The following is a 144,179-nucleotide window of genomic DNA, read 5'->3' as shown; positions in this document are numbered from 1 at the left end:
GGTCGGCTCTATACAGCGCCTGCGCACCGACGTTCGGTTTCTTTCGGAAGAACGTCAATCACTTACCCTGTAGATAGAAACGCCCACTCCCGCAGGGAATCCGGGGAGAAAATACAGATAAAACGGTATGTACGAAAGAAAAAGAAAAGACCAGCATAATGTCCGTGTCACAGGTCAGCTCATTGTAATGTTAGAATTTTTTTTTTCGGGTGAACCCCCGCTTTAAAGCTAAAGTCCATTCAAACTGCTACATACACAGTTGAAACACATGTGAACAGACCCAGATAGCAAGCAATTGGGCTGCAAATTTGAAAATGACTTGCTAAGCTATTGCTAGACTTGCCGGAATTCACAAGTTTGTTGCACAATTGCAGCAAGTCCCCATTGCAACTTTCCTTGCAAACATTCTGCAAGTCTGATGCAAGTTCTGGTTCCGTTATGTTGTGCAATAAGGCATCGCACCACAGGGGGCACTGTGGCTGAATTTTCATGCTGCAGACTCACCACTGCAACTTTGCTCTTGCTAGAAACTTGCCACTCACGTTTGCTACAAATTGGAGCAGTGTCAACTAGAACTTGTGCTTCAAGTGCTCTGCAAGTGTACAACTTGCCAGTGAAAATGTGCAGCAAGTTAACAGACTTATAATTCAATACTGTCAGGCCTCGTACACACGACCGAGTTTCTCGGCAAAAACCAGCAAGAAACTTGCTGGGATTTTTTTTTTGCCGAGGAAACCGATCGTGTGTACATTTTTCGACGAGGAAACTGTTGAGGATCCCGTCGAGCCAAAAAGAGAGCATGTCTTCTTTTTCCTCGACAGGAATGGAGAAACTTGCCTTGTCGAGTTCCTCAACAGCCTAACAAGGAACTCGACGAGGAAAACGATGTGTTTCCCCCGTCGAGTTCCTCAGTCGTGTGTACGAGGCTTCACAAATTTGTGGCAAGTTATCCTTTGCTATCTGGGTATATACTTGTCAAAGAATTATAAAGCCTCGTACACACGACCGAGGAACTCGACGGGCGAAACACATAGTTTTCCTCGTCGAGTTCCTTGTTAGGCTGTCGAGGAACTCGGCAAGGCAAGTTTCTCCATTCCCGTCGAGGAAAAAGAAGACATGCTCTCTTTTTGGCTCGACGGGATCCTCGACAGTTTTCTCGTCGAAAAATGTACACACGGCCGGGTTCCTCGCCAAAAAAAAAAAATCCCAGCAAGTTTCTTGCTGGTTTTTGCCGAGAAACTCGGTCGTGTGTACGAGGCTTAATTCTGCCAGCCAGTCCTGTGATCCAGGCAACATTTGCAGGCAGCACAGCCAGTGCACAGTCAGCCAGTGAAGTTAAAGCGGTTGTAGTAAAGGCAGAAGGTTTTTTATCTTAATGCATTCTATGTTTAGCAGCCCCCCTAATACTTACCTGAGACTCAGCTGCTCGGGACTCACACTCCTTATAGGCTGAGACAGCAGTGAAGTGCCTTTGGCTCCCACTGCTTTCAATCAAAGTTAGTGAGCCAGCGAGGAGAGCGAGGGGGCGGGGCCGGGCCACGGCTCTGTGTCTGAATGGCTCAGCTTGGGTGCCCCCATAGCAAGCTGCTTACAGGTGGGAGGGGCCAGGAGCAATGAAATGGGACCCGAGAAGAGGAGGATCTGGACAGCTCTGTGCAAAACCAACTGCACAGAGCTGGCAAGTATAACATATTTGTTATTTTTAACACAAAAAAAACAAGACTTTAGTATCACTTTAAAGCGTGAGTTTACCCGAAAACTTAATTTTTAACATTAGATTGATGCTCATTTTGTCTAGGGGAATCGGGGAGTTTTTTTAAAATCGAAGCTGTACTTACCGTTGTAGAGATAGATCTTCTCCTCCGCTTCCGGGTATGGGCTGCGGCAATGGGCGTTCCTATTTGTTTGACAGGCTTCCGACAGGCTTCCGACGGTCGCATACATCGCGTCACGATTTTTCCTATTTGATTGACAGGCTTCCGACGGTCGCATACATCGCGTCACGAGTAGCCGAAAGAAGCCGAACGTTGGTGCGGCTCTATGCGGCGCCTGCGCACCGACGTTAGGCTTCTTTCGGCTACTCGTGACGCGATGTATGCGACCGTCGGAAGCCTGTCAATCAAATAGGAACGCCCAGTCCCGAAGACCATACCCGGAAGCGGCGGAGAAGATCGCTCTCTAAAACGGTAAGTACTGCTTCGATTTAAAAAAAAACACCCGATTCCCCTAGACAAAATGAGCATCAATCTAATGTTAAAAATTAACATTTTCGGGTGAACCTCCACTTTAACATTGGTTGCCCCTCATATAGCAGGGGCAACTTTACGCGTCGCAAATCTAACGTAAACGTCGTAACTTCACGGCGTCGACCGGTAAACTCCCGCTTTAAGCAGCACAGCTTGGTCAGGGAAAGATCACCAACCTGCTGATTTGACAATGATGCAGCGTGAGCACAGTACCAAGGTCATCCCAGCATTGTTGGCGCGCTTGCCCGCTGCGTGCTCCATGGTCGTGCCCGTGGGTCCCGCGGACTCGATGTCTGGCCGGGGCCTGCGATCGTGTCACGGAGAGGGAGGACGGGAAGATGCCTGTGTAAACAAGGCATGTTCTGCTAGCAACATGACAGGGATCTACTGCTCCCTGTCATCGGGAGCAGTGATCTCTGTTATGCCCTAGGTAGCCCATCCCCCCTACAGTTAAAATTACTCCCTAGGACACACTTAACCCCTTGATCGCCCCCTAGTGTTAAACCCTTCACTGCCAGTGTCATTTACACAGTAATCAGTGCGTTTTTATAGCACTGTTCGCTGTATACATGACAATGGTCCCAAAATAGTGTCAGAAGTGTCCGATGTGTCCGCCATTTTGCGCAAACCAATCAATATACGCTTATTGCGATTTTTTTTTAACAAAAATATGTAGAAGAATATATATCGGCCTAAACTTAGGAAAACGTTTTTTTATATATTTTTGGGGGATATTTATTATAGCAAAAAGTAAACAATATTGCTTTTTTTTTAAATTGTCACTCTTTTTTTGTTTATAGCGCAAAAAAAACCTGCAGAGGTGATCAAATACCCCCTCAGTGTTCAGGTTTAACCACTTAAGGACCACCTAACGCGATATACGTCGGCAGAATGGCAAGGCTGGGCACAATCCCGTACCCGTACGTGATTCCTTAAGCCCAGCCGCGCTCGCGACCCGGTCCTAAGCTCCGTGACCGTGCCCGCGGGACCCGCGGACCCGATCGCCGCCGATGTCCCGCAATCGGTCATCGCAGTTGAAAAACGGGGAGAGGTGTGTGTAAACACACCTTCCCTGTTCTTCGTTGTGGCAATGTCATTGATCGTCTGTTCCCTGATATAGGGAAAGACGATCAATGATGTCACATGTCCAGCCCCGCCCCCTACAGTTAGAGACACATATGAGGTCACACTTAACCCCTACAGCGCCCCCTAGTGGTTAACTCCTAAACTGCAATTGTCATTTTCACAGTAAACAATGCATTTTTATAGCACTTCTTGCTGTGAAAATGACAATGGTCCCAAAAATGTGTCAAAACTGTCCGATGTGTCCGCCATAATGTCGCAGTCACGAAAAAAATCGCTGATTGCCGCCATTAGTAGTAAAAAAATAAATAAAAATGCAATAAATCTATCCCCTATTTTGTAAACGCTATAAATTTTGCGCAAACCAACCGATAAACGCTTATTGCGATTTTTTTTACCAAAAATAGGTAGAAGAATACGTATCGGCTAAACTGAGAAACATTTTTTTTTTATATGTTTTTGGGGGATATTTATTATAGCAAAAAGTAAAAAATATAGCATTTTTCAAAATTGTCACTCTATTTTTGTTTATAGCGCAAAAAATAAAAACCGCAGAGGTGATCAAATACCCCCAAAATAAACCTATATTTGTGGAAAAAAAGGACGCCAATTTTGTTTGGGAGCCACGTTGCAGGACCACGCAATTGTCAGTTAAAGCGACACAGTGCCGAATTGCAAAAAGGGGCCTGGTCCTTTACCTGCATATTGGTCTGGGTCTTAAGTGGTTAAACAAAAGATTATACCTCTAGCTTTACTAGTGAGCTGCTTAGCAGTCTCTAATATAATAAGAAAATGAAACAGATTCGCCTGAGGCAGGCTGCATGTGGCCAAATATATGTGCAGTTGGTGTTCACGTTTCCAATATGTTGCAGAACCTCTGAAATCAATAAGAAATATCTTTCCTCAGAAAAAAAAACAGCGTGTGTGCCAATTTCAGACTTCCAGGAAAGATGGGTTTGCAAATGAGAGAGAGTAGTCAGAAATAAATGAGTTTACCCCAAGAAATACTAGAAATACTAAAAGTAACAGATACAGATCAGTGAAGTTGGCAAAGCATCTTGTGTCAGTGGATGGGGCCTAATTTGACAATTATTTCACAGTTAGGCCTCGTACACACGACCGAGGAACTCGTCGTAAATGAAACATCGTTTTCCTCGACAAGTTCCTTGTTAGGCTTGTCGAGGAACTCGACAAGCTTCCTTTGCGTACACACTGTCAAGACTAAATCTCCTCGTTCTCAAACGCGGTGACGTACAACACATACAACGGCAGGGGAAGTTTGATTCCACTGGCACAACCCCTGGGGCTGCTTTTGCTAATCTCATGTTACTGCGTGTCAAGTAAAAGTTTGGTAAGAGACAATTTGCACTTTTCAGACTGTTACAGCGTGACAAATGTGCTATCTCCATTACAAATGCTACTTTTACCGAAGGTGCGCTCCCGTCTCATATTTTATTCTGAGCATGCGCGGGTTTCTTAGCATACACACGAACGTGTTTCTCGCCGAAAATCAGCCCGACGAGGAAATTGAGACTCCTGTCGAGGAAAAATAGAACTTGTTCTCTTTTTTTCTCGTCAAATTCCTCGACAGTTTCCTCGATGAAAAGCATACACGCGATCGTTTTCCTCGACAAAAAAGCTCTGCCACCAAGTTTCTTGATGGATTCTGTCGAGGAAAACGGTTGTGTGTACAAGGCCATATAGCATCCAAAAAGGGATTAAATCAGCCAAAATCAACAGTAAAATTCCTCACTTTATCTCGGTGTCGGAATGTCCTTTGGAACTTACTCAGCTTGATAGTACATTTGTTCATTAAATGGAACTAGTTTTCCTCTTCCTGCACTTATCATACAGAAGAAAAAATTCACAGAAAAAAGAAGCACAAGTTGTCAAAAATAAAGACAAAAATATCATAAACTGTAATCGGAGGTGTGAAGGATCAGTACTTATAGAGCTTGTCAAGTCCTTTCCTCCACCAGGAATCCTTCCCATTTTACTCTTCCGCTGTCTTAAAAATAATTTTGTTTTTCACAAGCCATGAATAATTCCATGTGCTGCCTTTGATTTGGTATTTTGATATGATTCGAAATGAAATCTCTTCACACTCATAATAATGTTTGAATGCTGCTTACCAGTGAGGCTAATGACTTTTGTTGAGAAAAACCCATTCCCCTCCAGGAAATCAATGTACATTGCAAGGATTTTAACAAACTTTGTTGCAGATTCCTACCTTTTGTTATTCTGAAGAAATCCCTGTTTGTTCCTCAGTCCCTCTGTACTGAGTGAATCTAATGTGAGTGGTTTTATAATTATCAACCAGCTGTGCACCTGCAGGGCTCTAATGAGGAAATTTGCAGGGTCAGCATTCCTTTAGCCGTGATATCCTATTGTGAGTATCTCACCAAAAATTAGATCTGACTTGTATCTTAGTGCAGAGTTCTGGGAAATGTGGTGAGCCAATCACACAAGCAGGAAATTATGGGCCAGATTCACAAAAGAGATACGACGGCATATCTCCTGATACGGCGTCGTATCTCTGAGATACAATTGTCGTAACTATGCGGCTGATTCATAGAATCAGTTACGCATAGATAGCCCTAAGATCCAACAGGTGTAACTGTGTTACACCGTCGGATCTTAGGCTGCAATTCTAGGCCGGCCGCTAGGTGGCGATTCCATTGCGGTCGGCGTAGAATATGCAAATGACTATTTACGCTGATTCACGAACGTCCGCTTTGCCCGTCGATCTAAATTTATGTTGTTTCCGTAGAGATGCGTCGCGTAAAACTAAGCATGCCCTCTAGGTGGTGTAACCCATGTTAACCACTTCCATACCAGGTACTTACGCAGCTTCCCGCCCAAGCCAATTTTCAGCTTTCAGCACTGTCGCACTTTGAATGGCAATTGCGCGGTCATGCTACACTGTACCCAAACAAAATTGGCGTCCTTTTTTCCCCACAAATAGAGCTTTCTTTTGGTGGTATTCGATCACCTCTGCGATTTTATTTTTTTGCGCAACAACTAAAAAAAGGCTGAAAATTTGGAAAAAAAATTACGTTTTTATTTTTTTCTGTTAATTTTTTTGTAAATAAGTTTTCTCTTTCAATTACGGGCACTGATATGGCAGCACTAATGGGCACCGATGAGATGGCACTGATGGACATCGATGAGGTAGTACTGACGGGCACAGATGAGGTGGCACTGATTGGCGGCGCTGGTATGCGACACTGATGGGCACACATAGGCGGCACTGATGGGCACACATAGGCGGCACTGATGGGCACACATAGGCGGCACTGATGGGCACACATAGGCGGCACTGATGGGCACACATAGGCGGCACTGATGGGCACACATAGGCGGCACTGGGCACTCATGGGCGGCACAGATGGGCACTCATAAGCGGCACAGATGGGCGGCACTGATGGATACTTATGGGTGGCACAGATGGGCACTGATAGGTGGGCACTGGGCATGGATGGGCACTGTGGGGTGGCACTGATGGACACTGGGGTGGCGCTGATGGACACTGGGGTGGCGCTGATGGACACTGGGGTGGCAGCACTTATTTTTGCCAGGTTGCCAGTCAGTGCCCATTTGTGGGCACTGACTGGCATCTTTTTTCTTTATGCTTTTTTTTTTTAGACTTTTTTTTTTTTTTTTTTTTTTGCCATTTTTTTTTTTCTGCCCACCCTGGTGCTCCAGGGTGGGCATCCCTGGTGCTCCAGGGTGGCGATCCGAGGGGGGGCTGCGCTGATAAACAATCAGCGCGAACCCCCCCTGTCAGGAGAGCCGCCGATCGGCTATCCTCTACTCGCGTCTGTCAGACGCGAGTGAGGAAGAGCCATCGACGGCTCTTCCTGTTTACATCGTGATCAGCCGTGGTTGGACACGGCTGATCACGTGGTAAAGAGTCTCCGCCGGAGGCTCTTTACCGAGATCGGAGATGCAGGGTGTCAGACTGACACCCCGCATCACCGATCGCCGCGATGCGCGCCCCCACGGGCGCGCGCGGCATGAAATCCTGCAGGACGTTCTAGAACGTCCTGTCAGGATTTCATAACCACTTCCCGGACGTAAATCGGCCATAGGCCGGGCGGGAAGTGGTTAAGTATGGCCGTCGTTCCCGCGTCGAAATTTTAAATTTCACGTCGTTTGTGTAAGTCGTCCGTGAATGGCGCTGGACGGCATTTACGTTAACGTCGAAACCAATGACGTCCTTGCAACGTCATTTAGCACAATACACGTCGGGTAATTTTACGGACGGAGCATGCGCAGTACGCTCGGCGCGGGAACGCGCCTAATTTAAATGGTTCCCGCCCCATTTGAATTAGGCGGGCTTGCGCCGAGCGGATTTACGCTACGCCGCCGCAAGTTTACAGGTAAGTGCTTTGTGAATCAGGCACTTACGCTGTAAACCTGCGGCGGTGTAACGTAAATGGGATACGTTACGCCGCCGCAGCGTAACGTAATTCTATGTGAATCTGGCCCTATGTTTCTGGGGGGTTTTCTTTATACATTCTGGGCCAGATTCACATAGAACTGCGGCGGCGTAACGTATCGTAGATACGTTACACCGCCGCAAGTTTTCATCGCAAGTGCCTGATTCACCAAGTAAGCCCGCGTAATTCAAAGGGGCGTGTGCCATTTAAATTAGGCGCGCTTCCTGCTGTGAATCTGGCCCTCTGTGTATAGAACACCTCCAGGTAGCCATATTGCATTGCATTTTATAGAAAATGACAGCGCTGCAGATTGAAAAGGAAAGGTAATTTTTAATAACATTCAATTAAAATATGACTTGTGCCGCAATTGTATACGCTATATATTTTTTTCTTCATTTGCTATTTTTCTTTCCCCATGAAAGTGGAGTTACCATTTATGTCCAATGAATTGTTTTCTACTTGTGGAGTCTGTGGATGGATCCTGGTGCTCTTGCATGCATGTGTTCTCTGCCATATGTAGTAAGTTGCCTTACTTGATCCATTTTCCTATATACATGTTTTTATGCACATTCATATGTGTTTGGGACATTTATTACTGTTTATATTTTTACACTGTTCAATCTGTTGCTCTTGAGAACCCCTAGACGAAGACTCTTGAATCGAAACAGGGGTACACTCGATTTTTTGGGATCTAGAGCTTTTTCTTGCATGAAGAAAGTCCTATCATCTTGAGCAAATTTGCTGTTGCATGTATTTTTATTAGTGTCTTACGATTGTATTTAATAAAATTGTATTAGTTTTTTATAGTCATAGTGGTGCCTTTCCAAAAGTCCCTCCCATAAACCTCCTTTCTGTATGGAGTTACCAATAAAGCTGAACTCCAGGTGTGGATTTTATTGCATAGGTACATACAGTAGGTCCAGCTTGAACCAACTCTGGTTCAAGGAAAGGGAGTCACCGCTCCAGGTGGATCTTTAGCAGACAATTGAAGGAACCTCCCAGGAGTCCAAGGTGCTGGCAATGCACTAGGCAGACATGGACTAAGCACTAACTGTGTGCGAAACACGTCGGCTGTCCCCTTATGTGACTGTATCTTTGGATGTACATGTCTTACTTTTATCAATAAAGACAACTTTCTCAAGTTTATCCGGAGTGCGGCTGTCCATCGATTTCCATGTTTTCCATGTCAACCCTGGTTCAAGGTGCCACTGCCAAGGCGCTTTGCAGGCACTGACCATTGATTTCAATGGGCAGGGGCGCTTTAGGAGCGCTGTATACACACACTAAAGCGCCTCAAAGAAGCTACTTGCAGGACATTTTTTTACATCCTGCCAGTGCAACGCTCCAGTGTGAAAGCCCTTTGGGCTCTCACACTGGGATTGCAAATGAGGCTTTTTTCAGGTGCTATTTTTAACGCTAAAACGCCTCCAGTGTGAAAGGGGTCTAATGGCCAATCCCCTGTACTATGTCTGCAGTCTCTGACCATCTCCTGTACTACAGTATGTCTGTAGTCTCTAATCATCTCCTGTACTATGTCTGCAGTCTCTAATCATCTCCTATATCATGTCTGCAGTCTCTGACCATCTCCTGTATCATGTTTGCAGTCTCTGATCATCTCCTGTACCATGTCTGCTGTCTCTGACCGTCTCCTGTACTATGTCTGCAGTCTCTGACCATCTCCTGTACCATGTCTGCAGTCTCTGACCGTCTCCTGTACTATGTCTGCAGTCTCTGACCGTCTCCTGTACTATGTCTGCAGTCTCTGACCGTCTCCTGTACTATGTCTGCAGTCTCTGACCATCTCCTGTACCATGTCTGCAGTCTCTGACCGTCTCCTGTACTATGTCTGCAGTATCTGACCGTCTCCTGTACTATGTCTGCAGTCTCTGACTGTCTCCTGTACTATGTCTGCAGTCTCTGATCATCTCCTGTACTATGTCTGCAGTCTCTGATCATCTCCTGTACTATGTCTGCAGTCTCTGATCATCTCCTGTACTATGTCTGCAGTCTCTGACCATCTCCTGTAACATGTCTGCAGTATCTGACCGTCTCCTGTGCTATGTCTGCAAGCTCTGACTGTCTCCTGTACTATGTCTGCAGTCTCTGACCATCTCCTGTACTATGTCTGCAATCTCTGATCTTCTCTTGTACTATGTCTGCAGTCTCTGATCATCTGCTGTACCATGTCTGCAGTCTCTGACCATCATTTGTTTCATGTCTGTATTATGTCTGGGGGTCTTTCTAACAGACTCTTTAACAGAAGCCCTCTCTGTGTCCATCAGAGAGGCCCCTCTCCAGGTCCCAATAAAGTACGCTGCTTTTCTTCCTGTATTTTGTTTAATGGTAAGATATCATGTAAGGATCCCAGGGTAATGAAAACTTTGTGGGGGAGCATTTCTGTGGTTGAGTCGTTGCCATAGAAACATTTGTAATGGGGAGGAGTTAGTAAAAGAACCACACCCATGTGGGGGTGGCAGAAATATTTCTGCACCCAGGCACCTGTGATCCTAGGATCCCCTGCATGCGGCTATAACCCAGCCAAGGCCTTTAGCTTGCAAATGATGACCAGATACGAAACCTCGATAATACAGGCTAGATGGCTGCAGATCTCCCCGTCACCTGGGGCTGTGAGCACAGCAAATGACCCAGAAAGAAAAGACTGACCATAGCGTAATACAGTCTAATAGGTTTAATAAAACAGAAGGAATGTACTTACATCAATCAGTTGAAAGTTTAGCATATTTAAAATCGAAGCCGAGCAGCAAAAAACAATCAGAAGCCCCTCCTCCTAGTAAAACAGCGTGGTGACGTCAGTACATACCCTCCTCCAATTATGGTGCCTGTTTGAGCCGCCCTGCTGCAGTATATTTACAGCGGCGGGTCAGCAAGTGGTTTTAAAATCCCCGAAAGTTACAGACTCTTCAGATATGGTGGACTGGATACTATAGCTGAGATGCCTTTGCAATCTAAATGGATATAGTACTGGAACCACAGGGACACGTTTGTTATTGCAGGATATCAGCTCCATACGCCAGTGTCCTGCCTTATAAAATTTATGTCCCTGAGTGTTCTGCATTTTCACAAAAACATTATTTCTGGTCCCTAAATGCCTCCCATGGTCACCTGCAGTCCTTGGTGCGTTGTGACGATTGTAGACTCTTTAAAGTGGTTGTAAACCCATTACAACCACGTTTACCTACAAGTAAGCCTAGATTAAGGCTTACCTGTAGGTGCTCGAAATATCTCCTAAACCCCCATGGTTTAGGAGATATTTGTAAAAGAGACGGGCACCGACGTCTATGGCGCATGCGTCATAGACAACAGCGCATGCGCACTGTAGAAACCTTTAGAAACAGAGATCATGCCGTTTCTAAAGGAGATCGTGCCGTGACTTGACTGGCGACTCCCGCGCATGTGACATCATCGCGGCTCCGGCCAATCACAGCGCCGGAGTCGCGATACCCGGAAGGAAGAGGGTGAAAGATGGACGCTTCGTGGAAGCGAGGAAATCGGGACAACACAGGCTTCGGTTTCAGGTAAGTGACACAAAATGGGCTACTATGCGATGCACAGTAACCCATTATGCTTTTGTGGTGTCCCAGTACAGGTATTTGCTGTAGGCCCTGTCAGATTGAGGCCCTCGGCTTGTGGGGTCTCCCCTGCAGGGACTCAGCTAGTTATGATGTGATTTATACTGTTATGGTTGATAATACGTTTATTAGGTGTGTATAGCTTTAAGATGTTCAGTCAGAGTGTATTACCATCTCATGTTCAGTCAGAGTGTATTAGAGTCGGGAGGACTAAGTGCTAGACAAGACCTTATTGTGTTGTGTTATACTACAGGTCAGTCTCTATGATCCACAGCTCTCAACCAATGGGCTTCAGTCTCATCAGGCCCTTATAAGGGATTGTACTTCCTGTTTAAGCCAGTCTAGTGCTTCACACAGTTCCTAGCAGAGCAAAGCACAGTCAGAGGAGAAGCAGTGCAGGCCTGAGGCCTCCAGTTCAGGAGAAAGTACAGCAAAGCGTGGAGTATCCCTAAACACTACAGAACCAGTACTTCAGCTCATTTATCGGATCAATCCGTTATTCCGGCGAAAAGCCTCAAGTCTACCGACACTTCAGTAAGTGTATCTATTTTTCAGCCTAGTTAAGCATAGGCCCTGAATTACTAATCCGGCCTCAGCAGCCGAGTATATATATGATCAGCCAAGCTCAAGCATTATCAGCTGTGTGATCCTCTAGGGACTGTCTGCAGAACCTTTGTGACACTGTTTAAACGCTGTGAAGATTTTGACACCTGCCTTCATGCCAGTAAAGCCTTCGTTGTATTAACCCCTGTTGTGGACTGTGTTATTACCATCCTAACTAGCGGGGATACGGAGGCCCCCGGAGCTGTAGTTTCCCGGGTTATACCAAGACTACAGTGGCGTCACGTGACAGAGAGGGTTAATACCATCTGGCCCTCACTAAGGGTTAATACCACCTGACCCTGGGCTCCTAGCCCCAAGAACCAAGTAGCTAACCATCAAGCGCATGTGTGTGGCCGTGGGGCTCACCCTCCCCGGTCACCACACTTTACCTTTGCAGGGAAACAAAGAGGAAGTAAAACCCATAAGGGTTTACTTTATCTTTAAATCATAATTGATTGTAGTGCACACACTTGTTTCAAATCCTGGGAAGGCTTTTGCTCCAAGTGGACAGCATCCCCCGAGGAGGCCCAGATTGAGGGTGAAACATGTACACATAAGGATTGTACCCTTTGAACTTGCTGTGGAATTGTTTTTTAGACAATCTTTCTTAATCTTTGTTCAATAAAATGTATACTTTGTAATACACCGCCTTGGATCAATGTATTAGTATATGCACCTTAAAAATCCCACTAGTTCTCCTATATCCATTTAAATTAGGGATGTGGTGCTAATTGTAGTGGTTTGTCAATAATCACACTCCAAACACATGGGTACAAATAGTAATCAGGTTGTATTTTTTCCCTTGAAGAATCTAGCCTCTTTTGGTATTTGACTTTTCCTTCCTCCCATGATCCATCATTTTTCCTAGCACTACATCAAACACGCAGACAGCAATATTAACCCACGGGTCACATCACCTCTAATTGATTACCATATTCTCTTGTATGCAGAATACTAGACTCGGACGGAAGTTGTCACATAAAACTGGTTGCTACATGCCCTTTGTTCTGATGATGTATGTAGCTCTGTAAAATGATCAATCTGCCCCAAGATGTACACATTTCCATAAGGGATATCCTTTCTTCTAGCTCAAGGAAGAATTTGAAAAAATCTTCTTCATTGTTCCAATTCTACACAACATGTCAACACGACTTTTTTCTTTTTTTTTTTTTACTAGGAATTGCAGAATGTTTTCGTCCTTACAGCTGAAAGCAATCTGAGAAAAGTAGAAAGAATTGGAAGCAGCGAAAGGCAGAGAGAAAAAAGAAAGAAAAAGCTGGACACATTACCGGACAGTCATGCAGATTCCAAGCATCTGAAGATATCAGGAGACACAGATGCCTTCAGAATAGGATTATATCAAGGCAAACAAAAGCAATCAAAGCGGTTTTCTAACTCTTCTCACTGTATATTTTCCTGCAAGGGACCCTTAAAGGGACACTAAAGGTTCCTTTTAAAAAAACTAAATGTTATACTTACCTCTACTGTGCAGCTTGTTTTGCACAGTGGCCCCGATCCTGGTCTTCTGGGGTCCCTTGGCGGCTGTCTCGGCTCCTCCCCACAAGAACAAACCCCCTTCATGGGAGCTCTCTCCCATGGGGGTTAGTTCTTGCGGGTGCTCTCCCGTGATACAGCCGGCAGCTATAGCCGCCGACTGTATCACTCGGCCCTGCCCCCCGGTGCGCCGCGTAATTGGGTGTGATTGACAGCAGCGCGAGCCAATGGCTACGCTGCTATCAATCCATCCAATCTAGCCAATAAACGACCAGACTGAGTGGAGAAGAGGACGTTGGGGGTGAGCGCAGCCGGTGAACGGGCTCAGGTAAGTAAAACTCGGGGCCTGGGGGGGCCGTCATTGCCAGTTTTTTTTTTTACCTTAATGCATAGAATGCAGCTTTAATGTTTTTACCCCAGAGGCACCCTTGAATAAATTGAATTTTCCAAAGAACCCCTGCTAAAACAAATTCATCAGGGGTCAGTGGGAAAAATGCCCCTAACACTGGTGGTCAGGAAAAAATACCCCCTAAAGCTAGCCATACATTGTGCAAATTTTAGCCGGTGCTCGAGGAACCAGTCAAAATTCGCTTGGTTGGTAACCCTGCTGGCCCTGCTTCGCTTGCCAAATATTGATCAACTTTTTTTGAAGGAGCCTGCTTGAAAATGTTCGCCCAAACATAAGCTGCATCCAACCCTGCTATTCTGGAGGAAACCAAGGGTCTACAGAGCCCTGGTTGAAATTGCTAAGCTAATGTTTTGGGGAACCTTAAGGGGATAAGATGAGAATGGGTGAGAAAGAGAAAGAAAAAAAAGAGTAGAAAGGGAGGGAGGGAGCTAGAGAGAGGAAGAGCGTGAGCGAGGAAGGACAGAGAAAAGGATGGAAAGAAGGTGGGCATAATGAAAATCAAACAATTAAGAAAGAAGATAAGGAAAGTTAAGCTGGTTATACACTAATGGATTATCAAATGATTGGTGCAAACATTCCTACAAAAATTCTTATCAGTACACGTGACAAATGTCGCTCAAAAGTACTTTCCTGAATGAAAACCAGAAATTTGTGAAGAATTTTCCATCCTGCACCTTTGAATTTCCAGTCACGGTGGTACAAAATAAGCAACAATTTGACCCCACTTACCATTAGAAAATTGAACAAATGTTCTTAAAATGAAAATATTCTCAATTTTCGAATTTTATTAGTGTATGACCAGCAAAAACCTGGTATACACTAAGGGCCAGATTCACGTAGGAGAGCGTATCTTTGTGCGGGCGTAGCGTATCCTATTTACGCTACGCCTCCGCAACTTGGAAGGGCAAGTGCAGTATTCACAAAGCACTTGCTCCGTAAGTTGCCGGCGTAAGCCTGCGTAATTCAAATGTGGAAGAGGTGGGCGTGTTTTACTAAAATGAGCAGTGACCCAATGCAAATGAAGCGCCAATCGTACGGCGCATGCGCGCGCATGCTCAGTATCACGTCAAATTTACTCCATAAGCTACGCCAGGCCCAATGCCTGTGACGTGAACGTAACCTACGCACAGCCCCATTCACCTACGACTTACGTAAACGACGTAAAAAGATACGCTTGCCGACGTCCATACTTTGCATTGGCTGCGCCTCATATAGCAGGGGTAACTTTACGCCGGACGTAAGCCTAACGTAAACGGCGTAGCGGGCGCAAGTACGTTCGTGAATCGGCGTATCTACCTAATTTACATATTCAACACATAAATCTAAGGAAGTGCCCCTTGCGGCCAGCGTAAATATGCACCCAAGATACGACGGCGTAGGAGACTTACGCCGCTCGTATCTTGGCCAAATCTATGCGTAACTGATTCAAAGAATCAGGCGCATAGATATGACGGCTCACATTCGGACTTACGACGGCATACGTGGAGATACGCCGTCGTAAGTCCACTGTGAATCTGGCCGTAACTTTATTTTTTCTGCTTAACCCAGTGAGCTAAAACACAAAAAAAAATAAACTGAAGAGCTTGGGAGGAGCCACTGTATTAACTATCCAATGTTAGTACAGCAATCTCCCCCCGCTAAGCTATTGTGTTCTGACAGGGTGACAGCCCTCCGCCAGAAAACACTGGTCACTGGCCATTGTCTAAGAGCACTGATCGGGGGCTAATCAGCAGACCTTTTTCGGTGATGCCCCTTACATACAGTCCAAATGTCGGACAGTTTCTATTGAACCAGCCGATGCAACCCGATATTTGGCCCGTGTGTACGGCCCTTTTTGGTATTTGTGTGTGAGAGATAGCAAGAAGGAGAGAGACAGGGAGAAAAAAACAGAGCACGTATGAAGGAATGGAAGTGGGAGAAAGAAAAATAAATGAAAGAATAACTCCAGCATGGGTATTTAATGCATATTTACATTGGCCCAGCTTGGACCAATGAAACTATGTATATACCATACCTGGCTGATACCCCTGGAAGTTGGAAACCACTGAAGTAGACACTGCTATTCCAGTAATCTCCACTAGATTCTGGGTCCCTTTCTGAGTGGCTGTTCTCCTGCATTGTGAACAAGGAAGTCGGCCACTCGACGTGGGAACCATTCAAGAAATGCAAAATGTTCTCTGTTGGGATAAAGAGGTTGTGGTATGTGTGTAGGAGGGGGGGGGGGGGGGAGTACTTTGACATCAGGTTCTCCACTTCCTTCAATCAGAGAACACTTTTCATTCATTCAGAATATTGTGGCAGTCATTCACTCATTGAACTCTCTGAATGGCACTTGTCCTGGGCAGTCGCCCTGCTGTGTTCACAGGTGCAGAATAGCCACTCAGTACAGGACTCGAAAGCCAGTGGAGATCACTGGAGTAGTGGTGACTACTTCAGTGATTACCAGATTCCAGGGACAACTGCCAGGTATGTGTCACATCTATTCCAATGCAGGTGGTCAGACACTATAGCTAGCTACTGTGTGCTTCACCTATAGCAGCACCCTTTCCCTTAAAGGGGTTGTAAAGGTTTGTTTTTTATTTTCTAAATAGGTTCCTTTAAGTTAGTGCATTGTTCCTTCGATTTCCCTTCTAAATGACTTTTTTTCTTGAAAACGGTCCATCGGTCCGTTCTCATCGGATGGACCGATCGTGTGTACGCGGCAATAGCAGTTAGCAGACAGGTAGCGTGGTTCAATGACAGTCCAGGTAAAAGGCAGGCTGAGTTCAGGGAATAGTCCAATATCCGATCCAATGAAAGTCCAGGTAAAAGGCAGGCTGAGTTCAGGGAATAGTCCAATATCCGATCCAATGACAGTCCAGGTAAAAGGCAGGCTGAGTTCAGGGAATAGTCCAATATCCGATCCAATGACAGTCCAAGTAAAAGGCAGGCTGAGTTCAGTAAATAGTCCAATATCCGATCCAGGTCATACACAGGGAAATCCAAACTAGTGAAGCAGGGCAGACAGACAGGGAGCTCGATTAGGAACAACAGGTATTAATCGCGATCACAAGCAAGGGATAGAGTGTTGGGTTTGCTTATAATAGCTTACTGACCATATCAATCACCTTGCAGGTAGACACAAACAGGGAGAATGCAACAGCCAACACCCGGATGCTGGAATGAGGAGCAGGAGCACAAAAGTGATCCTGACAGTATGGTATATACGTAGTCACATTGGTCCAAGCTGAACCGCTGTAACAATATAAAATACCCATTCTTGGAATTATTCTTTAAAGTGGTTGTAAAGCTTTGTGTTTTTTCACCTTAATGCTTCCTATGCATCGGCTGTTAGAGCTTCAGCTTATAACATCTATTATATTTATCTTTCTCGTGCTTCCTTATAATTACTTTGCCCAGCTATCGATAGTGATGTTTAAAGTAGTTAATATCAAGTAATTTATGTCCAGATAGAAATCTGGCTAATTCCTGTTAAAGTTGTCCTGTCAGTAGAGGAACCTGGCTAATAGTCTGTGAGCTCACAATCGCTACTACCAGCGTCAAATAAGTTTATTATTGATTCCTCCACCTGCTGCAGACAATGATTGATTACTAGATAGAAGGGTAAAGGTCACAGAGGACTTAAGGGACACACAAGAGTGAAACTGTATGGAAGCTACTAGGATGCTCGGTATCTCAATTTGTTCAGCTGGTTCTTCACTAGAGGATCAAGGCTTCTCCGGGTCCTAGCAACACGAGTCCATCAAGCGCAACCTAAACTAATAGTGTTGTAATAATCTTTACCCAGAAAAACAGAAAACAAAAGTCAACTGAGGCAAATACCAATCGATCCTAACTGCGAGAGCAAATAAAAATTTTAAGCCTATTAGTGGCAGTTAGGTTAAGGAAATAACATTTTTAAGCCTACCAGTGGCAGTTGGATTAAAGCATCAGTCCAGGAGATAGTATGGAGGAGCATTGTTAATTCCCCTTCTGAAAATACTAGTTCCCTGGCTATCACAGTGATTAAATGTTCTCAGATTGTTCCAAGTCACTGACTTTAAATGGGTAGGCAGGTGCCTTTCCTGATCCACATGCTTGTTCTTGGTCAGAGCTTGAGAAACAACTAACATTTTTAGAAATGGATCAGCAATGGCTATCTCGATGTTTCTTCCACTAGAGCAGTGGTTCTCCACCTTCTAGGGCTGTGACCCCTTGATAACATTTCCCAAGTTGTGGGGACCCCTAACAGTAAAATGATTTTCGTAGCGTGGGTTGTCAGCACCCAAGGCAGAACAAATAGTTTATGCCCCTAACCCGCAGACATTTAGCGCTCCCTGAGTCCTTTTCATGGCAACAATAATCACAGGTAGTGTCACTCGCTGTCTCCGGATTCACTGTGTCTCCAGCTCTGTGGTTTCTTCTAGCAGTGACACCTATGCCGAAATCAGGAGATAGGGTCTCCTCCAGCCCCTCCCACTTCACATTCCTCACCAAGTCAGCTGACCTCTAGTCTTTGCCCCCCCCCCCCCCCAGCCATGCCGTAAACTGAATGGGCGCCTGCGAAGAGGCTGAGTGGGCGGCTGCGTGCTCCAGGAACAGCCCAGATGGGTGGCCACATGCTCCAGGGATAGCCCTGCTGGGTGGCTGCAAAAATGCAGTGGGAGAGCAATGCTGGCTTCAGGAACAGCCCAGGATTTGGTGACCCCTGGTAAATCATCATTTGACCCCCGAGGGGGTCCTGACCCCCAGGTTGAGAACCACTGCACTAGAGGTTTTTTCGGGGACAAACATTGATATACTTGCACACAAACCACATCACCAGTCTTCAGGTTGGGATCCCATCCTAGTGGTCTTTAGGTCCACGCTGTGAGTGTTGTTTCAGCAATATTCTATTTTGGCTCACTTCCCTGGCTTTTGTAGATAACACTGCAGGATTTTTCCTAAATTTCTCTGCTGGGTCCATGTGGCTGATTACAAGCCATCGAATATGACTTGTGACTTGGATGGTTTCTAGATATGGTTATCCCGTCCTCTGTCAATACTGGATGTATCTATTACCTGTTTTATGGTTCTATCTCGTCCAGCTATCTGGCTACAATCTCTGCGAAGACTTACCATTTATCCTTGGCCGTATAGGCGCTATATATGTTTACAGTCTCCCCCCCCCCCTTTTTCATCCCAGTCCCTGTCCACACGTGAAACATGTTAAGCCCCCTTATCTCCCAATCGAATACATATTACTGCAAGTGTTGAACCATACTTCCAGGACATTTCTGCTATGATTGTATCAATTTCCCTGGAAGCTAATTCAATATGGTTTCTCCATTAGCTTTATCAATGTTTTCTGATTCTTTTTGGATGTTTGTCTAAGGCCCCCGTACACACGGTCGGACTGAACCGATGAGAATGGTCCGACGGACCGTTTTCATCGGTTCACCGCAGAAGTGGCCTGATGGTCTGATGTGTGTACACACCATCAGTTCAAAATCCGATCGGGTCAGAACGCGGTGAGGTAAAACACACGACGTGCTGAAAAAAACGAAGTTCAATGCTTCCAAGCATGCGTCGACTTGATTCTGAGCATGCGCGGGTTTTGAACCGATGCTTTTCTGTACTAACCATCGGTTTGGTCCGATCGGGCAGCGGTCCATCGGTTCGGTTTTGAAGCATGTTTTAAAATTTTGGACCGAAGGAAAACAGACCGATGGCCTATACACCCAGTCGGTTTGGTCCGATGAAACTGAACTTTGGTTCATTCTCATCGGTTCGGTCCGACCGTGTGTACAGGGCCTAAGTATGATGCTATACAAAGGTTCTTGAGAATTACATTTTATGTAAATTATTTCAATAAACGTTTACATTTTTCTATATAATATGGTCTGTTACTGTGCCTACAAAGTCCTAAAATAGCCCCTCTATTTTTTCCTTCTTGACACTTTACATGAGGACGCGGCACGTGCATTATTTTAATGTACCCACAGTACCACTCTGTGCTAAAATACATTTGCTTCATTGTTTCACCAGTCCGGACTTGTCTATGTCTGCAATGGTTTGAGGCTAAAAAAACACCTTTCTAAAGGCACGAGAAAACCCTTTTCAAGGGTTAGATGAGTACATGCAATAAGGCAGTTTTCTCTTATATCCACATAACTTAAAAAAGTATATTTAGTGAAAGTGGACGTTCAGACAGTTTTCATTTTAGATACAGTAGGGAAGAGTTAGAAGAAATGTCCTTCTAAATGGTAGACTAGTATAAAAAAAAAATTAATACAGACATCAAATGGATGAAAAAAGTGTCCAATTTCAAAATTAATCCAAACAGTGAAAAAATGAATGAAAAAAACAATCCACCACCGATTCAGATACGAATTGATTGGAAGAAGGAATTCCTCAAGAACACACTAGAAGACAAGTAGTTGCTCATACCAGATTAGTTGGACCCCCTGTTAGATGGGGTCAAAAAGGCATGAAATCCACCCGATCCAATGATGGAAAGTCCCTGGAAATATAAGCTGCTCCACTTCCAGCCGATCCTCACTAAGTTCCCACAGGTGGCTATCTCTTTGGAGCAATCCGTTCTCGGACTCAGCATCCCATAGGGAACCACATAGAAACAAAACCCAGAGGCTCCAGATAGTGAAGTACCATAAAAACTCAGATTTATAAAAAAAAAACGTGTAACATATTCACAGGTATAATATTAAATAGCCGGCAAAACGTTTTGCTAAAAACAAACGTACACCCGTGCTTCCAGGGTCACGTTTAACGCGGTGACGTCAGTGCGTGGCTCCGCCCTGACATGTTTCGTCATCAAAGGGCACGTGTATGTTTGTTTTTAGCAAAACATTTTTGCCGGCTATTTTATATTATACATGTGTATATGTTACACGTTTTTTTTTTTAAATAAATCAGAGTTTTTATGGTACTTCACTATCTGGAGCCTCTGGGTTTTGTTTCTATGTGGTTCCCTATGGGATGCTGAGTCCGAGAACGGATTGCTCCGAAGAGATAGCCACCTGTAGGAACTTGGTGAGGATCGGCCGGAAGTGGAGCAGCTTATAGCCCCCGGGACTTTCCATCATTGGATCGGGTGTATTTCATTCCTTTTTGACCCCATCTAACAGGGGGTCCAACTAATCTGGTAAGAGCAACTACTTACTTGTCTTCTGGTGTGATCTTGAGGAATTCCTTCTTCCAATCAATTCGTATCTGAATCGGTGGTGGATTGTTTTTTTCATTCATTTTTTCACTGTTTGGATTAATTTTGAAATTGGACACTTTTTTCATCCATTTGATGTCTGTATTAATTTTTTTTTATACTAGTCTACCATTTAGAAGGACAATTGTTGTATTTATTTATCTACATACACCATGGTCAGGTTGTGTAGATTTTTTTTAGCGCAACCTATTTTCTCTTATTTTCTAATTTGTCACATGTATATCACATGTTTTTTTAGGTGCAGCTTTATTTATTGATTTAATTTATTTATCACTTATCAGTTTTTCGCACTTCAATCTATTTCCTTAGCGCAATATATTTCCCCTTTGTTGATTAGGGAAGAGTTAGAACCTCCATCAGGCCTGTCTTTGAGTTCCCGGAGGGAAGATTTCCCATTCCTTATTTTCCTGGTGACTCCTGTATCTGTGGCAGGGCTAGACTTCCATCCGTCTGGGAATTCATAAATGCTATCTGTTTTTTTTAATTTCTTTGTAGTGTCTAGTGTGAAAACATTTCATGGCAAGCCGAAACAGCCCTTCCCAGAGAGTGATTAATGTAGAACAGTGTTCTAGGCAAGATAAAGGCTTTGGGCCTCTCATTTCTTCAACATATCTTGACATTGCATTAATATGCACGCAGATTTAAAATATCTTGACATTGATAGATACAAAGAAGCCACCCCATTTGCTCTGTCTATACTGGCATGGATCCATTGCTTTGTCTGTACGGGCATGGCCCCGTCAGACAAACTTCTTGCAAGTGCATCCTTCCTTGAGAAGTGACAGGCGATGTACAGCTTTGACCATTGATGCTATCCCCCTGGAGGACCATGAAGGTCGTAGATGGACCCCTTTGACATTTACTGACCCCTAGGCTTCTGCCAGTGTTGCCCTGCTGATGATCATACTCTGCCCTTGCTCCACACCACCACCAGTATAGGACATCGTGTTTCCCTATAGAACAACCATAATGTTTTTTTTTGCCTGTAATAAAAATTCTGTCCAAAACAGCCAGTAGGGTTTTGGACATAAGCATAGAAGGACAGCATGTGTGGCAGTACAATTATAGCCCAAGGCATGTTCCCTGCAAATGCTTAAGGCGGAATTGACTCCAACTAGAGCCCTTATTAGCTAAACAAACTCATATTCATGCATTGTTTTCATAAGGAGTCCCAACTGGCTCTCGCAATCCCATCTTCGTTGGAGAAGTACTTCAAAGCACAGAAGAAAGTATCTCCACGCCAACAGAACAGAGGAACCAAGAAAGATAACTGCAGACCTCCCCAGCATACAAAGCACTCGGCTTAGTGGCATTAAACAAACAAGGGCAATGCAAACGCTGAAAGGTCATAAGCAGAATTTCTCAAATCAATAAATAACTAAAAAGCGAGCTTGTTGAGAGATTTCAAGTCATGTAAATGCAAAGGACTGATTTGTATAGTCAGTGCATCGCACTGATGCTGAGTTTTTCTCCAGAAAAGGAAAACTCCGAGAACAATGCACTAAATGAGCTGATTGTTGGCACTGAAAAGATGGCAATCAGGAAGTGTGAGAAAAATCCCAGCTCTGACACCGACAATAGCTAAAGACGTGGAATAAGTGTCTGGGAACAGCAGACTGATAACTTTATAGCGGTGTTATAAAAATTCGAACAAAAACTGGAATGTGCCTGGTTGATGGACAATGTCTCGGTGATGTTGAAGTGCACCTGTCATTCTGCAGCAGGCAATCAACTGAAAAGAAGGGGAGCAGCAGTGGAGGGTTGCTTGCTTGTGACCTTTAAGGCAAAAGTAAGACAGCCCTGTTAAAGCAGGGCCGGTTCATTGTTTACAGAAACAAAGGATAATGGGAAATACTACAGATGTATCTTTGTTGGTCACCAAATTTAAAGTGAACCAATGAAGGCCAAAGCTACAGGATCACGTTAAAGCAATCCTGTTGTGAAGATAAATTCCCTGTAAAATAAGAACCATGGGTCAGATTCACAAAAGAGATACGACGGTGTATCTCCTGATACGCCGTCGTATCTCTGTGATCCGCCCGTCCTAACTATGCGGCTGATTCATAGAATCAGTTACGCATAGCTAGCCCTAAGATCCGACAGGTGCAATTGACTTACATTGTCGGATCTTAGGATGCAATTCTATGCCGGCTGCTAGGTGGCGAGGCCATTGCGGTCGGCGTAGAATATGCAAATGACTAGTTACGGCGATCCACGAACGTCCGCGTTACCCGTCGCTCTAACTTTACGTCGTTTCCGCCGAGATACGCGTCGTAAAATTAGGGCTGAGCCCTAGGTGTTCTAAGCCATGTTAAGTATGGCCGTCGTTCCCGCGTCGAAATTGAAAAAATCACATCGTTTGCGTAAGTCGTCCGTGAATGGCGCTGGACGCCATTTACGTTAACGTCTAAACAAATGATGTCCGTGCAACGTCATTTAGTGCAATGCACGTCGGGTAATTTTCCTGACGAAGCATGCGCAGTAGGTTCGGCGCGGGAACGCGCCTAATTTAAATGGTGCCCGCCCCATTTGAATTAGGCGGGCTTGCGCCGAGCGGATTTTCGTTACACCGCTGTAAGTTTACAGGTAAGAGCTTTGTGAATCAGGCACTTACGCTGTAAACCTGCGGCGGTGTAACGTAAATGGGATATGTTACGCTGCCGTGGAGCAACGTAAATGTATCAGAATCTGGCCCTATATTACTTAACCTGGCCAGCTGTCCATGCCTTGCATCTCTGCTCTGATAAAAAGATGAGGCAGTTGAATCTGTGTCGGATTCTTGGTCCCCCCACCAAGTTCTGTGGTTTCATCAGCTGGCCGATGCATCACTATTTGCAACATAGTTGCTTTTTGGTCTGAATGAGGAAAGGTTAGAACATCTGTTGAAGCGAGAGCAATGCGCTTATATCATCATGCATCAAACCCACTGGGCCCAAAAACAATGTATTACTTACAAAGATAAAACTGCAAAGAAATTCAAGGTCACTGTGTTTAAAAAAGTGTGGAACGATCACTTATCTTACGACTACATACTGATCTGGGCTAACATTGGGGGATCTTTGTTGAGGTAGGGGTGCACCCCTTCTTCTTCTTTCTTATCTTTTTCTTTTCTATTGTCACTCGTCTCTGTCCTCTTATTAAATTAGCTATTGTTTGTTATTGTCTGCTGGCTCCTTGGGACTAGTCAGTGCTCCAGCTAGGAGGCCCCCAGTTGGGTCTGCTTTGGATCTTGTTGGGCGAAAGATGTAATAAGAGTACCCAAGGGAATAATGAGTGCTGATGATGCGTTTATATTCGTAATAACTTATACTTGTACGTTTGTTCTCCTGACAATGACGGATGCTGTTCTTTTTTTTTTTGTATTTTTTTATTTGAAAACTTTAATAAAAATATTGGAAACGAAAAACTGCAAAGAAATTGATGAAAGTTGTGGTTTTAAACTGTCACTCACAGATATGTGCTAGGCATAGATGTAGAGAGTGGACTATCTTTGGGTGGCCTTGGGACCTAGATTACAAGCCATAATGAGTCAGGCCTCGTACACCAGTTTCCGCAGACATGTTCGGTCGTCTGTACGGGCCGACAGGACAATTTTCTGGCAGATCGGACAGGTTTCCAGGGGACAAATGTTTCTTAGCATGCTAAGAAACATGTCCGCTGGAAGCCTGTCCATCGGACATGTTCGGTCGTCTGTACGACTCACCGGACATGTCCGCCCGGCCGAAAGCCCTCACATGCGTCGAAGTGATTCGATGCATGCGTAGAAGCATTGACCTTCCAGGGTTGCGCACGTCGTCGCGTCATCATCGCGGCCACGTCACCGCGTTCGCTGTCCGCGGGAAATTTGGTCTGATGGTGTGTACAGTTATCAGACCAAAATCCACCAGCGGACATGTCCGATGAAAACGGTCCACGGACCGTTTTCATCAGACATGTCCCGTCGTGTGTACGAGGCCTTAGAGGTGATCTCCAAATGATAGGCTTGTGTAGAATTTCTGTATGCGAAAGGCAGCAAAAGAAAGTAGGCTGGACTGATGCGTTACTGTACAAAGCAGGTAGGCATGTGTGCTCTATATGCATACTTAGCTCCCCTCCTCACTACCATGACCACGTTGTTTGGTGCATGTCTATCCTTTGGAACCTTATTTTTCTGTATGTACATGCCTAAAATGCATATCAGAACTGCATTAGCCGTTTAGCAGAGTGTTGCCAGGGTCTGCTTTAGGAGGTTGCAGTTGGGATTTTCAGACCTGTACACACCCCATATGTTACAGTTTTTAAGGTTGAAAAAATACACTGGTCCATCCAGTTCAACCTATGTTTTTTTTCCCAGACCGCTGGGTTGAACAAAACAAAACTGTAATGCCGCGTACACACAAATGGAAATTCCGACAAGAAAAGTCAGATATTTGTCGGAAATTCCGACCGTGAAATTCAACCCTTTCCAGAATCTAAGGATATACCTCAATTCTTCTATGGCCAAGTCATGGCTGCATGTCCTCTTCAGGGACATTGCATGTCATGTTTTTATTTTAACCACTTAACCCCTGGACCATATTGCTGCCCAAAGACCAGAGCACTTTTTGCGATTCGGCACTGCGTCGCTTTAACTGACAATTGCGTGGTCGTGCGACTTGGCTCTCAAACAAAATTGGCGTCCTTTTTTCCCCACAAATAAAGCTTTCTTTTGGTAGTATTTGATCACCTCTGCGGTTTTTATTTTTTGCACTATAAACAAAAATAGAGCGACAATTTTGAAAAAAAAAATATTTTTTACTTTTTGCTATAATAAATATCCCCCAAAAATATATATAAAAAACTTTTTTTTCCTCAGTTTAGGCCGATACGTATTCTTCTACCTATTTTTCATTAAAAAAAAATCGCAATAAGCGTTTATTGATTGGTTTGTGCAAAAGTTATAGCGTTTACAAAATAGGGGGTATTTTTATGGCATTTTTATTAATATATTTTTTTACTAGTAATGGCGGCGATCAGCGTTTTTTTTCGGTACTGCGACATTATGGCGGACACTTGGGACACTTTTGACACATTTTTGGGACCATTGGCATTTTTATAGCGATCAGTGCTATAAAAATGCATTGGATTACTATAAAAATGCCACTGGCAGTGAAGGGGTTAACACTAGGGGGCGGGCAAGGGGTTAAGTATGTCCCTGGGTGTGTTCTAACTGTAGGGGGGGTGGCCTCACTAGGGGAAATCACTGATCTTCTGTTCATACATTGTATGAACAGAAGATCAGCATTTCCCCCCCCGACAGGACCGGGAGCTGTGTGTTTACACACACAGCTCCCGGTCCCCGCTCTGTAACGAGCGATCGCGTGTGCCCGGCGGCGCACGGGAGTCAGGGGCGAGCGGGGGCGCACGTGCACGCCTCCGGCGGTGCTCGCGCCCCTAGTGGCCTGCGCGAGAGCCGACTTTATACTAAAGGCTCTCGCGCAGGGGAGCCGACTTGCCGCTATAATATGACGGTGGGCGGTCAGCAAGCAGTTAATAGAAGATTCCACCCTTTGCAAAAAATAATACATACACCAATACTGCTAAAAGCAAAAATGTGTATGCAGTGGATTGCGGATGCAATGTTCTGGTTCCTGCAACCTTTTCCTTCAGCTTATGGCCATATCGAGGTACAGCCCTTCAGCTATGGAGCTAGAGGAAGTATCAATGGACTACAAGTGTGGTGATGTTTGTTGCAGTGGCAGATGGGACTTGACTTTTTTTACATTCACAACTCTCTCTATGTGAGCCCCCACCACTCCAAATGCAAATGTGACAGAAGGGAAGAACCCCTGTATTCTGTAAGTGTGTATGTTGAGACAGGGATTGGGGGGTGGGGGAATTGTGGACTCCATGTTTCATGTCATATTCTAAATATGGGTGTATCAGGCAATATGGGCAGAAAGGTGGAGTTAGCGTCTCAGTTTTCAATAAACCGATATTAAAAAATGTAATTACCTCTCGGGGGATCAGGAAGGAATTTTTCCCCTGCTGTAGCAAATTGGATCATGCTCTGATGGGGTTTTTTGCCTTCCTCTGGATCAACTGTGGTTATAGAATTGGGTGTATGGGATTGTATGATTTTTTTTAATTTTTTATGGTTGAACTAGATGAACTATGCAACTATCTTACCAAGTTACTAACCTCTTCCTAAGACCCCTTTCACACTGAGACAGTTCTCTGGCATTTTAGCGTGCCTGAAAATAGTGCCTGAAAACTGCCTTCCATTCTCTGCAATGCGTGCTTGCGTCATTAGGCCACACCTCTGATGATATCCAATGGGATGAAACCTGTCAGGCTGGCAAATGCAAGCATGCTGAGAGCCGCAGAATTTTTGTACATCATGATGCCTGTATTTTACTAATAACTGTAAGTAGACTACAATAAAAATTTTTTTTTTTACCTTAGGGGCTTCACTATTACTGACTTACCGTATTTATCTTCGTATAGCGCGCCCCGGCGTATAGCGCGCACCCCCAACCTGAAAGGGAAATTTCCTGAAAAAAAGAAAATACTTAGTTTGAATGCCCCTCGTCGGTGTCTTGCCCGGCGTCCATCGGCGGCCTTGTCCGGTCCGGCGTCCGTCAGTCAATCCCTGCTTCCTGCGCTGTGTTTGAATGCCACTGCTGACATATACCGAGCGCAGTACACTCGGGCACGCTCGGCTCCTCTCGCATAAAGGCTAGGAGGCGGCACAGGGCGTGACCGCGAGGGGAGCCGAGCCTGGCCAAGTGTACTGCGCTCGGTATATGTCGGCGTTCAAACACAGCGCGGGAAGTGAGGATCGGCGTATATATCGCGCACCCACAATTTTCCCCTTATTTTAAGGGGGAAAAAGTGCGCGGTATACGCCGATAAATACGGTATTTCTTTCTCTATTTGGGTAACATCTTATTGGTGAATATATATCATATCCATTCCTGCTTTGGAGTTTGATGAGTTGGTGGTTATATGCGATCTGAAACTTTGGATTCTTTATAATCAATCTGCAGTATTTGGAGAGTGGCACCCTGGTCCCCTGTGATTTATGATTAAATGCTTGCATGTCATTACCTTCTGGTAAGCAGATTTGATTCACTTGGGTGTGGTGTGCTTTTCCATGCACACTGAAGTTGGTGAAGGGTCCTTCATATTCCCTATCTCTTCATTGACAGAACTGTTATACAGTGATGAAAATAAGTATTTGAACACCCTGCTATTTTGCAAGTTCTCCCACTTGGAAATCATGGAGGGGTCTGAAATTGTTATCGTAGGTGCATGTCCACTGTGAGAGACATAATCAAAAAAAAAAAATCCAGAAATCACAATGTATGATTTTTTAAACTATTTATTTGTATGATACAGCTGCAAATAAATATTTGAACACCTGAGAAAATCAATGTTAATATTTGGTACATTAGCCTTTGTTTGCAATTACAGAGGTCAAACGTTTCTTGTAGTTTTTCACCAGGTTTGCACACACTGGAGGAGGGATTTTGGCCCACTCCTCCACACAGATCTTCTCTAGATCAGTCAGGTTTCTGGGCTGTCGCTGAGAAACACAGAGTTTGAGCTCCCTCCAAAGATTCTCTATTGGGTTTAGGTCTGGAGACTGGCTAGGCCACGCCAGAACCTTGATATGCTTCTTACAGAGCCACTCCTTGGTTATTCTGGCTGTGTGCTTCGGGTCATTGTCATGTTGGAAGACCCAGCCTCGACCCATCTTCAAAGCTCTAACTGAGGGAAGGAGGTTGTTGCCCAAAATCTCGCAATACATGGCCCCGGTCATCCTCTCCTTAATACAGTGCAGTCGCCCTGTCCCATGTGCAGAAAAACACCCCCAAAGCATGATGCTACCACCCCCATGTTTCACAGTAGGGATGGTGTTCTTGGGATGGTACTCATCATTCTTCTTCCTCCAAACACGGTTAGTGGAATTATGACCAAAAAGTTCTATTTTGGTCTCATCTGACCACATGACTTTCTCCCATGACTCCTCTGGATCATCCAAATGGTCATTGGCAAACTTAAGACTGGCCTTGACATGTGCTGGTTTAAGCAGGGGAACCTTCCGTGCCATGCATGATTTCAAACCATGACGTCTTAGTGTATTACCAACAGTAACCTTGGAAACGGTGGTCCCAGCTCTTTTCAGGTCATTGACCAGCTCCTCCCATGTAGTCCTGGGCTGATATCTCACCTTTCTTAGGATCATTGAGACCCCACGAGGTGAGATTTTGCATGGAGCCCCAGTCTGAGGGAGATTGACAGTCATGTTTAGCTTCTTCCATTTTCTAATGATTGCTCCAACAGTGGACCTTTTTTCACCAAGCTGCTTGGCAATTTCCCCGTAGCCCTTTCCAGCCTTGTGGAGGTGTACAATTTTGTCTCTAGTGTCTTTGGACAGCTCTTTGGTCTTGGCCATGTTAGTAGTTGGATTCTTACTGATTGTATGGGGTGGACAGGTGTCTTTATGCAGCTAATGACCTCAAACAGGTGCATCTAATTTAGGATAATAAATGGAGTGGAGGTGGACATTTTAAAGGCAGACTAACAGGTCTTTGAGGGTCAGAATTCTAACTGATAGACAGGTGTTCAAATACTTATTTGCAGCTGTATCATACAATAGTTAAAAAATCATAAATTGTGATTTCTGGAAATTTTTTTTTTGATTATGTCTCTCACAGTGGACATGCACCTACGATGACAATTTCAGACCCCTCCATGATTTCCAAGTGGGAGAACTTGCAAAATAGCAGGGTGTTCAAATACTTATTTTCCTCACTGTATGAACAATGACAATTTGAAGAGCTGCATTTTTGGACTTTTTATTTTTAATGTTTGATGATCAACAAACTGTGCTGGCTGCTTTTTTTCAATTATTTTAGTTAGCGTAGATACCCACCCACTCTATTTATACAACGCTCCCAAAACGCCTCTGCCCATTGTAATGAAGCTTCCGAAGCACCTGAAAAGCACTTCGGGAGCACCGCAACACAGGAATTTTTAACCCCTTCTTTGGGGCTAAAAGCGCCCCACTATCTGCCAAAAACGGTGCAAGCAGACGCTAAAATGAGCAGCACTTTACCGCTAACGGCCATCGATTTCAGTGTGAAAGCAGCCTAAATGTCAGCACAATTTTCTTCCAACATAATCAGCTGCCGGCACATCCAGTTTTAGTCCAATGCTTTCCTCTGACTTGCTTTTTTGCCAAAAAGTACTTGATTTTAGAATAGTTACTAATGTTGTGGAAATTTGTATTAATGTATGTTGTCAGATGTCCCCCAGTGTCGGTTTTGCTGTAATGCGCTCATGTGAGCGTATTCACACATACAGACGTTGGTGGAAGACCATTGGCGCAAACACCTTCCCATGGACACAGCAGATTTGCACGCTCCTTTTAGGGATGTTCATTTATGCCTCAGCAAGGGACTGGCCACTTCTTGTCGACTGCATTAAATGACTCTGAGCGAACAGATCTGCGTACATGGGAACTATAGCATAACTATACGAAAATTATGGTTATCTGATCCATGATTAAGTATGGGTAGCGGCAATGGCAGCAGTGAGTTGGTTGGCACACGGCTTTGTACAAAGTCATGCTTTCTAGTTCTTCTGTCCTGTCTCACAGAGAGCCTGACCCCTGTACCCAGCCGTTTGCACACATCACTGCTAGCATTCTATTTGAATATATACATGTCTGTGATTGGTTCTTTTGAAAGAATACAAAATGTCTGATTGGCTGTTTTGTGAAGCCACCACCTTCTTTTGTTACTCATGTTGACACTATAAATAAAAGGGAGCAGGCTTTCCTAGTCAGTGATGGCTGGGAGCTATGATGAGTACAGTTGGTGAGGTCTCTTGAATGGATGGCAGACCGAATGCATGGAGAGTGAAAATTTTAGCTTAGAGATGGATTATTTCACTAAGATGAAGTGTGTGCTTACAAGCACAGGCAGAATGGCGGTGTGCTCTGCATACAACCAATTTTGCCACATCACTAAGCAGTTCTTTTACATGGTTGGGTAATACAGGACACATGAGAGGTCACGTGATCATACAAGGATTTAGTGTTTTACTAAAGTGCTTTTAGATTTCCTGGTTATTAGGGTTGTCCCGATACCAAGCATTTGCCCGAGTACTTGTACTCGGGCAAATGTTCCGATGCTTCACCGATACCTGGACAGTCAGGGCGGTGGGGGAGTTACAAGCACCGATCACCGCTGACTGTCCTTGTGTCCTCCTCCATTTTCCCCCTCCTTGCTGCCGCCTTCATGCCCCCCTCCTTGCTGCCGCTGTCATGCCCCCCTCCGTTCTGCTGCCGTGTCCCCCTATGCTGCCATCATGTCCCCCTCCGTCCTGCCGCCGTGTGTCCCCCCTCCGTGCTGCCGCTCTGTCCCCACTCTTTTCTGCCATAGTCATGCCCCGCTCCTTGCTTCCGCCATCATGCCCACCTCCTTGCTTCCGCCGTCATGCCCCCTCACGTGCTGCCGCCGTCATGCCCCCCTCCATGCTTCTTCCGTCATGCCCCCCTCCTTGCTGCCGCCGTCATGCCCCCCTCCGTGCTGCCGCCGTCATGCCCCCCGCCGTGTCCCCCCTCCTTGCTGCCACCGCCATGCCCCCCTCCGTGCTGCCGCCGTGTCCCCCCTCGATCTGTCAGGATGGAGAGTGGCGGTAGGAGCCGGTAAACCCGGCTCCTACCTTTTCCGAATGTACAGAGTCAGTGATCACTGACTCTGTACATTCACATAACTGAAACATTGTAACCTCCTGTGACTACGATGTTTCAGTTTATGAATGAAGAGAAGCCGCTGGCTTCTCTCCTTTCATTTTCAGCGCAGCTGAGTTTGTAGATAAAGGGACTGGGGAATTTGTGTCCCTAGTCCCTTTACCTGTCTCAGAGGGGAGATGTCAGAGGTCTGTTAAGACCCCTGATATCTCACCAAAGATCCCCAACAGGGCTGATTAAAAAAAAAAAAAAGGAATTGCAATAAAAAAATGAATTGTAAAAAATAAAAATTTAAATAAAAAACACACTGACATTGTACATTTCCCCCCACTCCCCTTAAAAAAATAAATAAAGCATTGTAAAAAATAAAAAAAAATAAACAAATTGTAAAAAAAATTAAAAATTTTAAAAATAAATAAATAATAAAAAATAAAAAAATAAAAAACTACTGACACATGAGATTTAAAAAAAGTATCGGTAATCGGTATCGGCGAGTACTTGATAAAAAGTATCGGTACTTGTACTTGGTCCTAAAAAAGTGGTATCGGGACAACCCTACTGGTTATGCTTGTATAAGCATTTATGGATGCTTAATGTGTATGTCTGCTGAAAAGTCTGCTTTAAAACATGTAAAATGTGTAGAATCTGATGAAACAAGCAACAGTGTGCTAGATTAAACATAAGCATAGTTAGAATTTATTGGCAAATCCTGTTTTATTATCTTTGCTTTTTACCATTGTTACCTCTTTTGTTTTTTACATTTCCTTTTTGTTTATTTTATAGCTCCAAAATTACTGTTTTCCCGAAAATAAGGCCGGGTCTTATATTAATTTTGGCAACAAAAGACACAGTAGGGCTTATTTTCAGGGTAGGTCTTACCATGTAATGTACTGTCTTCTCTCCCCCTCTCTCTCCTTGCCTGACAGGATACCTCAGTAAGAACTGAGTTAAAATGCTTGTAAAATCCTATAATCCACTCTATTACAGTAGTATATAATGTACAATGTGTGTGTAATATAATTGTGCCAAACACCTTCGTTATAGCGCCGCTCTGCACTTTTGTGACCCACCGGAGCTTTCATCCCTGCACTTATATTACAGAAACATACACATTGTACATTCTGTACCACAGCGGATTATAGGATTTTACAAGCATTTTAAACTAGGGCTTTTTTTCAGGCTAGGACTTTCAGGCCTTGAAAATAACGCTAGGTCTTAATTTCTGGGTAGGTCTTATTTTCGGGGAAACAAATTATGTAGCCTTGTTACTCTTTCCAGTGCTGTAGCTAAACTCCACAGGCCCCAAAACAAACACCAAAGATGGGACCCCTGAGTCAGCTATATTCCTCAGCAAAATCTTATTAGACAATGGATTCTCTTTGGTTTCCAAGTCATGTTTTGTTGTGATATCTCCATGCCTTGCTCTGATATTAAAGTGTCTTCTAGAATAAACCAAAAAGTTATATTACATGGGGCAGCTACTTATTAACATTTCTGCACATGAAATTTCTTATACCTGCACAGATTTCTGTACCAAAACTCAAAGTCATACAAATCAAAAAACATTCCATATGTCAGATTGGTCAAGTGACACGAGTACTTCATGAGTAATGACCACTGAAATTCTGTGGTGTGATGTGAAACAGGGTCTTCTAGCCTGGCATCACAAACATACACATGAAGTAAAAGTTCTGTATACAAGGATGTTCCTATTACCTCCTAACACAGCAACAGTCTGATCAGAAGCTACAGGAAGCTTTTGAGTTTACTGCGAATAGAGAACATTTTATTGATTATTAAATGTAAGATGTGGCAGACCCAACCAGGAGAGGAGTTTTTAGAGGGGACTGCAGACTAGCCTCTTGCCTACTGACTATGGGCCCTGGCGTATGAGGGGGCTCTATTCTTTGAGAGATGTGTGCCTGGGGGACTTTTGGAGCATTTATAATTTGGATTTGAGCCCATGTCTCCCCAAAACTCAAAGACTGAGAACTGGAGGATTGGATACAGATTTTGAGCCTCTGTGTTCTGTGGGGGTATAGAAACAACAGCGAAAACCAGCGCTGACTGCTTTAACCCCCCTCCTAGACTCAGAGAATCAATACAGAAGATAATCGGCTAAAAAAACAACCTGATGCTGGGGTCTCCTGCGCTTATGTGTAATCTGTTTATTAAGGTGTTGTGTGTTTACTGTTAATTTTCTTTTTCCCATTATGTGCCTCCTAGGTATGAATTCCCATTATAAATTGAGTAACCTATTGTTTCTGTCTGTTTACTTATCCTCCTGGAGATCTAAATAGTCTTTTCTCAACTTTACCTTGTTACCTAACCATAGTGGGATGTTTACCACAATGTGTAATATTTGTTTTTATTGTTTATGTGCTGACTGCCCCTATTTTTGAAGCGTATAAAAACCTGTATTTCTGTTCAATAAAGTCTTTCCCTTGGTTTTACCTCAACATCTTGTCTGCATATGATGCTTGGGGTGAACGGTTGGTATATCTGCTGGAAGCGGTTTGGAGGGTAGGAGGCACAGGTGGTCCACCACATAAAGGGTTCACATGATTATTCATTAACCACTCAAGACCCGGACCAAAATGCAGCTAAAGGACCCGGCCAGGTTTTGCGATTCGGCACTGCGTCGCTTTAACAGACAATTGCGCGGTCGTGCGACGTGGTTCCCAAACAAAATTGGCGCCTTTTTTCCCCCACAAATAGAGCTTTCTTTTGGTGGTATTTGATCACCTCTGCGGTTTTCATTTTTTGCGCTATAAACAAAAATAGAGCGACAATTTTGAAAAAAAAATCAATATTTTTAACTTTTTGCTATAATAAATATCCCCCAAAAATATATAAAAAAAAACATTTTTTTCCTCAGTTTAGGCCGATACGTATTCTTCTACCTATTTTTGGTAAAAAATCGCAATAAGCGTTTATCGGTTGGTTTGCGGAAAATTTATAGCGTTTACAAAATAGGGGATAGTTTTATTGCATTTTTATAATTTTTTTTTTTTTACTACTTATGGCGGCGATTAGCGATTTTTTTCGTGACTGCGACATTATGGTGGACACATTTAAAATGCATTGTTTATTGTGAAAATGACAGTTGCAGTTTGGGAGTTAACCACAGGGGGTGCTGATGGGGTTATATGTGACCTCATGTGTGTTTACAACTGTAGGGGTGTGTGGCTGTAGGTGTGACGTCATCGATTGTGTATCCCTATAAAAGGGATGACACGATCGATGACGCCGCCACAGCGAAGAACGGGGAAGCCGTGTTTACACACGGCTCTCCCTGTTCTTCAGCTCCGGGGACCGATCGCGGGACTCCAGCGGCGATCGGGTCCGCGACCCACGGCTAGACAATAGCACAGCACGTACGTGCATGTGCCCAGCCGTGCCATTCTGCCGACGTAAATGTGCAGGAGGCGGTCCTTAAGTGGTTAATAACTTTAGTTGTTCAACCACTTTCCGCCCGCCATATGCAAAATGAGCGCTGCAGAGTGGCTCTATTATCCTGGCTGGGCATCATATGACGTCCAGCAGGACAAGCCGCTCGTGCGCACCCGCAAGGGCACGCATTAGTGAAGTGTGTCACTTTATAACACAATTTTTTTTACATTTGTTTAGCAAAAAATAAAAAACCCAGTGGTGATCAAATACCAGTAAAAGAAAGCTCTATTTGTGGGGAAAAAATTATAAAAATTTTTTTGGGTAGTGTTGCATGACTGTGCAATTGGGCAGGAAGGGGGTGGAGGCGCCCTGCATTGAATTGGTTAAACCATTTGTTTATTAAACATTGCCATCGGCAATTCCAATAATTAAAGTAAAAAGACAATGGGTGCTGCAGCCCACCAGTCTTCAGGAATAATTGATAAGCCTTTAAAGAGGACCTTTCAAATTATAGATAAAAAATAGCTGACAATGCTGACTTCTTTAAATGGTGCAAGTACCAGTGCTATCACCTTTTTCCTTGCTACTGATCTGGAACCAGTGTACAGTTCTTACTTGACTATCTGCATTCTTGGGCAAACTAATCGATTATGAAATTAATCGATTACAATTTTCATAATCGATTAATCGGCCAGTAACATAATGGGGTTAAAAAAACTAAAATTTGTCCTTTATAGTACAAAAAAAGCAAATCGCTACTGTAAATATTACTTTCACTGTCCCACAGTAAAAAAAATTAACCCCTTACGGTAGCGATTATTTGCTCTTTTTGTACTTATTTTTGTTTTTTTTTAACCCCCATTATATTACTAAACATCTCAGGCCTGGGTCACACCTCTGTGTTTTGGTGCTTTTTGCAGAAACACACTTCAGTTCATTTACATGTTTTCCTATGGGACACGTTCACATACATGATTTTTTTTCAGCTGCTGCGTATTTGGAAAGGACAAGGACTTTTTAACGCAAAATGGTGCTATTTTGTTTTTTTTGCTTTAATATACTTCAATGGAGAAGCTGCAGAAAAGCATGTAATGTGTTTTTGCGGCAATTTGTGTTTTGTAATCTGCCCAACAACAAATTGGCCCAAAAAATGTTTAAAATGCAAATTTTCTATTTTTTTAAGGCTATTATCCGATTAATCTAAACAATAATCGGCCAACTAATCAATTATGAAAATAATCGTTAGTTGCAGCCCTAGCAAGGTCAGTGACTCACTAAACCAGGCATTGCGAACAAGGGGGTTCCTCCTGAGATTTAGGGATTCCTGGAGCTGGGCTTAAGTCGACCTCCCATTTGATGGTACCTTCATGGTTCCCGATCCATTGCCACTTGGCAAAGCCAACCATATTTTCGACTAACTGTAGGGGTTGTATACAAACCAGCACTGTAAGGGATCATTCCTTCCAATGTCCACTAACGTAAGTGGACCTCATGATCCTGATAGACTAATCTTAGCAGGGGCTCCCGGACACCTGAAAATTATTTCAAGAATTCCTCTGGGGTAAAAATGTAGAGAAAGGTCGTACTAAACAGTGAAACAAGAATAACAGTGCTGGAACTTGCACCTTTAAAACCAAGTCGCCCCTGCACAAGGATGACACGCAAATTCGTGAAGCATTCAATATTAAAAAAATAAAATAATCACTGATGTCTGAATCCATATTCATGTACTGGAAGGTTAATAATTATGTTTAACATCTTTATGTTTTCTTTGTGTGAGTAAAGATCAACCACATATCTGCACAATGAAAGTTTTATTAATAAAAACAATGCATTCATCACCGTGTTTTGGCACACAATTTCAAGTTGCAGGCACATTACATCGACCAATTACTGAACCGAAAGATGTAAAGTGAATCACTGCCAATTTTTTTTATTCACAAAATACTGATACAATAAATAGGTAGATAACCTCTACAGTATAAGAAATAGATAGTCTAGACTCAACAAGATATGTACATCAGCATTTCTGCTTTAAATAATATTTTAATTTAATATGGCCTTTAATTCATGAATGGTGGATGTCGCATTTGTAAAGATAATTGTGGCACAATATACCCTAACTGTACAGGTGAAACTGATGGTGATCATCGGACATTCACAAAGAAGCGGACAATGGCAAATATTGTGCTGTGCAATTCTGCATAAATGAATCCGTGTGCTTCAAGTGAACCCTAAAGGGATCTCACGGGGCAAATTCACAGAAATTCTCCCAAAGATACAAATCCACAGAAACATTAAAACAAACAAGCAAAAAAAAAAAAAAGATTCCACCTATTTTTGTTGGAGTACAGCAAGGGGAGGCAGGGGAATTAATCGGCGTTAATGTCAAGTCCTTCATTCCTTCCTTCCAGATAAATGATATTTCCTAGCGTTTATGACACCTGACCATCACACCTACTTTATGGCCAATAGTGTGTGACTACCTCTCGGAATCCTTCAGTTCAGGTGCTTTCAGCGAAGGATTCTGTTAATACTAGAGCATACAAAGACATTTAAAAGAACTGTGTGCTTCCAGCCTTGGTTACAGTTTTTGGAAGGTCCAGTATGACTTTGTCCCTGTGCACAAAGCTGCCATTAAAATGTGGTTTGATGAGTTTGGTGTGGTGGACCTTCAGAGCCCCAACCTCAACCTTAACAACACCTTCAGGGTGAACTGGAATGCTGATTGAGATCCAAGCCTTCTCGTCCAACATTAGTACCTGAACTCATAAATGCTCATTTGGTTAAATTGGCACAAATTCCCATAGACACACTTCAAAATGCTACCCTGAAGAATAAAGGCTGTTGTAGCTGCAAATAGTAGATTACTTAATGCCCATGGTTTTGTAATGGGATGTCCCATAAGCTCTTATGCCGCGTACACACGACCATTTTTAAAATTAAGTTTTTTTCGACCTAATTCTTGTCAAGCCTGCCTTGCCTACACACGATCGTGAAAAAAAAATGCTGGAGCAAAGCGCGGTGACGTACAACACGTACGACGGCACTATAAAGGGGAAGTGCCATTCGGATGGCGCCACCCTTGGGGCTGCTTTTGCTGATTTCGTCTTAGTAAAAGTTCGGTGAGAGATGATTCGCGCTTTTCAGTCTTCGTGCTTTTCAGTCTGTTACAGCGTGACGAATGTGCTATCTCCATTACAAACGCTCGTTTTACCAGAACGAGTGCTCCCGTCTCATAACTTGCTTCTGAGCATGCGTGTTTTTTTCCCGTGGTTAAAGCCTACACACGATCATTTTTCACAACGTGAAAAACGACAACGTGAAAAAACGAGGCAAAAATTTAGAGCATGTTCTAAATTTTTAATGGCCATTTTTCACGTTGCGAAAAATGCTCTGGAGCCCACACACGATCGTTTTTAATGACATAAAAAAAAGAGAAATTTTTCACGTCATTAAAAAAAACAAAAACGGTCGCGTGTACACGGCATTATAGGTGGGATGGTCAGGTATCTACACAGCTTGGCTATATATAGTATATATAGCAGCCAACTGGCTATTTGGTGTCTTTGTAGCATTTCACAAATTTAATTATTCTGCACCAAGGGCAGGTTAATTAGAGCTGGAGAAAGACCTCCAGGGCTTATGCCGCGTACAGACGGTAGTTTTTTGAGATAAAAAAAACGTCGTTTTTGAAAACGTCATTTAAAATGACCGTGTGTGGGGGAAAACGTTGGTTTATGTCTTCTGAAGAACGAAAAAGAAAAAAAAAATTCGAACATGCTTAAATTTTTTGTGTCGTTTTTCAAACCGTCGTTTTTTGTGTCATTTAAAATGATAGTGTGTGGGCAAAATGACGTTTAAAACAACGTTTTAAACCCGCGCATGCTCAGAAGCAAGTTATGAAGCGAGCTTGAATGGAACAGAGTGCCGTCGTACGTGCTGAACATAACCGCACTTTGCTAGAGCATTTTGAAAAAACGATGGTGTGTAGGCTACGTCGTTTTTTAAAATTAAGTTTCAAAAACGTAGTTTTATTTCATCACATAAAACGTAGTTTTTTTCTATCACAAAAAACGACCGTCTGTACGCGGCATTATTCACACCAACTAATTTTTTTTGCTGGGTTACATAAAGTATGGGTCCCACTGATATGATACTGTTTGTCCCACTGACACCAACAATGGGGCACCATTCATTCCAATGTTACCAACCATGGAGCACAATCCGTCTAACACCAAATGGGGTGATATTTATTGCCATTGATGCCAGGAAAATTTCCACTCCCACTGACCACAGTCTGGCCCCCCTGAAGTCTGAGGGACAATAAACTGGCCCTTTGTTTGGAAAGTTTGGAGACCCCTGTCCTAGAGGGCTCGATGTAAGTTAGGTTTACTCCTCTGCTTCCCCTTGCCATCCTCTACACAAAATCTTAGCAGTGACTTCATGCAGGAGGTACTTTATGAGTCACCTACTTTGTCCATTAAATGATGCAGAGCAACGTTGTGAAGGGCAATCCAGTTTATATATAAAAAAAATAAAAAAAGGACAGCTCTGCTAGTACATTCTTTTAACCAAGTCTAAACATTAAGACCATGGTTCATTCACTTTAGCATTGTCAGTAAACAGATGTATTTTGACATTACTTTTGCACTTCACACCATCAAAATCAGTTCAACAGAAACCTCTGTATATAAACAAGACATAAACATGCAAGTGCAGCCTGATTTAAACACAATGGGGTAGATTCAGAGAGAATTTACGCCGGCGTATCCAAAGATAAGGCGCGTAAATTCAAATCTGCACCGGCGTATCTACTTTCTGTATTCAGAAAGCTAGATACGCCGACATTAGCCTAAGATACGACTGGCATAAGTCTCTTACGCCGTCGTATCTTAGGGTGCATTCTGCCGCTGGCCGCTAGGGGCGCTTCCGTTGTTGTCGGCGTAGAATATGCTAATTACCTAGATATGCCGATTCACAAACGTACGTACGCCCGGCGCAATTTATTTACGTCGTTTACGTTAGGCTTTTTCGGCGTAAGGTTGTTCCTGCTATTAGGAGGCGCAGCCAATGTTAAGTATGGACGTCGTTCCCGCTTCGAAATTTAAATTTTTTACGTCGTTTGCGTAAGTCGTTCGCGAATAGGGCTGGATGTAATTTACGTTCACGTCGAAACCAATATGTCGTTGCGCCGTACTTGGAAGCAATGCACACTGGGATATGTACACGGACGGCGCGTCAATCACGTCAGGTCATCATAGATTTACATAAAACACGCCCCCCCTTCCACATTTGAATTACGTGCGCTTACGCCGGCCCCATTTACGCTACACCGCAACTTACGGAGCAAGTGCTTTGTGAATGCAGCACTTGCTCCTGTAAGTTACGGCGGCGTAGCGTAAATACGATACGCTGTGCCGACGTATCATTGCGCGCCCCTACCTGAATCTACCCCAGTCTTCTTAAAGGGGCCATATATTTTTTTTATATGGCAATGTACAGTGGGACCCACCCCCATTGCAAAGCTGCAGGGGGCAAGGATCCATCTAAGTGCATTTCTGTAACTTCTACAGCTACGCGCAGCTCAGGGTTGCCAACATTCAGTAAATTTATGAACAGTTTGTAAAATCTGTACTTTTTGCATCTGTCCTTGAATGTCTATTGCGGACATATAGGCTGCATGTCTGTAACTGACATTCATGGACAAATGCAAGAATTATGGATTTTACAAACTGTTTGTAAATTTACTGAAAGTTGGAAACCCTGGCTCAGCTCTGGATGACAAAAATATATAGGAGCTTGCTATACCAGATATATTTATTTTCATGTCCTGACCTGATGGGAAGGCTGCAGTGTTGGAGGGAGTGTGACAAACCACTGCGTAACCATTTCACCCACTATAACTCCAAAATGGAATCCCCAGGGCATGTGTGCTAGTGTGTGTACACATTATTTTCACATTGTTCTTGGCTTGCCAATAAATTGGGCTAGTAATGTTTTTTTCCCTAAGCAATTTCTGCCTTATGACCATCACATGGTATGCAATGAAGTCTACGCAAGCATGCTCTTTGTATATTGACAAGCAGAACTTTCAACTACTGATTAGTAAGAAAGGTTTATAGTAAAATTCATGTTAATAATTGTAGCCCGTCTAGCTCAGTCGGCAGAGTATGAGACTCAGGGTCATGGGTTTGAGCCCCATGTTGGGCGTATGGCATTGCAAAGTTTTGGCACAGTGAGTGGCATTTGACAAACTTGGTCGAAATCAAAATATGTTAATCGTTTCAAAAGCTTTGTAACGGCGTTGAGCAATTTGAGTCTAAGCTTTCATATAACAGCCACCAGCGTACCTGGACGTGAGGCTCTACAATCCCAATCAAGTAAATTGCCACACTTTACCACATGTAATATGGTGTATATGAACAATTAAAGAGGTGTTCTAGAGCAGTGGTCTCCAAACAGGGGCCAAGCGAGGTCTTTTGCTTGCCATTATCTGAACCTTGGGGCATTATTCCTCCACTGATATGACACTGTTTATCCCACTGACACCAACAATGGGGCACTATTCCTCCTAGTGTTACAAACCATGGGGCAGCACCATTCCTCCCTCTAACACCAAATGGGGCGATATGCAATGAAGTCTACGCATGCATGCTTTTTGTAAATTGACAAGCAGAACGTTCAACTACTGATTAGTAAGAAAGGTTTATATTAAAATTCATGTTACTAATTGTAGCCTGGCTAGCTCAGTTGGTAGAACATGAGACTCTTAATCTCAGGGTCGTGGGTTTGAGCCCCACGTTGGGCGTATGGCATTGCAAAGTTTTGGCCCAGTGAGCGGCATTTGACAAACTTGGTGGAACTCAAAATTCACGTAAATCATTTCAAAAGCTTTGTACCGGCGCTGAACAATTTGAGTTTCCTAAGCTTTCATAGCCACGAGCGTACCTGGACCTGAGGCTCTAGAACAGCTGAAAAGCCTCATGTTGTACACTGAGGGCTGCTGTATACCACTGGGCCATAAATGGCCAAAAGTAGACAAATTTAAAGTGTTCACAAATGTATGAACCTATATACCTATATTCTTCATCACACCAAAAATATTATTAATTTGGCAAGGTTCCCAACCTATTATCACAGTCCGTAGTCTCTTTCGCAAAAAAATATATAAAATACGTCAATAATAAAATAAATTAAAGAGGAACGCCAGTTAAAACGATTACTGTGTATCTGTAATTTTTCTGTTCAACCAGTCAATGGTTATTCCAGTGTTAATGATGCTTAGAAGTGGATCTAAACTGGAAAAGCAAAAAATTGGCTTATAGTGAACATTTAGAAATGTTAATTGTAGTTGCAGTGCCCTAAAAATTTACCCTTTGTCTTGAGTTTCACCTAAAAATTAGCACCTGTGTCTAGCCACTTCTGTGCCTTGGACCTCATAGCTGTATATCTGCAGTATGAGATCATCTAAGGCAAGGAGAAACAGAACCCCAGACCCCGAGAGAGCAGGCCAGGTATCAGAGTACAGGTAAAAGTGGCTTTAGCCTGGCTTCATCCAGGCCATGCCCTCTGATTCATTTTGCCCCGCCCATAGGGCTTAGCCGTAACAAACTCTCTGATACCTGGGTTGCTTTCTCGGAGTGTGGCATTCTATTTCTCCTTCTCCCTCGTGTGTGTGTTGAGCTGGGATGGGCTCTCCCTATACCGGCCACCTATCCAGGGAGAGTCTCTATTAGCTGCAAGGTAAAGTCCTAATGTGCTAGTATGAAAAACGTACCTTAAAAGGAAGCCCTCCATTGGTGCGCTGTTACCGCTGACAGGGCTTCCATCTGCACCCAGTCTTCCTTCTGGGCGCATTGGCTGCAGTCCTTTGAGTGGCCAAGCCACGATGACGTCACTGTTTACCGCACAGGGCTCTGAGGAAACAGGGTATCCTTCAGAGCGCATGCACCAGTGATGTTACCGGCTGCAGGGACACTGAATATCTCCTAAATGGTGCAGGTTTAGGAGATATTCCTTGTACCAACAGGTAAGCCTTATTATAAGCTTACCTGTAGGTAGAAGTATCCAGAAGGACCTTACTACCAGTTTAAGTGGTTAGTTCTTATGCCTTGCAACACTAGGTTCATCAGTTTGGATTCCAACCACAGCACTACCTGCCAGGGGTTTGCATGTCCTCCCTGTGTCTGTGGGGGTTTCCTCTGAGTTCTCTTGTCTCCCTCCACTCTCCAAAGACATCCTGGTAGGTAATTGGCTCCTGTCTATATTGGCCCTAGTATATGTATGTATTGAGTTCGAGACCTTAGATTGCAAGTTCCATGAGGGCAGGGACTGATGTGAATGCAAATTGACGGTGATATTTGAGTAACTGTAATAAATACATAAAATAAGCGTATAGGGTCTTGTACAGCATACAGAAGGAGCAGAAGAGAGGGAAACCCTTAGCACTGTTATGACATTCTTCTGTTGTCCAATGAGCAGGCAGCAGTGTTGCCAACCTACCAGATTGAAATTTACTGGCACGACACCCAAAATTTACTGGCGCACCCACGTTTTTACTGGCATTTCACAAAAGTTACTAAATCATATTTTTAGGTGCACATTTCAGTATTTAGGCCACAAACAAGTACGCTGGGCAAATGGCAATGTGATTTAAGGTAGATATTTTCGATAAAATAAGGGCAAATTATTTAGTCACATCACCCCCTGCCTCCATCCCCCTCTGCCACCAACACCCCCTGCCTTCACCCCCCTCTGCCACCAACACCCCCTGCCTCCATCCCCCTCACCCCCTGCCTTCACCCTCCTCTGCGGTGCCTCCAATCTCCCCCTGCCTCCAATCTCCCCCAGGCCCCCAGCCTCCATCCCCCTCTGCGGTGCCACCAACAACCCCTGTCTCCATCCCCCATCCTCTGCGGTGCCACCATCCCCCTCTGCGGTGCCTCCAATCACCCCCTGCCTCCATCCCCCCTCTGCGGTGCCACCACAGCCACCATCACCCCCTGCCTCCAATCACCCCCTGCCTCCAATCTCCACGTGCAGTTCCAAGCCGAACCGATCTTCGCAATTTTTACTGGCACATTCCCGCAACTACGGACATTTACGAACGGGGGAAAAAAGTGCCAACTTTTACGAACTGTCCGTAAAAATACGGACGGTTGGCAACACTGGCAGGCAGGAAACAGCTGGGTTACCAGTGTGTCTATGTAATCCATGGGGATGACAAGAGTGGCTAAACAGAAATAAAAAAAAATATTTTCTAAAACAGCACATATATCTATTTCTGTATAAATAATTACCTGTTTGGCTGAAGTTCTGCTTTAAACCATTTAAACTGCTGGCTCACTAGTTTACAAAGTATAGAACAACTCCAGTCTTATCTGTAAGAACACAGTATATGCATTATGAAAACCAAATCTAATGCCCGTTATTCTAAAAAAATATGCCAGTTTACTGCTACATTCTAAGAACAAAACAAAGTCACGTTTACGTCAGCAGAACAAACACATACAGTTTTTTTTATGACCATTTGTAGGCGAAGCACCAGTGTCTTGTGACCCAGAGCAACCAGATGGACTTTGCATTAATTCTGCTGAAGGTATACTCACATTAGATCAAGAGACACACCTTAGGTGCGTGGCTCTGCTCACATTAGATCAAGAGACACACCTTAGATGCGTGGCTCCAGCATAGCTCACTGCCATTGTAGACAAATCCGTACATTTGCCTTATCATTGCCCAATGGATGGTCTGGAATCTGAGCCTGTAGACTGGTTCCAGGACCATTGCCTTCTCTACATTGAAGTCTTATTCCATAGCAAAAAGAAGGAGCTTGCACATTACAGAATCTGGTGACCAAATGCAGCAGTCCTGTCTAAAAACGCCTTACCTGACCCTTTTAATGACAATTACAACACGTCAGCTGTTGTTTCTAAGAAATTTAGGTAAACGCACCCCAAATAGTCATAGGATAGAACACAGCTTTCTTAGAATGCTGAATACCTACAAAATATTCAATTGTGCAAATCAGAAATCGTTTATGCTTTCACAATAAAGCTTGCATATAATGGTGATTAAAAATAAAACAACAAAAAAAAAAAAAACGATTTTCACAATCGGCAAACCTAAATGCCACACAAAATGAATGCATATGTTCGGCTGCTTGTCTAAAATAAAGGGTAAGTCTACCAAAATCTGATATATCAGTTATAAGTAAATGGAGATAGCTTTATATTTCTTTTGGGAACACTAATAGGGAACGCTGCTTTCTTGAGTTTCCTTTTGAGTATGAAATCCACCAGGGAGCCCGAGACCCCCTAAAGCAGGGGTCTCAAACTGGCGGACCTCCAGCTGTTGCGAAACTACAAGTCCCATGAGGCATTGCAAGGCTGACAGTTACAAGCATGACTCCCACAGGCAGAGGCATGATGGGACTTGTAGTTTTCGCAACAGCTGGAGGGCCGCCAGTTTGAGACCCCAGCCCTAAAGGCAATGGCAGGTGGGTGGAGCTAGGAACTGCAGATACAAAGACTTCACTACTGTCCCAAAGAAACATAACAAGCTGGCAGAATAAAAATCAAAGTACCCTTAAGGCCCCTTTCACACTTGTACGACTTGTCCTACGACTTGGGACTGCAAAGTTGCATGACAAGTTGTTCCCCATGATTTCCTCATGATTTCCAATGAGAACCGTTCATATTAGTACGACTTCAAGTTGCGCCGACTTCAAAGTAGTTCCTGCACTATTTTGGTCCGACTTTGATGCGAGTTTAGGTTCATAGACCTCAAATCTCCCTGAAATTGCGTCCAAATCGAGGAAAAAAAAAAAAAAAACTTTGAAGTCGCAGTGTGAAAGGGACCTAAAGTGTTTGTAAAGCCTTGTTAAAATATTTTTATTTAATTTTGGAAGGAATGGAAAAGGATTAAGGCCCCCCCTTTTTTTGCTGTCTGTGTATGATTGGGGAAATTGTCATTCACTTCCTGTTCCATGGTTGTACCAGGAAGTTAGAGGTAATGTCTTCAAAGCATCTGATTGAACAATCTTCAGACTTACCAAAACTATGAAACATTAGGACCTCTGTACACTATCCAACCAATCGTTATCCAGTCATGCAGGGTCCTATACTATATAGTTTTTTGTAGATCTAAAGAATATTGTACAGTCTGCGTGTAACATACGTGGTGGGCTTTAGTCTGCTGTCGCAACAACAGATGTTCTTTTTGGGAGCGTGACAGCGCGGAAAGGGGCTTTTTTATCACCCAGGAACGTTTAGGGGATCCATGGTACTTGAGGAAAACAGAGGAAATGTTTTTTTTTTAAGTTTCCTCTGAGGTCGCTAAACCTTGTTTGGGACCTGTTGTCTAGAGACTTTGAAGAGACCTGGGAGGACCGAAGTCTTCAAAACCTGAACCCAAATTTGAAGGCTTCACCTCTTCCAAGTCTCTACAAAGCCTCCTGACTCTAGGGGCCAGATTCACATAGATCAGCGGATCTTTAGATCCGCTCGATCTACCTGGTTTAAGATCCGCTCCCGCAAGTTTGAGAGGCAAGTGGGTAATTCACAAACCACTTACCTCCAAACTTGCGGCGGCGGATCGTAAATCCCCCAGCGGAATTCAAATTCCGCGGCTAGGGGGAGTGTACTATTTAAATCAGGCGCGTTCCCGCGCCGATTTAAATGAGCATGCGCCGTCCGCGGAATTTCCCGGCGTGCATTGCTCCCACTGATGTCGCTAGGACGTCAGTGGTTTCGACGCTTACGTAAACGACGTCCATCTGTATTCGAGAACGACTTACGCAAACGACGTAAAAAAAATTAAAAGCGACGCGGGAACGACGGCTATACTTAACATTGGCTGCGCCTCATAGAAGCAGGGGTAAGTATACGCCGGGAAAGCCGCTACGGAAACGTCGTAAGAACAATGCGTCGGGTCCGCGTACGTACGTGAATTTGCGTATCTCGCTGATTTACATATTATTCAACGTAAATCAGCGGGAACGCCCCCGGCGCCATTTTCAAATTAAAAATAAGATCCGACAGTGTAACACTGTCGGATCTTAGCCATATCTATGCGTAACTGATTCGATGAATCAGACGCATAGATAGGACAAGTGTAAGTCAGAGATACGACGGTGTATCAGGAGATACACCGTCGTATCTCTTTGTGAATCTGGCCCCTGGTCTCGGAATCCAGGTTTTACCAACCTTTGAGGAAACTGAAAAGGCAGTCAAAGTGGAAAACATGGACCTGCATAGAGCCAAGATTTTAAGTCCATAGATTTTTTGCAGCAAAATCACGATATGTAATTTTGTTATATGAGATATTGTGTGATTTCGCTGCAAAAAAAAAGTCCAATGGGAGAAATTTTTGTTTATACCGAAAAAAATAAAATTCCTTTGAATGAGACAAAAACCCTGGAGCCCCTCAACCTGCCTGGATGAGTATCATGAGTGACACAAAACCCTTTCCACAATGTGGCAGAGCAAAGCACTGTCACAGGAGATTTTTCCTCACCTCCTGTTCCTTTGACAACTCAAAATTTAGAATTTGCCTTAAATTGCTTTACCAGAGAAAATGGACATCAGAATAAATTTCCCCAGCCTTCCACAGCTTTGCAAAACTCAATAACAAAGTTTTGGCATTGCATAAACCTTCGATATCAGTTGTGGCAGACTTATACCTTTAATGATGATCACATCGGAATATCAGAACGTAACAGACATTCCAAACTGGTAAAAAATACAAGAAATAACTACTTAGCAGCATATGGATTTGTGATTTTTTTTTTGTTTTCTATAAAATACTTTCAACCATTGTCATTCTTTGAAAACGGGTCATTTCTCGGCCGCTAACCTCTAACAAATACATTATGAGGAATGGGTAAAAGATTCTACATTCTATGTCATGAAGTACATTTTTGATTGTTTTGATTTTGATTTTTTTTTTTGTTTGTGTTTGATGACTATTCAATTACTTTTGGGCACTTTTAGAACAATGGCACTTCATGTTTCCGGTTTCATTTTTAGGCACAATGTGACAGCGTTAACCTTGTTAGTCCTTCGCGGTGCATCTTGTAGAGCAATTTGAACTCGGCAGGAAGTTGGTGGGACTCCTGCCATTTTGTGGTGAATTTTGTTCCTTTTTTGTCATAGTAATGGTACGGTAGATCCTTCCCATTGTTTGGGTCCCACCCAAAGGGCCAAAATCCATAGAGGTGTATTTCGTCACAGATAGATGAGGCCAGTGTATACATCAGGATGCCGGTGCTCAGTCTTTTAGGTGATAAATGTTTGTTTTTCCAATACCTACAGAAAGGAAAACAAAAATGTTAGATGTAGATTTCTAGCTCTAAATCAATAATGTATTTTGATGTCAGAATCCAAAAGCACGAGAGGCCTTATAGAAAATCTTAGATCAGTGTAAATGGAGTTGCGCAGCCTATAAACAAAATATCATTAAATAACTATATCCATAAATCACCATTTACATAAATACAAAAATAAATGAAAGGTTATGGTTTTATGTTGCTGAGTCTTGGGTTGACTCCTAGAGTCTATACTAATTTTTGCACCTATATCCCTTAAAAATATTTTTTTTTTCATGCAACCTAAATATTATGGGCCAAATCCACAGCCCCGCAGCGCAACGTAACTTAAGTGATTTAAGTTACACTACCGCAAATTTCCTAAGTTAGGTATCGATCCACAACACACTTACCTGGAAATTTGCGGCGGTGTAACTCAAATCCGTCCGGCGCAAGGCGTGCCGAATCTAATGGGCCGAGTTCCATTTAAATTAGGCGCGCTCCCGCGCTGGACGTACTGCGCATGCTCCGTCGGGTAACTTACCCGACGTGCATTGCGCTAACTGACGTCGCTCCGACGTCATTTGCTTAGACGTTAACGTAAATGGCGTCCAGCGCCATTCACGAACGTCTTACACAAACGACGTAGAAATTTTAAAATTTCGACGCGGGAACGACGGCCATACTTAATAGGGCTTAGTCAAATAGGACTCAGCCCTATTTTTACGCGGCGTAACTCGACGTAAACAACCTAGATTTAGCGCGGCGGGCCCGTCAGAACGTTCGTGGATCGCCGTAAGTGTTCATTTGCATATTCTAGACCGGCCGCAATGGCCTCGCCACCTAGCGGCCGGCCTAGAATTGCATCCTTAAGATCCGACAGTGTAATTCAATTACACATGTCGGATCTTCTGCCTATCTATGCAAAACTGATTCTGTGGATCAGTCGCATAGATAGAAACAGAGATACGACGGCGTATCAGTAGATACGCCGGCGTATCCCTTTTGTGGATTACCCCCTATGTGACTTTAACTGTGCCACAGCAAAACATTTTCTTTAAAAACATATGGGGCCAGATTCACAGAAAAAGTATGCCGGAGTATCTGCTGATACTCTGGCGTACTTTCAAATTTGCCGCGTCGTATCTTAATTTTGAATTCTCAAACAAAGAAACAAAGATACAACGGCATTTGGCTAAGATCCGACAGGCGTACGGCTTCGTACGCCTTCGGATCTTAGGATGCAATACTTCGGCGCCCCGCTGGGTGGAGTTTGCGTTGTTCTCCGCGTCGGGTATGCTAATTAGCTGTTTACGGCGATCCACGAAGGTACGCGCGTTTGTCGCATTCTCTTACGTCGTCGCTAGTCGGCTTTTCCCGTCGCAAAGTTACGGCTGCTATTTAGGTGGTATAAAAATAGACAGGCCATGTTAAAGTATGGCCGTCGTTCCCGCATCAAATTTCAAATATTTTTTTTTTGCGTAAGTCGTCCGGGAATACGAAAGGACGTAACGCACGTCGCCGTTCAAAAAATTACGTCATTTCGCGCAAAGCACGGCGGGAAATTTTAAAACGGAGCATGTGCAGTACGTTCGGCACGGGAATGCGCCTAATTTAAATGATACACGCCCCATTTGAATTAGGCGGGCTTGCGCCGGACGCATTTACGCTACACCGCCGCAAGTTTACAGGCAAGTGCTTTGTGAATCAAGCACTTGCGCTGAAAACTTGCGGCGGTGTAACGTAAATGAGATACGTTACGCCGCCGCGCAGCTACGTGAATCTGGCCCAAGAAGTTTTATTTCACATGTATTAAAATTACAATAAAAAAGTACTTTACAGTTAATTTACAATTTCACCTTCCATATAAAGCAAGATTTTTGGGATTGATTGTCCCCAGGGCTGGTGCAAGGATTTTAGACATGCTAGGTGAAACCTATTTTGCTTCCCCCCTTGCTCCACCCCATTTGCCCTGCCCATGTATAGGCCATAATCCTATAGAAAATTTATGGAGGGGGCTGAAACTTCGAGTTGCCAAGCGACAGCCAAGAAACCTTAAAGGGGTTGTAAAGGATTTTTTTTCCCCCCTAAATAGCTTCCTTTACCTTAGTGCAGTCCTCCTTCACTTACCTCATCCTTCCATTTTGCTTTTAAATGTCCTTATTTCTTCTGAGAAATCCTCACTTCCTGTTCTTCTGTCTGTAACTCCACACAGTAATGCAAGGCTTTCTCCCTGGTGTGGAAAAAGCCTCTTGAGGGGGCGAGCAGGAGTGTCAGGACGCCCACTAACACACAGCTCCTTTCTCTATCTGCAAAGTAGAGAGTGTCCTGACTTGCCTGCTTGACCCCTCCCCCCTCAAGAGGCTTTCTCCACACCAGGGAGAAAGCCTTGCATTACGGTGGTGAGTTACAGACAGACGGCTCGTACACACAGCGGGAAGACATCGCAGGATCCAGGGGACAAGGTAAATATGCTGCACCAGGATCCTGCAATGCAATCCCGAGTGTGGCTCGGGGATTACCGCTAATGGTACTGAAATTCCACCCCGAGCCACACTCAGGAATACCACTATGAAGGTTAATATCTAAGCTACTGTTGTCACGGGACCAAATATGCAAAAACCACTAGAGGGCATAATTCACAGAAATTCTGGATTATATGCCCCCCAACAATCATATAAATATGTAGGGAAATCACAGACCAGTAATACAAGTTAACCACTTAAGCCCCGGACCTTTAGGCAGCTAAATGCCCAGGCCAGGTTTGCGATTCAGCACTGCGTCGCTTTAACAGACAATTGCGCGGTCGTGCGAAGTGGCTCCCAAACAAAATTGGCGTCCTTTTTTCCCCACAAATAGAGCTTTCTTTTGGTGGTATTTGATCACCTCTGCGGTTTTTATTTTTTGCGCTATAAACAAAAATAGAGCGACAATTTTGAAAAAAAAATCTATATTTTTTACTTTTTGCTATAATAAATATCCCCCAAAAACATATATATAAAAAAAATGTCCTCAGTTTAGGCCGATATGTATTGGTTTACCTATTTTTGGTAAAATAAATCGCAATAAGCGTTTATCGATTGGTTTGCGCAAAATTTATAGCGTTTACAAAATAGGGGATAGTTTTATTGCATTTTTATAAAAAAAATTTTTTTTACTACTAATGGCGGCGATCAGCGATTTTTTTCGTGACTGCGACATTATGGCGGACACTTCGGACAATTTTGACACATTTTTGGGACCATTGTCATTTTCACAGCAAAAAATGCATTTAAATTGCATTCTTTATTGTGAAAATGACAGTTGCAGTTTGGGAGTTAACCACAGGGGGCGCTGTAGGAGTTAGTGTTCACTTAGTGTGTGTTTACAACTGTAGGGGGGTGTGGCTGTAGGACTGACGTCATCGATCGAGTCTCCCTATATAAGGGATCACACGATCGATGCGCCGCCATAGTGAAGCACGGGGAAGCCGTGTTTACATACGGCTCTCCCCGTTCTTCAGCTCCGGGGAGCGATCGCGACGGAACGGCTATAAACGAATAGCCGCAGCGTCGTCTCGGATCGCTCCCCGCGGGAATCCGACCGCCGCATGTAGGGGGGGTCCCGATCGGACCCCCCACCCGCTAGAAGGCAAGGACGTACATGTACGCCCATTTGCCTGTACGTGCCATTCTGTGGACGTACATATACATGCAGCGGTCGGGAAGTGGTTAATACAAATTAATCAGCTTTTTTAGCTCCACCTATGGGGAGGGCGGGAAATCTATCTGCTGGGGTCCGGGACAATACTAAGGACCAAGAGGAGGATCAAAGTCTCTGCAGTGCCCTGCTCTGTAGTCCTATACTCTTCTTCTACCCAAGACCTAATTTGATGTGCCATTAGCTGGGTTTATATGACGTTTCATAACCAACGACAACCATTTTGGCATTCCCTGCTATGGTTTCCTCAAGCCATGGCAAGAAAGACTCAATAAAGGTCGAGCAATGAAATTAAGAGCCACTATGTGAAAGGACTATAAAAACGTAATAGATGGATTGTTGTAATAAAAACTGGCAAATCTGATTTGCAGGGCTTACACATCTTGATGAAATGCCAAATCTTATTTAAAGACTGCAGCTAGAATTTGACAATGGTTAAGCAGTGTATGGCGATATAATTGGAGATTATTAATGTGTCACATAGCGGTTTGTCAGTTTCCAGCGTATATGGAGATATCAAAGAAACTATAGGTGTCAGACATTATTGCTGTGTTCACAGAAAGCTCTTATGAGCAATAAAACATATATTTAAAGGGCGAGAATATCTTGTTTGTATGGGATTTTGGTCTTTAAATGTGCCTTACAATACATGGATATGGAAGGGCAAAAAAATCAGATCTCAGCTTCAATATCACACACGTAGTTTTATAGCACCAGAGCTGTACTGAGATGCTACTGAAGACAGAATGCTGCAATGTATGATGCCCTCAAATGTTATCTGCACGCTCTTAAAGCTAAACAACACTTAAAACGGAACTAAGCTGTATCTGAGCACCACAAATCGAAACCACTAATTCATCTTTAACCACTTAACCCCCTGGACAATATTGCTGCCCAAAGACCTGAGCACTTTTTGCGGTTCGGCACTGCGTCGCTTTAACTGACAATTGCGCGGTCGTGCGACGTGGCTCCCAAACAAAATTGGCGTCCTTTTTTTCCCACAAATAGAGCTTTCTTTTGGTGGTATTTGATCACCTCTACGGTTTTTAGTTTTTGCGCTATAAACAAAAATAGAGCGTCAATTTTGAAAAAAAAATATATTTTTTACTTTTTGCTATAATCAATATCCCCCAAAAAATATATAAAAAACTTTTTTTTTTCTCAGTTTAAGTGATACGTATTCTTCTACATATTTTTCATAAAAAAAATCGCAATAAGCGTTTATTGATTGGTTTGCGCAAATGTTTTAGCGTTTACAAAATAGGGGGTAGTTTTATGGCATTTTTATTAATATTTTTTTTTACTAGTAATGGCGGCGATTAGCAATTTTCATTGGTACTGCGACATTATGGCGGACACTTCGGACACTTTTGACACATTTTTGGGACCATTGGCATTTTTATAGCGATCAGTGCTATAAAAATGCATTGAGTACTATAAAAATGCCACTGGCAGGGAAGGGGTTAACACTAGGGGGCAAGGAAGGGGTTAATTATGTTCCCTGGGTGTGTTCTAACTGAAGGGAGGGGGGGTGGGACTGACATGGGGAAATGACTGATCGGTGTTCATACATTGTATGAACAGACGATAAGTAATTTCTCCCCCTGACAGGACTGGGAGCTGTGGGACAGATTCATAGAAGAAATACGCCGGAATATCTACTGATACTCCGGCGTATTTTCAAATTTGCCGCGTCGTATCTTAATTTGTGATTCACAAACAAGATACAACAGGATATGGCAAAGATCGGACAGGCTTACGGCTTCGTACGCCTTCGGATCTTAGGCTGCAATACTTTGGCCGCCGCTGGGTGGAGTTTGCGTCGTTTTCCAGCGTTGGGTATGCAAATTAGCTTTTACGGCGATCCACGAAGCTACTCGTGTGCGTTACGTCTTCGCAAGTCGTTTTTTCCCGTCGCAAAGTTAAGCCTGCTTTTTCATGGCTTAACTTTACACCAGCCATGTTAAAGTATGGCCGTCGTTCCCGCGTCGAATTTAAAATTTTTATTTTTTTGGCGTAAGTACGTTACGCACGTCGCCATTCACAAACACGTCGGGGGGGCCATAATTTCGCACAAAGCACGTCGGGAAATTTACTAACGGAGCATGCGCAGAACGTTCGGCGCGGAAGCGCGCCTAATTTAAATGGTACACGCCCCATTTGAATTAGGCGGGCTTGCGCCGGACGGCTTTACGTTACACCGCCGTAAGTTTACACGCAAGTGCTTGGTGAATCAGGCACTTGCGCTGAAAACTTGCGGCGGTGTAAAGTAAAGACGATACGTTACGCCGCCGCGATTCTTTATGAATCTGGCCCTGTGTGTTTACACACACAGATGTATACAAAAATACTCCTGCGCTCTCCGTGGGCTAACAAAATAAAAATAAAAGGGACACTGCTGCAAACACCTAGTGGTATATCCTAATAGAAAACAAAGTGACAAGTGAAGAAGGTGATAGTGTCTGCGCTGTGTGACTAGGGAATGGAGAACGTGAAGTGAAAAGGAAACAAAATGGTAGACTGAGTATGTGAACATATAAATTGCCTCAAAGAGCCATTGAGAAATCCAAATAGCAGCGAATACAATAATCCAAATGACAGTGAATACGTGGGAAAAAAAAACAGAGTAAATATAAATCATACAACACAATATACCATGTGAATGAATATATAAACCTGTACACTATAAGATGTAGTAGGGTATGCCAAAAAACATACACATCTACAAGGAGCGCATGTAATAATGAATAAGTGAAAAAACAGGAGAGTAATGCCGCGTACAGACGGTTGTTTTTTGTGATGAAAAAAAAACGACGTTTTAAATCATGAAATAAAACAAAGTTTTTGAAACTTCATTTTCAAAAACGACGTTGCCTACACACCATTGTTTTTCAAAATGCTCTAGCAAAGCGCGGTTACGTTCAGCGCGTACGACGGCACACTGTTCCATTGAAGCTCGCTTCATAACTTGCTTCTGAGCATGCGCGGGTTTAAAAACGTTGTTTTCAACGTCGTTTTGCCCACACACTATCATTTTAATTGACACAAAAAACAACGTTTTGAAAAACGACACAAAAAATTCGAGCATGTTCGAATTTTTTTTTGGTCGTTTTTCAGAAGACATAAAACGACGTTTTCCCCCACACACGGTCATTTTAAATGACGTTTTCAAAAACGTTGTTTTTTTTTCATCACAAAAAACGACCGTCTGTACGCGGCATTAAAGTCTCCAGAACGTGATCCCAAAGCCGAGTGTTGAGAGATGAAAAACGTCACAGTGCTGAAACACCTCTTGTGGCTCTTATCTGCTCACCTCTCTGCTGTTGTACAAACAGCCTAATACTCCTCAGTTACCAGATGGCACAGTCTATCTGAAGGTATACTTGGAGGACCCAGTTCCAGGTAGATACATGTAAAAATAACAGGGAGGTATATAGCGTAATTCTGTGACCCTTCTTGTGGCTCAGATAGGAATACAATAGCAATGCACTCACTCAGAATAACAGGATACAGGCCCGTCTATAGACGTTGCTATTTTAACCTTTTTAATTTATTTTAAATGTATTATTGCCCCATTAGTCCAAATAGGTCTATGTCCGGTTATTTTTTACGTTTGCCCTTTGGCCAGTAGCCCTGCATGTGTTTCATCTTGCCAGCGCTGTTTTCCTATGTGTTCATTCGCAGTAGACCTAGACAAGATGACATACTACACCACTATCTATTGATATCGCTCTGCGTGCTCCGAGAAAATGGCCGCCGGGCACCCACAACTGCAGACTATTTAAGTCTATGTCCTATACCCAGTGTTATCCCCTGATGAAGTCAAGTGACGTGACGATACGCGTCGGGATTGGAGCACTGGACATTGCACATCCTGACGGACGGCAGTCAAGCCCGATGCTCGTGGATGTTTGACACCGGTTCATCTGTGTAAATGTGAGTTTTATATTGTTTTTTTTTTTTTTAATAAATGTAGCGCCTGGTTGCTTCTAAGAACCGGTGCTAATTTAAATTTAGAGGGGGTCAGAGAGTTAGTTAGCTCTGACCAGGCTGATTTGCTTGAATCTGGGTCTCTGTCTCGGCTTGGCTGTGGGCTCATTCTGTCGCTTCTGGGGTGCTGATGCCACCCCAGGACGACAGGTGGCAGCAGTGGAGTCGAGGTTTGGGTGCTTTTCCCCAGCAGCCTATCAGAAGGGGTTTTCCTTGCTGTGCATTCTGGGGGAGGGTATTTATGGGACAGACGCCATTGATCTGGGTCTTCTTCCAGTGTGGCACCCAACTTTGGGGTGGCCACATCGCGGCGCCCCGGCGAAATGGCCTACCAGGCCGGGGTGCGTGTGCCACGCGGTGTTCCTGGTTTCGGGACCACGTTGGTTCAGAACGTTTGAGCTGTGGCTGGGCCCCAGTGATCGACTGGGTCCCCAATCTTGAGAAGATCCCAAGCGTTGTTCCTTTGAGAGGAATCTGTTTGGTGGGGAGATCCGCCTGAGGAGAGCCAAGAGAGGCTGGCCTTCCAATAGGGTCTCGACATTCCACCGGGGATCAAGGTAACCGGACACTGAAAGGCTGGACGTTGGTCACCTATCAGTCGGTAATTTAACTGCAAACTACCTGAAGGAAAGCCAGGCGCAAAGTCTATCAAGGAGGATTATCTCTGCTATATCAATTCTAAGGAGGGTCTGAGACTTTTTCCCTTAAAGTTCTGAGTGATACTGTCAGGTCAGTGAGAGAGGCCTGTCTGGGTGCACTAAACCCACTGTGGCTGGAGTGGGGAAGAAAACAGTGTTGTTACGCTTGAGTCTGCTGTTTCTTCTCCTACTGCATTATTACTCTTTACCACAAGTTTTGTTGTTTTTAGCCTGCTGGGTAATAAAGAGCACAGAAAAAGACACCTGTCGTGGACATTCCGTTACTGCTGCTTTCACCATACACCCTTAGACGGCGGAGGAGCCACGATGTTAACATGCCACCCAAAACAAACCAGCAGCTCCTTCGGGGGTACCGCTACATAAATCTGTTTGCAACAGGATTATGCTATGTGCCTCCTCTCTCCTCTCCACCTCAATACCATTCTCTGAGCCACGGTTTGCCGCATATGCTAGCCCATGAGATAAGGAGGAACAGGATAAGACAAGCAGGATCTGTTGCGAGCTCGGCGCTCGTGGAGATAGGCTCCATATCCTGTTATTCTGAGTGAGTGCATTGCTATTGTATTCCTATCTGAGCCACAAGAAGGGTCAAAGAATTATGCTATATACCTCCCTGTTATTTTTACATGTATCTACCTGGAACTGGGTCCTCCAAGTATACCTTCAGATAGACTGTGCCTTTTCACTTCACGTTCTTCATCCCCTTGTCACACAGCGCAGAAACTATCACCTTCTTCACTTTACACACACAGCTCCCGGTTCTCGCTCTGTAACGAGCGATCGCGGGTGCCAGGCGGTGATCGCGCCCACCAGGCATGCGAGTCGGCATCAGGGGCGAGCGGGCGCCCCTATTGGCTGACGGCGAGATGACGTATATCTACGTGATCTCTTCCAGCAGAGCCGACCTGCCGCCATATAACTGCGGCAGCTGGTCGGCAAGCAGCTAAACTTAAACAGATTTTTCACAAAAACTGTAAAAGATATCAAACTGAAAAGATGTAGCCGGATAGCTGAATATTTTGTGAACATTTTAAAGTTTGTTTGGCGTCTGTAGTTGAAAGTACGAAGGAGCTGAAACTTTTGGTAGTGGAAGAAGATTTTAAAGATTTGAAGCAAGTTCTCATTAACTTCAATGTTAAAAAAAAGTGTTAAAAAGCTTAAAGGGGTTGTAAAGGTAAAAGTTTTTTTTACCTTAAAACATCTGACAGCACCGCCCCCCCCCCCCCGAGCCCCCGTTTTACTTACCTCACCCCTCGAAAGTCCCAGGCGCGTTCTTGTCATCCTGTTCGGTTCCCAGCCTGGCGGTTGATTGGCTAGGCTGGGCGGATTGATAGCAGTGCAGCCATTGGCTGGCGCTGCTGTCAATCACAGCGGATGACACGGCGCGCCAGGGCCGAGTGATACAGTCGGCGGCTATTGCCGCCGCTGTATCACGGGAGCGCGCTCACAAAAGCTTTCCACCATGCGAGGGAGCTTGCATGAACGTGGAAAGCTTTTGCAAGGAGGAGCCGAGACAGCCGCCGAGGGACCCCAGAAGATGAGGATCGGGGCCACTCTGTGCAAAACGAGCTGCACAGCGGAGGTAAGTATAATATGTTTGGTATTTTTAAACAAAAAAAATCTTGCCTTTAGTCTCCTTTTAATATTAAAACATATATAAATAGTAGAAAAAAAGTTGAAGTCCCATCATTATCTGAAAGAGCTGGACATTTTAAAAGTTGAATGGTCTTAATAGCTAAAAGTACGCAGAACTTACGCAGAGCCAAAAAATCTACGGAATAATAAAATTAATAAGAATAATAAACAATTAATAACAATACTGGGAATGCTATTTTAACTATATATGGACTAGTGCATCTAGGGGGTCCAAAAAAAAACTTTTTTTCTCCTCTTTATACTTCCAAAAAGCGATGTAGCATTTCAAAGCCAACCAATTAATTTATCACATCCCTTCTATGCTGGCGAGGTTGTGGGCAAGAAGGAACCCTTCTCCACATTCTGTGGGCATGCAAGAACATGACAAGCATCTGGCCGAGGATTGTCCAGCTTAATTCTGAGGTTACTGAGATCTTAACCAGACCTGAACCCACTCGGGCCATTCTAAATATAGGAATTGATACCTTCAGGCCAAATTATTGTACTATAGTCATCCACATCCAAATTGCGACCAGAATAACAAAAGTCAGACATTGGAGAACTCAGCTCCTGACGGCTTGGGTGCCGACTATCTCCTTACTCAAGACTTATTACTTATTTGAAAAACGATGGGGTTGATTTACGAAAGGCAGACTGTAAAGTTTGCAAGTGCAGTCGCTCCAGAGCTTAGTAAACGAGGTAAAGCTCCACTTTACAAAGAATACCCAATCACGTCCAAGGAAAATGGAATAAAAAACATAATTTTTGCTTGAACATGAACTTGATGATGGAAGTCAGCAGAGCTTCTGCTCATTTACTAAGCTCTGGAGAAAATGCGCTTGCGTAGTACACAGTCCATTTGCATTTATTTAGTAAGGTGGTACTGGATCGCACTGGCAGGTGGCACTGGATGGAAGGTGGCACTAATTGGCACTGGATGGTGGCACTGGCAGATGGCACTGGATGGAAGGTGGCACTAATTGGCACTGGATGGTGGCACTGGCATAGCCACTGGCAGATGGCACTGGATGGCAAGTGGCACTAATTGGCACTGGTGCAAAAAAAAAAATGGTGTCACCCCCCTCAGTATAGACCCCCTCTCCCTCCAGTATAGACACCCCCCCCCGCTACAGACACCAGAGAGCGGTGTGTGTCCCACGAGCGCGGGCCACCCCTCCTCTGTGGGCGTAAACAGAGAGGAGGGCCGCCACGCTGGGTGTACCAAGATGGCCGCGGCTCCAGAGCTAGGCCGAAGCCGCGGTCTTTCCTGATGCTGTGACCGTGGCAGCAATCCGCGGATTGCTGCCGCGGTCACAGCATCAGGAAAGGCCGCGGCTTCGGCCTAGCTCGGGATCCGTGGCACCGCTAGCGGCCATGTAAAATATCGGCCTAATTTGGATAAAAATCGTCCGATGCCGATTTCTCCAAAATGGCCAAATATCGGCCGATATATCGGCCGACCTCTACTTTTCACTACAAGTGCAAGTGCAAAGTGCACTTGAAATTGCACCGAAAGTGCACTTGGAAGTGCAGTCGTTGTTGATCCGAGGGGGAACAGCAAGGAAAAGAAAAAACAGCATTTTAGCTTGCAGATGATTGGATAATAAAATCAGCATAGCTTCCCCTTGTTTCAGATCTTCCCCACCGATTTACAACAACTGCACTTCCAAGTGCATTTTCAGTGCAATTTCAAGTGCCCTTTGCACTTGTAGTGCAAAGTGTATTTGCCTTTAGTAAATAACCCCCTTTGTGTGGCTGACAGATTTGTGTTCGACACCAAACGCACGGGGAACTATGGATAACGACATTACCAAAGAGGCTGTTGGCAGGTAAAGATACCACAAAACAATAAATCACATTCTGTAAATTAGTAAATTTGTGTAGGTTGCCCTCGTGTCCTGTATTTGCGTGCCGTAATGCGCATGCCCAAGCTGTATACGCGCTTAGCATTGAAACTGCATTTTTCACTGAAGCAGAGTCTTGGCAAAAACACCTCTAAACCTTTTTTTTGTCACATTAAAAGTGTGAGAAGCGGTTTTCAAGGTGTGAAGACAATTAAACTAACACAAAAGAGTAAAAAGCTTCCTGCTCCTGGAAGCCGTCTCGGGCAACTTAAGCAAAATCCCCGTCTGTAATTGTCAACAGGTTCAGCTTGTGACAACCATTAACCTATCTATGTGTTATGTTTCTAAATACATTTTCAAGATCACATTTTTTTTTTTTTTTTAACATAACAAAACACTTTTTACACATTAAAAGTGAAATACTTTCAAGGTGCGAAGATTGTTAAGCCAGAACAATGAGCATGGTGACGTTTTTTATTTTTTTATTTGAGTTTGGCAGAAGACCAGAACCTTAAAGAAAAATATTCTATATAATATAGATATAAAATAGATGGATATAAAATATTAGATATTATTATTAAAAATATTCTAGATTTTTTTTATTATTATTATTATTAAAATTATTAAACATTAGATACATATTAAAGATAGATATAAACTATAAGATAGATATAAAATATTCTATATAATATAACTTTTATAATAAACGGATACTAAGCGTGAATCTATTTTATGTGCAGAGTAATAACAGAATTCCACAATATTCTTATCACAATGTAGCAGATTAGTTTACAGGAACATTGATGATTACATGATCTACCGTATTTATCGGCGTATACCGCGCACTTTTTTGCCCTGAAAATCACGGCAAAATCGTGGGTGCGCGATATACGCCGATACCCGCGCTGTGTTTGAACCACTGCGCCGACATATACCGAGCGCAGTACACTCGAGTATAGTCGGGCAGGCTCGGCTCCTCTCGCGGTCACGTCCTGTGCGTCCTTTACGCGAGAGGAGCCGAGCCTACCCGACTATACCCGAGTGTACTGTACTCTATATATGTCGGCGCAGTGGTTCAAACACAGCGCGGGAAGTGGGGATCGAGCGGGGAGGACACCACGATGGCCGCAGAAGGACGCCGGACCGAACGAGGCCGCCGATGGACGACGAGCAGGACGCGATGGACGACGGGCAAGACACCGACGAGGGGCATCCAAACTGTAAGTATTTTTATTTTTTTCAGGAATTTTCCTTCAAGTTCGGGGGTGCGCGCTATACGCCGGGGCGCGTTATAGCAAGATAAATACGGTAGTTTAAATATATAAGAGATAAAAACATTTGGCGACCAGTACATCGCTAGACTTCAAGTGGTTATACCGGGATGATAGGTGCAGCTGCAGGCATCACCCAGTACCGTTTTTTAGGGCCCGCGGTCGGCTCTCTTGTAAAAGCAATCCTAGCAGCTAATTGGCTAATCTTTTTGCCTGATGCTTTTTGTGGGTGTGTTTCCCCAAAATCTTTGCCAGTGTCCAATCACCTGAAGGTATCAACCTATAACCCAGGGTCTATGAATACTCAGCTTCTGTCCTGTACTGTTGGATGACCACCTTGCCGCCCAGGCAATGCATACGTGTGCCGGCTAAGAGGGTGGGCTGTAACGCCCACATGCTGTACAGAGCTTTCTGTGCTGAGGGCGCACCCACGCCGAGCTCCCAGCCCAGTGGCTGAGCTGTCAAAGACTAATCAATCGAGAGTAGACAGGATCGGCTCTTGATCATGTGACCCCTGCAAGGCTGCTGTTAGAAATCATGGGGCTCTGTACTGCATAGCTGACAGAACAGTGAACCTAACCTAACAGGCGGTTCCAGACACTTGAACAAACTCATTCATTCAACAAGAATACCTGTGAGAATGAGCCCCTAACCACTTCAGCCCCGGACCATATTGCTGGTCAATGACCGGGCCACTATTTGCGATTCGGCACTGCGTCGCTTTAACTGACAATTGCGCGGTCGTGCGACGTGGCTCTCAAACAAAATTGGCGTCCTTTTTTTCCCCCACAAATAGAGCTTTCTTTTGGTGGTATTTGATTACCTCTGTGTTTTTTTTTTTTTTTTGTGCTATAAACTAAAATAGAGCGAAAATTTTGAACAAAAATTAATATTTTTTACTTTTTGCTATAATAAATATCCCCCAAAAATATATAAAAAAAATATGTTTTTCCTCAGTTTAGGCCGTTACGTATTCTTCTACATATGTGGATGTGGATGAAGTATCAGAGGTCTAAACAGACACCTAGGGGGTTATTTACTAAAGGCAAATCCACTGTGTACTATAAGTGCAAATTGCACTTGTAGGTGCAGTCGCTGTAGGGGGGACATGCAAGGAAAATAGCATTTTAGCTGGCACACGATTGGATGATAAAATCAGCAGAGCGTCCCCTCATTTCAGATCTACCCCTCAGATTTACAGCGACTGCACTTCCAAGTACACTTTCAGGGGCAGATCCACAGAGAGAGAACACTGGCGTATCTACTGATACGCCGGCGTACTTTCAAATTTCCTGCGTCTTATCTTTGGTCTGAATCCTCAAACCAAGATACGACGGCTTCTGGGTTCGATCCGACAGGCGTACATCTTCGGATCTTAGATGCAATACTTTGGCGTCCGCTGGGTGGAGTTCTCGTCGTTTTCCACGTCGAGTATGCAAATTAGCTATTTCCGACGATCCACGAACGTACGTGCGGCCGTCGCATTCTCTCACGTCGTCTCTAGTCGGCTTTTTCCGGCGTATAGTTAAAGCTGCTATTTTGCGGCGTATAGTTAGACTTGCCATGTTAAGTATGGCCGTCTTTCCCGCGTCGAAATTTTTTTTTTTGCGTAAGTCGTTCGTGAATCGGGATGGACGTAATTTACGTCCAAGTCAAAACCAATGACGTCCTTGCGACGTCATTTAGCGCAATGCACGGCGGGAAATTTAGGGACGGCGCATGCGCAGTTCGTTCGGCGCGGGGACCTGCTTCATTTAAATGAAACACGCCCCCTACTCGCCGATTTGAATTAGGCGCCCTTACGCCGCAAGAGATACACTACGCCGCCGTAACTTATGGCGCAAATTCTTTGTGGATTCAAGGCTGCCAAAAGTAAGTTACAGCAGCGTAGCGTATCTTACATACGCTGCGCCCATCTAATTGTATGTGGATCTGCCCCCCCCAGTGCACTTTAAAGTGCAATTTGCACTTGTAGTGCAAAGTGGATTTGCCTTTCGTAAATAACCCCCCCAATGTCTCACTTTTGAGACAGAGAAAAAGATTGAGGAAACAGATTCCTCAATCCTTTCTCTGCAGCCTTAGCTGCAAGGTGAATGAACAGAAAGCACTCTGTACAGAGACTCCCTGTTCGTTCACAAACCGAAGCATTGTCACCACAGGGATGGCCACATGGGGATTGGCTCCAGTAATTGGGCCCATTCCTCCTGCTCTGACCCCTTCTGTTGAACTTTTGGGGCCTGGGCCCCGTACATAAGGGCAGGTGCTACCCCTTATCAGCAGCCCTGGACCCCTGTGACAGCCAATTACAAGGGTCACATAAAGTGGTTACAATACATGGTAGCATTCAAAAACAGAAGCATGTTTCATACCTGTTGACATGTTGCATGATATTTCCAGGCCATGCCAGCTGGACTTTTAGCTGATCTCGATGTTCGACAAAGAAGTCCACCAATGTTCTTGTAACTGTCGCAGAAGTATGGAAGAAAAATGCCGGGATCCACAATATGGCTCCATCAAGCTTTTTTAAGTTCAAGAAAAAGTTGTTGCGGTCCTGTATGGTCAAAAGATTATTGTAATATTTCTCGAGAATACTTGGGTTAAAAGTAGTCAAGTTGGTCTTTCTGCCGACATCTTTATAGAAAGCTTCTGTTGGAGCAAAGTTACATCGAAAGACAAAGTCGGCGTTGTCTATTTCCGCTCCGCACTGGCTTTCTGTCAGGATGCCGCTGTTTCCGATGACTGCGCAAATGTTGTAATGCTTGTTCATGATGGGCGAGCTGTCCGGCAGAAGTGAGCGGAAGTTATTGCTGATAGAAAAGACGTATTTATGACTGGAATAGTCGTAATGCATCAACTGCCCAGTTCGTACGCTATTCTTGGTCAAAGAAAAATTTCGGATTACATCCACATTCTGGAGAATTTCTCGCCTAGCAAATGGCACCATGAAAAAAAAATATATCAGTCCCAGTTATTTTATCACACGTTATAATGCAGCAAAAACTGCAAAACAGTTAAAGTTTCAAATCCAGGGATACATTATATGCCCAAAAGTGTGTAGACCACTGACCATCACACCTATATCTATATGGGCCAAAGTATGTGGATACTTTACAATGGACTATTTTTGAGTTTCTGCGTTTCCAATGAAGGATACTTAGAGGCATAACTAGAACCTTAAGGGCCCCGGGGGAAGAAACCATGAAGGGCCCCCATGACCCCCCAGCCGGGGCCCTTCCCTCCGAGCCTGGTAGCGGCACACCAGGGCCCGGTCGCAAGTGTGACTTTTGTAGCCCTGGTAGTTCTGCCACTAGTGTCAGTAGTTTTTTATTTGTTATTTTATTAAAAAAAATTCCATTTTTTTTATTGTAATAAGCAAAGCAACATAATAACTGATCACTGCATTTTATTAAAAAAAATAAAAATGTAATACAATTTTTATTTGTTATTATTTTTTACAGTTTTTTTTTAGGAGCCCTTTGGTAAGATGTTAGGGGTCTAAATAGAACTCTAATGTTCCACCTTTGAGGCAGTGAAAGGAGATTGAGGACACAGCCCTCAATCTCTTTTCACCACAGCCTGTGCGGAATGAATGGTCAGGAATGTACCCATTCATTCACAAACTGAAGCATAGTAAACACAGTTTCAATTATGAATGAACACGGGAGCAACCAGTAGTGTTACTCACTGCGTCTCCGGCTTCACTGTGTCTCCAACTTTGTGGTGTCTCGCAGCAGTGACACTTATGCCGAAATCAGGAGATAGGGTCTACTTCAGCCCCTTCCACTTCACATTCCTCACCAGTCAGCTGACCTCTAGTCTCTGCCCCCAGCCATGCCGTGGACTGAATGGGCGGCTGCAAAGAGGCCAAGAAAAGGCTGGGAGAGCAGTGTGGGCTTCAGGAACAGCCCAGGATTTGGTGACCCCTGGCAAATCATCATTCGATCCCCGAGGGGGTCCCGACCCCAGGTTGAGAACCACTGTTCTATTTCCTTGCCTGTCTCTGTTACTAAGGCACACAAACGTTCCAATCAGGTCCGCCTGTCAGTTTTTCAGGAGGACCCGATTGGAACCTCCATTCTTCTTTTATGGAGAGGCGGGTGTAAACAAACATGTGTCCGTTTACACCTGCCGACATCCAATCCAATTTGCCAAAAATAAACGGATTCCCCTTTCGTCCAGCGGACGCAGTCAGGTGTAGATGGACAGGTGGTCCGTTTACATCCGACCACCTATAGAAGAGAGAGGGCTGTGTCCGTGTTCGCTCTGCATAAGCGGAACAAACACAGACCTGTCATCCGCCTGCTCAGAGGGAATCATGGATAGATCACCTGCTGAGCAAGCAGATCCAAGCCGCAGTCCGCCCCGCATCAAAGCGACCCTTAGGCCTCGTACACACGACCGAGTTTCTCGGCAAAAACCATCAAGAAACTTGCTGGGAGAAATTTTTTTGCCCAGGAAACCGGTCGTGTGTACATTTTCGTCGAGGAAACTGTCGAGAAACTCGACGAGAAAAACAATGTGTTTCGCCAGTCGAGTTTCTGGGTCGTGTGTACGAGGCCTTAGAGAAATTTCACCTAACTTTCTGCCATGGTGACCACAGTATTTTTATCTTTTTGGTCCTCATTGAATATGATTATCACAATCACTGATGATTAAAAAAACTCTTTTACACTTGACAGAGCATGTACTTTTCAGTGTATCTTTAAAAAAAAGGGCAAGGATTGAGAACCGTGACATCAGAGTTCTTCCAAGACAAAGGAAAAAAATTAGAGAGCTGGTCAGACATTTTATATCTGGCCAGGTAAATATATGTTGCTCAATGTTCCCTGATGTGTTTACAGAAACCACATACAGTGATTAAAAAAAAAAAAGCTGTTATACAATCAGCACTACCTCCAGTAATGCGCCGATTATGAAACCCCCACGCATGCAGGAACTAATTTTACACGACGCGAGATACTAACCTCTGCCGTGCAAATGCTGTTCGGTTAAATATCCACTTGGCTGGTTTCTCTTGAAGCTCCTGTGTCAGGGAGTTAGTAATTGGAACAAATGACGGATCCAGGAACTTCATTGCAAACTGTGACCTGCCAATGGAAAACAGCAAGTTAATATATGCACTGAAAGAAAAGAGGACAACCTGACTTCAGCATATTATACCGAGGGGAGTTCCTGGAATGCATATAGCGGCTCCAAAATTGCTGACAAGGCCTGGTATTGCTTCCAAACTGGGGATTATAGGAATAAAATAAACACTTCAATGAACCAATGTTCATAAATGTAACTAAGCCCGCAAAGTCTCTAACATAGGCGTGCGCAAGGGGTGGGCCAGGTGAAAAAAACATTTTTAGTGCTGCAGTCCCCCCTATCCCCGTTTACTTACCTGGACACTTTTATCTTCTGTTCGGGAACGAGCGCACCATATGTAGCTGGTGTCTTGTGTTCTGATTGGATAGATTGATAGCAGCGCAGCCATTGGCTGACACCATTTGAAACCAATGGGGTAGATTCATAAAGAAGTTACGCTGGCGTATCTATTGATACGCCGCGTAACTTCTAGGTTGCTCCGGCGTATCTTTTTTCTGTATTCAGAAAACAAGATACGCCGGAATTTGGCTAAGATCCGACTGGCGTAAGTCTCTTACGTCGTCGTATCTTAGTTGCATATTTACGCTGGCCGCTAGGTGGCGCTTCCATCGATTTACGCAAGGAATATGCAAATTAGGTAGATACGCCGATTCAGAAATGTACGTCCGCCCGGCGCATTTTTTTACGTTGTTTACGTAAGGTTTTTTTCCGGCGTAAAGTTACCCCTGCTATATGAGGCGTATCCTATGTTAAGTATGGACGTCGGGCCAGCGTCGAATTTTCCGTCGATTACGCCGTTTGCGTAAGTCGTTCGCGAATAGGGCTGTGCGTAATTTTTCGCTCACGTCGAAAGCATTGACTTTTTGCAGGTTAATTTGGAGCATGTGCACTGGGTTACGTTCACGGACGGCGCATGCGCCGTTAGTCAAAAACGTAATTTACGTGGGGTCATGTTTTATTTATATAAAACACGCCCACCTCTTCACAATTTGAATTAGGTGCGTTTACGCCGGCAGATTTATGCTACGCCGCCGTAACTTAAGGCGCAGGTTCTTGGGGAATACAGAACCTGCCTCACTAAGTTACGGCGGCGTAGCGTATCTGAGATACGCTACGCCCGCACAAAGTTACGGCGGGCTATCTGAATCTAGCTCAATAAGTTTATCTTGGCCTCATCAGACCAAGCAATCCATGTCCTTAGTCTGCTTGTCTTCAGCAAAGTGTTTGCAGCCTTTCTTGTGCATCATCTTTAAAATAGGCTTCCTTCTGGGATGACAGCCATACAGACAAATTTCATGCAGTGTGCGGCGTATGGTCTGAGAACTGATCGGCTGACCCCCCCCACCCCTTCAACCTCTGCAGCAATGCTGGCAGCACTCATACGTCTATTTCCCAAAGACAACCTCTGGATATGACGCTGAGCACGTGCACTCAACTTCTTTGGTCCACTATGGCGAGGCCTTTTCTGAGTGGAACCTGTCCTGTTAAACCGCTATAAGGTCTTAGCCACCGTGCTGCAGCTCAGTTTCAGGGTCTTGCCAATCTTCTTATAGCCTAGGCCATCTTTATGTAGACCAACAATTCTTTTTTTCAGATCCTCAGAGAGGATTCCATGAGGTGCCATGTTGAACTTCCAGTTACCAGTATGAGAGAGTAAGGAGGTTATTTACTAAAGGCAAATCCACTTTGCACTACAAGTGCACTACAAAATGCGCTTGAAATTGCACTGAAAGTAGGACTGGGGAGAAAAAATCTATGAATCTATGACCTCAGTCCCTTTCTCTGTCTCAAATGTAAAAAACACAGGTTCAGGGACCCCTGATATTTCACCAAAGCCCCCCCCCCCATGGGCAATACAATAAATAATTATATATAATTAAAAAAAATGTAATTCTAAAACAATTAATAAATAAAGAGCAGTTAGCATTTGGATCAGTGTGGGTGATTCCAGAGGAGGTCTTGTTTGACAGGGGGTATCATTTCTGCCATGGCTGAATCATAGCATAGCATTGCTTCATTGTTAGTATTTTAGCAAAGATATCTTTTGATATTTTTTTTTTTGGGGGGGGGGGGGGGGCACAGGCAGTACACCTGTAAGGGGCCCGGATGGCAACCCCCTTTAGAAAAAAAAATGTATTTATTTTTTTATTCTATTTTTTTAGGGGTCCGGAGGTTCCCAGGGGCCCACAGGGCCCCAGATGGCAACCCCCCTTTTTTTATAAAAAATATATATATATTTTTTAATATATTTTTATTTTATTTTTTATTAAAGGGACAATTCTTTTTTTTTTTTTTTTTAGGAGTCCGGAGATCCCCAGGGCCCCGGGTGACAACCTCCCTTTTTTTTTTAATAAAAAAAAAACTTTTTTTATTTCTTTTATATATATTTTTTATAAATGTTTATTTTTTTTATTTATTTTTTATTAAAGGGCCCAGAGGTTTCTTTTTATTTTTTTATTAAAGGGCCCAGAGGTCCCCAGATGGCAACCCCCCTTTTAAAAAAATATATATATATTTCTTATTTATTTATATTGAAGGGCCCAGAGGTCCCCAGGGCCCCGGATGGCTACCCCCTTCTTTATATATATTTTTCTTTACTTTTTTTGCCCCCTCCCCCCGCTTCTCAATTCGCGGCAGCCCCCCCGCATCTTAATTTCAGGCGGCAGCACCCCCCCCCCCCCGGTTCTCTGCTCCAGGAGGGCCCATGCCTGAAGCTGTGTAAGGTGCCCCATAATTCCTGATGGCGGCCCTGCTGCCAGGTAAGCTGTGTGGGGCCTTGTGACTTATAACAGAAGCCCCGCACACACAGCCCTGCAGCATCACAAGCAGTGACACCCTGGAACTGGCAGTGGCTCCCTCCCGGACTTGGCAAGAGCTTTGGCCGTGCCAGCTTTCACATGCCCTGATTCAGCCCCTTGAACTGTGGATAAAAACCAACCAGATGCTTTTCCTCTCCACCTTCCTAATCTCACGATTTGCTGTGGGCAAGACAGAGACTTTTCTCTACACGAAGCCTGCTAATGATCACACGCTTCTTTGTTCACGAAAATATGCACCGCAGTACCGAGATTACAATATGCTGCAGAATGCATGAATAATACCCGGCAATTAGGGCAAGTTTCATTTATAAAAGTGACGTATTGAAATGCCGTAGCCCGGCAATGTTCCCCTGCTGCACAAATGTATGTAATTACTGTAGGTTTTGTGTAGCTGGGTGATAAGCTGATCATATTTTTCGCAGCAGCTGAGCAAATGTACTTGTGCTGGAACGGGCAGCGGTAGAATTGTGCATCAACAGCTGCTCCGGCACAAATACGCGTGTTACTCCAGTTGTTTCGCTTAATCTGTTCAAACCCAAGGATTTATGTCATACATGTGATTGGAAGTACGGTCGTGCTGCTGCTAAGTAGTGCCATTTAATCTAAACAAGCACTCCAGCTGGTAAATGACAGATTTTGCAATCAACTATTCTTACAGTGTGTGTGTGTGTTCTTAAAGACGACTAGAAAGGATGTTACGGGAAAGATAAATCCAACAGCGAGGGGGGGGGGGGGGCGATGACGCTCTGAGCACAGATTTAGACCATTCTGTACAGTTTATGCAAAACATGAAAAGCTTTTGATTGTCTATTTAAGTCTTTTATGAGAGGTGGTATGAAGTATTACTACTGTCTGGGGATAAAGGAATTGTCAAATAATAAAATAAGATAGAGAGCAAAGGAGGAGATACAAATCACTACAAGCTAAACCAATCTGGACAACATTTTATAGAGAAAAGCAACACAAACACAACTAAACCCAACCAATTTAAGACCAGGCCTATTCTGACACTTCTCACATAGAGTATATGTAAAAATCAGAATTTGTTTGCTAGAAAATGACTTAAAACTAGACGTCGACCGATATGGGTTTTTCTCTGGCCGATGCCGATATTCAGAAATCGGGACGGCCGATGGCTGATATATGATGCCGATTTTTGCGGCCGATTTTTGAATTGGGATGCGTTGTGGAGGGGGATAGATGGATGGTGCTGGCCGTGGGTGGGGGATGCTTTTTATGAGGGGGGTGGATGGATGGTGCTGGCCGTGGGTGGGGGATGCTTTTTATGAGGGGGGTGGATGGATGGTGCTGGCCGTGGGTGGGGGATGCGTTGTGGAGGGGGATGAATGGTGCTGGCCGTGGGTGGGGCATGCTTTGTGGAGGGTGATGGATGGATGGTGCTGGCCGTGGGTGGGGGATGCGTTGTGGAGGGGGATGGATGGATGGAGATGGCCGTGGGTGGGGGATGCGTTGTGGAGGGGGGTGGATGGATGGATGGTGCTGGCCGTGGGTGGGGGATGCATTGTGGAGGGGGATGGATGGATGGATGGTGCTGGCCGTGGGTGGGGGATGCGTTGTGGAGGGGGATAGATGGATGGATGGTGCTGGCCGTGGGTGGGGGATGCGTTGTGGAGGGGGATGGATGGATGGAGCTGACTGTGGGTGGGGGATGGATGGTGCTGGGTGGGGGATGCATTGTGGAGGGGATAAAGATGATTGAGTTGCATTGTGAAAATGGATAAGGATGAGAGTTACATTGTGAAGAGGCTCATATCCACCCAGAGTCATCCTCATTTTCACAATGCAACTCAATGCCAGCTTGTCAGTCTCAGCCAGGTGTCCCATCAAAGGAGATTAAATAAAGTCTGCAGGGGGCACAGCAGCACACATTACATTTTGACTTACCCTCCATCCATCCAGGGAAGGAAGAGGAGGTAGTGCTGGCCATGATCACCTGCTGGGGGGTGGGGGAGGTACTAGTCAGACAGGTGGCAGTGGCTCGGGCTTGTGACATGTTTGATGATGATGCTTTCTTCCTCTGTCCAGATCGCCATATCTCCATCATTTGCATATTTGAATCGAAAATCAATGGGAGCGCCACATGCGTCCACGCTACGCCGGCGTAGGCAAGTTACGTCGGTCGGATGAAGCCTATTTTCAGGCGTATCTAGTTTTGTGGGCACGGCGCACAGATACGACGGCGCATATTTGCACTTACGCCGCGTATCTCGAGATACGTTGGTGCAAGTGCTTTGTGAGTTCGGGCCTATATGTATGTGGGGCGGTCCGGAACTGGCTAATGAATTTAAAATATAAAAAGATGATGTTACGCCGAGTAAATAAATACCCAACATGTCACACTTTAAAAGTGTGCAAGCACATGGAACGGTGACAAACTACGGTACAATAAATTATACATGGGTGACGCTTTAAAAGCCTTTACAGGTTACCACTGTATATTTACACAGGAGGTCTGGTGCTAGAATTATTTCTCTTGATCTGACATTCACAGTAGCATGGGCAGTGACAGGTACTCTTTATTGAGAGATTTGGGGTCTATTAGACCCCAGAATTCTCCTCTTCCCTTAAAGCGGAGTTCCACCCTCCCTTACACCCACGGCCCCACTGGTAGCTGATACCTGCGCCTGTAATCTTTGGCTATTGTTCTTTTTTTCTGTTTAGTAAATTTAGTAGATGAGGTAATCTAAAGTGCTTTCACTGTCCTCTAGACATAATTATGATTGAAATAGGGAGGACTTCTCCTTTTCCTGGACTTGGTCTTTAAATAGAAACTTCACCCAACCTAATTTAATGAAACGCTCTCTAATAATCGTCCCTGTATGGAAAAATAATAGAAAAAAAACATGCTTTGAAGTCCAGCGCTGTCTTCCTTGCAGCTGAAGTCCTTCTTGCGCCGCTCTGCTCCTGTATTACCTTCTTAAAATATTCTGCAGGTCTCTGCCACGTCCCAAATAGTTGGAAGACGCCTGCGGCATGTCTGTACATGCACAAGTTAATCCCCACATCATGCCTCTGATTTCAGGTGTGTAGAACCTGACAGACCTGCAGCATGTTGGCGCATGCATGGGTGTGCACAGACATGCCTCTGGTTTCAGGTTTGTGGCGCCTAGGTGAGACCTGCAGCATATCTATGCATGCCTGGCTTCTCATGGCATGCAGATGTCCATTTCTAAACCTGCCTTGTGGGATGTGTGCCTTGGAGATCCCAGGAATGGGTGTGGGATCCCTACATCATCCATGCCTAGGAGATGGGGGTGGATGGCCGTACAACAAAAGAAATGACTAAACTTTTCCCAAAGCCTCTTAAAGTCCCCTTTATAGTGCCGTTGTACGTGCTGTACGTCACCGCGCTTTGCTAGAGCATTTTTTTTTTTCACGATCGTGTGTACTGTAGGCAAGGTCGGTTTAACCTCCCTGGCGGTATGATTCTTTCAGAAAAAACATGCTGAAAGCGGTACCATTATTTGCAAGGAAATTTGGCGTTTTATATTGTAGGCCTGTCATTTTTAGAAATAACTCACTTAAATCTGACCAAACAAGCTTCTAATAGGCATCCCGGGTATGACATTTTTTTAAAAACAAAATTATAAATTATAATATAATAAATAATTATAAATAATTATAACAAATAATAATATAATTATAATAAAAATTATTCAATAATGTAATCAACTCAAAATCACTGAAATTTGCTCAGTTGCAGAATTGTTGCTGTCATTATTTTTTTTTTTTATGACGAATTTCCCCACAAATCGCTATCGCACAATTCTGCAAGTGATTATAATTTATTATCGCTGTTTTTTAGCTGATCTAAAACTATTTTTGACATAAAGGGACACTTTTGGTTGCTATGGACAATCTACAGTTTGCAGGGAGAAAGAAACGTTTTTATTATATAAAATGACATGCATGACACAGGACAGACCACTAGGGACAGGGGGGGTGTGTTTTTTTTACATACAGTACTGTAATCTATAAGATTACAGTATACTGTATGTATAGTGTTTGTTTACTTTTTTGAATTTGGCGCCGTTCTCCGTCCCCGTGCGTCGTAACGTCGCAGGGAACGGAGATCGGCGTCACACGGAGGCACTGTGTGAATCGAGCGAGGTCCTGCTCGCTCACACAGCGCGGTGGCATCGCTGGATCCAGGAACAAGGTAAGTAAACACTCCCTGTACATCCAGCGAGGCAAGCCCGAGTCTGACTCGGGGTTACCGATCCTTGCCCAAAAATCTCACCCCGAGTCAGACTCGGGAACACCGCCCAGGAGGTTAACAAGAATCGGGTTGAAAAAACTTAGTTTTTTCTAGACCATTAAAAATGGTTGTGTGTAGGCGGCATTAGACTCAGAATATAGGTAAATAATATAAAGAAATATTTTGTCATTGTCCTTGAACAGCTGGGGAATGTGTATAATAATTAGCTGACAGTGAATCAGCACCATGGAGAGCTCTTTGATCCCCTCCTATTACAGACCGCTGTGCAATTTCCATGCCCAGAAAAGCCCCTTTCATAATAACATTCCTTATATGTATCAGCACCTGGGACAGCGACTCCCTCACCGATCTGCTGGATTCTGTCTGCCGCTACCCACTGACTGCTTCAGACACACTAAACACCTATGTACCAATCCAAATGGAACAAAAATAAGGCTGACTTGTCCACAAGCAACACCCGGGTATTGCAGGGCAATGTGTCTGTACACTGGAAAAATCTCTGGATGTGATCTTTAACCACTTAAGACCCGGACCTTTAGGCAGCTAAAGGACCTGGCCAGTTTTTGCGATTCGGCACTGCGTACCTTTAACTGACAATTGCGCGGTCGTGCGACGTGGCTCCCAAACAAAATTGGCGTCCTTTTTTCCCCACAAATAGAGCTTTCTTTTGGTGGTATTTGATCACCTCTGCGGTTTTTATTTTTTGCGCTATAAACAAAAATAGAGCGACAATTTCGAAAAAAAATCAATATTTTTTACTTTTTGCTATAATAAATATCCCCCAAAAAAATAAAAAAATTTTTTTTCTCAGTTTAGGCCGATACGTATTCTTCTACCTATGTTTGGTAAAAAAATCGCAACAAGCGTTTATCGATTGGTTTGCGCAAAATTTATAGCGTTTACAAAATATGGGATAGTTTTATTGCATTTTTATTTTTTATTTATTTTTTACTACTAATGGCGGCGATCAGCGATTTCTTTCATGACTGCGACATTATGGCGGACACTTCGGACAATTTTGACACATTTTTGGGACAATTGTCATTTTCACAGCAAAAAATGCATTAAAAATGCATTGTTTACTGTGAAAATGACAATTGCAGTTTGGGAGTTAACCACAAGGGGGCGCTGAAGGAGTTAAGTGTGACCTCATTTGTGTTTCTAACTGTAGGGGGGTGTGGCTGTAGGTGCGACATAATTGATTGTGTTTCCCTATAAAAGGGAACACACGATCAATGACGGCGCCACAGTGAAGAACGGGGAAGCTGTGTTTACACACACCTCTCCCCGTTCTTCAGCTCCGGGGACCGATCGCGGGACTCCAGCGGCGATTGGGTCCGCGTTCACGGAGCTTCGGACTGGGTCGCGGGCGCGCGCCCGCGACCCACGGCTGGGCACTTAAAGAGGATGTACCTGTACGTGCTTGTGCCCAGCTGTGCCATTCTGCCGACGTATATGTGCAGGAGGCAGTCCTTAAGCGGTTAAAAAATGCAGAGGGAACAGCTCTATTGTTGTTTATATTCCTAACACAGCTTTTCTGAACCTTTACCTCATGGAGGATCCCTTGAAATAATGTTCAAGCTTTAGGGAACCGCTGCTAAAAAAATATTATATCTACAGCATGTGGTACATTGGCCAAACCATACTGGTGGTGAATGAGATAAGAGCCTCCTCAATGGAAAGAATATCCAGCACAATGGTGGTCAGTGTAGTTCCCACATACATTGAGGGAGAGTAGGTAGAACGGTCCTTACACTGGTGGTCAGAAGAATGGCCCCTTTACAGACATGCTCAGTGATTGCATATCGAGGCGAGAGGTTCCATGGTGCAAAGCTGCTGCCTCTTGATGTGGCATTGGTGTGAGAACTATGCATAATATTTGGGTATTCTTAATTCTTTCTACCAGGAACCGCCAAGCCATACAGCTGGATCTCGGCCCTGGTTAGAATTCTTTATCCCCCTACTATCCCATAATACCTTAAAGGGGTTGTAAAGGTAATTTTTTTTTTCCCTAAATAGCTTCCTTTACCTTAGTGCAGTCCTCCTTCACTTACCTCATCCTTCCACTTTGCTTTTAAATGTCCGTATTTCTTCTGAGAAATCCTCACTTCCTGTTCTTCTGTCTGTAACTCCACACAGTAATGCAAGGCTTTCTCCCTGGTGTGGAGTGTCGTGCTCGCCCCCTCCCTTGGACTACTGGAGAGTCAGGACGCCCACTAACACACAGCTCATTTCTCTATCTGCAACGTGGAGAGCGTCCTGACTCTCCTGTAGTCCAAGGGAGGGGGATTTTTTTATCATGACTGCAACATTATGGCGGACATATCGGACACCTTTGACACCATTATCATTTTTACAGCGATCAGTGCTATTAAAATGCACTGATTACTGTAAAAATTACACTGGCAGTGAATGGGGTTAAACTGTAGGAGGCAGTGAAGGGGTTAAGTGTGTCCTAGGGAGTGTTTCTAACTGTAGGGGGGATGGGCTGTGTGTGACATGACACTGATCACCGCTCCCGATTACAGGGAGCTGTGATCAGTGTCCTGTCACTAGGAAGACTGGGGAAATGCTTGTTTACATCAACATTTCCCCGTTCTTCCTCTCTGTAGTCTCGTACACACGACTGGTTTTCTGTGCAAAAACCAGCAAGAAAACTGCTTATTCCCTCGTCAGGGAAAACAACGTTTTTTTCCTGACGAGGTTCTTGCCCATGTGTACAGGGCCTCTGAGTCAATTGCGGGTATCCCCGTGGACATAGAATCTGCGGGACCCACGGAGCTTGCGTCGGGCGCCCCACAATGCCGCCCGCTTCTTAAAGGGGACGTACCTGTACGCCCATCTGCCCACAGGAGCCATTGTGTCGACATATATCGTCGTGCACTGGTCCTTAAGTGGTTAAGATAAAAAACCTTCTTTGTGTAGCAGCTGCTCTACACCCCCTAATAATTACCTGAGCCCTATCTCTATCCAGCGATGTCTACAAGTCCCTCAGCTGTCCAGAACTCACTTCCTGACACAGCAGCGGCGCCATTGGTTCCTAGTGCTGTCAATCAATGTCAGTTAGCCAATCAAGAGAGAGAGGGGACAGGGCCGAATGGCAGTTCCATGTCTGAATGAACACACGGAGCTGCAGCTCAGCTTGGGGTACCCCCAGAGCAAGCAGCTCTGTCACTTGACGGGAGGGAGGGGCCAGGATCGCAGAAGAGGCACCCAAGAAGAGGAGGATCAGGGCTGTTCTATGCAAATCCACTGTAACAGAGCAGGTAAGGCCTTGTACACACGAGAGGATTTATCCGCGGAAACGGTCCTCCGGACCGTTTCCACGGATAAGTCCTCTAGCGGATTTTGATCTGATGGTTGTACTAACCATTAGATCAAAATCCGCACGGAATTCCCTCCGCGGTGACGTGTCGCGCCGTCGCCGCGATGATGACGCGGCGACGTGCGCGACGCTTAAATATAAGTACTTCCACGCATGCGTCGAATCATTACAACGCATGCGAGGGAGGGGATCGGACGGATTGATCCGGTGAGTCTGTACAGACCATCGGATCAATCCGCTGGACTGGATTCCAGCGGATAGATTTCTTAGCATGCTAAGAAATTTTTATCTGCTGGAAATCCATCGGCCCGAAAAATATCCGCAGATAAATATCCGCTGGGCCGTACACACCAGCGGATCTATCCGCTGAAACCGATCCGCGGATAAATTCCAGCGGATCGATCCTCTCGTGTGTACGGGGCCTTAGTATAGCATGTTTATTATTTAAGCTGCATTCACACATGAGCGTTTTCAGCTCATAAAACGCTTGTAAAACACTGGGAAAAAGAATGCTCAACAAGCAAAATCCCATTCATTACAATGGCACCTGTTCACATCTGAGGGTTTTGTCACCTGAAGCAAAACGCCTCAAAAACGCCCTAAGCTCAAAAAATTATCATGAGCTTCTTTGAGACATACAGTACAGGGTGCTGTGATTGGCCCAAGTACCATGTGATAGCTGTGGGCCAATCACAGCATAGGAAACACAGCTTCATTCATACACAGAATTCATTTAAAACAACTTTGGTGATGCTGTTATCAGGTGATTGCTATGTACCAGGATCCGCAATCCGATGTGTCCGTCCGGTGGACAAAGTGGTCACGTTGGGGAAGCAGCGCGCTCTTAAACCCGGAGAAGACACATACGTTACAGTGCCTGCATGTGTACCCCCCGCCACAGTATATGTACTGTGGCTGGTCGGCAAGTGTTTAAATTGGAAGTCATGATACATTTTTTTTGTACAGACCTTTACTCTAAATCAATGTACTTTACCTTTCACATTACTGCTGTCCAATCACATTTGTAGTGTGGCATGCCCAGTCCTTTCTACCAGGAAAGTTTAAACTATTATGGACCATTCACACTGAATGGACATCTGCTGCACAGTTGAACCGCAGCAATTTATTTAAACTTTAGTTAAAGTGCACAAAAGTGACATTTCATTTACGTCCTCACAAATGTGCTTCTGGAAGAATGGTCAAACATTCCTATAGACGCACTGCCAAACTTTGTATACAGCATTCCCAGAAGAGATGAAGCTGTTATATCTGCAAAGGGTGGACCAGCTGCATATGGAACCCTGTGGATTAATACTGGGATGCCATTAAAGTTCATGTGTGTGTGTGTAAAGGCAGGCGTCCCCATACTTTTGGTAATACAGTGTATGTGTGATTCTGGTGCAGGTGGTCAAGGTGGGGGCTTGGTTCATAGTAAAGTCAGAATCAGAGTTCAGTGCTCCACCCTCCCGCGAGTCAGTGTATCTGCATGTATGCACCGCGCTGTCCAGGACGGGACAGACAGGGGCCTGAGCCTGAGTGAAAGACAGAGCAGCAGGGAGCTGCAGGAAAAGGAAAGAGACAAGCTGACAGAGGTACGGGGCCAGATTCAGATATGTCAGTGGATCTTTAGATCCGCGTAACCTATCTGATTTACGTTACGCCGCCGCAAGTTTTTGAGGCAAGTGCTTTATTCAGAAAGCACTTGCCTCTAAAGTTGCGGCGGCGTATCGTAAATCCCCCGGCGGAATTTAAACTCCGTGGCTAGGGGGCGTGTAAAATTTAAATCAGGCGCTTCCCCGAGCCGAACGAACTGCGCATGCGCCGTCCGTAAACTTTCCCAGCTTGCATTGCTCCAAATGACGTCGCAAGGACGTCATTGGTTTCGACGTGAGCTAACTTACGTCCAGCTCTTTTCTGAATCGACTTACGCAAACAACGTAAAATTTCGAAACTCGGCGCGGGAATGACGACCATACCTAACATAGGATACCCCTCACATAGCAGGGGTAACTATACGCCGGAAAAAGCCAAACGCAAACGACATAAAATGCGCCGGGCGGTCGATCGTTTCTGAATTGGCGGAAATACTCATTTGCATATTCGTCGCGTAAAAAAAACGAAACGCCACCTAGCGGCCGGCCTGGAATTGCAGCCTAAGATCCGACGGTGTAAGTCACTTACACCTGTCGGATCTTAGGCATATCTATGCGTAACTGATTCTATGAATCAATCACATAGATACGACCGACTGAACTCAGAGATACGACGGCGTATCAGGAGATACGCCGTCGTATCTCTATCTGAATCTGGCCCACGGTGTCTGTGCAGAAGCCCTGGCATGTGTGTTTGATGGTCGGGAATACTAAGGCATGAGGCCTGAGCAGTGAAGCTACAAAGAGCGTGAGCCATGAGGCAAAAGTATGTTTGCTGTGCAAGTTACAATGACGATGGAAACCCCTGTGTGGGAAGCTATTCATTTGTAAACTTTCTTTCTGTTTTGAATAAAAATGGGCAGAAAAAGCCCTAATAAGCACATCTGAAGTGGATTAGAGGGGAGACTCGCTGTTATGCACTACCATTGAGTTACACGATCCCCAACTTGTCACAATGCGTACAGGTGTAAATAATGCAAAAATTACAGCTTCAGACTCAGCTTTTATCATTTTTTTTTTAATGCTGCTTAATGCAGCGCAACATTAGGCTGCCAGGCCCAGCTGTGTAAATGAGCCCATAGACTTCTATACTGTCATGTACAAAGCTATACCCTCCTGTACACATCTGTAGGCTGCTCTTTTGATGTCGGTGTGAATGAGTCGCCCATGCAGTCATGTCACCCTAAAATGCAGAGATGCTTCTGGCAATTTGGCTGCGGTGAGCAAAGTGCATTGTACACCCTTAGAGATAGCTGAGCAAATCTGTCCCAACCAGAACCCCTGTAGATTTTCTTTAGTGAGTAAACTACCAAGAAACTGTCTGTCTGTGTAGTTTAAAGGAGTTGTAAAGGAAAACATTTTTTTTTGGCTGAAATGACTGTTTACAGGGTATAGAGACATAATAGTTAACTGATAAAAATCAATCATATAATGTACCTACAGTTTCAGTTTGTTTTTGCATGTTGTTTCCTGCTTCTGTGATGTACAGAGCCACAGAGCCAATACAGGGCAGTGATGGTTTGGAAAACGAAACTGATTGGTGCTGTGGGGTTTTAGACACACAGGCCCAGATTCTCAAAGGACTTACGACGGCGCAGCACCATGTACGCCGTCGTAAGTCCTAATCTGGGCCGTCGTATCTATGCGACTGATTCTTAGAATCAATTACGCATAGATATCCATTAGATCCGACAGGCGTAAGTCTCTTACACCGTCGAATCGTAACTGCATTTTTTTTTTCCCCGCTAGGTGGCGTTTCCGTCGATTTCCACGTCGAGTATGCAAATTAGCTAGATACGCGAATTTCCAAACGTACGTGCGGCCGACGCAGTAAAGTTACGACGTTTACGTTAGTTTTTTCCCGCGTAAAGTTGTCCCTGCTATATGAGGCGCAGCCAATGTTAAGTATGGCCGGCGTTCCCGCGGCGAAAATTAAAAAAATTACGTCGTTTGCGTAAGTCGTCCGTGAATGGTGCTGGACGTAATTTACGTCCACGTCAAAACCAATGACGTCCTTGCGACGTCATTTAGAGCAATGCACGCTGGGAAATTTTAGGGACGGCGCATGCGCAGTTCGTTCGGCGCGGGGACGCGCTTCATTTAAATGAAACACGCCCCCTACCCGCCTAATTTGAATTCCGCCGGGTGATTTACGCTACGCCACCACAACTTTACAGGCAAGTGCTTTGTGAATAAAGCACTTGCCTGAAAAACTTGCGGCGGCGTAACGTAAATGAGATACGTTACGCCCGCACATTTTTGCGCCCATCTACGAGAATCTGGGCCACAGTAATCACACCTCCTTGATTAGTGACCACAGAGAGAAAGCTCCCAGCACTGTGGTTATCAGGAAACAGACAACCAGGAAGTGTGGAGATCAGAGAAGAATTACAGCAACTTGAGAGCAAAAACGAACAATGAGGACATGAAACCAGCACTGCATTAAGGTAAAGGAAGCTATTAAGATAAAAAAAAAAATTCCTTTACAAACCCTTTAATCCTAAAACCTCACTGACAGGGACCGCTGTCCCAGTGTTCTCACAGAGGAGCCCAGGTGATCTGCAGTAATCAGGCCGATTCTTTATTCTGACCATCTCCGAGTGCTTCCCTTCTGCCACACTGACAGGTCACCTTGTCTCTCTGGGCCCCCGGGGGGGCAATAAGTTATTTGTCCACCTCTTATGACAACACTTTTTCCATTTCTCATCATGGGAGGGATGATCAGTAAACCTAAGGACATTTGTCAGACACTGCCTAGGGGTCCTCAAACTACGGCCCTCCAGTTGTTCAGGAACTGCAATTCCCATCATGCCGAGTCATGTCTGTGAATGTCAGAGTTTTACATTGCCTCATGGGACTTGTAGTTCCGCAACAGCTGGAGGGCCGTAGTTTGAAGATCCCTGCGGGCCTACAGCATTCCCATGCAGCCATGCTCAGGCGCATTGGGTGTAAAAGTGCAACAAAAAAAGATGCGTCTGACCCGAGAGCTGCACGATTCTGGGAAAAATGAGGATCAAAATGTTATATGCTTAGAATAAAGATCACGATTCTCGCGGCATAATATCATCTTTCACATTATACAAGAAAATTGGCCTAACTTTACTGTTTAGTTTTTTTTTTTTATTCATTAAAGTGTATTTTCCCCCAAAAAAAATTCATTTGAAAGACTGCTGCGCAAATACAATGTGACATAAAATATTGCAACAACCACCATTTTATTCTTCAGGGTCTCTGCTAAATATATATATAATGTTTGGGGGTTCTAAGTAATGATTTGAACTTTTTAACTTAAAACCAACAAGTGCCAGAAAAGGGTTTAGTCTTTAACCACTTCCCTACCCGCCCATTGTGAAATGACATCCACAGATGGGATCTCCCATCCTGGGTGGACGTCATATGACGTTCTGGGCTTCCCGGCTGTCTAGGGGGTGTGCGCGTGCGCGCAGCATCGCTCGGGACCCGGGGCGTGTGCCCGGCAGCCGCGATGTCCATCGGGCCCCCGCGATTGCCCGCAATCAGAGCAGGACCGTGGATCTGTCCATGTGCTGTGAGGCCCCGTACACACGACCGAGGAACTCGACCTGCCAAACACATCGAGTTCCTCGTCGAGTTCAGTGTGGAAGCCGCCGAGGAACTCGGCGGGCCGACTTTTCCCATTGACTAACGAGAAAATAGAGAACATGTTCTCTTTTCGGCCCGACGAGTTCCTCGCTGAAAAGTGTACACACGACCGGGTTTCTCGGCAGAATCCAGCTCCGACCGAGTTTCTGGCTGAATTCTGCCGAGAAACTCGGTCGTGTGTACGGGGCCTCAGAGGTGAGGAGACCAATGTGTGTTCCCAGTACAGAGGAACACAGATCAGTCTCCTCCCCTTGTGAGTCCCCTCCCCCTACAGTTAGAATCACTCACTAGGGAACATATTTAACCCCTTCAGCGCCCCTAGTGTTAACCCCTAATCTGCCAGTCACATTTATACAGTAATCAGTGCAGTTTTATAGCACTAATCGCTGTATAAATGTGAATGGTCCCAAAAATGTGTCAAAAGTGTCTGATATGTCCGTTGCAATGTCACGGTCATAAAAATCGCAGATCGCCGCCATTACTAGTAAAAAAAAATATGCAATAAATTGCTCTGGTAAGGAAAGGGGGTAAATTCTTCCGGGGCTGAAGTGGTTAAAGTGGTTGTAAACCCTTACAACACACTTTCACATAAAGGTAAGCCTAGATTAAGGTTTACCTGTAGGTGCTGTAACTATCTCCTAAACCTACACGGTTTAGGAGATATTTACAATTTTCCGTACGAGGATTCCTTCTGCGCATTCGCGCCAATGTATTCGGCACATGCGCACTTTAGAAGGGTCACTGCGTGCCGTTTCCAGTAAAGGTCATGACTGGTGGCATCTGCGACCCCATAACTGGCGGCGTCCGAGTCACAGAGCCGGAGCTGGAAGAAAGATGGACGCTTCCAGCCGGCGAGGAAATTGGGGACGTCGCAGGCTTCGGTTTCAGGTAAGTGACACATAATGGGCTACAATGCGATGCATTAGTAGCCCATTATGCTTTACCTTTGCAGGGAAACAAAGAGGAACTAAAACCCATCAGCGTTTACTTCCTCTTTAAGGCCCCTTTCACACTTGTGCGACTTGTCATGCGAGGTTTGCAAAGTTGCATGACAAGTCGTACCCCATGATTTCCAATGAGTACCATTCATATCTGTGCGACTTCAAGCTCAAAGTAGTCCCTGTACTACTTTGGTCCGATTTTGATGTGAAATTTAGATTTTGATGTGCTATGCGAAATCTATGTAAAATAGCGGTGAAGTGGCGGTAGTGTGAAAGAGGCCTAAGTGGTTAAACTTTCCTCATTTACAGACGGAAGTTCATCCCTTTGATCTAAAGAACAAAATGTTACATTGTTTATAGGGCCAGATTCAAAAAAGAGATACGACGGCGTATCTCTCTGTGATCCGCCCGTCGTATCTATGCGGCTGATTCATAGAATCAGTTACGCATAGCTAGCCCTAAGATCCGACAGGTGTAATTGACTTACACCGTCGGATCTTAGGATGCAATTCTAGGCCAGCCGCTAGGTGGCGATTCCATTGCGGTCGGCGTAGAATATGCAAATGACTCGTTACGGCGATCCACGAAGATACGCGCGTTCGTCGCAATCTCTTACGTCGTCGCTAGTCGGTTTTTCCCGTCGCAAACTTAGGCCTGCTTTTTCATGGCTTATCTTTAGAACAGCCATGTTAAAGTATGGCCGTCGTTCCCGCGTCGAATTTTAATTTTTTTCGTAAGACGTCCGTGAATACGAAACGACGTAACGCACGTCGCTGTTCAAAAAAAACTTTGGGGAGCCGTAATTTCGTGCAAAGCACGTCGGGAAATTTCCTAACGGAGCATGCGCAGAACGTTCGGCGCGGGAACGCGCCTAATTTAAATGGTGCCCGCCCCATTTGAATTAGGCGGGCTTGCGCCGAGCGGATTTACGTTACACCGCCGCAAGTTTACAGGTAAGAGCTTTGTGAATCAGGCACTTACGCTGTAAACCTGCGGCGGTGTAACGTAAATGGGATACGTTACGCCGCCTCTGCGCAATGTAAATGTACCTGAATCTGGCCCATAGTTCTTATCAGCAGCTGAGGAATGTTGCAGACTGAGTGTTTTTTTTTTTGACAGCCGTTGGCTTGAGCAGAGAACTCTGCATAGAATTGGGAAAAGGGTTTGTTAAGATCACGAGGGGGAAAGAATCATGATCTTGATTCAATGTAATACAATGTAAACGCATCTCAATAGGATCCGCTGCGCTCAAAGAAAAGCAAAGCAAAGATGAATGGTAACATAATGACCTGTGTCTGATGTGTGTCTCAAATGATCATCAATTGCAGGAAAGCAGCACCTATCCTTCCTAACACAGTTACATGGGTTGAAAAAGGCACCTATGTTGACCCATAGAAAAAAAAAAAAAGGTACTAGAATGTTAATTATGGGTAATAAATGGACCTTATGGCCCGGATTCAGGAACGACTTACGCCGACGTATCTTCTTATACGCCGCGTAAGTTCTAGGATGCGCCGTCGTATCTATGCGCCCGTATTCTTAAAACCAGATACGCCTGAATTCTGGCTCCAGCCAACCAACGTAAGTCTCCTACGCCGTCGTATCTTGGGTGAATATTTACGCCGGCCGCTAGGGGCGCTTCCGTTGATTTACGCGTCGAATATGTAAATGACCTAGATACGCCGATTCACGAACGTACTTGCGCCCGTCGCAGTAAGCTACGCCGTTTACGTAAGGCGTACGTCCGGCGTAGGTTTACCCTCATAAAGCAGGGGTAAGTCATGTTAAGGTATGGGCGCGGGAACAGCGTCGTATTTTACGTCGTTTACGTAAGTTGTACGTGAATGGGGCTGGGCGTAGGTTACGTTCATGTCGTATGAATTGAGCCGGCGTGTCTTAGGGAGTAAATTTGACGTGATTCTGAGCATGCGCGCGCATGCACCGTTCGTTCGGAGCTTCATTTACATGGGGTCACGATTCATTTTAATACAACACGCCCACTACCTGCCTACTTTGAATTAGGCGGCCTTTCGCCGGCCCATTTACGTTACGCCGGCGCAAATATGGGAGCAAGTGCTTTGTGAATACTCAGCTTGCCTCTCAATGTTACGTCGGTGTAGCGCATATGAGATGCGCTACGCCGGCACAAAGATACGCCGATGTACCTGAATCTGGGCCAAAATGGTCTTAGACAGGTATCCACACCCCCCTCCTCCCTGAAAGGTGCCAAATGTGACACCGGAGGGGGGGGAAGGGATCCAAAAAGTGGAGGTTCACTTTTTGTGTGAACCTCCGCTTTAAGGTAAAATCAATATTTTTTGCTAAAAAATAACTTTTTTTTTTTTAAGTGTATTTTTTGTGCGTGTACTCAAGTGAGGAGCCGGACTGCAGGAGTTGGGAGTAGGCATGCCTCCCCCAGAGGCAATCTGCCACCTTTCTCCATGCCCCAGTTGGCAATGGCGGGTGCGTGAGGGGGTCCTCCCACACAACCCGCCCTACCTGCTCCGCTTTGAAGCCCAACGGGGCAGAGGGACTCCCTATAAGGGAGTGAGAGGATTAGCCCGCTCAACCAGCCCCATTAGTCCTTCACCTCTCCTTTTAGAGACCGCGTGGTCAAAGTGCGTGCATGTTAACCCAATTTCGAGTGCGTGTAAGTGTGGTGGTTTTTGTGGGAGGGGGTGGGCGTACTAAGCGCAGGCTTACCTCGCATAGCACACCCACCGGGAGCCGGGCTGAGACCACCAAACTCAATTCACATGTAGCCGAGACCGGGATCCGAACCCCTAGCTGCAGAGGTGAATGGCTTGTCAGCGCAGTGCCAATCACGTTGAGCCACCGCAGCTCCCTCTAAAAAATTACTTGGAACCCCCAAACATTATATATATTTTAGCAGAGACCCTAGAGAATAAAATGGCAGTTGCTGCAATATGTATTTGCCCAGCGGTCTTTGAAATATAATTTTTCGGGAAAAAATACACTTCAATGAATAATAAAAAAAAAAAAAAGAAACAGTAAAGTTAGCCCAATTTTTTTTTGTTTTAATGTGAAAGATGATGTTACGAGAATCACGCAAATTACGCGAGAATCGGAAGAGAATCGCGATCTATCTTCTAAGCAAACAAATTTTAGCCAGAATCGTGCAGCTCTAATGAGAGATAGAAAAGTAAGGTAGAGGTAACCCGAAGGGCCTCTACTACTAGCGGAAAACATTGAAGAAGCGTAGTAAAGACTGGTGAAGGGGGAGGGGAGAAGAGGAAGAATAAAGGGAGAGATAGAGGGAAAAAAAAGTAAGGGGATGGGGGCTGGGTGTAAGCAGGGAAGGGAGCGCCACCATCCAGTAACCCAACCATGTCCAGGGGGACCTGATGAGACGGCCCGCAACCAGGAAACTAAGCCACCAGCTCTGCGTGCTCCTCGGAATAGACAAATTCGTACTAATAGAACCATTTTGTGAGACATTTCTCACAAAGGCCCTTCTCTGTGGCCACCAAGTCCTCCATTGCATAAATGTCAGCCACTTTTATCAAGCAAACAGCAACCTATAGTGGCTGCGTCTACTTCCAGAACAGCGGGATGCAGCTTTTCGCTGCTGTTAGCAGGAGAGGCAATATGGACCTCCTGTAAGTCTTGGTCGGAATCTTGTGGTGATGCAGAAGAAAGAATTCTGGACTATGCGATGGACCTCCTTCCAGATGGGTTGAAGGAGGCGAGAGGACCAGAAGATGTGGAGAAGTGAACCAATGTCCTCCCCACACCTCCAGCAGAGGTCTGAGCTCTGGGGGAACATCCTATGTATCTTCTCCGGTGTGGAGTACCACCGGGTTAGCACCTTAAATCCCGACTCTTGATGTCTGGCACAGATGGAAGTTTTGTAGGAGAAAAGGAAAAGTCTATCGACCTGTTTCTCCGTGAATTGTATTCCCAACTCCCGTTCCCATTTGGCAACATATGGAGGACCGGCTCCATTCTCAACAACAGGGAACCCGCGATCTGGCCATTGCGGACCCGCCATCCCAGAGCAGGAGGCCACTGGCCACATCAGTGGTTGGGCACCCCTGTTATAAACCTTTTTTATCTACATAAGATGTACATTGATGATGTAGTTTCATGGTGTAATTTGTTGCCCTGTACAGCCTATAGTAGAGTTATGTTGCCCATACACTAGACAAAAAATCATTAGAAAACCTGTCATTTGGACAATTTGTTTGTTTTTCGTCCAGTTAATGGACACAGATCGAAAGTCGGTTGTGACGTTTTTGAGCCAAAAAAATCGAAGGAACGGGTTGGGAAAATTCTACCCAACAGACAATAAATTGAAAGGTTAATGTGTTTCTCGCTTGTTAAAAATAAAACTGTTGGTACTTTGCATACAAACGAGAAACAGATGCATTTATGCCCATTAGACAATTTGAAATGCAGTTATCACATGATGGCAATATCGCTTGTTCTCACAATCGCGTCTTTGTTTTTTGAAAACGCGTGCGACTGATTTTTGGACTGGTGTTTGTCTAGCTCTAGTCTTCACATTCTGGTGTCAGCACAGTCTGTAGTCTAGATACTGACGTTTCTTGTGAAGAAACTATGGCCCGGATTCAGAAAGGACTTACGACGGCGTATCTTGGGTGCATATTTACGCTGGCCGCTAGGGGCGCTTCCGTAGATTTACGCGTTGGATATGCAAATTAACCTAGATACGCCGATTCAGAAATGTACTTGCGCCCGTCAGATTTAGCTACGCCGCTTACGTAAGGCGTATGTCCGGCGTAAGTTTACCCCTCATAAAGCAGGGGTAAGTCATGTTAAGGTATGGACGTTGGAAACGTCGGAACAGCGTCGTATTTTACGTCGTTTGCTTAAGTCGTACGTGAATGAGGGTGGGCGTAGGTTACGTTCACGTCGACAAAGCATTGAGCCGACGTATCTTAGGGAGCATTTTCGACGTGATTCTGAGCATGCGCGCGCATGCGCCGTACGATCGAACATGCATTTACATGGGGTCACGCTTCATTACAATACAACACGCCCACTGCCTTGCTACTTTGAATTACGCGGGCTTACGCCGGCCCATTTACGATACGCCGACGTAACTTTGGGAGCAAGTGCTTTCTGAATACAGTACTTGCCTCTCAATGTTACGTCGGCGTAGCGCATAGGAGATGCGTTACGCCCTCTCAAACATACGACAATGTATCTGAATCGCGGCCAAGATATCCCACAATCCCTGGGTCTCTCAGGCCAGTGCTCTGCAGGTGAGAGCTTAACAGTAATTAGATCTGACACAGACCAAACCAACAAATTAAAAGAAGAGATTTGTTTCATCACCTTAGCACTCCCACATTTGTAATGCAACACAGAGAAAGGGCGAGGCATGCGCTGGACACTGTGTGCCTGGGAACAAGTTGTCTTGTCCCTTCAGTGAATAGGGACAAGCTAGATGAATGAATAGATGGACATAAGGGAATTGATCAGTCATGACACTACAAACTGAAGCCACAATATGTGAACCTATCATTACAAGGTAAAAAAAACAACACAGGAAATATAACTACGCTAACACACAATAAACAAATAGGACACATGAAAGCATACACTTAAGGCTGCTTTCACACTGAAGCGCTTTGCAGGCGCTATTGCTCTAAAAGCACCCTGAAAGAGCCGCTCCTTTATATCCAGTGTGAAAGCCTGTGAGCTTTTGACACTGGAGCGTTGCGCTGGCAGGACTGTAAAAAAAAGTCCTGCCAGCCACATCTTTGAGGTGCTGTAGGAGCGGTGAATACCGCTCCTACAGCCCCCCCTGCCCATTGAAATCAATGGGGCAGCGCCTCCAAACCGCCGTTTTTGCAGGCGGGTTTAAACCATTTTTTCTCCACTAGCGGGGATTAAAGCCGCCCTGATAGCGGACGAAAATCATGGCAAAAACAACGGTAAAGCACCGCTAAAAATAGCGGCACTTTACCGCCAACGCCCGCGACGCCTCAGTGTGAAAGTACCCTAAGGCCCCATACACACGAGAGGATCGATACGCTGAAATTGATCCGCGGATCGGTTTCAGCGGATAGATCCGCTGGTGTGTACGATCCAACGGATATTTATCCGCGGATATATTTCGGGCCGACCGATTTCCAGCGGATAAAAATTTCTTAGCATGCTAAGAAATCTATCCGCTGGAATCGGCTCCAGCGGATCGATCCGGTGGTCTGTACAGACTCACCGGATCGATCCGTCCGAACACATCCCTCGCATGCGTCGTAATGATTCGACGCATGCGTGGATATCCTTATATGACAGCGTCGCGCACGTCGCCGCGTCATCATCGCAGCGACGGCGCGACACGTCACCGCGGACGGAATTCCGCGGGGATTTTGATCTCCTGGTTAGTACAACGTTTCCACGGATAAATCCTCTCGTGTGTACCCGGCATAAGAGAAACACAGTCACACAACCAGTGAATCCAGAGGTGTTTTATAGTCATCTGCCTTTCTGCTGTGGCTTACCGAGTCCCATGACATCATCTTTTTCTCTGATGTCATCAGGAGCTGGCCGTCTCTTCCTGAATCTGGAGAACTATTCCTCCCACTAATACCAATGATGGTGCACTGTTCCTCCCACTAATACCAATGATGGAGAACTATTTCTCCCACTAATACCAATGATGGTGCACTGTTCCTCCCACTAATACCAATGATGGAGAACTATTTCTCCCACTAATACCAATGATGGGGTCCTATTCCTCCAACTGACACCAACGATGGGGCACTGTTCCTCCCACTAATACCATAGATGGAGAACTATTCCTTCCACTGGCAACAACGATTTGGCACTATTCCTCCCACTAAAACCATAGATGGAGAACCTCCTCCTACTGACCACAAGCACTATGTAATTATTTTTAGTCCCACTGACTACCAAGCCTGGGACATGTCCTACTTCCACTGGCAACTGCACAGAGTCCTGACCTCAACCCGATAGAACACCTTTGGGATGAATTAGAGCGGATCTGCGAGCCAGGCCACCTTGTCCAACATCAGTGCCTGACCTCACAGATGGTCTTCTGGAAGAATGGTCAAACGTTCCCATAGACACTCCTAAACCTTGTGGACAGCCTTCCCAGAAGAGTTGAAGCTGTTATAGCTGCAAAGGGCGGGGCCAACTCAATATTGGTGGTATGTGGTGGTGCGTTGGGTGAAGTATGCGCACAGAGGTATGCGCCAAACGCAGATAGTGTTGGTTCGGCGCTTACATCTGTGTGTGTGTGTGATCTTTATACAACCCCCGGCACAAAGCCACATTTTCTAATGGTGGCTGTACAGAGAGGCCAGGTGTCCCGGAAGAGTAGTAAGCCTAAGGACGGCCCTTCACATTCTTTGTGTCACACATTAGACCCCATTCACATCTAAGCGCCTCTCTAGGTCCCTGGCTCCTCTCTTATGTTCCTGGCTCCTCTCTTATGTCCCAGGCTCCTCTATGTTCCTGGCTCCTCTCTCTATGTCCCTGGCCCTTCTCTATGTCCCTGGTTCCTCTCTCTATGTCCCTGGCTCCTCTCTATGTCCCTGGCTCCTCTCTTATATCCCTGGCTCCTCTCTCTATGTCCCTGGCCCTTCTCTATGTCCCTGGTTCCTCTCTCTATGTCCCTGGCTCTTCTCTATGTCCCTGGCTCCTCTCTATGTCCCTGGCTCCTCTCTATGTCCCTGGTTCCTCTCTCTATGTCCCTGGTTCCTCTCTCTATGTCCCTGGCTCTTCTCTATGTCCCTGGCTCCTCTCTTATGTCCCTGGCTCCTCTCTATGTCCCTGGCTCCTCTCTCTATGTCCCTGGTTCCTCTCTCTATGTCCCTGGCTCCTCTCTCTATGTCCCTGGCTCCTCTCTCTATGTCCCTGGCTCCTCTCTATGTCTCTGGTTCCTCTCTCTATGTCCCTGGCTCTTCTCTATGTCCCTGGCTCTTCTCTATGTCCCTGGCTCCTCTCTATGTCCCTGGTTCCTCTCTCTATGTCCCTGGTTCCTCTCTCTATGTCCCTGGCTCTTCTCTATGTCCCTGGCTCCTCTCTTATGTCCCTGGCTCCTCTCTATGTCCCTGGTTCCTCTCTCTATGTCCCTGGTTCCTCTCTCTATGTCCCTGGCTCCTCTCTCTATGTCCCTGGCTCCTCTCTATGTCCCTGGTTCCTCTCTCTATGTCCCTGGCTCCTCTATGTCCCTGGCTTCTCTCTATGTCCCTGGCTCATCTCTCTATGCCCGTGGTTCCTCTCTATATCCCTGTCTGTGTGTATGTCTCTCTCTCTATGTCCCTGGCTTCTCTCTATGTCCTTGACTCTCTCTATGTCCCTTACTTCTCTCTATGTCCCTGACTCTTCTCTCTATTTCCCTGGCTCCTCTCTCTATGTCTATGTCCCTGGCTCTTCTCTATGTCCCTGGCTCTTCTCTATGTCCCTGGCTCTTCTCTCTATGTCCCTGGCTCCTCTCTATGTCCCCGGCTCTCTCTATGTCCCTGGCTGTTCTCTCTATGTCCCTGTCTCTTCTCTCTCTGTCCCTGGCTCTTCTCTATGTCCCTGGCTCTTCTCTATGTCCCTGGCTCCTCTCTCTATGTCCCTGGCTCCTCTCTCTGTGTCCCTGGCTCTTCTCTATGTCCCTGGCTCTTCTCTCTATGTCCCTGGCTCCTCTCTATGTCCCTGGCTCCTCTCTCTCTGTCCCTGGCTCCTCTCTATGTCCCTGGCTCTTCTCTCTATGTCCCTGGCTCCTCTCTATGTCCCTGGCTCTTCTCTCTATGTCCCTTGCTCTTCTCTCTATGTCCCTGGCTCTTCTCTCTATGTCCCTGGCTCCTCTCTCTGTGTCCCTGGCTCCTCTCTCTGTGTCCCTGGCTCCTCTCTCTATGTCCCTGGCTCCTCTCTCTGTGTCCCTGGCTCTTCTCTCTATGTCCCTGGCTCTTCTCTATGTCCCTGGCTCTTCTCTATGTCCCTGGCTCCTCTCTCTATGTCCCTGGCTCTTCTCTATGTCCCTGGCTTGTCTCTATGTCCCTGGCTCTTCTCTATGTCCCTGGCTCTTCTCTATGTCCCTGGCTTGTCTCTATGTCCCTGGCTCTTCTCTATGTCCCTGGCTCTTCTATATGTCCCTGGCTCCTCTCTCTATGTCCCTGGCTCTTCGCTATGTCCCTGGCTTGTCTCTATGTCCCTGGCTCCTCTCTATGTCTCCGGCTCTCTCTCTCTCTATGTCCCTGGCTCTTCTCTGTGTCCCTGGCTCTCCTCTATGTCCCTGGCTCTCCTCTATGTCCCTGGCTCTTCTCTCTATGTCCCTGGCTCCTCTCTCTATGTCCCTGGCTCTTCTCTATGTCCCTGGCTCTTCTCTATGTCCCTGACTCTTCTCTCTCTGTCTCTTCTCTCTATGTCCCTGGCTCTTCTCTATGTCCCTGGCTCTCCTCTATGTCCCTGGCTTGTCTCTATGTCCCTGGCTCTTCTCTATGTCCCTGGCTCTCCTCTATGTCCCTGGCTCTTCTCTCTGTCCCTGGCTCCTCTCTCTGTCCCTGGCTCTTCTCTCTGTCCCTGGTTCTTCTCTATGTCCCTGGCTCCTCTCTCTATGTCCCTGGCTCCTCTCTCTATGTCCCTGGCTCTTCTCTCTGTCCCTGGCTCTTCTCTATGTCCCTGGCTCCTCTCTCTGTCCCTGGCTCCTCTCTATGTCCCTAGCTCTTCTCTCTATGTCCCTGGCTCCTCTCTCTGTGTCCCTGGCTCTTCTCTCTATGTCCCTGGCTCTTCTCTCTATGTCCCTGGCTCTCCTCTATGTCCCTGGCTTGTCTCTATGTCCCTGGCTCTTCTCTATGTCCCTGGCTCTTCTATATGTCCCTGGCTCCTCTCTCTATGTCCCTGGCTCTTCGCTATGTCCCTGGCTTGTCTCTATGTCCCTGGCTCCTCTCTATGTCTCCGGCTCTCTCTCTCTCTATGTCCCTGGCTCTTCTCTATGTCCCTGGCTCTCCTCTATGTCCCTGGCTCTCCTCTATGTCCCTGACTCTTCTCTCTCTGTCCCTGGCTCTTCTCTCTATGTCCCTGGCTCCTCTCTCTATGTCCCTGGCTCTTCTCTATGTCCCTGGCTCTTCTCTATGTCCCTGACTCTTCTCTCTCTGTCCCTGGCTCTTCTCTCTATGTCCCTGGCTCTTCTCTATGTCCCTGGCTCTCCTCTATGTCCCTGGCTTGTCTCTATGTCCCTGGCTCTTCTCTATGTCCCTGGCTCTCCTCTATGTCCCTGGCTCTTCTCTCTGTCCCTGGCTCCTCTCTCTGTCCCTGGCTCTTCTCTCTGTCCCTGGCTCCTCTCTCTGTCCCCAGCCTATTCTCTATGTCCCTGGTTCTTCTCTATGTCCCTGGCTCCTCTCTCTATGTCCCTGGCTCCTCTCTCTATGTCCCTGGCTCTTCTCTCTGTCCCTGGCTCTTCTCTATGTCCCTGGCTCCTCTCTCTGTCCCTGGCTCCTCTCTCTATGTCCCTGGCTCCTCTCTATGTCCCTGGCTCCTCTCTCTATGTCCCTGGCTCTTCTCTATGTCCCTGGCTCTTCTCTCTCTCTGTCCCTGGCTCTTCTCTATGTCCCTAGCTCTTCTCTCTATGTCCCTGGCTCTTCTCTCTATGTCCCTGGCTCTTCTCTCTATGTCCCTGGCTCTCCTCTATGTCCCTGGCTTGTCTCTATGTCCCTGGCTCTTCTCTATGTCCCTGGCTCTCCTCTATGTCCCTGGCTTGTCTCTATGTCCCTGGCTCTTCTCTATGTCCCTGGCTCCTCTCTCTATGTCCCTGGCTCCTCTCTCTATGTCCCTGGCTCTTCTCTATGTCCCTGGCTCCTCTCTCTATGTCCCTGGCTCTTCTCTATGTCCCTGGCTCCTCTCTCTATGTCCCTGGCTCTTCTCTATGTCCCTGGCTCCTCTCTCTATGTCCCTGGCTCCTCTCTATGTCCCTGGCTCTTCTCTATGTCCCTGGCTCTTCTCTATGTCCCTGGCTCCTCTCTCTATGTCCCTGGCTCCTCTCTCTATGTCCCTGGCTCCTCTCTATGTCCCTGGCTCCTCTCTATGTCCCTGGCTCCTCTCAATGTCCCTGGCTCCTCTCTCTATGTCCCTGGCTCCTCTCTCTCTCTATGTCCCAGGCTCCTCTCTCTATGTCCCTGGCTCCTCTCTCTATGTCCCTGGCTCCTCTCTCTATGTCCCTGGATCCTCTCTATGTCTCTGGCTCCTCTCTATGTCCCTGGCTCCTCTCTATGTCCCTGGCTCCTCTCTCTATGTTCCTGGCTCCTCTCTCTCTATGTCCCTGGCTCCTCTCTCTATGTCCCTGGCTCTTCTCTATGTCCCTGGCTCCTCTCTCTATGTCCCTGGCACTTCTCTATGTCCCTGGCTCCTCTCTATGTCCCTGGCTCCTCTCTATGTCCCTGGCTCTTCTCTATGTCCCTGGCTCTTCTCTATGTCCCTGGCTCTTCTCTATGTCCCTGGCTCCTCTCTCTATGTCCCTGGCTCCTCTCTCTATGTCCCTGCCTCCTCTCTATGTCCCTGGCTCCTCTCTATGTCCCTGGCTCCTCTCTCTATGTCCCTGGCTCCTCTCTCTATGTCCCTGGCTCCTCTCTAGGTCCCTGGCTCCTCTCTATGTCCCTGGCTCCTCTCTATGTCCCTGGCTCCTCTCTCTATGTCCCTGGCTCCTCTCTCTATGTCCCTGGCTCCTCTCTCTATGTCCCTGGCTCCTCTCTATGTCCCTGGCTCTTCTCTCTATGTCCCTGGCTCCTCTCTCTATGTCCCTGGCTCCTCTCTCTATGTTCCTGGCTCTTCTCTATGTCCCTGGCACTTCTCTATGTCCCTGGCTCCTCTCTCTATGTCCCTGGCTCCTCTGTGGGTAGCAGTGGCCGGTGACACAGCAGAGCCTGTTGCAGGGTGACACCATGAGGGTGAAAATGTGACACAATGAGGACCCCAGGGGCCCCTCAGTACCCACAGAGCCCAGTGCGCCTGCGCAGATCCGTCCACCCCCCAGAACACAGATGAGGGCCCCCCTTATCCCCGCCATACACCCCGAATTATCCCCTCGCCCATCCCCCTCACCTGAATCCGGCGTGGAACATGTACATTCGGGGGCCCCCGGGCCCGGCGTACTTGGGGGTGGTGAAGATGTTGTCCTTCTTGAGGGAGACGTAAGAGATGAGAGAGAGGATGAGGAGAGCGACACTCAGCATCACCAGACCCAGAACACTCGCCACCCGCACCATCTTGTACACTCTCATCCCTCAGATGATGGAGGAGGACGGGGAGCGAGGAGAGAGAGAGAGAGGAGGAGAGGACAGATAATCCTCATACACACACACACTGTGCACCCGGCTGTCACTGAGAGACGGCGGACGGAGGGGAGAGCACCCTGACTATGGCGGGGCCGGCCTCCCTCATCCTATATACAGAGAGCGAGAGAGAGGAGAGAGAGGGCCCGACCGAGGAGGAGCCGCCTCATACACAGGGTTCCCCCAGGAATGTCTGTGCCAGGGGCCCCTCCTTCCTATGGTATCACCACAACACGGCCCCTCCCTCACATGGCATCACCATATCAGGGGCCCCTCCTTCATATGGTATCACCACAACAGGGGCCCCTCCCTCATATGGCATCACCATAACAGGTGCCCATCCTTCCTATGGTATCACCACAACACGGCCCCTCCCTCACATGGCATCACCATATCAGGGAACCCTCCTTCATATGGTATCACCAGAACAGGGGCCCCTCCCTCACATGGCATCACCATATCAGGGGCCCCTTCCTCATATGACATCACCATAACAGGTGCCCATCCTTCCTATGGCATCACCACAACACGGCCCCTCCCTCACATGGCATCACCATATCAGGGGCCCCTCCTTCATATAGTATCACCACAACAGGGGCCCCTCCCTCATATGGCATCAACATAACAGGTGCCCATCCTTCCTATGGCATCACCACGACACAGCCCCTCCCTCACATGGCATTACCACAGAGGCCCCTCCTTCCTATGGTATCACCAAAGGGGCCCCTCCCTCACATGGCATCACCATAACAGGTGCCCATCCTTCCTATGGCATCACCATATCAGGGGCCCCTCCCTCACATGGCATCACCATATCAGGGGCCCCTCCTTCATATGGTATCACCACAACGGGGGCCCCTCCCTCATATGGCATCACCATAACAGGTGCCCATCCTTCCTATGGCATCACCACAACACAGCCCCTCCCTCACATGGCAACACCACATCAGGGGCCCCTCCTTCATATGGTATCACCACAACACGGCCCCTCCTTCACATGGCATCACCATATCAGGGGCCCCTCCTTCATATGGTATCACCACAACAGGGGCCCCTCCCTCATATGGCATCACCATAACAGGGGCCCCTCCTTCCTATGGTATCACCACAACACGGCCCCTCCTTCACATGGCATCACCATATCAGGGGCCCCTCCTTCATATGGTATCACCACAACAGGGGCCCCTCCCTCACATGGCATCACCATAACAGGTGCCCATCCTTCCTATGGCATCACCACAACACGGCCCCTCCCTCACATGGCATCACCACATCAGGGGCCCCTCCTTCATATGGTATCACCACAACAGGGGCCCCTCCCTCATATGGCATCACCATGACAGGTGCCCATCCTTCCTATGGCATCACCACGACACAGCCCCTCCCTCACATGGCATTACCACAGAGGCCCCTCCTTCCTATGGTATCACCACAGGGGTCCCTCCATCCTATGGTGTCACCACAGGGACCCCTCCTTCCTATGGTATCACCAAAGGGGCCCCTCCTTCATATGGCATTACCACAACACGGCCCCTCCCTCATATGGGACACAATATTCTCATACATGATCCCTTATGACACCAGGGACCCCACTCTCACCATACCAGGTGCCCCTCCCTCCTATGGCATCACCAAAATTAGGGGCCCCTCTCTCCTATGGTATCACCACAACACGGGCTCCTCCCTTACATGGTGTCACCACAACAGGGGCCCCTCCCTAACATGGCATCACCATAACAGAGGCCCCTCCTTCACATGGCATCACCACAGCATGGGTCCCTCCCTCACATGGCATCACCACAACACAGGCCCTTTCCTCACATGGCATCACCATAACAGAGGCCCCTCCTTCACATGGCATCACCACAGCATTGGTCCCTCCCTCACATGTCATCACCACAACACAGGCCCCTCCCTCACATGGCATCACCATAACAGAGGCCCCTCCTTCACATGGCATCGGCACAACATGGGCCCCTACCTCATATGGTATCACCACAACACGGGCCCCTCCCTCATATGTTATCACTACAAAAGAGGCCCCTCCCTCATATGGCATCACCACAACACGGACCCCTCCCTCACATGGTATCACCACAACATGGGCCCCCTCCCTCACATGGTATCACCACAACATGGGCCCCCTCCCTCACATGGCATCACCACAGGAGCCCGTCCCTCATATGGCATCACCGCAACAGGGCCCCTCCCTTACATGGTATCACCACAACACAGGCCCCTCCCTCACATGGCATCACCACAGGGGCCCCTCCTTCATATGGTATCACCACAACAGGGGCCCCTCCCTCACATCCCTTCTGTCTCTGAGCATCTCCTGTTCCCTGTCTGTTTCCATTTCCTGTTCCATGTCTTCAGTGAGTGGCACTCACCTTGCACTTCGGCAACATGGGGAAGCCCTTGTGGGCCTCGTGCGGGACACGGTAGGGGGGATCGCTTGGCGTCGCCATTTATGGCTGGGGGAAGAGGAGCCCAGGTGTCTTATGGTTGCAGGCTTGCAGGGGTGGTTTTGCTAGTCTCTGTATCGGTACCCCACAAATTTCTGTTAAAGCGGAGGTTCGACCAAATTCTTTATAATTCTAACATGTACAGTAGGCATTTTTTTATTTTTTTTAAGGCTGTATATACCTTATAATCTATACTTGCAATCCAGCTTCCAGGTACTCACTCCCGCGGGAGTAGGCGTTTCCAAGCTGAGCCGCAATGTAATCTGGGAGTTCCAGATAATTGATGTCTATCCGAAAAATTTCCCCCCGGCGGATAAGGCCCCCCCCCCCCCGTATTGCGTAGGCGCGTCACGAGAGTCACGGAGTTTCCGAAAGGAGCCGAACATGTAGAGCTGCGAGTCGGCTCTACACGGCGCCTGCGCAGTCAGCTCTACACGGCTCCTAGTCGGTGCGCAGGCCCCGACTTATACTGTCATCGTTATATGCTGTAATAATTGTTGTGTATACAAGTTCCAAAAGTTCCAAAACGGAAATAAATCAATTGACATCACACCGACTTCTATTGTGTCATGTGTGGTATCTCTGGGTAAACTGAACGGGTAAGTGGTTAACCACAGAACATAGATAAGATGTAATAGAAGTGTTTTACAGGTGTTAATAGGACGTTCATCCTATTAATAGTCTCTATTGTTTTTCTAGAGGTGAGTTGTAGCATTTCTCTGACTGTTCCCTCTGTGTGTGTGTGTGGCGACGTGGCAAAATATCCCCCAACCATTACACCACCACCAGCCTGAATCGGTGATACAAGGCAGGTTGGATCCATGCTTTCATGTTGTTTACACCAAATTCTGACCCGACCATCTGAATGTCACAGCTGAAATCGAGACTAATCAGACCAGGCAACATTTTTCCAATCGTCTATTGTCCAATTTTGCGAATTGTAGCTTCATTGTTCTTAGCTGATAGGAGTGGCACCCGGTGTGGTCTTCTTCTGCTGTAACCCATCTGCTTCAAGGTTCAATGTGTTCTGCGTTCAGAGATGGTATTCTGCATACCTTGGTTGTAACAAGTGCTTATTGGAGTTAGGCCTTGTACAGACGAGCAAACATGTACGATGAAACCGGTCCGCCGGACCGTTTTCACCGCACATGTCTGGCTGTACTCACCATCATACAGAAATCCGCGCGTAAACAATACGCGGGGCGTGGCTGCGCCGTCGCCGCGACGACGTGGGCTGCCCTGCCAATTCAATGCTTCCACGCATGCGTCAAAGTCATTCGACGCATGCGAGGGATGGCGGGCGCTCGGACATGTACGGTAGGTCTGTACAGACGACCGAACATGTCCGAGCGGACAGGATTCCAGCGGGCTGTTTCTAAACAAGTTTGGAAATATTTGCCCGCTGGAAAAAGGCCCGGCGGGCAAATGTACGCTGGAATCCTGTCCGCTCGGGCCTACACACGACCGAACATGTCTGCTGAAACTGGTCCGCGGACCAGTTTCAGCAGACATGTTCGGTCGTGTGTACGGGGCCTTATTGTTGCCTTTCTATCATCTGCCCATTCTCCTCTGACATCAACAAGGCATTTTCCTCCACACAACTGCCACTCACTGGATATTTTCTCTTTTTCTGACCATTCTCTGTAAACCCGAGAGATGGTTGTGCCTGAAAATCCCAGTAGATCAGCAGTTTTTGAAATACTCAGACCAGCCCATCTGGCACCAACAACCATGCCACGTTCAAAGTCACTTAAATTCCCTTTCTTCCCCATTTTGATGCTCAGTTTGAACATCAGCAAGTCGTCTTCACCGTGTCTAGATGCCTATATGCACTGAGTTGCTACCATGTGATTGGCTAAATGATGAACAAAGTTGGAGTATAGCCTCATGTAGAAGATAAAAAAAAAACTATAAAAACGTACCATCATCCAAATTAATTGTAGAAAAGAGGAAGGGTGGGGGCAAAAGAATAGTTGCTGAAGCTAGACTTAGGCCTCATTCACACTTGGCGGACTCCGTCGTGTGAATGAGGCCTAAGTCTAGCTTCAGCAACTATTCTTTTGCCCCCACCCTTCCTCTTTTCTTTTGCCCCCACCCTTCCTCTTTTTGAGCCGACAGGAGCAGGCGGACTCCGTAGCGACGGAGTCCGCCTGCTCCTGTCGGCTCAGCGGGAGATCAGTCCGCAGATCTCCGCTGTGCCGATGATGACAAGCTCCTCTCTGCTCACTGAGCGGGGAGGGGCTTGTTGGGAACCGCTGTGTCCTATGGAGCGATCTGATGAAAACAGACAGCATGTCCGTTTTCATCAGATCTTACCCGATCCGATCCGCATGGACGGATGGGGACGTGGCCCGTATACGTCTGTTTTTAGTGGGTCGGATCGGGTCGGATGTCAGCAGACATGTCTCCGCTGACATCCGACACTCCATACCGATGCATGGAGCGGCCGTTCAGGTCCGTGATAGATGGACCCGAACGGCCAAGTGTGAATGAGGCCTTAGTGGCATGCCCATCCAGTTTTTGGTGGACTATCTCGGTACTGATAAGGAATAATAAAAAACAGTTACATAAAAATGATTTATTACAGATAAAAAATACAAAACAATCATACAGATCAAAGATTGGACGAAATCTCTACTAGTTTGGCGGGAATACCGCTTCTTCCGGAGAGCCAATCCGATGGGTAATAAAACAGTTGCGGAGGCGAAACGCCCAAAAAGTTTCCCCCCCGCGGCGGACATGGGGGATAATGCGTGGATCTCAACACAATAGGATCTGTAGGTGCATTAGAAGAGAGGGAATCCTGGTGAGGTGCATACAGGTGGACAGGATGGATTAAAGGACGCTGGCTGGTGCGAGTACCTAGGGGGTGCTATATAAAGTCTCACTGGTAACTATCCAGTAAAGTGTCAGCCATGGTGGTAACCATATTGGTGACAGGGAATGCATGGTAATGCATGGACTCAGATGGGCACCTATGGATATCCCCGGGGCACTGCAACCCACGTCAGTCCTCACATAGCCTCCCTAAACACCAGGACCAGGATCCACGCTTGATTGGCTGATTAGCAATTTTTTTTATACCAAGCAAAATTAACAGGTGTACCTAACCACTTCCCGACCGCCGCATGTACATTTACGTTGGCAGAATGGCACGTACAGGCACATTGGCGTACCTGTACGTCCCTGCCTTTCCGCGGGTCGGGGGTCTGATCCCGACCCCCCCGCGACATGCGGCGGTCGGGTTCCCGCGGGGAGCGATCCGGGACGACGGCGCGGCTATTCGTTTATAGCCGCTCCGTCGCGATTGCTCCCCGGATCTGAAGAACGGGGAGAGCCGTATGTAAACACGGCTTCCCCGTGCTTCACTGTGGCGGCGCATCGATCGAGTGATCCCTTTTATAGGGAGACTCGATCGATGACGTCAGTCCTACAGCCACACCCCCCTACAGTTGTAAACACACACTAGGTGAACATTAAATCCTACCGCGCCCCCTGTGGTTAACTCCCAAACTGCAACTGTCATTTTCACAATAAACAATGCAATTTAAATGCATTTTTTGCTGTGAAAATGACAATGGTCCCAAAAATGTGTCAACATTGTCCGAAGTGTCCGCCATAATGTCGCAGTCACGAAAAAAATCGCTGATCGCCGCCATTAGTAGTAAAAAAAATAAAATAATAAAAAGGCAATAAAACTATCCCCTACTTTGTAAACGCTCTAAATTTTGTGCAAACCAACCGATAAACGACTATTGCGTTTTTTTTTTTACCAAATAGGTAGAAGAATACGTATCGGCCTAAACTGAGGAAAAAAAAAAATGTATATATGTTTTTGGGGGATATTTATTACAGCAAAAAGTAAAAAATATTGCATTATTTTCAAAATTGTCGCTCTATTTTTGTTTATAGCGCAAAAAATAAAAACCGCAGAGGTGATCAAATACCACCAAAAGAAAGCTCTATTTGTGGGGAAAAAAGGACGCCAATTTTGTTTGGGAGCCACGTCACACGGCAATTGTCTGTTAAAGCGACGCAGTGCCGAATTGTAAAAACACCTTGGGTCTTTAGGCAGCATATTGGTCCGGTCCTTAAGTGGTTAATGAAGTGGCCGGTGAGTGTAAATGACTAGGTTAACATATCCTTTAAAACAAAAGTATACTATGTTTAAACATATTATTACATATTACATATTATTACTGACATTATTTAACTTTTTTGATGGCTATTGTTTTGACTGACGTCCCCCTTTCAGGACCTCTGTCCATCAACCTACAGCTAAATTCCATTACTGAAATGAATATGCCCTCAATCCTTTTAACAAAGCTAAATAGTCTTTAGGACAACACAGTAGATTCAATACAAATCATAGAAAAGCCACTGTCTATATATTGACTATGGGGCTGCTTGACTGATCCTATTCCCAAAACCACAGAACATGTGTATACTCAATAACATCTAAAAGAATGGCTCTATTTTATTCCTACAAAAAATCTTTAATTTGTTGATCAATAGCTCCCATGTTAACAGGCCTTTGAATCATAGTATCCACTTTAATTCCTAATACACGTGGAGCCTTTTATCTCTGTTATAATAGGTCTGTTCTCCTACGCAGGAGCATTTTATTTTCCAGGCTCTATACAGGCGGATTTTGTTTTGTTGAATCAACAAAGATCTGAGCATGGCATGAGATGACTGATGACCAGAAAGAAAACGCTTCGAAATAATGAAAATCTGTATTAATGATCTATAAAGGTATTAAATTACTAGAAAGCCTATGATGCTGAATCATATACGGTGTGTTGGCATCTTTATTTATTTTTTTCACATTTTTTTTTTTTGCTTGTGAGTTTTATCAAGTGTTTGAGTGAGGCCTCGTACACACGACCGAACATGTCCGCTGACACTGGTCCGCGGACCAGTTTCCGCGGACATGTCCGACCGTGTGTACGGCCTAGCGGACAGGTTTCCAGCGGACAAAAGTTTCTTAGCATGCTTAGAAACTTGTCCGCTGGAAACCTGTCCGTCGGACATGTCCGATGGTTAGTACGACTCATCGGACATGTCCGCTGGTTATGACGTATAACCAGCGGCCCGAAATCCCGCGCATGCGTCGAATTGATTCGACGCATGCGTGGAAGCATTGAACTTCCGTGTTAGGGAACGTCGATGTCTTCTACGTCACCGCGTTCTCTGTCCGCGGGGATTTTGGTCTGATGGTGTGTACACACATCATACCAAAAGCTCCCAGCAGACATGTCCGATGAAAATTTTTTTTTCAGATGAAATTTTTTTTTTCAGATGTTCCCAAATTAATAGCCAGATTCATAGAGAGTTACGCCGTTGTAACTCTGAATCTACGCCGGCGTTAATTTAAACGTATTCTGGAAACCAGATACGCTTAAATTAGGCTAAGATACGAGCGGCGTAAGTCTCCTACACCGTCGTATCTTAAAATGTAATTTTTAGGCTGGCCGCTAGGTGGCGCTTCCGTTGAGTTTGGCGTAGAACGTACGTGCGCCTGTCGCAGTAAAGATACGCCGTTTCCGTAAAAGATACGCCGCATAAAGATAAAGCTGCCCATAGGAGGCGTAGTCAATGTTAAGTATGGTCATCGTTCCCGCGTCGAAATCTGAAAATTTTACGCCGTTTGCATAAGTCGTCCGTGAATGGGGCTGGACGTAATTTACGTTCACGTCGAAACCAATACGTCCTTGCAGCGTACTTTGGAGCAATGCACACTGGGATATGTACACGGACGGCGAATGCGCCGTTCGTAAAAAACGTCAATCACGTCGGGTCACGAGTAATTAACATAAAACACACCCCCCCATCCTCATTTGAATTAGGCGCGCTTACGCCGGCCGCATTTACGCTACACCGCCGTAAGTTAGGAGGCAAGTACTTTGTGAATACAGTACTTGCCTCTCTGACTTCAAGTGGAGGTTCACCCTATAAAAAAATTCTAACACTACATCCAGCACCGTGCTGCATATAAAATGTCACTGACCTTTATTTTATTTTTTTCGTAGATATCGTTTAGCCGTGGAATTCACCGCGGCTTCCGGGTAGGGAATCCCGCGGGAGTGGGAGAAGAAGCTTGGGTCGGCTCGGCTCTATTCGGCGCCGGTGCACAGGCGCCGAATAGAGCCGAGCCGACCCGAGCTTCCTTCGGGAAGTCGTGACGCGTTGTGTGCGCCGTCGTTTAGCATGCCAATTGATTGGCATGTCAATAGGAACGCCCACTCCCGCGGGATTCCCTACCCGGAAGCCGCAGTGAATTCCACGGCTAAACGATATCTACGGGAAAAAAAACTAAAGGTCAGTGACATTTTATATGCAGCACGGTGCTGGATGTAGTGTTAGAATTTTTTTATAGGGTAAACCTCCACTTTAAGGCGGCGTAGTGTAAATACGATACGCTACGCCGCCTTAAAGTTGCGGCGGCGTCTCTGAATCCAGCTATAAGTCTATAAGACCCCTTTTACACTGGGTCGGTTTGCAGGCGCTATAACGCTAAAAATAGCGTCTGCAAACTGACCCTAAACAGCCGCTGCTGTGTCTCCAGTGTGAAAGCCCAGAGGGCTAGCAGGACGGTAAAAAAAGTCCTGCCAACCGCATCTTTGGAGCGGTGTGTATTTTCGGATGTTCGAATTGATACGAATGTACGAAAACTAACAAATTCGTACGGAAATCCATTTGTTACGAACAGGAACGCACATGTCTACTAAGTTCCCTACGTCACATGTATACATACACATACTAGGGCCAAAACAATCATATTGTTGCTATATTGTGACATGGCAGGAAATTATTCAACTTATTCAAGATTCACTTCAAGCATGTATCAGAATGTAATATAGAGGAATACACGATATGCATTTATTTCCATTTTTGAGGATCAAAGGGGAAGTACCACTTTAAGGAGCGACTCCATCCAAATTATTCCCATGAACAGTCCAGTCAATACACTGCCTAAAACTACATTAGTAATTAGTGACATCACTGGTGCATAGGGCTCAGCTTTCATTCTTTATGATTGATTGCTACACTTTAGTCAGATTGCTGTAACCATTAACACAGCCCCTCCATGTTGCTGACCAGCAAATTTGAGTATGGTGTTTGGAATTTGACCCGATAAATGTAATTGGCTAATTGTATTTTGTAATAAATCCAGAGTTTGGTCAACGGCCTTTGAGACCTGACCTGGGCAAGACCAATTATGGGCAATGCTTTAGTGTGTGTATATATATATATCCTAAGAAGCCAATCACCAGGTCACTGCCACCTGATGAGGAGGACTTCATCAGCCGACACAAATGCAAGGAAGGTAAGTGGGTCAAGGGGTGGGCTAGAAAGAGATTTTCGCTGCCCATTCACTCTTTAACCACTTAAGCCCCGGACCTTTAGGCAGCTAAATGCCCAGGCCAGGTTTTGCGATTCGGCACTGCGTCGCTTTAACAGACAATTGCGCGGTCGTGCAACGTGGCTCCCAAACAAAATTGGCGTCCTTTTTTCCCCACAAATAGAGTTTTCTTTTGGTGGTATTTGATCATCTCTGCGGTTTTTATTTTTTGCGCTATAAACAAAAATAGAGCGACAATTTTGAAAAAAATTCAATATTTTTTACTTTTTGCTATAATAAATATCACCCAAAAACATATATAAAACATTTTTTTTCCTCAGTTTAGGGCGATACGTATTCTTCTACCTATTTTTGGTAAAAAAAAATCGCAATAAGTGTTTATCGATTGGTTTGCGCAAAATTTATAGCGTTTACAAAATAGGGGATAGTTTTATTGCATTTTTATTATTATTATGTTTTTACTACTAATGGCGGCAATCAGCGATTTTTTTCGTGACTGCGACATTATGGCGGACACTTCGGACAATTTTGACACATTTTTGGTACCATTGTCATTTTCACGGCAAAAAATGCATTTAAATTGCATTGTTTATTGTGAAAATGACAGTTGCAGTTTGGGAGTTAACCACAGGGGGCGCTGTAGGAGTTATGTTTCACCTAGTGTGTGTTTACAACTGTAGGGGGGTGTGGCTGTAGGACTAACGTCATCGATCGAGTCTCCCTATAAAAGGGATGACTCGATCGATGCAGCCGCCACAGTGAAGCACAGGGAAGCCGTGTTTACATACGGCTCTCCCCGTTCTTCAGCTCCGGGAAACGATCGCGAAAGGAGCGGATTTAAAAGAATAGCCGCGCCGTCGTCCCGGATCGCTCCCCGCTCCCCGACCGCCGCATGTCCCGATCGGACCCCCCAACCCGCGGAAAGGCGGGGACGTACCTGTACGCCCATCTGCCTGTACGTGCCATTCTGTGAACGTATATGTACATGCGGCTGTCGGGAAGTGGTTAACCACATCAATACCGGGCACTTTCACCCCCTTCCTTCCCAGGCCAATTTTCAGCGCTCTCGCATTTTCAATGACAATTGCGCGGTCATGCTACGCTGTACCCAAATTTAATTGTTATCCTTTTGTTCACACAAATAGAGCTTTCTTTTGGTGGTACCGTATTTATTTACGTTTTTTATTTTTTGCGATATAAGCGGAAATTTGAACAAAAAAACAATATTTTCTTTATTCTATTTTAAAAGAAATCCAATGAAATCAAAGTTTGTCATAAATTTAAGCCAAAATGTAGTCTGCTACACGTCTTTGGTAAAAAAAAATCCTGTTAGGTGTATAATAATTGGCTCATGTGATCACGGACATATGTACGCAGATAATCATTAGGACATGTGATTTTACTGTTACATATGTGGGGGACAGGCGTTTTTGCTGTGTGGATACATGTGTGTGGGGACATGTGTTTTACATTGTGTGTTACTAGGCTGGTGATCAGTGTGTAAAAAGCTGTAATAAACAGCTCATACACACTGATCCGCTCTCCTCTCCTCACCGACAACTATAGTGTGAGGAGAGGAGAGCTGATCACCTAGCAACCGGCTCTCTGTTTACATCACATTATGGCTGTGATTGGACATGGCCGTCATGTGATCAGAAGGGCCAATCACAGAGCCCTCCTGCCGATCTGAGATGCGCCGTGTCCGGGTGACACGAGCGCATCGGGATCGCGCCGCTGCGTGGGCGCACGCATGCGATTCCCCTCCTTCTGAGGGATGTTCCTAAACGTCCACTCAGAAGGCGAGAGCGCCCTCCCGGCCGTACATATGCAGTTGCCGGGTGGGAAGTGGTAAAGCTGAACTCCAGGGGAACAACTAAATGCATGAGAGCTGCTTCACCTGCAAAAGGATTTGTATTTCTTTCCATCGGGGTCTGAGATTTACACAGCTTTACAAAGCAAACACTGCTCAGTCCCGATTTGACAGCCAGTCGCATCTGTAGTGGGGGTCACCACAGTGGTGATCCCATACCAGTGCCGGCTGCCTCTCAAAACAATGCAAACAGGGGAGGGCTGGCAGCCTTAGGCCTGGGGGGCAAGTCCAGTCAAGTGGCCCATTGATCCGCCGAATGAGCTCATCATCCATGGCCCACCTGTTTTTTTAATGCAGCCTCACCAGTGCCCATAAGTGCAGCCAACTCCAGTTCCCATCAATGCAACCTAAACACGGGGGGGGGTTACATGGGGTGTATGGGGGGGTGGTGGGTCAGCTAGGCGTGTCAGGGTCTCTCACCTCAGTGATCTCAGCTCAGCAGGTCCTTGCACGCCACGGCCTCCTGGGGATGTAATGCTCCTGGTCCTGGGGTCAAGTTGCAGTCAGCACCCAGCCCTGCAGCCCTGCGTTCTGACTCCCTGGCAAACACTGTCTCTGCCTGCTTCCAAGAATCCGGTCCCAGGGAGTTGTAGTTTCCTCTGCGCTTCTCTGTTTTCCACCCACCGGGAGCTTGAGCATGGACAACGACTCCCGGAATGCAACAGCTAGTAGTCATCCACTGTGGCCATGCCCCTGGCTCAACTTCCTAGTGCAGAATAAAAAAGAAAATGGTAGAGGGCAGCGGCTGCCGGACATTTTGAACATAAGTTAGAGCGGCCTGGGAGGCAATTGTCACCCTGCCCCCTGGCCCAGCCCTCCCCTGTATGCAAAGCAGCTTCCCCTCCTCAACACTGAGGTGTCAAGATGAGGAGCATCCATCTAAATAAATGACGATTTTGGCTAGAGGGCGGATGTGGTTATGCTGATTAGTAATTGCGGAGGGTTATTTTATTTGTTTTATTGATTTTTGTGTAATTGAAAGTTTTGGTGGGATCTGCCCAGAGACTGAGCACACACAAGGTTCCTGTCGAAGAAAAGGCCGAACTGTACACTGCAGGGAGCTGGTGATACTAGCGGGTGGAAAAGTATATTTCCTAATGGGGAACCTGCAACTGATTTATTTTTTTCTGTTATATGGCTTTAACCAATTTTCTCTTGGAGGGAAAATGTTAATTGTAGTGGAGCACCGCTGTTCAGGCAGAGGAACTATGTAATTTTAATTCTTTTTTTTGTAGTAGTAGTAGTAGAGGAGAAAAGCACCACAGCTACTAGTGAGCAAAACAGAAGTAGAGAAGTAGTAATGATGATTGATGGACCCCTGAGGGCTCATTCCCACAGGCGGTAAAGCAGGAGGTTGAACTGTGGTTTTACCATCTCCCGACTGTCCAACTAAAATAGGGCATGCAGCTTCTCAGGCAAAAATGAAATGGCATCTTGCATTTGGCGGTAGTACTGCTGCTGAACATATCCAATTCAAGTGAATGGGGCTGTGCCACTGCTTGCTTGGCACACATGCAGCAAAGTGGGTATGCATTTTGAGGGTTGGCTAAAAAGTATGGAGACCCCTGATATATATATATATATATATATATATATATATATATATATATACAGTACAGAGCAAAAGTTTGGACACACCTTCTCATTCAAAGAGTTTTCTTTATTTTCATGACTATGAAAATTGTAGATTCACACTGAAGGCATCAAAACTATGAATTAACACATGTGGAATTATACATAACAAAAAAGTGTGAAACAACTAAAAATATATTTCATATTCTAGGTTCTTCAAAGTAGCCACCTTTTGCTTTGATTACTGCTTGGCAAACTCTTGGCATTCTCTTGATGAGCTTCAAGAGGTAGTCACCTGGCGCAGCACCCCATCACTCTCCTTCTTGGTCAAATAGCCCTTACACAGCCTGGAGGTGTGTTTGGGGTCATTGTCCTGTTGAAAAATAAATGATGGTCCAACTAAATGCAAACCGGATGGAATAGCATGCCGCTGCAAGATGCTGTGGTAGCCATGCTGGTTCAGTATGCCTTCAATTTTGATTAAATCCCCAACAGTGTCACCAGAAACGCACCCCCACACCATCACACCTCCTCCTCCATGCTTCACGGTGGGAACCAGGCATGTAGAGTCCATCTGTTCACCTTTTCTGCATCGCACAAAGACACGGGGGTTGGAACCAAAGATCTCAAGTTTGGACTCATCAGACCAAAGCACAGATTTCCACTGGTCTAATGCCCATTCCTTGTGTTCTTTAGCCCAAACAAGTCTCTTCTGCTTGTTGCCTTTCTTTAGCAGTGGTTTCCTAGCAGATATTCTACCATGAAGGCCTGATTCACACAGTCTCCTCTTAACAGTTCTAGAGATGTGTCTGCTGCAAAAGGTGGCTACTTTGAAGAACCTAGAATATGAAATATATTTTCAGTTGTTTCACACTTTTTTGTTATGTATAATTCCACATGTGTTAATTCATAGTTTTGATGCCTTCAGTGTGAATCTACAATTTTCATAGTCATGAAAATAAAGAAAACTCTGAATGAGAAGGTGTGTCCAAACTTTTGGTCTGTACTGTATATATATATATATATATATATATATATATATATATATATATATATATATATATATATATATATATATATATAAGAAAAAACAATAAATATAATATACTGTGTGTATATATATATATATATATATATATATATATATATATATATATATATATATATATAAGAAAAAACAATAAATATAATATACTGTGTATATATATATATATATATATATATATACACAGTGGGGGAAATAATTATTTGATCCCCTGCAGATTTTGTAAGTTTGCCCACTTATAAAGAAATGAAGGGTCTAAAAATGTTATCATAGATGTATCTTAAGGCTGGGTTCACACTAGTGAGAATTGGATGCAGGTTTCTCCACATCCAATTTGCATGACAGGAGATTGTGACCAGCTCTTAATGGAGCCGGTTTACACATCTCCGGAGCAGCTGCAGAGCTGATTGCACAGGAGAAAAAAAACATTAGCAGAAGAGTTGTCCAAGAGGCAAGGACCACTTGTGGAGAGCTTTAGAAAGATCTACAATTGTTTCAAAGTAAACAACTAGTAAGGCACCCAACGAACATGGTCTGTATGCACGCTCACCACCACGCAAGACTCCATTGCTTCAGCAAAAAAAAAAAAATATGTTGAAGTTCAGTTAAAGTTTCCTGCACCACATTTAGACCAGCCTGTAAAATAGTCTGGTCAGAGGAGACCAAAATTGAACTCTTTGGATCATGTTTGGAGATCAAATAACACTGCACATCACCCCAAAAACACCCCCATACCAACAGTGAAGTTTGGAGGTGGGAACATCATGGTATGGGGCTGTTTTTCGGCATACAATACTGGCAAACCTCATATCATTGAAGGAAGGATGAATGGAAAAATTACGTTTTGGATAAAAATCTGCTGCCATCTACCAGGATGATGATGATGATGAAGATGAAACGAGGGAGGACATTTCAGCAAGACAATGATACAAAACACAAAGCTAGAGAAACTCTCACTTGGTTTCAAAGAAAGAAAATAAAGTGGCTAGAATGGCCCAGCCAATCACCTGACTTAAAGGGGTTGTAAAGGTAAAAAAAAATTAACCTTAGTGCATTCTATGCATTAGGGTGAAAAAACATCAGATGATGCCGCCCCCCCCCCCCCCCCCGAGCCCCCGTTTTACCTGACCCTTCGAAAGTCCTGCGCTCGCCCCCGTCATCCTCCTTGAGTCGAAGCCTGGCTGTTGCTTGGCTGCAGTGGAAGGATTGAAAGCAGCGCAGCCATTGGCTGGTGCCGCTGTCAATCACATCCAATAACGCGGCGCGCCACTGTATCACAGGAGCGTACCCGCAACAGCTCCACACTATGCAAGCTCGCTCGCATATCTGTGTGGAGTTGTTGCGGGGAGAAGCCGAGACAGCTGCCGAGGGACCCCAGAAGACTAGAATTGGGGCCACTGTGTGCAAAACGTACTGAAAAAATAAAAAAAATCCTTAAGCCTAGGTTCACACTGCTGCGAATTCAAAATCGCGGTAAAATGCACGATTTTACCGCGATTTCACGGCTGCGATTTTGCCGCGATTTCGGCCGCAATTTAATGTAAATCGCAAAAAGTAGTACAGGAACTACTTATTGAAATCGCAGATGCGGCGTCGCACTGATTAGGACAGTGCCATTGCCGACAATTGCCGCCGATTTGAGATGCGATTTGACATGTGAAATCGCATCTCAAATCGTTCCAAATCGTACCCAGTGTGAACCAGGGCTTACTGACCCTTTAACTCCAATAGAAAATCTTTGGAAAGAACTAAAGATCAGAGTTCATAAAAGAGACCCACAGAACCTTCAAGACTTGAATATTATGGCCTGGATTCACGTAACACTTACCCCGACGTATCTACACATACGCCGCCTAAGTGTCTATGTGCGCCATCGTATCTATGCGCTGTGCCCATAGAACTAGATACGCCTGAAAATAGGCTTCCTCCGACCGACGTAACTTTCATACGCCGGCGTATCTTGGGCGCATATTTACGCTGGCTGCATCATTGCAAATATGCAAATGAGGGAGATACGGCGATTCACGAACGTAGTTACGCCCGGCGCATAATATACGCGGTTTGCGTAAGGCTTACGTCCGGCGTATAGTTATTCCACCTAAAGGAGGCGCATCCAATGCAAAGGTTTACGTAGTACTGCGTGAATAGGGCTGGGCGTAGGTTACGTTCCGACTTGATTCTGGGCATGCGCACTGGGATGCGTCCACGGGACGGCACATGCACCGTTTGTAGGCATGTGCAAAAGGGAAACATTTTTTTGTTTCGTTTTAATTCGCTACTTAATTAATTTCGTTAAGTTAGATTCGTTAGATGTGTTAAATTCGTTTTCGGAATTTGTTCGTTTTCGACCGAATTTCGAAAAATCCGGTCGAATTCGAAAATATTTCGACCGTTTTCGGAATTCGTTTGTTTTCGACCGAATTTCGAAAAATCCGGTCGAATTCGAAAAGATTTCGACCGGATTCTAAAACAAATAGTCTCTTTTTGAATAGAATTTGTTTTCGAATTCGATTCGAAAATATATATTTTTTTTTTCGAATTCCGATCGAATTTTTTTTTTTTTTTTTTATTTCGATCGAATTTCGTCCGCGGGTTTTCGATTCGGAATCGAAAACGTTCGTTCGGATTCGGTAAATTCATTAATATTGCAATTCGGGAATTCGTATGCATCCGAATGTCCGAATAATGAAAAATTCGTCCGAATTTCGATTCGGAACGAAACGAAATTCACATGCCTAACCGTTTGTTCGGCCCATCATTTGTATGGGGTCACAGTTCATTTAAATGGATCACGCCCACCTTCCACCTACTTTGAATTAGGCGGGCTTACGCCGAGGAATTTACGTTACGCTGGCGCAACGTTGGGAGCGAGTGCTTTGTGAATACTGTGCTCGCCGCTCTGCGCGACGTCGGCGTAGCGTATATTCGATATGCTACGCCGGCATAACTATGCGCCAATCTACCTGAATCCAGCCCTATTTGTGTAAAAGAATGGGCCAAGATTACACCTGAGCAATGCATGAGACTAGTTTCTCCATACAGGAGGCCTCTTGAAGCTGTCATTACCAATGAAGGATTTTGTACCAAGTATTACCGTATTTTTCGCCGTATAAGACGCTCCGGCATATAAGACGCACCCAATTTTAAAGGAGGAAAATCTAGAAAAAAAGATTCTGAACCAAATACTGTAGTAAAATATTTGCCCCCACTCGTCATCACCATCACACCACCCCCACATTAGTAATAGCCAGTAACATTGCCCCCACATTAGTAATAGCCAGTAACATTGCCCCCACATTAGTAATAGCCAGTAACATTGCCCCCACATTAGTAATAGCCAGTAACATTGCCCCCACATAGTAATAATAGCCAGTAACATTGCCCCCACATTAGTAATAGCAGCCAGTAACATTGCCCCCACATTAGTAATAACAGCCAGTAACATTGCCCCCACATAGTAATAACAGCCAGTAACATTGCCCCCACATTAGTAATAGCAACCAGTAACATTGCCCCCACATAGTAATAACATCCAGTAACATTGCCCCCACATTAGTAATAGCAGCCAGTAACATTGCCCCCACATTAGTAAAAGCAGCCAGTAACATTGCCCCCACATTAGTAAAAGCAGCCAGTAACATTGCCCCCACATAGTAATAGCAGCCAGTAACATTGCCCCCACATAGTAATTATAGCCAGTAACATTGCCCCCACAACTCACTGTTGTTGCAGATGCATGGCAAGATCGCGGTGCGTGCTCTGCTAGGAATAAACAGATCCACGAGCAGAGCAGTGATGACGTCAGCGTGCCGGGTGTACTAAGATGGCCGACCGCTCCGGAGCTAGGCCAAAGCCGCGGTCTTTCCTAAGGCCGCGGCGGCGGTGCATTCTGCGGAACGCGGATCGGTCAGGCGAAACCGTGTATTCGCCGTATAAGACGCACCAACTTTTCCCCCCCAGTTTTGGGGAAGAAAAAGTGCGTCTTATACGGTGAAAAATACGGTAAATACATTTCAGTTAGCGTGTTCAATACTTTTTCCTGGTGTCATCCCATTTTATTACACATAACATAACTTCTGAACTTATTTGTTTTGGTTTCTTTCTATGTATGGTTTACATGGGTTGTTAACATTTCATGTCAATAGCACCTTTAGAAATATATTTACCTGGGAAAAATGAAGTGTTCAATACTTATTTTACTCGCTATACACAGTACCTTGAAAAAGTATTAAATTAAAACGTATGACATTTTCCACATTTTGTCAAAAACATAAATGTATTTTATTGGTATTTTATGTGATAAACCAACACAAAGTGGCACATAATTGTGAGGATGAAGGAAAATGATAAATTGTTTTCAGGATTTTTTACAAATATCTGAGAAGTGTGGGGGCATTTGTATTCAGCCCCCCTGAGTCAATACTTTGTAGAACCTCCTTTCTCTGCAATTACAGCTGCAAGTCTTTTTGGGGATGTCTCTACCAGCTTTGCACATCTAGAGAGGGACATTTTTGTCCATTCATCTTTGAAAAATATCTCAAGCTCTGTCAGATTGGATGGAGAGTGTCTGTGAACAGCAATTTCTAAGTCTTGTGACAGATTCTCAATTGGATTTAGGTCTGGACTTTGACTGGGCCATTCTAACACATGAATATGCTTTGATCTAAACCATTCCATTGTAGCTCTGGCTGTATGTTTCGGGTCGTTGTCCTTCTGGAAGGTGAACCTCCGCCCCATTCTAAAGTCTTTTGCAGACTCTAACAGGTTTTCTTCTAAGATTGCCCTGTATTTGGCTCCATCCATCTTCCCATAAACTCTGACCAGCTTCCCTGTCCCTGCTGAAGAAAAGCATGCCCACAACATGATGCTGTCACCACCATGTTTCTCACGGTGGGGATGGTGTGTTCAGGGTGATGTGCAGTGTTAGTTTTACGCCACACATGTGTTTTGCTTTTAGGCCAAAAGTTCAATTTTGGTCTCATCTGACCAGAACACCTTCTTCCACATGTTTGCTGTATCCCCCAAATGGCTTCTTGAAAACTGCAAACGGAACCTCTTATGACTTTCTTTTAGCAATGACTTTCTTCTTGCTAATCTTCCATAAAGGGCAGATTTGTGGAGTGCACGACTAATAGTTGTCCTTTGGACAGATTCTCCCACCTGAGCTGTGGATCTCTGCAGCTCCTCCAGAGTTACCATGGACCTATTGACTGATTCTCTGATTAATGCTCTCCTTGCCCAGCCTGTCAGTTTAGGTGGACGGCCATGTCTTGGTAGGTTTGCAATTGTGCCATACTCTTTCCATTTTTGGATGATGAATTGAACAGTGCTCCGTGAGATGTTCAAAGCTTGGGATATTTTTTTTATAACCTAACCCTGCCTTAAACTTCTCCACAACTTTATTCCTGTGCTGTCTGGTGTGTTCCTTGGCCTTCATGATGCTGTTTGTGCCCTAAGGTTCTCTAACAAACCTCTGAGGGTTTCACAAAACAACTTTATTTATACTGAGATTTTATTACACACAGGTGAACTCTATTAAATAGGTGACTTCTGAAGCAGATTGGTTCCACTAGATTTTAGTTACAGGTATCAGAGTAAAGGGGGCTGAATACAAATCCATGCCACACTTTTCAGATATTTATTTTTATTAAAAAAATCTGAAAACTATTTAACATTTTTCTTCCACTTCACAATTATGCGCCACTTTGTGTTGTTCTATCACATAAAATCCCAATAAAATACATTTATGGTTTTGGAGATTTCTAGGGGTATGAATACTTTTTCAAGGCACTGTGTGTGTGTGTGTGTATATATATATATATATATATATATATATACACACATATATATATATATATATATATATACATATATATATATATATATATATATATATATATATATATATATATATATATATACATATAAATATATATAAATAGCGAGTCGCCACCATCTCTGCTCAATTTACTTCCGCATATCACGGCTCCGGCGTTGGGACTGGCCGGAGCCGTGATGACGTCACTGCATGTGCACGGGTGCCTCCACTAACGGCATGATCGCCGCTAGTAACAGCACGCTCAGTGCTCCTGCACGCCATTGTCCGACGGACAGGCTTCCAGCGGACAAGTTTCTTAGCATGCTACGAAACTTTTGTCCACTAGAAACCTGTCCGCTAGGCCGAAAAACGGTAGGCCCTACACACGGTCGGACATGTCCGCGGAATCTGGTCCGACGGACCAGTTTCAGCGGACATGTTCGGTCGTGTGTACAAGGCCTAAGAGTTTACAACCACTTCAATGTCTAAACCACTGGCAAGAAAAGTGAGTACTGTTTGTTGTGGCATATACTGGAACTGATTCCTTGTATTGTCCTTCTACAGCTGCTGAATCCCAGCAGGAGGGAGAAGAAGAGAAGCAGGCTTTCAGTGGCTGCAGTAGGAAAATACAGGAATTCAGTAAATGCCACCACTGCTCCTGTGCCAGTGTAAAACTTAATGTGACAAGGAGGCTGCATGGGCACCCTGAATCATGGGCGGTGTTGCCATCGTGACCCCTGTGAACAATGAAGCTCCGCCAGTGTCCTCGCTGCTGGAGCAAAAAGGGAAAACTGACATAAAAGGAGGACTCTGATGTGATGGAGGAACCTCTGACATGATGGAGGGGGCGCTTTGACACAAAGGAAGGTCGCTGATGTTATAGGAGAACTCTTATGTGGAGGAGGTTTCTGATATGATCGGAATCTTCTGATGTGATTAGAGGATCTCTGGTATGAAGCAGGGCTTTTGAAGGCGAGGCAGACTTTTAAAGTGTGCTGCAAGTAAAAAAAAGGTTAAGGCTTGGTTAGGTTTGGTGGTTAGGCTTAGGTCTAAGGTAAACATTGTACTTCATACTAGTTTCCTAGTTGTGACAAATCTATATATATAAAACTCAACGTGTGTGTGTATGTATGTATGTATGTATGTATGTATGTATGTATGTTCCAGCATTACGTCCAAACGGCTAAAGATATTAACATGAAACTTGGCACACATGTTACTTATATGTCAGCAACAAACATAGGATAGGTGGTTTAACCCTTACCCACCCCCATTTGCCATGGTCGGGGTTTTCCTTTAAAGTCCCATTCAACTCTATGGGAAATACATGTTACTTCATAACTTCCAAACGGCTGTACATATTTCGATAACACTTGGTCACATGTTACTTATATGTCCACTTAAACTATAGGATAGTTAATTTATCCCTTAACTACCCCCATTTGTGAGGGTCGGGGTTTTTGTTTAAAGTCCCATGCAAATCAATGGGAAATGTATGTTCCCACATAACTTCTGTACGCCTGGAGATATTTCAATAATACCTGGTACACATATTACTTATATGCCAAATAAAAATATATGACAGTTAAATTAACCCTTACCTACACCCTTATATAAAAGATGGGTATATTTATATTACTATGATTTTCCTCCCCAAAAGGTTAAGATAGGAAGACCGGGCAACGCCGGGTATTCAGCTAGTGTGCACTAAAAAATCAGAATGTGGCCCAAACTATCATACTGTTCAACTGTCAAAACATAGGCCCAGAATCTCGTAGATCGGCGTATCTTTGTGCGGGCGTAACGTATCCTATTTACGTTACGCCTCCGCAACTTAGACGGGCAAATGCAGTATTCTCAAAGCAGCTCCGTAAGTTGCGGCGGCGTAGCGTAAATAGGCCGGCGTAAGCCTGCCTAATTCAAATTTGGAAGATGTGGGCGTGTGTTATGTAAATGTTATGTGACCCCACGTAAATGACGCTTTTTACGAACGGCGCATGCGCCGTCCGTGGATATATCCCAGTGTGCATTGCTCCAAAGTACGTCACAAGGATGTATTTGTTTCGACGTGAACGTAAATGACGTCCAGCCCCATTCGCGGACGACTTACGCAAACAACGTAAAATTTTAAAAATTCGACGCGGGAACGACGTCCATACTTTGGTACGCCGCATGTACGCCTCATATAGCGGGGGTAACTTTACGCCGGGAAAAGCCTAAAGTAAACGGCGTATCTGTACTGCGTCGGCCAGGCGTACGTTCCTGAATTCGCGTAGCTAGCTGATTTACATATTTCTAGGCGTAAATCAGCGTACACGCCCCTAGCGGCCAGCGTAAATATGCAGTTAAGATCCGACGGCGTAAGAGACTTACGCTGGTCGGATCTAATACAAATCTATGCGTAACTGATTCTAAGAATCAGGCGCATAGATACGACGGCTCAGACTCAGAGATACGACGGCGTATCTGGAGATACGCCGTCGTATCTCCTTTGAGAATCTGGGCCATAGCCTCTGTATAGACAATGACAATTCACCCATATACTGTTCTTGGGTCCCGAAAAATCCATGTGACAATATAGAGCAGATACTAAAAAAAAACAAAAACAACCACACTAGTTTTCAGAAGCCAAAAATGTACAAAGGTATTACTGATTCAATGTTACTATTATCATATTTATTATTTTTTTACAAAATTCCAGTTTTACTGTGGTCACGTGGATCGCAAAGATAGCATTTGAAAGTCCCTTTCACCTCCCCCAGGCTGCGAATTGAGCACCGCGGCTTCCAAATTAAAAAGAAGATACATAGAGAAACGGCTTACATGTGGCATTTAGTGCTGAGTTTGTTGTGGGCAGCTGGCCAGTAAATGAGGCCTGGAACTTATGGACACAAGGCCTGACCCCCTCCAGCTAAGGCTAGCGTTGCCTAGCAACCAAATGACCAGAGATTTCCCACTGGCCCCTCCGCTCGGAGCCTTCACATTCCATAGCCTGCAGACTCCTTTAATCAATTCTCCCTCTTCAATACATGATTAGATATTTGTGGGACATTTTTTACCGCTAATCTTGTTTTAACAAATATTTCTCCCCGTTCACTGCCACTGGAGAAATGTAATTATGTAGGCGTTTGGAAGACGGCCTACAGAAAATTAATTTTGCAAATTTGGAACTTTGCTTCAATTAAAAAATAGGATAGTGTTTTACAATGGGGATCTGCTGGAATAACCAATTTCTGACTTTTTTCCCCTGTAACCAGAGAGCAGACAATATGCAATTCAGCGGTACCCGACTCCCAGATAATGTTGGGGTATTTTGGATACATGGTTTTGTTTGATTGCCAGAATTTACTGGCGATCTGCTGGCCTTAAAGCGGGAGTTCACCCGAATTTTTTTTTTTAACATTAGATTGAGGCTCATTTTGTCAAGGGGAATCGGGTGATTTTTTTTAAATCGAAGCAGTACTTACTGTTTTAGAGATAGATCTTCTCCGCCGCTTCCGGGTATGGTCTTCGGGACTGGGCGTTCCTATTTGATTGACAGGCTTCCGACGGTCGCATACATCGCGTCACGAGTAGCCGAAAGAAGCCGAACGTCGGTGCGGATCTATACGGCGCCTGCGCACAACGTTCGGCTACTTTCGGAAAATTGTGACGTGATGTATGCGACCGTCGGAAGCCTGTCAATCAAATAGGAACGCCCAGTCCTGCAGCCCATACCCGGAAGCGGCGGAGAAGATGCATCTCAAAAACAGTAAGTACTGCTTCGATTTAAAAAAAAACACCCGATTCCCCTTGACAAAACGAGCCTCAATCTAATGTTAAAAATTTACTTTTTGGGTGAACCTCCACTTTAATTCCCCCAGTGTATAGGGGCAATATAACATTTTGCACTATTTGGTGCAGGGGACACATTTTTAACTACAAATGTTCTCCAAATGCATGTGATATAAAAAGAGCAGGAGTGAGAGCAGTGGGGGTGTGCATAGTAATCAATGGCTTCACAGCTGGGCACACACTGCGCATGCCTGAGCCGCGCTGCACATCGTGATTGGCAGAGCAATCATCTGGGACCTGTGACATGTCCCAGATGATTGTGGAGAGGGAGGGGGGGAAGGTGACCTTCTTTCCGGCGGCACGGTGCCAAGGGAGGAAGTGGGAGCGGAAAACCTCTAAAAAGAGGATTTCCGCTCCCCCCCACCAAAAAATTACATGCCAAATGTGGCATGTCAGGGGGTCACCTCCCCTTAAAGCGGAAGTTCCATTTTAGGGTGGAACGCCGCTTTAAGAACAATAAAGGGTAAATCAATCAATGCTAATGTAACATTGGCCATACATTTAGGCCTCTTGTGCATGGGGAACCTAAGCCTGTTTGACGTAATTTCCGACATTCTAGCTTAGGTGCTGCATTAATAAAACAATAACAAATAAAAATCCCCAGCTCAGCTTACCAGCCAGCCTGCAACAAACTGAATTGTCCTGTCTAACAGTTAGCGTTAAAAACAGGGGTTTCATTTGCACACATTTGCAAATACATGCATAAGCTGCAGAGGCCACAACAAGGCACGCCAGTAATATCTGCAGTCCTAAATTTTAAGCATCTATAGTTGGAGCACATAAATATTAATGGATAGATTCAGGGCAGGTTTGCATGGAGGGAGCCTACTCCTCCTTAAGAGCACAGGGGCAGGCAAGACACCCAACAAACAGCACAATGTCAGCAAAGGTGTCCTCCTCACCAAATAACCAACAGTACAAACAAACGGCAACTGCCCCAACCTATAACTGGCCTTAACAGCAAGGAGCACATAGAAGGGCGACGCATGGCAAACAAAAACAAAGAAAAATTCCCAGCTCAGCTTAACAGCCAGACTGCAACAAACCGAATTGTCCTGTCTAACTGTTCACGTTAAAAACGTATCATTTATAGATTTAGGACTGCAGATAATACTGGGGTACCTTGTCGTAGCCTCTGCAGCTTACGCATGTATTTGCAAATGTGTGCTATATAAACTCCTGTTTTTAATGTGAACTGTTAGCTAAGACAATTCGGTGTGTTGCAGGCTGGTTGGTAAGTTGAACTGGGACTTTTTTTTGTTTTTGTTTGACTTGCATTGCCCTTCCATGTGCTCTTTGCTGTTAAGATTGGGGCAGTTGCCGTTTGTCCAGGTGCTGTGTACAGCCTTTCGCAGACATGTATCTTGCTGTATGCCACCATGGCAATATGAGTATAGCATAGAAGGCATATGTAAAATACAGAAAATATTCTATCATATGCTATACTCATGTTTACAATAGCACCATCAAATATGGGGAGTACAGCCATGCACAGCCATATCCATCAGCAAGGTACATTGGTGTGCCATAAAGAATGAAAGGTTCAGCATTGCACCCATGAATATATCATGCTTTGCCACGTGTTACTGCAAGGCAATAGAAAACATGAGCCCTATGCATTAAAGGGGTTGTAAAGGTACAATTTTTTCCCCTAAATAGCTTCCTTTACCTTAGTGCAGTCCTCCTTCACTTACCTCATCCTTCCATTTTGCTTTTAAATGTGCTTATTTCTTCTGAGAAATCCTCACTTCCTGTTCTTCTGTCTGTAACTCCACACAGTAATGCATGGCTTTCTCCCCGTTGACGGAGAATAATGTCTGTCTCAGGTGCTGAGATAACCACAAACTTTATTCTCTATGGTTGGTCCCAGTATTTGTATGATGATTACAAAGGAGACTGAAGGAGGAAAATGCCAACCAGCACTAGGGAGCTCAAACTGTGAGAACTTCCATTGGTCTGTGTCTGAGGTCTCTAATGCTATGAAAGAATTTGATGGGGAACTACTATGGTGAAATTTGATGAGGAACAACTATGGTGGGATTTGATGAGGTCCTACTATGAAGGACATCAATAAAGAACTACTAGGGAGGAGTTTGATGAGGACCTTCTATGGAGGACATCAATGAGTAACTACTATGGAGAAATTTGATAAAGACCTACTATGGAGGACATCAATGAGTAACTACTATGGAGAAATTTGATAAAGACCTACTATGGAGGACATCAATAAGGAACTACTATGGAAAAATTTGATGAGGACCTACCTTGGAGGACATCAATGAAGAACTACTATGGAGGAATTTGATGAGGGCCTACTTTGGAGGACAGCAATGAGGAACTGCTGTGGAGGAATTTGATGGGAGGTTGAGTGGAATTCAAGGGTTATGATTACACCACACTCACCCTTTTAGTAACTACTATGGAGAAATTTGATAAGGACCTACTATGGAGGACATCAACAAGGAACTACTATGGAGAAATTTGATGAGGACCTACCTTGGAGGACATCAATGAAGAACTACTATGGAGAAAGTTTATAAGGGCCTACTTTGGAGGACATCAACAAGGAACTACTATGGAAGAATTTGATGGGAGGTTGAGTGGAATTCAAGGTTTGTGATTACACCACACTCACCCTGTGAGTAACTACTATGGGGAAATTTGATAAGGACCTACTATGGAGGACATAAACAAGGAACTACTATGGAGAAATTCGAGGAGGACCTACCTTGGAGGACATCAATGAAGAACTACTATGGAGAAATTTGATAAGGACCTACTATGGAGGACATCAACAAGGAACTACTATGGAGAAATTCGAGGAGGACCCACCTTGGAGGACATTAATGAAGAACTACTATGGAGGAATTTTATAAGGGCCTACTTTGGAGGACATCAACGAAGAACTACTATGGAGGAATTTGATGGAAGGTTGAGTGGAATTCAAGGTTTGTGATTACAGGAGTCAGGCTAATTCTTCATTTGGTGCTTTCAAACAACAAGGCCTTTGCTTTATATTCATTATCTCTTGTGAGGTTTGTGATTACACCACACTCACCCTGTGAGTAACTACTATGGAGAAATTTGATAAGGACCTACTGTGGAGGACATCAACAAGGAACTACTATGGAGAAATTTGATGAGGACCTACCTTGGAGGACATCAATGAAGAACTACTATGGAGAAAGTTTATAAGGGCCTACTTTGGAGGACATCAACGTGGAACTACTGTGGAGTAATTTGATGGGAGGTTGAGTGGAATTCAAGGTTTGTGATTACACCACACTCACCCTGTGAGTAACTACTATGGAGAAATTTGATAAGGACCTACTATGGAGGACATCAACAAGGAACTACTATGGAGAAATTTGATGAGGACCTACCTTGGAGGACATCAATGAAGAACTACTATGGAGAAATCTGATAAGGACCTACGATGGATGACATCAACAAGGAACTACTATGGAGAAATTCGATGAGGACCTACCTTGGAGGACATCAATGAAGAACTACTATGGAGAAATGTGATAAGGACCTACTATGGAGGACATCAACAAGGAACTACTATGGAGAAATTCGAGGAGGACCCACCTTGGAGGACATTAATGAAGAACTACTATGGAGGAATTTTATAAGGGCTTACTTTGGAGGACATCAACGAGGAACTACTATGGAGGAATTTGATGGAAGGTTGAGTGGAATTCAAGGTTTGTGATTACAGGCGTCAGGCTAATTCTTCATTTGGTGCTTTCAAACAACAAGGCCTTTGCTTTATATTCATTATCTCTTGTGAGTAGCAAGCTTACATGACCGGATACAGCCTGCCATATTATTAACGTTCATCCCACCTCACAATATTTCACTTGTTCCTTCAATTAAAAAAAGCCAACGCTCTATTAACCTTTTGCCTTTTTTAACATTATTTATTACATCATGGGACAGTGACTGTAAACTGTGTGATAGAAAGGTATATATTATCCAGTTGAATGCCATCTTAAAGATAAAGTGTTAATTTTTCCTCCTAAAAAAAGACTTGATGTTTCATCAAATCTGTGACCTCTGAGGCACCTCGTAATATCTTTGTTACGAGTGGAGAACGGGAGATATTAGAAGCTCAGAGCAACGCTGAAAGCTTTCAAAAATTAGTGCTGGGACACCGTGTTCTGGTAGATGGTCACCTGTATGTTTAACACCTTCATAACCTGGGTTATTATTTGTCTATGTAGCTGGAGTGTTTCTGGTCAGAAAGCTTTCATCTTTATTTGTAATTATTTATACTTAGGGGATAGCTATTGAAAGCAAAGGGGAACTATTGGGCCCTATTTACTAAAAGCAAGTGCATAATAATAGGTAGAAATTTCTGTGAAGATACTGTAATTGGTAGGCTTAAAATCTGGGTTTGCATGAGCGTGTTAAAGTACGCAGACTCAACAATGGCATTCTCCCTACTGATTTTATGCTCAATTCATATGTTGAAAATCCCTTTTTGCAATGTCCATAAAACCAAATAATTGTGTTTTATTTTTATGCATTAAGAAATGTGTGTTAAAATTCTACTTTAACCACTTAAGCCCCGGACCATATTGCTGGTCAAAGACCTGAGCACTTTTTGTGATTCGGCACTGCGTCGCTTTAACTGACAATTGCGCGGTCGTGCGACCTGGCTCCCAAACAAAATTGGCGTCCTTTTTTTCCCACAAATAGAGCTTTCTTTTAGTGGTATTTGATCACCACTGCGGTTTTTAGTTTTTGCGCTATAAACAAAAATAAAGCGACAATTTTGAAAAAAATTAATATTTTTTACTTTTTACCATAATAAATATCCCCCAAAAACATATAAAAAAATTTTTTTTTTCCTCAGTTTAGGCCGATATGTATTCTTCTACATATTTTTCATTAAAAAAAATCGCAATAAGCATTTATTGATTGGTTTGCGCAAAAGTTATAGCGTTTACAAAATAGGGGGTAGTTTTATGGTAGTTTTATTCATATTTTTTTTTTTACTAGTAATGGCGGCGATTAGCGATTTTTTTTCAGTACTGCGACATTATGGCGGACACTTCGGACACTTTGGGACCATTGCCATTTTTATAGCGATCAGTGCTATAAAAATGCATTGGATTACTATAAAAATGTCACTGGCAGGGAAGGGGTTAACACTAGGGGGCGGGGAAGGGGTTAAGTATGTTCCCTGGGTATGTTCTAACTGTAGGGGGGGTGGACTCACTAGGGGAAATGACTGATCGCTGTTCATACATTGTATGAACAGACGGTCAGGCATTTATCCCCTGACAGGACCGGAGCTGTGTGTTTACACACACAGCTCCCGGTTCTCGCTCTGTAACGAGCGATCACGGGTGCCCGGCGGTGATCGCGACAGCCAGGCACGCGCGCGGGAGTCAGGAGCGAGCGGGGGCGCCTCTAGTGGCTGCTTAGAGAGCCGACGTAGAGCTAGGGCTCTCGCGCAGGAGAACCAACCTGCCGCCGTAGAACTGCGGTGGCTGGTCGGCTACTAGTTAAACTGTATGTATAGCCAAAACTTTATTTTTTAGCTTTAGATAAAATTGGGAAGGGTTAAACCTGCTCAAAATCATTTTCATCAAGATCAATTTTTGTATCCACATGTCTCCTGATTTCCCCATTTTTTTTTTCTTTCCAGTATTTCTTCTGCCAGACGTTTAATGTTTTTTTTCTCCACTGAACACCAATGTAAGGAGATTCAGAAAGCTAGATACGCCGACATTAGCCTAAGATACGACTGGCATAAGTCTCTTACGCCGTCGTATCTTAGGCTGCATTCTTACGCTGGCCGCTAGGGGCGCTTCCGTTGTTGTCGGCGTAGATTATGCAAATTAACTAGATACGCCGATTCACAAACGTACGTGCGCCCGGCGGTAGTTTTTTACGTCGTTTGCGTAAAGCCTTTTTCTGCGTAAGGTTGCTCCTGCTATTAGGAGGCGCACGCAATGTTAAGTATGGACGTCGTTCCCGATTCGAAATTTGAATTTTTTACGTCGTTTGCGTAAGTCGTTCGCGAATAGGGCTGGACGTAATTTATGTTCACGTCGAAACCAATACGTCGTTGCGCCGTACTTGGAAGCAATGCACACTGGGATATGTACACGGACGGCGCATGCGCCGTCCTTACAAAACGTCAATCACGTCAGGTCATCATACATTTCCATAAAACACGCCCCCCCTTCAACATTTGAATTACGCGCGCTTACGCCGACCCCATTTACGCTACGCCGCCGCGACTTACGGAGCAAGTGCTTTGTGAATACTGCACTTGCTCCTGTAGGTTACGGCGGTGTATCGTAAATACGATACTCTGCGCCGCCGGATCATTGCGCGCCCCTACCTGAATCTACCCCAGTATGTTTTCACTGACCACTAATGTAAAGAGCATTCTTCACACTGACCACTAATGTAGGGGATTCATTTTTCACTGAAGACTAGTTCACTAGATCTGCACATGTGAATCTAGGAATCCCTAGGATGGAAAAGGACCTGGGGGTCCTAGTAGATGATAGTCTCAGCCATGGCATGCAATGGCAAGCTGCTGCTAACAAAGCAAACAGAATATCGGCATGCATTCAAAAGGGGATTAACTCCAGAGATAAAACGATAATTCCTCCACTCTACAAGACTCTGGTTCGGCCACACCTGGAGTATGCTGTCCAGTTATGGGCACCCGTCTTCAAGAAGGATGTACTGGAAATGGAGAGAGTACAAAGAAGGACAACACAGCTAATAAAGGGTCTGGAGGATATTAGTTATGAGGAAAGGTTGCGAGCAATTAATTTATTCTCTCTGGAGAAGAGACGCTTGAGAGGGGATATGATTTCAATTTACAAATACCATACGAGTGACCCCACAATAGGAATACATTTTTTTTTGCAGAAGGGAGTTTAACTAGACACGTGGCCACTTAAAATTAGAAGAAAAGAGGCTTAAACTATACTATGTAGAGGGTTCTTTACTGTAAGAGCGGCAAGGATGTGGAATTCCATTCCACAGGCGGTGGTCTCAGCGGGGGTCATCAATGGTTTCAAGAAACTTTTAGAGAAGCACCTGAGCGAACACAACATACAGGGATATACAGGGTAATACTGACATATAATCACACACATAGGTTGGACTTGATGTACTTGTGTCTTTTCGCAGCCTCACCTACTATGTAACTACTATTTTGTAACTATGTGCAATCAGGGGAAACAAAAATTGTAGCTCGAGGCTCAGCAGATTTCCACAGGTCACTGCACCTGATTCAGGTTTATATGTATCCAGGGCAGGGAAGGAGGTTTCCTTTAATTCGCAGGTGTATGTACAAAGGATAGCTGTATTTTCTTAAAAAAAATACACATATTCTTAAAGTGGAGGTTCACCATATAAAAAATTTCTAACACTACATCCAGCCCAGTTCTGCATATAAAATGACACTGACCTTTCCCGTAGATAGCGTTTAGCCTTAGAATTCACCGCGGAGTGGGCGTTCCTATTGACATGCCAATTGATTGACATGCTAAACGACGGCGCACACAGCGCGTCACGACTTCCCGAAGGAAGCTCGGGTCGGCTCGGCTCTATTCGGCGCCTGCGCACCGGTCAGTGTCATTTTATATGCAGGACTGGGCTGGATGTAGTGTTCGAATTTTTTTTTAGGGTGAACCTCCACTTTAAATAAATAATTGGAGAGACATACCCCATCCCCTGTTGCTGGAACATATAGACTTACATTCATTTTCATTCACACAGAGGCAGCTGACAAGCAAGCAGTCATACACAGATGCCATGTATGTGCTTCATAATAAATGTTTATTTGTAAAATAGATTTTATAAAATCATAAAAATTCTATAAAACATACATTTATAAACCTGTAAAATGTAAAGTAAAAAATGAAAGTAAAATCAGCCAAAACCCATTATTGTTTTCTTTTCGGGGTTTCAAGGTTTTGTGCACGTCATAATAACAACTTTAAGCTTTCATATAGAAATATTTCCAAGAATCCTACCTTTAGCTGAGAGATGACTGCTTGCAATTTTCATAATACAACCATTTACACCACCCTGTCGCTCCACAAGTAGAGATGCAATGCGTTTTACAGATGATTATCACCCTGAACACCTTGATAAATGTGTTGGGAAAGGTTCTGATGTTCTATTGATCTGTCAGAGAAGGGGCTAAGGTGGCCTACAACCGTAGCAGGATATTGCAAGATTGAACGTCAAGTGAACTTGAAGTGGCCGGTTTAAGGTAGAAACGGTCCATTTAGGAGATGATTAGGTGTCCTCTAGGATATCTATGGCCATTTGACCAGTGCAGGGTCGCTGATTACAAAGAAGAATAATGACTGTTTTTGCAGCGTGCATTTTAGGAAGGGGGGCAGTTCAATTCGGTTGGGCTGCAGTGCGGAAAATTCAAGTTTGACATATATTTGCAATGTGCGGTCATTTGGTAAGATTGCTATTGATGTCTATAACGGCAACACCCTCCACAGCGCTGTACAAAGTGGAGATAATCAGGGTCTAAAAATAATATTATGCCATGCACCAAACAAAAGGAACTTTAGGATTATAACCTTCAAGAATTTATTTTAGAAGGTACAAGAGTAGATCTGCTGTACAATACAACAGATCTCAGTACCAGATCAGTAGGTAAAAATCAGTCTCAGGATCACATTTATATACCCCATATCATATTTACAGAGGGCCAGATTCACATAGAATTAAGTTGCTCCACGGCAGCGAAACGTATGTGATTTACGTTACACCGCCGCAGGTTTACAGCGTAAGTGCCTGATTCTCAGAACTCTTACCTGTAAACTTGCGGCGGTGTAACGTAAATGCGCTTGGCGCAAGCCCGCCCAATTCAAATGGGGCGGACACCATTTAAATTAGGTGCGTTCCCGCCCCGAACGTACTGTGCATGCTCCGTCGGGTAAATTACCCGACGTGCATTGCGCTAAATGACGTCGCATGGACATCATTTGTTTAGACGTTATCGTAAATGGCGTCCAGCGCCATTCACGGACGACTTACGCAAACGACGTTGTTTTTTAAATTTCGACGCGGGAACGACGGCCATACTTAACATGGCTTAGAACAACTAGGACTCAGCCCTTATTTTACGCGGCGTAACTCGACGGAAACAACGTAAAGTTAGAGCGACGGGCAGCGCGGACGTTCATGGATCGCCGTAACTGTTCATTTGCATATTCTACGCCGACCGCAATGGCCTCGCCACCTAGCGGCCGGCCTAGAATTGCATCCTTAAGATCCGACAGTGTAATTCAATTACACCTGTCGGATCTTAGGGCTAGCTATGCGTAACTGATTCTATGAATCAGTCGCATAGTTAGGACGGCCGGAACACAGAGATACGACGGCGTATCAGGAGATACGCCGTCGTATCTCTTTTGTGAATCTGGCCCAGTATGTCTAATATTATACTGGCCACACATAAGTACATTTTTTTCAACACAACACAATCAGAATTTTCATTTGTACAGGTGAATATTCTTTTTTTTTTCTTAAAGTGAAGGTTCATCCAAATAATCAATTTTTAACATTAGATTGAGGCTAATTTTACTAAGCAGAATCGGGTGTTTTTTAAAAAATCAATGCAGTACTTACCGTTTTAGAGATAGATGTTCTCCGCGTCTTCCAGGTATGGGCTGCGGGACTGGGCGTTCCTATTTGATTGACAGCTCTTCCGACCGTCGCATACAGCGCGTCACAAGTTCCCGAAAGTAGCCGAACATCGGTGCGCAGGCACCATATAGAGCCGCACCGACGTTCGGCTTCTTTCGGCAACTGGTGACGCGCTGTATGCGTCCGTCGGAAGGCTGTCAATCAAATAGGAACGCCCAGTCCCGAAGATCATACCCGGAAGCCACGGAGAACATCTCTAAAACGGTAAGTACTGCATTGATTTTTAAAAAAACACCCGATTCTGCTTAGTAAAATTAGCCTCAATCTAAAGTTTAAATTTTTTTTTCGGATGAACCCCCACTTTAAAGGGGTTGTAAGCCCTCGTGTTTATGCATTAGGGTGAAAAAACACCTCCCAGCCCCCCGTTTTACTTACCTGAGCCCCGAACTTCCGTAGGCGCGATCCCACGTTGCTCTCTCCACGGCTTCTTGGCTCTTCATTGGATAGATTGATAGCAGCGCAGCCATTGGCTGGGGGGCGGGGCCGAGTCATACACTCTGCGTCTATGGATGCCGAGTGTATGACACAGGAGTGCAAGGTAACCCCCTCGGGAGAGAGATTCCCAGAGGGGGTTATCTGATGCGGGGAGAAGCCGCGAGAGACGCCGTGGGACCCCAGAAGAGGACGATCGGGGCCACTCTGTGCAAAACGAACTGCATAGTGGAGGTAAGTACGACATGTTTGTTATTTAAAAAAAATAAAACTTAAACCTTTAATATCACTTTAAGGCCCAGATTCTCAAAGGCGTTATGCCGGGGCACCTTGATTTGCGCGGCGCAATTGAACAGATGCGCCGTCGTATCGGTGCGCCGTACCCACAGAACCAGGTACGCCCGAAATTAGTCTTGTTTCGATCGGCGCAACGTTTGTGCGCCGGCGTAGCGTAGGCGCACATTTACGCCGAGAACGCCCAGCGCTCCCATTGATTTCATAATCAAATATGCAAATGAGGGATATACCGAGATTCCCGAACGTACGACCGCCCGACGCAGGCTACGAGCGGTGCGCGTAAGCTGTTCGTCCGGTGTAAACTTGCCCCTCATAAAAGCAGGGGCAACTTTGCACCCTTACGGACGAGCTCAGCAACCACACTTGCAGGACAAGACTTCTGTATGCCAACATGCCAGGGGCAGGCATGGTCATAGCACAACTAGTGTGCGCCCAGGCGCTTCGAATGAGAAGGAGAAGGAGGAGGGCACGGCAGCGTTTTTACCGAACGCCATTAGACGTCTTGGCCATCGGGGAAGCAGAGGTGTATCGCCTCTTCAGATTTAATACTCAAGCCATCCAGGAAATAACCACCATCCTGCAGGATGACCTTACAAGCCCAACACACCGCTCACATGCAGTGCAGCCACTGATCAAGGTCCTGGCAACACTCCACTTCCTGGCCACTGGATCTTTTCAGCGCACAAGTGGAGGTGTGGCTGGGATGTCACAAACCAGCATGAGCAGATGTGTGCACCAGGTTGTACCCGCAATCCTGAGACACATGTCCAACCAAATCGTCAGACCCACCCAGGAGGTCCAGCGGAATAAGGCAAGGGCAGATTTTGTCAAAATTGCAGGATTCCCACGCACCATCGGGGCAATTGATTGCACACATGTGGCACTACAGCCCCCCCGTGACACAGAGCACCTATTCCGCAATCGGAAGCACTGGCATTCTATCAATGTCCAGGTTATCGTGGATGCCCATGGCCTCATATGGCACGTCCGTGCCAAACACCCCGGATCCTCTCATGACAGCTTCATCTACCGCCAAAGCGACATCCCAATGGAGTTTGACCAGAATGTGTACGGGGACAGCTGGCTGGTTGGTGAGTGACATGGGTGTCAGGTATGACTGTCCCCCCCATGACGCAGACATTACGAGGGACACATGCATGACTAACCTCCTCCTGTCTTTTCTCTTCCAGGTGACTCTGCATATGCACTTGGACCTCATCTAATGACCCCATTCCGGAACCCACAAACCCCAGGAGAGGAAAACTACAATGCTGCACACATAAGTACCCGTGCAGTGGTGGAACGAACCTTTGGCCAACTGAAGTCCCGTTTCCGATGCCTGGATAAGTCTGGGGGGACCCTGTTGTATTCCCCAGACTTTGTGTGCCAGATCATCGGGGCATGTTGCATTCTGCACAACTTCGCAGTGAGAAAGGGCCTGGAGGTTGAACTACGTGATGACCTGAGCCCCCAACCCGACAATCCCCCCCTGCCTGAGGGTACCCCGTCTGCTGAGGGATCAGCAATCAGGAGATGCCTCGTTGAACGTCTCTTTGAACGTTAAACACACACATTAAAAATGGCACAATGTGAATGCACACGTGCACACCACTGTGGTCCCTAGCACACACCCCCCACATGCACATCGAATTGGATTAGACCCAATCAAACCACATTGTTTTAGGGAGCAGTAACGCCGCGCCAAGGCTCCAATTATGTTACTGTACATTCATACACCTTTCACACGGCAGAGGGTGACACCCCTTTGCTGGCAGGAGTGTCAACCCCCCCCCCATTCTCACACCAGTCACACTATTCTGCACGCCTCACCGTGTGCATTTGTCAACACTAACTTAAAAAACTCTTTACCAGAGCAATACTTTGAAAAATAAATAAAAAAACTCTTTACCAGAGCAATAATCAACCCGAAAAACTAATTGGCCTGCCTTCGGCCACGGCCCCGGCCCCGGCTCCTCAACTGCCTGGTTGAGGGGGGGGGGGGGTTTCATCAGGCAGAGGAGCATCCACCGTGGCTGGAGGCCTGCCCTCTAATGCCACCGCTATCCTCCTCAGGAGGTTATTGGTCTCGGTTTGAACACCAACAATGGCAGCTGTGTGCCCCTGGACGGACTCATTTAGGGTCTGCACCTCTTTCACCAGGCTTGCTGTGGTGGTTTCGAGATCCCGCAAACATGTGATAATTGCAGTGGTGTTGCCTGCAATGTCCTGAATCACATCGGTGACATGTCCCCTCTCCCCTAGGCTGTCAGCCACTCGAGTGAAGTCCTGGCCCATCGCACCCATAAGGCGGGTCTGGTCTTCCTGCGCAGTGCTCAGGGTCACAGACAGCAACTCGGGTACCCCCCTGGTTCTCCGCGTTGACCTCCTTGGTCCACGAGAGGCTTCAGGCCTGGCATAGGGTGAGGGATTAGATGGAGGGGGTGGGTTGGAGATGGAGACAGAGGGAGTGGCTGGGTTGGAGATGGAGTCCGAGGATATGGAGGATCGTGGGCTTGAGGTCCGGGATGGACCAGCCAAGCTTCCCAAATCCTCCAAGAAAAGGGACAGTGACACCTCCTCCCCCAAATGCTCCGCATCCTGCAGAACCTCCTCAATGGAGGCGTGGCCACCACTCTCCTCCACCAATGCCGCTTGCCTTCCCTGGGGGTCAGGGGCATCTTCATCAGATGAAGATGGTGTGTGACGGGCAGGGACATCAGCATCAGGGGATGGTGTGGGACGGGCAGGGACATCATCATCAGGGGATGGTGTGGGACGGGCAGGGGCATCAGCATCAGGGGATGTTGTGGGATGGGCAGGGGCACGAGACGGGCCAGCTTCATCCTGGACACCTGTGGATGACACAAAACATTCACATGTTGGTGGACCCACAAACTTGTCACATATTCCCTACCTCCCCCCACACACATGCTACACACCAGATAGTTGAAATAAACACTTACCTGTCCTCAAGGGCGGATGAACAGAATCATAGCCCGGCATTCCCTCAACTTGAACCCTGGTAAGGCACCGGGCAACTACCTCCTCATCTGGTGTCAGACGGATCCTTGAGGCAGGTCCCCCACCAGTGCCCCTGGCATGCCTCGCCATGAGGGCCATCTTGTCCTTGACCCTCCTCCTAAGGTCATTAATTTTCTTGCCTATATGATGGGGCCTCCTCGCCTCATTGCCCACAGCATTCACTTGATCCGTTATCCTCTGCAGGATCTCATCCCTTCGCCCCTTGCTTGTGGTTTTACTCCTGGACCCATGGAGGCGGTCATAGTGCCTCTCCATGCCTGCGAGAATGATGGCCCTCTCCTCATGAGAGAAATTCTTTTTCCTTCTACTTGTACGCTCAGCAGACATGGCAAAGCACTGCAAAAGTAAGCTCACCACCAACAGTAAACTAACAGGTGTACTTTTGCACATGATGGGCGCATGTCTGGGCGTATTTATGCACTTGTTTGGAGCAACTCGCCAATCGCGTTGTGCGCATGCGCATAGGGGCGGGGGACACCCGGTCACGTGACGGCGCATGCGCCGTCCGTTCAGACCATCATTTGCATAAGGTCACGGTTCATTTAAATGTATCACGCCCACTTCCTTCCTACTTTCACTTACGCCCACATACGCCCACGATTTTGCACTACGCCGGCGCAAATTTGAACGCCGGTGCTTCGGGAATACGGAGCTTACCTCTCTAAGTTAGGAAGGCGTAGCGCATCTTGGATGCGCTACGACCGCATAAGGATGCGCCGATGTACGAGAATCTGGGCCTAAGTATGCAGTCAAGATAACATTTCAGTAGCATATGGTTGATTAAACAAGTAGTCAACATTACACAAAATATTACATACTGAAAAATGTTGGGTTTAATGTAATAAAAGTAAATTTTTGAAAGATGATGTTACGCTTTCTCCCTGGTGCAGAGTGTCGTGCTCGCCGCCTCTATTGGACAACAGGAGAGTCAGAACGCTCTCTACGTTGCAGATAGAAAAAGGAGCTGTGTGTTAGTGGGCGTCCTGACTCTCCCGTTGTCCAAGGGAGGAGGCGACCACGACACTCCACACCAGGGAGAAAGCCTTGCATTACTGTGTGGAGTTACAGACAGAAGAACAGGAAGTGAGGATTTCTCAGAAGAAATAAGGACATTTAAAAGCAAAATGGAAGGATGAGGTAAGTGAAGAAGGACAGCACTAAGGTAAAGGAAGCTATTTAGGAAAACATTTTTTTACCTTTACAACCCCTTTAGAACTGCTTTAAGTACATAATTCCCGAAATATCTTGAAGGTGAGAACTGGTTTATGTTCAATCATTCATAAACATGACGTTTTATTGAATGTACCATCTATTATACAGGTATGTTTAGATTTTCCAGCGTTGTTGTTGTCTGCGCACGACGAGAAGGGAAAAAATTTGCACATTACGTTCTGATTCCACATCAAAGCAAAACAGCAGTCATCTATTTTTCATTCACACACAAATCAATACTCTATCAGGCGGCTTTGGGTTCCCCGAGGAATTTGTTCATATGGAAAGGTTCATATTATAAAAAGGTGTTTCTAATAGAATTCAGAAGATTGGTGAACAAAGATTCATAGGCTCTATATCATAAATGACACAGGGGAAAGAACAGACAGAGGGATCGTTGGAGCAAGAGGAGTCTTCTGCATACAAAACAAACTGCCGGCAATTTCATACACGGTCTGTGCATTCCAGGATGGTCATGTTCACCATGGTGATGGCAATAATTGCAATAGCGCAGATGATATTGTTCTACACTTGTCAGATCATTACTTGCAGGATATATATACGTCTGGCCAATGTGATGGTAAAGGGAATCTATAGTCTATTGGAATCTATATAGATATATGTGTCTGCAGCTTAAAGCGGCACTTAACTCCCTATTGTTTTCTTTTTTCTTTTTAATAAAATAGATATAATGCCGGGTTATCTTCAAAATACATACAGTATTCACTCATACGGTGAATCCAGTGTTGTCCCACTGCTATCCGCTATTCCGGTTACGTAGGTCCTGCGCCGCCATCTTGATCCTCTTCAGCTGGCAGCCTCTCCAGGGCTTAGCCTTAGGCCCCATACACACGACCGAGTTTCTCGGCAGAATTCAGCCAGAAACTCGGTTCAGAGCTGAATTCTGCCGAGAAACCCGGCCGTGTGTACACTTTTGGCCGAGGAAGCCGAAGAGTTCCTCGTCGAGCCAAATAGAGAACATGTTCTCTATTTCCTCGTTGTTCAATGAGGAAAGTTGGCTCGCCGAGATCCTCGGCGGCTTCACACAGAACTCGACGAGAAAAACGATGAGTTTTGCCCGTCGAGTTCCTCGGACGTGTGTACGGGGCCTTACCTCTGATTCCCCTCCTGACTCCTCTGTGTCCTGCATCCTTTTGGGATAGGTGAAATGAGTATTCCAGGAGTATGCAAGATCAGGAACACAGAATAAAAAAAACACGCACATTTGGGATTGCGTAAGGAGGGGGGAGGGGATTGGAAAGGAACAAACTCAATTTTTTGGAATTGATTTTTGCTTTAGGCCCTTTGCACACAGGGTCATCTAGGAGATACATATTCCTCCCAGTGTTTTAGTGTGCCCGAGAGGGGTAGATGCAGGGTCCAACAGGTTTTCTGCATTCTGTACCTTCACTGCTGAACGCACAGGACCTTATATGCAGGTACCACTTGTCAAAGCCTTCATCCCCTTACAATAAGGTGACCAGATTTTTTAAATGAAATCCAGGGACATATTTTTATTTTATTTACTATTTTATACGCATATTTTCTTTAATTTATATATGCAGTCAGTGGTGTAGTGTAGGTTGTCAGCGCCCGGGACCAGGCAAGAAATTTGCACCACACCCCCCCCCTCAGACTTTTAGCACTCCGAGTCCCGTCCACTAGTACAGTAGTACTGACCAAGTTGATTCCTACACTGACCTACCTGACCACTGCACTAACCTACCTGATTCCTACACTGACCACTACACTAACCTACCTGATTTCTACACTGATCTACCTGATCCCCACACTAACCACTACACTGACCTACCTGATTCCTATACTGACCACTACACTGACCTACCTGATTCCTATACTGACCACTACACTGACCTACCCAATTCCTATACTGACCACTACACTGACCTACCTGCTGTTACTGCAACCATAAGCTTGTTTTACACCTTTCAATCTCTGAGCCGCTCAGATGTCTGATGTTCCACTGGCAGGTGCCGCGAGGTCCAGTCCAGCTGTCTGAAAAGCGCCTACTTTTGATTGTCTTGTGAGTAGGACCATTGCTTTTTAATCTGTTTTTAATAAATTTTAAATGGTAATGCACAAGGTCGGTGCGCCCTCCTTTCTTTTCTTTTCAATCTCTGACTGTACATAGTACGCCCAAATAACTTAATACCAGCCAAACCTACTTATATAACTGTAACGGAATGACCCGGGACAAACAGAGACTTTGTAAGGATGAGGGGTACTCCTGTACCGGCGTCACCAAGGAGTCTTATGTCTAGGGTCACCTTATGTCCGATAGGGCCATAGGGTGACTGAGAAATGATATCCTAAATTACAGGACAGGGGACATCACTGATAGTTCATATTGCAGGATCTTGAGATATTGCAAGTTGTTGGTTAATTGTGACCCAACCAGTCAATAGTGACTCATTTCTATGATTAGCCCTGGCTAGTGACATGCTAATTGAGTCTGCTTCTGAAAGACCTCTCATTGTGTGATGCTGCTTTGTGTGAATTCTATTGATATAAGATGTGTAATGGAACTTGCCAAGCTGTATGCGGAGACAGAACGTCTGTCTAGGGATGTGGATTAAGAAGAGATCATTGTGTGATGGTGTTTTGTTTGAGTTCTGTTAATGAAGGAACGTGCAGTGATTAGGTCATGATAATTATAGCCCGGCACCGAGATGTCTAGAATGTTTAGCAATTAGCCATCTGAAGGTGTATTGAAGCCCCCCAGGGTGTGGGTGGAGAGTTTGATTGTTCCTGTGCCTTGAAAACTGTATAAAAGCTGAGAGTGAACCATTAAAGTTGTCTTCATTTTGGAACAAGTACAGAGCTGCGTGTCTCGTCTTGATTCTGGGGAAATGGGATGGATCGCGTCCTGTTGGTTGGAGTGTCTTGGATGTGATGGAAGGTCGTAAACGGTGGTGACCGTTACAATAACCATCAAACTTAAGTTGCACTGGTTAATGGTTGATACTCGAAAATGATGCCTTAAATATGTGACATATAAAGTCCATAAGTGCACTAAACTTCTCAGGGTCTTCACCAATGGATGTCCTCATACACATATATGATCAACAGGTCCCCATGTGGAAATAAAGACTTACATAGTGTAAATCCTTATTATTTATTAGAATTCGAAAACGAAGTTGCACTTACAATTAAGATGAAATAAAATCAGCATTTGGAAAAAATCGAGCCGGCCGACTATCGATAGCAGCCCGTTGCTTCCGGGACCTGCGTACATCACGCTGTGACATTAGCACGTCGCTCCTTCCTACGCGTTTCGTCACACCTGACATCGTCCTGGGGCACTTCGTTTTTTACAAATTTCATCTTAATTGTAAGTGCAACTTAATTTTTTAATTCTAATAAATACAGAAATAAGGATTTACACTATGCAAGTCTTTATTTCAACATGGGGACCTGTTGGTCATATATGTGTATGAGGACATCTATTGGAGAAGACCCTGAGAAGTTTAGTGCACAGCACAGAGACCCAAGGCTGGGTTACAAGCCAGAAGCCCATTTGATCCCCCGTAATAGGTGATCAATTACAGCTGGTAAGCAGCAGTTGCTTACAGAGGTGGAGGCAACATTCTATCTTTCCTTTTCACTTCCTTGGTGGTGTTTTATCCGTGTGTCACCGTGGATGAATATTCCGATTCACAATATATGGACTTTTGTTTTGGTTCTTTATTAATCAAGGAATAATTTGTTACACTTGTATTATTTAAAAAAACAATAATTTGCAAGCGCTAAGAGGTATTCTCTTATATGTTATATGGATTTTATATGACACATATTTAAGGCATCATTTTTGAGTATCAACTTAAGTTTTATAATTGTATGGTATTGTTTGAGTCTCACATTAAGTTGCAGCAGTGTTTTTGATTTAATTCCTTAAGATTTAAATGACCTTTTGTTTTAGTATTTTAATTTTGTTACTATTTATATAACCCTCTAACCATCCAAAAGTCTCTAAACTTCTGAAGACATTCTTCTTATTTCCTACCCATAATGAGTTGGATGGGTACAGGATAATCTAGCATTTCCCAGACCTACTACAATAAACAACTAGCACCTCTTGCCAGGGATGGACTGGCCATTGGGACTACAGGGAGTTTCCCGGTGGGCCGATGGCTCAGTGGGCGGGCTTCAGTGACAGCGGACCACTGCCCCCCTCCGCTCCTCCGTCTCTTCCTTCCCGCAGCACTCACCTCCTCTCCCTTCCCGCATCGCTCACCTGGGGAGAACAAAAAAGCAGGGGGAGGACCAGAGGAGCAGGGGAGACGACAGAGGAGCATGGGGGAGGGAACAGACAGGTGGCTCAACAGCTATCACCTGGGAGTTTCTCACTTCTGCCTAATCTTGTCCCATGGGGGGGCACCGAACTGATTCTTTGCCCTGGGTGAATTAATGTCTAGCTTCCCCACTGGTACTGCCTATAAGAGTACCAGTACCAGCCCTTGTTCTCTAATAAAGAAGAATGGCTAGTGAAGGTGGAGAGGGGGATTGGGGGGTGCGAGAGTTGTCCGGCCGCCATGGGAGAGACCAGTCAAAGTGGGCCAGTCTGGATGAAGTCCAGGGCCAAATATTTGTACCAGTCCAGCCCTGCCTCTTGCACATCCACACAATTATGTTTCAGGAGCTGAAGAGAACAAGACCATGAGGTATGTAGCCTGACTGAAGCCATGTTAAAAATTTCCCAAGAGTATGGAAGGCTCGCTGTTAGATGGAATTGCACTGTATGCAGTTGCTTGTTGGTGTCTGGAACCCACCAAAGATAGGCATTGTCAGAGACAGGCTTCATTTTTTTTATAGTTCCAAAATGAACCAAAATGAAGACTCAAAAAATCAAAATATGACACAGGTAACTAGTTATTGGCAGCGCCTATTTATTATTAGAATAATGTGTGGCCAGGAGTTCATCCTGTAGGAAACCATTTATACTTGCAGTGATGGCTTATGACTCAATATGATTGCTTGCCCCTCTGACCTTAGTTAGTGGGCCCTACATATTGCCTGTGACCTCCACTTTGGCCCAGTGCTGGACTTTCTATTTCCGAGTGTCTTTGACCTTTTCTAGCCGCTGCCTTGCACCTGAGTCCTGCAATCATTGCTCCTGGAGGCAGTTTTCTGAATGAACTATCCTTGGCCTGTAGATTTTGCTGTTGTGTCTTTGTGACAGTGGCCTGAGTTTTGCTTGTCTCCAGGGCTTCTGGCTTGTAAGGCAACAGCACAAGAAGCCGCAATAAGCATTCTATATGTGTCTGTCACTCTCTCTACTCCTATGTCATTGCTGGGCTGATTTAATAAAGGGGCAAAACACCGCAGAGCAGTATTGGGATCCAGTTTGACAGACAAACTCAATCATTAAAGTGACAGTCATTAAAATAATTGTAAAGAAAGGCAGCCTTTCGATATACAGTTACTGTATATTACTTACCAGTAGCAACTGCCCTGCAGTTGGTCTGTACTCTCTGGCAGCTGTCACTGGACCTTTCTGTGTATGACACTTCTGGGTGTGTCGGATGCCTATGTCTGTCCTTAGCATGCAGTGGCTCCCCCTACATTACTAGTGTGTCTCTGCAGCTCGGAAGACGCTCTAAAATGATGCAATGACATTGTTGCCACCCTTTCTGTAAAAAAAAAAACTAGCCCAACCCTATCAGACATACACTTAGGCCCGGATTCACAAAGCACTTACGCCGATGTATAACAAGTTACGGCGACGTAAGTGCAAATGTGCGCCGTCGTATCTATGCGCAAGACCCACAAACAGAGATGCGCCTAAAACCAGGCTACACCCCGCCGACGTATCTTGCTTACGCCGGCGTAGAGTGGGCGCACATTTAGGCTGGGAGCATGGTGCCGCTCCCATTGATTAGTCATTCTACATGCAAATGAGGGAAATGCGGCGATTCACGAACCTGCGTGCGCCCGACGCAGGCTACGAGAGGAGCGCGTAAGTTGTACGTCCGGCGTAAAGTTAAGCCCCATAAAGGAGGTGTAACCCAGCAGCAGACATGCAAAGGTCTGCACCAGGGAACACAAGCCGCCCAAGCCAGCGTATTTTACGCTGGACGTGTGTCTGGCTGGGCGTAGGTTACGTTCATGGCGTACACAGTGATCCGGCGTATCTTAGGCAGTTGTTCCGACGTGGTTGTGAGCATGCGCAGGGGGATGCGTTCACGTCACGGCGCATGCGCAGTTCGTTAAAACGTACTTGTCGGGCGCTCGGACCATAATTTGCATGGGGTCACGCCTCATTTACATGGGTTTGCATGGGTCAAGCCCTCTTCCACCTACGCCGGCCTGCGCCTTCGAAACCTACGCCACGCCGACGCAGCATGAGAAGAACTGGCTTGCCTTTGTGCGCTGCGTCGGCGTGGCGTACATTGGTTTGCGCTGCGGCGGCGTAATGTGTGCCCGCTCTCTGTCAAAAGTACTGGGACGCCTGCCTTTATTATTATTATTATACATGATTTATATAGCGCCAACAGTTTACTCAGCGCTTTACAATGTATAGGGGGGACAACACAATTGCAGTACAGTTCAATACAAAAGGTACAGAAGGGCCCTGCTCATAGAGCTTACATTCTAAAGGGAGGGGGTGGTGGTACAAAAGGTAATAGCTGCAGAGAATGATTTGATGGGGGTGGCTCGGGGACAGTTGTTAGGTGGGTGTAGGATAGGCTTCCCTGAATAAATGAGTATTCAGGGATCTCCTAAAGGGTAGGGGCTTAACACATACATTAACTTTAATGGCATCCCAGTCTTAGTCCGTAGGGTTCAATATTGGGTTGGCCCACCCTTTGCAGATATAACAGCTTCAACTCTTCTGGGAAGGCTGCCCACAAGGTTTAGGAATATGTCTATGGGGATATTTGACCATTCTTCCAGAAGAGCATTTGTGAGGTCAGGCATTGTTGTGGGCGAGAAGGCCTGGCTCACAGTCTCCACTCTAATTCATCCCAAAGGTGTTCTATCACAGTTGTTCTCAACCTCAGGCCTCAAGTACCCCCAACGGTCCATGTTTTCAGGTTTTCCTTTACTTTGCACAGCTACTTTAAATCAATATCAATAACATTCCCATAGACACACTCCTAAACAGTTTGGACAGCCTTCCCAAAAGAGTTGAAGCTGTTATAGCTGCAAAGGGTGTGCCAGCTCAATATTGAACCCTACGGACGAAGACTGGAATGCCATTAAAGTTCATGTGTGTGTAAAGGCAGGTGTCCCAATACTTTTGGAAATATAGTGTATACTGCTCTTTGCATTTTCATTCAAGAGATTATTCCCATCACACATTAATGAGATTCATCACCCCTGTAACAATGTGTTTTAAGTGACTGCTTGTTGTGGTGGATTCCATTTAGATTAATTCAACAATAGGTTGAATTCAAAGGGCCAGGTTCACAAAAGAGATATGCCATCGTATCTCTGTGATCCGCCCGTCCTAACTATGCGGCTGATTCATAGAATCAGTTACGCATAGATAGCCCTAAGATCCGACAGGTGTAATTGACTTACACTGTCGGATCTTAGGATGCAATTCTATGCCGGCCGCTAGGTGGCGAGGCCATTGCGGTCGGCGTAGAATATGCAAGTGACTAGTTACGGCGATCCACGAACGTCCACGTTACCCGTCGCTCTAACTTTACGTAGTTTCAGTCGAGATACGCGTCGTAAAATTAGGGCTGAGCCCTAGGTGTTCTAAGCCATGTTAAGTATGGCCGTCGTTCCCGCGTCGAAATTTAAAAAATCACGTCGTTTGCGTAAGTCGTCCGTGAATGGCGCTGGACGCCATTTACGTTAACGTCTAAACAAATGACGTCCGTGTGACGTCATTTAGCGCAATGCACGTCGGGTAATTTTCCAGACGGAGCATGCGCAGTACGTTCGGCGTGGGAACGGGCCTAATTTAAATGGTGCCCGCCCCATTTGAATTAGGCGGGCTTGCGCCGAGCGGATTTACCGCCGCAAGTTTACAGGTAAGAGCTTTGTGAATCAGGCACTTACGCTGTAAACCTGCGGCGGTGTAACGTAAATGGGATACGTTACGCTGCCGTGGAGCAACGTAAATGTATCAGAATCTGGCCCATAGAACCTGCTTTAATTCTCTCTAATAAGCTGACCATAAACAGATTGAAGTTGAAGCTGATGCTGAATCAACCAAAATTTGAACTGCCGATGACCCTGTCAGAACCACAGACTGAATGGAAGAAATCTAGTTGTATAAATAGAGAAGTCAGTGCTACTGCCCATACAACACATAGATAGCAGAGCTCCGGGGTGCGTGACCCACAGTCGCTGGCTGAGTAAAGTAATGTAGGAAAAATGATCCTCACTCAGGTTGTTGCACTTTAAAAAATCTTAATTTTTATTGAAAAGCCACAGTGAACAAACACAGATGAAAACATTTGACATGTTTCAGCCTATAAGGCTGATAGGGTTATGACTAAGGCCTTATAGGCTGAAACTCGTCAACTGGTTTCATCTGCGTTTGTTCACTGTAGCTTGTCAATAAAATCTACGATTTTTTAAAGAGTGCGGATCATTTTTCTTACAGAAATCTAGTTGTGTATGACAAGCATTCCCTTCAGACCTACAGTATACAGTAAGATAGCCTTTGGGTCTTATTGTGATTCCACCCTGATGGTAATAGGAAAGGGAAAAGGTAAATGGGGACTTTGAATGAGGTCTATGAGTATAGCACCTCCATCCCGATGGTATCCCTGTCAAGAGCCAAGGTGAGCTGTGCTTAGTGGCAGTCCATGGCATGTGAGCAGGCAGTTGACCCATTTTGGGAACCTAAAGCTAGAGGCTTAAAAGAAAGCTTCTAGACAAGGATAATTGGGGTTGTCACTAAAGTTGAACCTATGCCTTTCAGCGGATAGCTATTTGTAGATCTCCAACTCTGCATTATGGTGTCTGGTTCATGAAAGCCAACTATGTTGAATCCATACACACCACCAAGTCTATAATTGAGATCACCACTGTTTTTTTGTTCTGTGTTTTGTTCTTTTGTTCTGTACTGTGTTTTTATTCTTTATACATTTATTTATAATTACCGTATTTATCGGCGTATACCGCGCACTATTTTGCCCTGAAAATCAGGGCAAAATCGTGGGTGCGCGATATACGCCGATACCCGCTTTCCCGCGCCGAGTTTGAATACTGCGCTGACATATACCGAGTGCAGTACACTCGTGTATAGTCGGGCAGTCTCGGCTACACTCGCACTCACGTCCTCGCGCTCATTGCCGACTATACGCGAGTGTACTGCGCTCGGTATATGCCGGCGCAGTATTCAAACTCGGCATGGGAAACGAGCGAGGAGGAAGCCGCAGAAGGACGCCGGACCCGACGAAGAGGACACCCGAAGCCGCAGACGGACGCCGGACCCGACGAGGCCGCCGATGGACGCCGTGCAAGACACCAAACTGTAAGTACAAAAATCTTTTTTTCACAGGAATTTCTGGGCAACTTTAGGGGTGCGCGCTATACGCGGGAGCGCGCTATACCCCAATAAATACGGTATGTTTAGTTTGTATCTAGCACCGTGGCCCTGTGAGATACGACATTTCGTTCTACTGTATGTCCTCACAACATGTAGTAGAATGACAATAAAGCTTGACTTGACTTGAATTTTCTTTTATTATTAGGTGTACATGTGAAAGCGATCAGCTGGATTTAAATAAACTCAAGTCAATGTTCTAGAAACCTTTGTTGTTAAAGTCTGTAACTTAACAGGTACATAGGGCAGTCATATTGGCACGTTGTATACAGGTTTTTTTTTTTGCGGTTATGTTTTTAATAATAATAATGACATAAAAATAAAAAAATAAATTCCAACTATTGTAAGTACCTAAATTTAGGGGCAGATCCACAAAGAGAGTACGTCGGAGTATCTACTGATACGCCGGCGTACTTTCAAATTTCCCACGT

General features: G+C 45.3%; 1 protein-coding gene and 1 non-coding gene across 2 annotated transcripts; one reads left to right on the top strand and one right to left on the bottom strand.

The window, feature by feature from the left end:
• Positions 1–41,922: 41,922 nt before the first annotated feature.
• TRNAK-CUU lies at positions 41,923–41,995 on the top strand. The gene has a single exon. It is a non-coding gene; the product is annotated as a tRNA-Lys (tRNA).
• A 5,859-nt stretch (positions 41,996–47,854) lies between these two features.
• ST8SIA3 (ST8 alpha-N-acetyl-neuraminide alpha-2,8-sialyltransferase 3) lies at positions 47,855–95,815 on the bottom strand. Its single transcript, XM_040337495.1, has 4 exons — positions 95,320–95,815; positions 66,556–66,678; positions 63,961–64,518; positions 47,855–48,494 (listed from the first exon to the last, which is right to left on the bottom strand). Exons 1-4 carry the CDS (start codon positions 95,496–95,498, stop codon positions 48,212–48,214), a joined length of 1,143 nt encoding a protein of 380 aa, XP_040193429.1. The 5' UTR covers positions 95,499–95,815; the 3' UTR covers positions 47,855–48,211.
• Positions 95,816–144,179: the final 48,364 nt, after the last annotated feature.

Source organism: Rana temporaria, chromosome 1 (assembly GCF_905171775.1).
Source record: "Rana temporaria chromosome 1, aRanTem1.1, whole genome shotgun sequence".
NCBI lineage: Eukaryota > Metazoa > Chordata > Amphibia > Anura > Ranidae > Rana > Rana temporaria.
The sequence above is the reverse complement of the archived record's forward strand: the minus strand, read 5'-3'. Positions and strand labels throughout refer to the sequence as shown.

Excerpts from the sequence above, each read along its gene's own strand:
- ST8SIA3 (XM_040337495.1), bottom strand. The coding sequence starts at position 95,498 with ATGAGAGTGTACAAGATGGTGCGGGTGGCGAGTGTTCTGGGTCTGGTG. Across the intron at positions 66,679-95,319 it reads ATGTTCCACGCCGGATTCAG|GTCACAGTTTGCAATGAAGT; the intron begins GTGAGGGGGATG and ends TTCCATTGGCAG. Across the intron at positions 64,519-66,555 it reads ACAGCATTTGCACGGCAGAG|GCGAGAAATTCTCCAGAATG; the intron begins GTTAGTATCTCG and ends GCCATTTGCTAG.